We start from the raw sequence: 130,329 nt of genomic DNA on the forward strand, positions 1-130,329 counted from the left end.
CGACGTTGCTGCCATACTTAACAATGAAACTGCAGCTCTACCTTATCCCCAACAACCTGTATTCTTGAATGTGAATGGTACAACGATGGCAAACATAGTTAACAGCCGGCTACCAATTTGTTCTTTAAATGGTGCAACAGTGTCATTTATGAATGGTCGATAACATTTAAAAATTTGGCCATAAGCATCATAAAAATACAAGAACAAAAAGAGGCAATTAGGCAATTTTGTGATATTCCAGGTAATAATTATTTAATAAAAATATTAAATTTTGACATCATCATGCGTTGTGGAACAGAGAAGATGTTTGATAAAAAGCTGAATATACCGCCACTTGTAACAGTTTTACTGGTTATTGTGTTGATTTCAATGGTGTATTGAATTGTAAATGAATGGAATTGAGAATGAGAAATGGATTATTCTGTATTCAATAATATAAGCATTCGAGTTGCTCAACCTCCTTTTACAAATTAAATCGATTACCAAAATTGAATGAACAATACACCTTGTGGGCCTCGTTTATAAAGACCCTTACAACTACTAACCAAAACCATCCAGCTGATCTCCCTAACCGACTAACAGAACCCAGGGATACTACCAACTATAATATGTGTATACCCATTCCGACCAAGGAATGACCTAATACCCATTACATTTGCACCTTTGTCCTTAGTCTAAGAACTCTTGCTCGTACATGTGCTACTCAGAGTAATGCTACAAGTTCCGCTTGTGTCTCTCTTGAGTCCCTCCAAAAATGATGTAGCTATTGAAATCACTCTTGAGCTTGTGATTGATTATTATTGAATTTTGATCATGTGGTAATTTTAATAGTTACATCATTCTTGGAGAGACTTAAGAGTGACACAAAAGAGACTTCTAAAATTATTCATGTCACTCAACCAAGTATTAAGGAGATTAATTCTTTAAAGAGTCATTGTTATTGTTGGAAATGAAAGGATTATGATTACGATGAGTCGGCTACTCATTCCGGGTCCCCTTACTTGGAAATTATTGTAACCACAAGTTTCTCGATCTAGACTATTTCAATGCAGTCGACACTGGAAAACGATGTCGTTGAATGGAAAATGAAGCATTTACATTTATTGCTAGAAAATAAAAGTGTGACCAACTGATCAATAATCAATAAAGAATGATATACCTTCGATGACCAAACCTAGGCCACTCGTATATTTTTTTTAAGGGGAAACTTCACTAAGGCCCCCTGAACTTTCGGCCGATTTTGCAGACCCCCCCCTGGAACTTAAAAAACTCTCATTTTGGACCCTTAAACTTCCATTTTCTCTCACTTTGGACCCCTCCGTCAGTTTTCAACGTTAAATTTAACGGTTTGACTTTTTTATACCCATTATACCCTTCGTTAAAACTACACCGTTTTGGATCTCTAAAAATTACAACTCACCCAGCCCAAAACGACGTCGTTTTGGGCATTAACTTTTTTGTTTTTTTTTTTAAAAAAATAATATAAATAAAAAAATAAAAAAATAAAAAAAATAATAAAAAAAAGGAGTAATATCGGGGTGCTCCAGCCACCCCTTGGCCAAAATGGGGTGGCTGGACCACCCCATTTTTGGCCAAGGGGGTGGCTGGAGCCACCTCCTGGCCGATCTGGGGGTGGTTCGACCACCCCCATGGCCAAGGGGGTGGTCCGGCCACCCCCTTGGCAAAAAAAAAAAAGGGGGGGGATCGGTGCATTTGGGGTGGCCGGACCACCCCCAAGGGGCTGGGGGTGGTTTCGGCCACCCCATACCGGCCGTATGGGGTGGCCGAAACCACCCCCAACCCCATGGGGGTGGTCCGGCCACCCCAAATGCACCGATCCCCCCCCTTTTTTTTTTTTTTTTTTTTTTGCCAAGGGGGTGGTCGAACCACCCCCATGGCCAAGGGGGTGGTCCGGCCACCCCCAGATCGGCCAGGGGGTGGCTTCAGCCACCCCCTTGGCCAAAAATGGGGTGGTCCGGCCACCCCATTTTGGCCAAGCCCGATCCTTCTCCACCTTTTTTTTTTTTTTTTTTTCTTTGCTTTTTTAAAAAAAAAAAAAAAAAAAATAATAATAATAATAATAATAATAATGCCCAAAACGGTGTCATTTTGGGCTAGAGTGGGTGTTGTAGTTTTGGGCATTTTCGGAATTTCAAGTGGGCTGGGTAGGGGTATAATGGGCATTTAACATTAAAAATTAACAGATGGGTCGAAAGTGAGAGAAAATGGAAGTTTAAGGGTTCAAAATGAGAGTTTTTGAAGTTCAGGGAGGGTTTGCAAAATCGGCCGGAAGTTCAGGGGGCCTTAGTGAAGTTTCTCATTTTTTTAATAAGGGGAGGGGAGGGTCATAATTGGGTTTATATATCACGGTACTCTTCATCTTCTCAATATAAAACCAAGGTGATACACTAAACATCCATCAAAGTCCTAACAACTTTGTCACGCATTCTTATCGTGATTATACCATACCAACAATCTTGTAGACTAAATCGTTTTCATGAATACTAAATCATTATTGATTGACTGATAAGTAGTAAATCAATCTCTTTTAGGGCACATATGGAATGTATATATAGAATTAAATCAACCATTAGAAATGCTGATTACAAGGATACGTTCTAAATCATCAGACTTTTCTTTGCCAACACTAGTCACAAAAGAGGAGCTTGGCTTATCATCTTTCCCTTTATTTTTCAGCTTTGGACGCTCAACTTTGTAATGCCCATACTTTTTGCAATAGTGATACTTAACTTAATTTCTTCTTCGACTTGGACTGTGATTAGCCTCTTGATTTTCCTTTACCTTTTCATGAGTCCCTCTCAATGGATCGACCACTAGGATTAGAGGAATTTTCCCAATGACCCTTAATAAATAAACCTTAATTTATCCTAATTATCAATACCTTTTTCATTTTCATTATTAACTCCATAGAGTTTAAAGCAAACTTAAATATTTGCCGAAGAGATTGTATTGCTATCATACAACATTTAATTAATGAAATTATCAAAGAAATCCTATGGTACAAACGCAATAAAATTAGGACTTGATTCTCATCTCTTCAATTTTAATATCAATATTTTTAAATCTGTAATAATTTTATTAAATTAATCAAGATGATCACAAAAATATGTATCTTCCTTCATCTTAAGGGTATATAACAATTACTGATTAGTGAGAGACTTCTTCATGTAAAATTTTTCTAACTTCCTCCAAAGACCAATGATGGTTTCTTTATCGTAACGACACAACAAAATTGCACTATAAGCTTTGTTTTTTTTTCAAGTTTCGCAATTTCTTCCTTGATGATATTGATGTTGCCTCGCCCTATGAAATCTTTACCAAACCTTGTTATTGGAACAAAACACACACCTCCATGCGCCTAAGACCGAAACTATTATGAACTCCAAACTTTTATACTTTGAATTTTGCAGTAATATTCATCTTGCAAAAAGAAAAGACTCAAGATCTAATACCAATTTGTTGCGACATTTTTTCAGACAGCAAAGTAGGAAAGGACATAATAAAATAAGCCACACATGACACTATGTTTTTTTTTTTAAAAAAAAAAATTCTCTCCGTCGTGTTTCACGTTCTCAAAAGTAGGCTTTGTCGATCGAAAGTACGTAAGACTGGTTCCAAAGGCAGATCTCTTCCTAGCTGTCATTCGTCAGTCAAGGCGACAAAGGATTCGGGTGGTTTAGTGTAAAAGCTCGAAAAGGACGCATGTTCATATTTTTGACTGGGCGCGCAGAGGACCGTGGAGTGTCATCGATTTCTCAATGGCCAATTTGTTGTTGAAACGGTCTAAAAGGGTTTTTCAGCGGCCTCTCAAATTTACTGAGAAACGTTTGGTTGATGAATAGTACTTGGCAGTTGGCAATAATAGTGAGTACCGTTAACTAATTAAAACAATAAAAAATCATTAAAATTTTAAGTTTTTATCTCTTCTCTTTTCTTTTTCATTGAGTTTAAATTTGAAAAATAATATTTAAATAGAATAATAAAAGTAAATAGCTTAAAAAAAAAAAAACAAAAATGCTGGGGATAGGATAACGTGTGGCATCTCAAATGATTGACATATAATTTAAGCGAAGGTGATGTTAGGTGTGACTTGCCACCCATCACACGTGGGCCCCACTAGTTCTCTACTCCTTTTGGGTTTAGGAGACTTTTGTCCAAGTTTGTTTTGGAGTCCTTCTCCTATGTGTAATTGGACTCCTTGTTTGACTTATAGTAGAAGTCCTAGACCAACATGTAAAAGGAGAGTTAAGCTTCTATATAAGGAACAAAGCACAAGGTGAATGTGTGTGTGCCAAAAACGTGAAGCACCAAAGGGAGGAGAAAAAAGAGAGAATTTGAGAGAAGGAGGTACAAAGGCAGCAATGGTGTTTTCTTCTTGGTAGTTTTTGGAGGAGCCAAAAACAAGTAATTATAAGAAAAAGGGTGCTGCAGAGTGAGAGAAGAAAGTAGAGATCAGCCGCCATCCGTTCCAGCAAAAGAAGAGTTTGTACATCTGTCTTTTGTATTCTATTTTAAGAATAATCTCTCTTGTGTGATAGTGAGATTTGGGTGTATTGGGGCTTTGGGATCTGAGTGATTTTCTTTCTACTATTTTTGTACTCCATCTTTTGATAGTGAATTTTTTCCGGGTCGTCTCCGCCAGTGGATGTAGGCTTGTTAAGTTGAACCACTTTAATCTTTGTGTCGTGTGTGATTGCCTATCATAGTTATTCCGCATTCTTTTTATTTTTCGCATCTCACGGGTCTTGGGAAATAGGATTAATTTCCTAACAACTGGTATCAGAGCTGTTGGTTCGAGTGGGAGCGATGGCAGGTGAAGCAGGAAAGATGGGAATCGAGAAATTCGATGGCAAAGATTTTGGGTTTTGGAAGGTACAGATTGAAAATATTCTTTATGGGAAGGATCTTCATCAACCTCTTTTGGAAGAACAACCTGACGACATGGATGATAGCGAGTGGGCTTTGCTTGATCGTAAAGCCCTAGCAGTTATCAGGTTATCACTGTCAAAATCAGTTGCACACAACGTTGTAAAGGAGAAGACCACAGCAGGTCTAATGGCGGCTTTGTCAAGCATGTATGAGAAGCCGTCAGCTAACAACAAGGTGCATCTGATGAAGAAATTGTTTAACCTAAAGATGGCGGAAGGAGCTTCGGTGGCACATCATCTCAATGAGTTCAACACCATCACAAATCAATTGTCCTCGGTGGAAATTAATTTTGATGATGAGGTTCGTGCGTTGATCGTCTTGGCACCTTTGCCCAATAGCTGGGAAGCAGTGAGGATGGCTGTGAGTAACTCTGTAGGAAAGAGTAAACTAAGCTATGAAGATGTCAGGGATTTGATTCTCAGTGAAGAGGTTCGCAGAAAAGATGCGGGTGAAGCCTCTTGTTCTGGTGCTGCTTTAAACCTCGAGACTCGGGGCAGAGGACAAGATAGAAACTCTGGTAAAGGCAGATCAAATTCCAGAAAATGGAGAAGCAAATTCAGATTCGACCGACAACCTGAGTGTTGGAACTGTGGCAAGACTGGCCACTACAAGAAGAATTGCAGGGAACTGCGGAAGGAGACTGAGAACGATTATGCAAACGTAGTGACAAAAGAAGTATATGATGCCCTACTTCTTTCTGTTGACAGTCCCCTTGATTCTTGGGTCTTAGACTCAGGAGTATCTTTTCATACGACAGCGATCTGTGAAATTCTCGAGAACTATGTTGGTGGAGATTTCGGGAAGGTGTATTTGGCTGACGGAACAGCGCTGGATGTTGTGGGCTTAGGCGATGTTCGCATTAGAGTTCACAGTGACTCGGTATGGAAGCTACAGAAGGTCAGGCATGTTCCGGAGCTGAAGAAGAATCTAATTTCAGTGGGACAGCTTGATGAGGAAGGGCATTCAATTCATTTTCACGGTGGAAAGTGGAAGGTCAGCAAGGAAGCTAGGATTTTGGCTCGTGGTCATCAGACGGGTACTCTCTATATGACGACGAACAGCAAGGATACAGTTGCTGTTGTAGATACGACTGCTGACTCAAAACTATGGCACCTAAGGCTTGGGCACATGAGCAAGAAAGAGATGAAGGTACTTATGTCAAAAGGGAAACTACCAGGGTTAAAGTCAGTTGAGTCTGATTTGTGTGAAGGCTGCATCCTAGGGAAGCAGAAGAAGGTGAATTTTGCGGAAGTTGGCAAAGCACCTAAGCTTGGAAAGCTGGAGCTGGTACACACGGATTTGTGGGGTCCCGCACCAATGGCATCTCTTGGAGGCTCGCGGTATTACATCACATTTATTGATGACTCAAGCAGGAAGGTATGGGTTTATTTCTTGAAAAATAAATCTGATGTATTTGAGACTTTTAAGAAATGGAAGGCCATGGTTGAGACTGAAACAGGCTTGAAGCTCAAGCGTTTGAGATCAGACAATGGAGGAGAATACGAAGACAGGGGGTTTAAACAGTTTTGTGCAGTGAATGGGATTAGAATGGAGAAAACTATCCCGGGAACGCCGCAGCAGAATGGCGTGGCTGAGTGCATGAAAAAGACTCTCAATGAGCGTGCCAGGAGTATAAGATTGCATGCTGGGTTACCAAAGACTTTCTGGGCTGATGCAGTGAGCACTGCTGCATATCTGATAAATAGGGGGTCTTCCGTTCCCCTAAACCATAGACTACTGGAAGAAGTCTGGAGTAGAAAAGAGGTAAATCTTTCACATCTGAAAGTTTTTTGTTGTGCTTCGTATGTCCATGTTAAGTCTGATGCTATGAGTAAACTAGATGGTAAATCTAGTAAGTGTTTCTTCATTGGATATGGAGATGAGGTATTCGGTTATCGATTTTGGGATGATCAAAATCGGAAGATCATTAGAAGTCGGAATGTGACTTTTAATGAATGTGCTATGTACAAGGATGGGTCAAGTGCAGAACCTGAAGTTACAGAGCATGAACCGAAGAAGTCTGAGTTTGTTAACTTAGATGAGCTTTCTGAAAGTACAGTGCAGAAAGAGAAACAATTCGTGGAGGTGGAGCTTGATGAACAGTGTTCACTCATGGATGAATGTGATGACAGAGAATCTTCAAGAGACTTACAGCACCGGGAAAAGTCTTATTCTTTAATAAGAAGCAAAGAGAAACGTAATCGAAAAGCAACAAAGAGGTATGACTTTGAGGATATGGTTTCTTTTGCTCTAGTAGCTAGTAGTAGAGATCCATCGTCTGTTCAGGATGGTATGCCGAAAGAGGTGGAGTCACTACGGAGTGGTAAAGCTTGGGAATCGGCAGAATTACCCAAGGGAAAGAAGGCTAAAGGGTGCAGATGGGTCTACAAGAAGAAAGAGTCATCGGAGAAAGCTGTATGGTCGACGGGGCTGATAGGGAGGCATGGTGTAATGTCTAAATCAAGTCCTATACTCAAGTTCAAGAGGCGCTTGGACTTGAGTGACACTTGTGGAGTGTAATTGCCCTTGGGGGCTGAGGCGGAGACATCTGGAGGAGACACGTTTTGGTAGACTTGATGGGATTCAAGTCAAGGTGGAGATTGTTAGGTGTGACTTGCCACCCATCACACGTGGGCCCCACTAGTTCTCTACTCCTTTTGGGTTTAGGAGACTTTTGTCCAAGTTTGTTTTGGAGTCCTTCTCCTATGTGTAATTGGACTCCTTGTTTGACTTATAGTAGAAGTCCTAGACCAACATGTAAAAGGAGAGTTAAGCTTCTATATAAGGAACAAAGCACAAGGTGAATGTGTGTGTGCCAAAAACGTGAAGCACCAAAGGGAGGAGAAAAAAGAGAGAATTTGAGAGAAGGAGGTACAAGGGCAGCAATGGTGTTTTCTTCTTGGTAGTTTTTGGAGGAGCCAAAAACAAGTAATTATAAGAAAAAGGGTGCTGCAGAGTGAGAGAAGAAAGTAGAGATTAGCCGCCATCCGTTCCAGCAAAAGAAGAGTTTGTACATCTGTCTTTTGTATTCTATTTTAAGAATAATCTCTCTTGTGTGATAGTGAGATTTGGGTGTATTGGGGCTTTGGGATCTGAGTGATTTTCTTTCTACTATGTTTGTACTCCATCTTTTGATAGTGAATTTTCTCCGGGTCGTCTCCGCCAGTGGATGTAGGCTTGTTAAGTCGAACCACTTAAATCTTTGTGTCGTGTGTGATTGCCTATCTTAGTTATTCCGCATTCTTCTTATTTTTCGCATCTCACGTGTCTTGGGAAATAAGATTAATTTCCTAACAGGTGAGTAAGAGTAATGAATGGTTTGAGGGTGGAGAGTCGTTGAAAAGTCAGCTTGACTGGAGACTCTAAATAAAACAACACGGCTTTTACACTGGAAACTCCAAGTCCCCGCGTTTTTCATAGGAAAGCTAATGTGAAATTGCAGCAGCCTGGTCGAACTCTAAACCCAAAACAGGATATCCAACAACATCATATATACTTGCCTGTGCTGCATTGCATAGCTATAATTAGCTGCCTCATTAATTATCATACAAAAATATGAGCCGTACAATTTCCCCTGTTATTGCTTCCCTGCCGCTTTTATTCTGTCTTGCTTTGCACTTCACCAATGCAACCTTCTGGTCGGATAGTATCGGTGATACTATCCGACCAGGCCAATCACTAAACACCTCGGAGTATATGGAATCTGCCACCGGAAGGTTCAGACTTCATTTCTTTCCTACAGAAAACTCGACAAAGTATTACGTGATAATATGGCGCTGTAATGTTTCTTCCCGCAACATAGTTTGGGTTGCAAACAGGGAGCACCCATTCCCATATGCCTCTACCGTTCTTACCATGGACCCGCATGGGAATCTTGTAATATCCGATGGCGTATTGCTGCACATGCTGACTAACACTTCAGTTGGCAACGATTCCTACGCCAGGCTATTAGATACAGGTAATCTTATACTCACAAATAGGGCCTCACATGTTTTGTGGCAAAGCTTTGACTATCCTACTGATACTCTTTTGCCCGGAATGAAAATTAAATATGCTAATGACCATCCTGTCTTAGCATCATGGGTAAGTTATGGAAACCGTGCAGACCCTGCTCCTGGACTTTTCTCTCTGCATGTGGGTTCTCGTAAAGAACTGATCTTAATGGAGGGGTCGGAACCATACTGGACTAGTTCACTCAGTGGTGTTCTAGCTGGTATACTCGTGATTGATGGGGACTACATTACTTGGCCTGCTCAGAACACCAATGAAATTAGAAAAATAGTGTTGGATATGTCTGGGAATCTTGTGCTGAGGAAATGGATGGAAGGTGACAAATATTGGGACTCGTATAACTTATCGACGTGTGCAACTTATCCTGTCTGCGGCGATTTCAGCATATGCAATGAGACTTCAGATGCATATTCAAGATGTGAGTGTTTGCCAGGATTCAAAAAAGGAACTACGCTTGCTGGATGTGAGAGAAAAACTGATTTGCAGTGCACCCATGATATTAATGTTCAAAAAGATTGGTTTCTTCGAATTCCTGAAGTTTATTTGCCCATGCATCCACTGCGATGCAGGTTGGCAATCCTTCAGAATGTGAATCAGCTTGTTTCAACAACTGCTCTTGTAGTGGTTATGCTTATGATCAAGAGCATCGCTGCCTGGTATGGGATGTCCCTCTTTTAAATCTGAAACATTTCTCATCAGATAATTTATATCAAACAGAGTTCTATCTCAAACTTGCTCCTCCCGACTTTACCAAAGGTTAGAAAAATCGAAAAACAGAGTTCTGCGTTTTTTTTTTTTTTTTTTTTTGACTACCTTTGCCATCTATCAATTTGCATATCAATTTGTATATCAATTCGTAATGCAAAGAACAACGCCTATATTATTTATTTCTCTGGTTTCCTTTTGCAAATACGAACTCATCAAATGCAATTGTAACAGATCCAGGACTTCAGAAGAATTTAAAGGTCACAGGAAATAAACAATTATGGAAAATTCTCGTGCCTACTACATCTATTTCGGTGGCTGTTACCTTTGGCCTTTTTGTTCATTATGTGAGGAGAAAACTCATAAAGAAGAAGGGTGAGTAAATAATATGTTAAAGTATTAATTAAATTATTAAATTCACTATCTCTTATCCACTTAAGCTTTTTGGTTAAGTTGTGATTTAGCACAACTTTATTTTAACAATCTAAATTTATATCCTCAAACATGTGTTGTTCGCTATTCAGAGGAGGATTTGTTATTGTTAGATTTGGGCATGACCCAGAAGGCTAATAATTCAGAGCATGGAGATAGTAGGAAAAGAGAAGTCCAAATGCCATTATTCAGTTTTGCAAGTGTTTCTACTGCAACTGATAATTTCTCAGTTGCAAATAAGCTCGGAGAGGGTGGTTTTGGACCTATTTACAAGGTATGGTTCAATGTCGCTAAACACAATGCTTTGGATATGGAATGTAAGCAAAAGGTTTGCACTTTGCAAGTCCTCCTCCACTTTAGTTGCTAGCTTAAGCTGATAGGAAAAGATAAATTTAATCACTTAATCATTACTTTAACACGCCCCTTGGAATATTTAATTTAAATGATGGGTGATTTGAAGGAGTCAAGGTCCAACACGTATAATATTTAATTTAAATGGAGAGTAATTTGACGGAATCAAGGTTCGTTCATAGGACCTTTGACTTTGATACCATGTTAAATTATCACTTGTCCCAAGAGCTTAAGCTGATCATAGGAAGATGTAAAGTTAATCACTTAATGATTACTTTAACAAGAAAAACATTTATTGTGTTAGATTTGGAAGTTAAAATTTTGCTTAGTATGTGTTAGTTTTAACATGTAATTGGATACTTGATATATGTCTGTAGTTGATGTTGAGTATACACATGTAAGTGTAAAACGATTAAGCCCACTTTGGAAGGAGATCACAAAATTGAGTGCTTAATATACCATATTTGTATCCAAACTCATATACTTAAGCTTTTGAATTGACTGATGTAACATGTTATATTATAGTCTCACAAAAAGACTCATAGGGTGTCAATCTATAACAACAAATTGTTTTGCATCCAATTATTGTTTCTCAAAGTGGGCTGTTTGTTTTAGAGTTAAAAAAGTTTTAGACTTTATCATTGGTAATGGATTTCTTATGAATTTAACTTACTATTTTATTATTTTCTATATTTTTCACAACAAAAAATAATTTCAAGGAACATTACTAAAAGGGGATGAGGTAGCTGTAAAAAGGCTTTCAAAAAGATCTAGGCAAGGTTGGGAGGAGCTAAAAAATGAGGCAATGCTCATAGCCAAGCTCCAACACAAGAATCTTGTTAGTCTTTTGGGCTGTTGCATTGAACGAGATGAAAAGATACTAGTTTATGAGTATATGCCCAATAAAAGCCTGGATTTCTTCCTTTTTGGTTTGTAATATCTCACATTTTGATATATATATGTTTTTTTTTTTTTTTTTTTAATGGTCTTTTGCCTGTGACTCACTAATTGATTCATATATGTAAAGCAGATCAAGAGAAGCGCAAGATGTTAGATTGGAGGACTCGTGTTGGAGTCATTGAAGGAATTGCTCAAGGACTTCTTTATCTTCATCAATATTCCAGGTTAAAGATTATTCATAGGGACTTGAAGTCTAGCAATATCTTGTTGGACATCGATATGAATCCCAAAATATCAGATTTCGGAATGGCAAGAATATTTGGAAGAAATGAGTCACAGGCAAATACAAGTAGGGTTGTTGGCACTTAGTAAGTAATATAAAGGGAACTTCATAATTATAAATATTAACATAATAGTATACATGTGTGTAGACATTCATGTAAAACATGCAATTACTAATATTTTAACTTGATTATGGTGCACAGTGGTTATATGTCCCCTGAATATTCTGTGGAAGGCCTCTTTTCAATTAAATCTGATGTCTTTAGTTTTGGAGTCATATTGTTAGAGATTGTAAGTGGCAAGAAGAATACTAGCTTTTATCAAAGTGATTGTCTCCATCTTATTGGATATGTGAGTATTTTATCTACATCTTTTGTTGTAGAATTGAAAACACTTATTTACTTTGATTCATCGCTAGGAGTTGTTGAACAAATGTGCATTCATCGTTTATTAAAAAAATAAAAAAAATTAGTCATCTATTCTTGAAATTTTAGAAAGCTAAGTAGAGTATAAAACGTACTATTGATTTTAAAAGCTTAAGCTAATAGAAAATTATATATTTAATCATTTACCATCATTCTAATATTCTCTAATTTTTTTCCTCCTTTTTTTTTTTCTTTTTTTTTTTTTTTTTTTTGAAATTTTAAGGCATGGAAATTATGGACAAGTGATAGGGGATCAGACTTTGGTGGATCCACTACTTGATGATATATCTTCGATGCAAATGGTATTGAGATATGTTAACATAGCTCTCCTCTGTGTTCAAGAAATAGCAGCAAATAGACCTTCCATGTCTGATGTTGTCGCAATGCTTAGCAATGAAGCTGTAGCTCTACCTTATCCTCAACAACCTGCTTTCTTGAATGTGAGTGGCACGGCGAAGGCAAACCTTGTTAACATCAAGCCACAAATTTGTTCTTTGAATGATGCAACAGTTTTAGTTTTGAATGGTCGGTAACATTTAAAAATTTGGCCATAAGCATCATACTATGGTCCATAACATTATTCAATTGTGTATTGAATCTTTAGGTATTTAGCCATATAATTAATCTGGTATTACAGTTTCTGATGTGTATCATGAAAAATGGATTTGTAACTAGAATTCAAAATAATAAGATCAACTTGTCACATCTAACGACCAACAAATTGTGCATCTGTGGTGTAACGGCACAGGAAAAACGCTAATAGTTGTCACTTCAAAATTAGTAGCCACGTCTAACAACCAACAAACGGTGCATTCAGTTCTTTTAGAGTGATAATGCATACATAGACAGCGTTAGATGCCTCAATTGTTCTGCTGCCATTGGACATAAGTTCCTACTGAACATACTTTTGGTTTTGATTACAACACTCTTTTGATACAATGTTTTCTTAGAAAGATGTTCCAATATTGCATGCGTTTCTAGAGTACATGTATAGATGGCAATTGATTGTTTAGATTCTTGTATAATCGTATTGTTTTATCTTCCTTCTCACGTTTTAACTTCCTAGTCAAAAATACAGGATGTAAGTGAGAAATGGAACGCCAAATGAGAAGAATTAATAATTAGCAACATGAAGAAAAAGAAAAAAAAAAAAAAAAAAACAACTATACAATCGTAAATACAAGAACAAAAAAGAGGCATTTAGGCGATTTTGTGATATTCCAGCTAATTATAATTATTTAATAAAAATATTAAATTTTGACATCATCATATTGTGAAACAGAGAAATGTTTGATAAAAAGCTTAATATACCACTAGTAACAGTTTTACTGGTTATTGTATTGATTTCAATACAGAACGAATGATTGTTCTGTATTGAATAATATACGCATTCCAGTTAATCAACCTCAACCTCCTTCAACAAAGAAAACCGATTACCAAAATTGAATCAACAATACATCTCTTGGGCTTTGTTTATAAAGACCATTCACCTGGGCTCACTAACCGACGGCGACTAACAAAACCCATGGATCCTACCAATTATGATATGGATAAACCCATTACAACCCTAGGGCGAAAAACCCACTAACTTAATATATCCATTACACAAGCAAATACAAGTAGGGTTGTTATTGTTGGAAAACGAAAGGATTACCATTACGATGAGTCCGCTGCCCATTTAAGGTGCCCTTATTTATTTTTTATTTTTTGGCATATTCGTAAAAATAAAGGAAAAAAATGAGAATAATTTGAATTAATAACTTTTACTTTATTAGGCATCGATTCTCATTCATTGACTTACTTCTTAAAGACTTAAGTCTCCATACATAAAAATAATTATATTGACAAGTTTCTCTCGCACTTTCTCAAACGTAAACCTTAGAAAACGTTGTCCTCTGAATAGAAGATACTCATACCAACACTGACTGAATCGATTCCTACTCCTACCCTACCCTCGAAGACCCAGGTCTCCTTACTTGGAAATGATTGTAACGACAAATTTCTCTCAAACTTTCTCAATGTAGACCTTGGAAAACGTTGTCTTTGAATAGAAAATGAAGCTTTTACTTTTATTGCGAAGAATCCTCATTTAATACAAAGAAAAGACTGATTTATTACTAGGCTTGTGAATCACATATCTGTGTACCAGTTTAGGCAAAAGTAATTGCAAAAGTTAATGTGTGGAGAGGTATGTGTGTGAAAATCAATTTGCCACGTCGAATATTGGCTTTGCATTTATTGTCTTGATAAGAATCCCACCTACTTACCGTAAGTCAAGTTGACTTGTTTACATTAGGAGACTAGAGTAATGCTACGATCGTAGTTGTTATATTATTTTTGTCTCTTTAAATTGACTTGAAAAGTCATATTATGTTTTAAGAAACACAATGAGGACTTGTAATATTACTTACGAGACTAGAGTCTAGTAATGTTAAAAGTTCATATTGTGACATTTTTGTATCCCTAAAAAAATGAGATAGCTTTTAAAATCATCATTTTGATCAAAATTTAATAGTAATCAATTAATTACAAGCTCAATGGTAATTTTAAAAGTTGCTTCATTTTTAGAGTCACACAAGAAAGACACAAAAGTAACTTCTAGCATTATTCGATTAAAGTCTGTTTGAAATTGCGTTAAAGTGTTTAAAAAGTGTTTTTAGTATATAAAATGGTGTACCAAACAAAAAATTGGTATGTTTGGTTAAAAAAATTCAAAACAACTGCTTTGAGTTTTTTTTTTCCTCTAAAAAAATACCAAAATGAATTTTTGGGAAAAGTTAAAAAATGAAGCTTTTTTTCAAAAAAAAAAAAAAAAAAAAAAACTTTTTTTTAGCTTTAAAAGCTCTATTTCTCAACGTAATCTCAAATACGCTCTTTATGTTAGGAAGTTTAAAAAGTACCTAAAAACAGATATATTTAGGAAAAAAGAAATTTCAAAAGTATTTCTATGATTTTTTTTACTCTAAAAAGTGTCAAAATGCTTGGGAAAAGTTCTTTCTAAAAAGCTCTTTTTGACATTAAAATCTCTTTTTCTCAACGTAATTCAAACATGCTCTAAGGGAGCTTAAAAATGTTTTTTAGTACTTAAAAAGTTGTGCTAAACAAAAAGCTGGTCTATTTAGTAAAAAAATTTTAAAAGTATTTATTTGACTTTTTTACTCTAAAAATGACAAAAAACACTTTTAAAAAAAGCCTAAAAATAAAGCCTTTTTTTCCCCTAAAAACTCTTTTTGTCTTTTAAAACTCTATTTGCAAAGACAATCCCAAATTAAGTTTTTCTATAAGTGCGTTCTGAGTTTTTTTATTTTTTTTTACTTTTTAATTTTTTTAATTTTTTTTTTTAATTTTATAGAAAAAAGCTAGAAGTATTTTTTAAGAATTTTAATAAAAAAATCAATATATTACGTACTAAAAATACTTTTTAAAATCCTTAACTTAATTCTAAACAGATTTTAAGAACATCCTATTTGATATACTCTGATGGGATTTTGCGGGTCATGTACATGGTCTGCTTTCCGTCAAACTAACCGGCTGTAAGTGTCACATGGCCTATAGGTCTGAAGCAAGATACACTGAAGTTTTGAAGCAGCAATATCCTAGTCAATTAACCTCCTCCATTTGGGACAGATGTAATAAATGTCAGCTGGACTTGACTTGAGTTGACTTGACTAGAGAGTCGAAACAACGCGGTTTTTAGACTGTGGAAAATGTAACAATACGGTCGGCATTTTTCATAGGAAAGCTCGTGATATTGTCGCAATGCTTAGCAATAAAATTAATTGTAGTTCTATCTTGTCTCTAACAACTTGCTTTCTTGAATGTGAGTGATACAGCGATGTCAAATATAGTTAACAACAAGCCACTAGTTTGTTCTCTAATTGGTGCAATAGTTTTAGTTATGAATGGTCGGTAACATTTAAAAATATGGTCATAAGCATCATATATGGTCCATAACATTATTCAATTGTGTATTGAATCTTTGGGTCTTTAGCCATGTAATTTGGTATTACAATTTCTGATGTGTATCATGAAAAATGGATTTGTAACTGGAATTCAAAATAATAAGATCAACTTGTCACATCTAACTACCAACAAAAGGTGCATTTGTAGTATAACAACACAAAAAAAACGTTAATAGTTACCACTCTAAAATGATTAGCCACATCTAATAATCAACAAATGACGCATTTAGTTCTTTTGGAGTAATAATATATATATAGATAGCGCTTTTTTTTAGTCGTTACAAATGGTATGAGAACAACATAGTAACACCATATGGCGCTGAGGCACTCATGACATGAGCTTAATGAGAATGTCAGAAATTTGAATAAAGGAGATTGTGACACTCCAACAAATCCTACATTAGGAACATGGATTGCCCATTTTAAGTGAATAGATTATAAGAGGCACTAAGAAGTGTTAGTCACACATTGATTCTAGGCGAGTTTTGATTACAACACTCTTTTAATTGTAAATGAATGAAATTGAGAATGAGAAATGGATTGTTCTATATTGAATAATATAAGCATTCCAGCAGGTGCTCAACCTCCTTTTACAAATTAACCGATTACCAAAATTGAATGATCAATACATCTCTTGGGCTTTGTTTATAAAGACCCTTACAATTACTAGAAAATGAAAATGTGACCCACCGGGCCACCAATCAATAATCAATAAAAAAAATGAAATACCTTTGATGACCAGATCTAGGCCATTCATATATATTTTTTTAATAAGGGGAGGGAAGGGTCGTAATTAGGTTTATATATCCTACGAGAAATGAATGGTATACTGAAGGATTTAGGTGGAAGGCTTTTATCATATTATTAGTTCATAAAATAAAAAATAAAAGTACAAAGTTAATTTTCTTTCAAATTAAGTTTGATGATTTTTTTTTTTTTCCAATTCAATCTATTAAATTAATATGTATTCAAACTGCATATAATATAAATCAATTTGTTAATTTCTTCGTGATTTTAATGAAAGTCTAAAATTTTTACCTCAAAAGATAAAAAGAAGAAGAAAAAAAATCATGTGTACTGTATACTTAATTGTGTCATTTTTTTAAAAAGTGCAACTTAATCTTTTTTCACTCGTACGATACGATGTATACTCAATATGTTACATATTATATGGATGATCAACATTGCCTATAAATTCTTAAGGTATTCTACTGAGAATTTTTCTTCAAGTTTCAAATATTATTTTTATATTAAATGATTTAGATTCGATCATATCAGCTTTTCACTTTTAAAATATGAATAAATATGATAACGATTGTTGATCGAGGAAATTAAATAAATGTTGAATTCTTAATATCCTAAGAATTTTAAAGAATCATGATTTAATATGAAGAAAAGAAAGATTTATTACTAGGCTCGTGAATCACATATCTGTGTATCAGTTTTAGGCAAAGTGGTTGCAAAAGTTAATGTGTGGAGAGGTGTGTGTGTGAAAATCAATTTGCCACGTCGAATATTGGCTTTGCATTTATGGTCTTGCATATATATATGATAAGAAATCCCACCCACTACCATGACTTGTTTCTAATGGGAAACCTGTAAGAATTTGACGTGATGGCTATGATAAGGCGAGTTGACCATTGAATTTGTGAAATGCTGAAGTCTTCCTTACGATATTTTTATATTTTTAAAATTAACGTGTTTTTTAAAATTATTAATAAATTTATGATAAATTATTACTAAATTTTAATTTAATACTAATTTTAAAAGCTATATGATTTTTGGAAGGAGACAAATGAGACTTGTAATATTACTCATGAGATTAGGCATTATAGAGTTTTAAAAATACTTTTGGTATCTGTTTTTTTTTTTTTTTTTATCAACATGTCCACACAAAGGAAGTAATAGGGGGATTCGAACTAGTGATCTCCACTTCATGAAGCGTGGTCCACAGCTGATTGAACTACCCATTGAAGAAAATACTTTTAATATCTAAAGTGGTGTGCCAAACAAAAAAATAGACTATTTGCTACAAAAATTTCAAAAGTAGTTATTTGACCCCTTTTTTTTTCCCTCTAAAAAAGACCAAAACAAATTTTTGGAAAAAGCTTAAAAATAAAATTTTTTTCTAAAAAGCTCTTTTGGCTTTAAAAGTTATATTTTTCAACGCAATCTCAATTATGTTATTTGCGTTAATGAGCTTAAAATATACTTTTAGTACCCAAAAAATTATGACAAACAAAAATGTGGTATATTTGGTAAAAAAATTTTAAAATTTCTTTAACTTTTTTAATTGCTTTTGTTTTGTAATGATCGAGAGAAGCGCGTACTTCTACCAATTCGAAAACTGCTCTAACAAATCTTATGAAATGATTTCACAAGTGTATACACAACAAAATCATTTCATAATATTTGTTAGAGCACCGGAGGTCACGTGATAAATCATTTTCAAAGTTCTTTGGCTCCAGAAACAATAAAGCTCTTAAAATTGGTTGAGATATGATCCCATTAGTGCTAATGAGATCTACTTGTGTAATATTGAAGATGAAGAAAGCTACAAGCTTGATTCAGGTAATGGTAGCAAAATAAATTTGATATTTTGTTAATTGTATAAATTATTTGATTGTTTTGATTTTACTAATTCTTTACAAAATTTATTGTGGTAGAAATTATGTCAAATTCTTTCACATATGGCGCGGATTAAGGCTCAACAAATGGACTTTGTCGAATTATATTTTTTCTTTAGTTTTCGATAATTTTTTGCATTTTACTTTATTTTTAATTGATATTTAGTTGTTTGTGGGTTTTTTTTTTTTTTGTACTGATCACTATGCTTATGTTTTATTTATTTGGTTATTGAAGGGTTGAAGGGATCCAATAGAAGGAATGGAAGGATTGTATTTAGTTTTATGTAATTTTTAAATTGAATTGTGAACTTTTAATTTGTTCTTTGTTTAATTGTTTGACTCACCTACCTTGTGATTTACAAAGTATGATTAATAAAAGTAAGTTTAATTGCTATTTGATATTTAGAATGTGTTGTGTTATTCAGAATGTCTTGAAAATTCAAACGTGGAAGTAAAAAAGAAGCAATATGGTCCGCATTTTTTATAGGAAAGCTCGTGAGAAATTGCAGCCGGGTCGAACTCTAAACCCGAAACAGGATCCAAGAACACCACATATATATACTTGGATTGTGCTGCTGCCTCATTATTGCTTCCCTTTTGCTTTTATTCTGCCTTGCTTTGCAGTTCAACAAGGAGAGAGTTGGGTCGGCCAGTGCAATCCCACTTCTACTTGGATTGTGCCAAGCACTTAATTAATTCAAGCTACTTTTAGATCATTCTTCAAATTTAAAAAATTCATAAAAACAAAAAAATGTCATTTAACAAATTTAACTCTAGTTGATAATATTGCCCTCTAAATATAAACGGTTCGAAAGTGAAAATTATTTATTTTTAAATATTCTCTCTCTTTCATACTACATTTTCTTTTTTTCTTTTTTCTTTTTTTTGTCTTTCTTTCAATTAAAGTAGATTTTTAATGCAAATGGCCAAAAGTTGGTTTCATTGATCAATAAAATATAATATTTAATTAAAGTAAACAAATATAATATTTAAGGTTTCAACTTAGACTTATTTTCTAAGTTGAAACCTTGTCAAGTTTTTTCTTCCCACTTGTTTTTGGTACTCTTACGGGACCTATGCAAAGCCAGTAATTATCCATTTTTTCTTAGGATGAAAGTGAGAAATAGAGTGCAAAATGAGAGGGGTTAATTGTTTAGCAACAGGGGATAATATATGTTAAAAAAAAAAAAAACAGAGACAAAACAGGCGATTCCATTTTAAATTTTATTGACAGGCAGTAAAATTCACATCAAAGATCAAAAGCTTCAGCGGATAATAGAAAAGAAATACTTGGGTAGATGCAACCGGAACTTGTTCAATCCACCGCATAGAAAAGAACCGTATAAAAATAAGCCGATAACAGGACACCAAAATTGACCCCAAAAGAGAAAGAAAAAAGCCTCCTCTAAATTCTCTCTGGCGTGTTTCACGTAAAGCAAGCTGTGTTTAAAGGTACTGATTAAAGATTATTGGCATGATCATCTTTTTGACTCATGAAAAATTATTTGGAATGGAGATCTAGTCCAAACAACACGTGCGGTTTTTAGACTCTGAATTTTATGTTTTTTGTATTAGCTAATTTTATGCATAGTTAAGACATTGTAACAATTAGTAATTAATTAGTAATTTGTGAGGGTAGAGTAGTAGTGTTTGTCGATTAGTTGGAAAAAGAGTGAAGCTCGAAAGAAGAAGAAAGCCTTGTCTAAATTCTCTCCGGCGTGTTTGACGTGCAAATTTTCATTGAAATGGATCTCTTCCAACTCTCAGTGTCAAATAACTATCTTTATAAACAAGTCAGTCTTAAAATCTTAAACATCAACTAGTCAAATCGGTCGAGCTATAGGTCCGAAGCAACATACACTGAAGTTTTGAAGCTTCATGATTTTAATGAAAGTCTAAAAAAATCATGTACACCTGTGATATATTTTTTTTTAAGTAATACGATGTATACTCAATATGTTACATATTATATGGAGGACCCACATTGCCTATAAATTCTTAAGGTATTCTGCTGAGTATATTTCTTAAAATTTCAAATATTATTTTCATATTAAATGATTCAGATTTAATCCTATATTCCTATCAGCTTATCACTTTTAAAATATGAATAAATATGATAACAATTGTTGAGGAAATAAATCATTTTGGGACAGATGCAATAAATGTCAGCTAGACTTGACTTGACTTGACTTGACTGGAGAGTCGAAACAACGCGGTTTTTAGACCGTGGAAAATGTAACAATATGGTCGGCAACATTTTTCATGGGAAAGCTCATGATGTTGTCGCAATGCTCAGCAGTAAAATTGCAGTTCTACTTTATCTAACAACTTGCTTTCTTAATGTGAGTGGTACATCGATTCAAACATGGTTAACAACAAGCCACCAATTTGTTCTCTAAATGGTGTAACAGTTTTAGTTATGAATGGTCGGCAACATTTAAAAATATGGTTATAAGCATCATATATGGTCCATAACATTATTCGATTGTGTATTGAATCTTTGGGTCTTTAGCCATGTAATTTGGTATTACATTTTCTGATGTATATCATGAAAAATGGATTTGTAACTGGAATTCAAAAGAGTAAGATCAACTTGTCACATCTAACAACCAACAAATGGTGCATTTGTGGTGTAACAACATAGGAAAAAGGGTAATCGTTATCACTCCAAAATAATTAGCCATGTATAACAACCAACAAACGGTGCATTTAGTTCTTTTGAAGTGATAATTCATTATAGACAGCGTTAGATGCCTCAATTGTTCTGTTGCCACTGTACATAAGTTGCTACAGAACATACTTTTGGTTTTGGTTACAACACTCTTTTAATACAATGTTTTCTGGAGTACATATGTATCGATGTCAATTGATTGTTTTAGATTATCGATCGTATTGTTTTATCCTCCTTCTTATGTTTTAACTTCACAGTCAAAAATACAGGATGTAAGTGAGAAATGGAACGCCAAATAAGAAGAATTAATAATTAGCAACATGAAAAAATAAAAAATAAAAAACAAAACAAAAACAACTATACAATCGTAAATACAAGAACAAAAAGAGGCAATTAGGCAATTTTGTGATATTCCTGCTAATAATTATTTAATAATAGTCATCATATTATGGAACAAAGAAGATGTTTGATAAAAAGCTGAATATACCACTTGTAACAGTTTTACTGGTTATTGTACGTATTGATTTCAATGATGTATTGAATTGTAAATGAATGGAATTGAGAATGAGAAATGGATTATTCTGTATTGAATATAAGCATTCCAGGTGCTCAACCTCCTTTTACAAATTAAACCGATTACCAAAATTGAATCAACAATACATCTCTTGAAATTAAGGAGATAATTCCTCAAGGAGTCGTTGTTATTGTTGGAAAACGAAATGATTACGATTACGATGAGTCAGCTACTCATTCCGGGTCCCCTTTTTACTTGGAAATTATTGTAACCACCAGTTTCTCTAGACTTTCTCAATGTAGATCTTGGAAAAGGATGTCGTTGAATAGAAAATGAAACTTATACATTTATTGCTAGAAAATGAAAAAATGAACATGTGACCCAACGATCAATAATCAATAAAAAATGATAAACCTTCGATGACCAGATCTAGGCCACTTGTATATTTTTTTAATATGGGGAGCTGGGGAGGGGAGGGTTTATATGGGGGGGGCCGGGGGGGGGGGGGGGGGGGGGGGTGGAAATGGATGGTATAATGAAGGATTTAGGAGGAAGACTGGTAGACATACTGAGTTAAGTTTTTTTCAAATGGAGTTAGATGAATTTCTTTCAAATCAGTCTATTAAACTGAGCCTTAGACATATTGGAGTAAGTTTGAATGGAAAATTAATAATCCAGTATTCATGAAAGATATTGTTTCTTCATGATTTTAATGAAAGTCTAAAAATTTTACCTCAAAAGAAAAAAATCATGTATACCTGTGATATTTTTTAAAAAGTAATACGACGTATACTTAATATGTTACATATTATATGGAGGATCCACTTTGCCTATAAATTCCTAAGGTATTCTACTGAGTATATTTCTTAAAATTTCAAATATTATTTTCATATTAAATGATTTAGATTTAATCATATCAACTTATCACTTATAAAATATGAATAAATATGATAACGATTGTTGAGGAAATAAATTAATGTTGAATTCTTAATATCCTAAGAATTTTAAAGAATCCTAATTTAATACGAAGAAATGTACATGAATCCCACCTGCTTACCATAAGTCGAGTTGACTTGTTTACATTAATTAGGAGACTAGAGTAATGCTACGTACAATTGTAGTTCTTACATTATTTTTGTCTCTTCAAATTGCCTTGATTTTTAAAATTATTATTAAATTTTAATAGTAATTTTAAAAGTCACATTATTTTTGAAGAGACACAAAGGGTACTTGTAGTATTACTTATGAGACTAGCATCGAGTAATGCTAAAAGTTTATTTTGTGTCCTTTTTGTATTACTCAAAAAATAAGAGGACTTTTAAAATCATCATTTGAATAAAATTCAATAGTAATCAATTACAAGCTCAATGCTAATTCTAAAAGTCACATCATTTTTAGAGTCACACAAGAGATATACAAGAGTGACTTATAACATTATTCGACTATAGTCTGTTTGAAATTGCATTAGAGAGTTTAAAAAGTACTATTAGCATAACAAAGGGTGTAACAAACAAAAAATTAGTCTGTTTGAAATTGCGTTAGAGAGTTTAAAAAGTACTATTAGCATAACAAAGGGTGTAACAAACAAAAAATTGTTCTGTTTGGTAAAAAAAATTCAAAACAACTTCTTTGACCTTTTTTTCCTCTAAAAAAAAATTCAAAAACACATTTTTGGAAAAAGTTTAAAAATAAAGCTTTTATCTGAAAAACTCTTTTTGGCTTTAAAGGCTATATTTCTCAACGCAATCTCAAATATGCTCTTTGCGTTAGTGAGGTTATATTTAGTAAAAAGATAAAACTTGCAATTATTAATATCTTTAACTTGATGATGGTGCACAATGGTTATATGTTCCCTGAATATGCTTTAATTTAGAAGGCCTCTGTTCAATCAAATCCGATGTCTTTAGTTTTGGCGTACTATTGTTGGAAATTGTGAGTGGTAGGAAGAATACTGGTTTTTATCAAACCAACTCTCTCCATCTGATTGGATATGTAAGTATCTTGTTTGCATCATTTGTTCTAGAAATTGGAAACACTTATTTACTTTGATTTAGAGTTGGGAGTTGTTGAGAAAATATGCATTTATCGTTATTAAAACAAAACTAGTCCTCCATTTTTGAAATTTAGAACACGAAGTATAGTATAGAACGTATTAATGGTCTAAAAAGCTTAAGCTAATAGAAAATTATGTATTTAATCACTTACCATCATTCAAACATCCTGTAATTTTCCTTCTTTTTTTTTTTTTTTTTTTGGAATTTTAAGGCATGAGAATTATGGACAAGTGATAGGGGATCAGACTTGGTGGATCCACTACTTGATGGTATATCCTCTATGCAGATGGTACTGAGATATGTTAATATAGCTCTCTTATGTGTTTAAGAAAGTGTAGAGGATAGACCGAATGTCTGACGTTATTGCCATGCTTAGCAATGAAAATGTATGTCTACCTTATCCCAAAGAACATGCTTTCTTAAACGTGAGAAGTATGTCAAAGACAAACACAGTTAACAACAGGCCACTAATATGTTCTCTGAATGGTGCAATGATTTCAAACATGGAAGGCCGATAACATTTGAAAATTGAGCCATAAGCGTTCATATTCTTAGAGTAAATCGTCATAAAACATTCAATCTCTTTACTTATGGTCAGTAACATTATTCCGTTGTGTATTGAATCTTTGGGTCTTTAGCCATATAATGTATTACAGTTTTTAATATGTATCATGTAAAAAGCGTGGAAATCTTACCCCACAAGAGCAGCTATTGATTCTTGAACTCCACTCCAAGTGGGATAATAGGTTTTATTTCAATCTTATGTTCAAAATTTTCTCATCGCTCTTATTCTGTGAACTAGAATTTGTTGGTATATTTATATTCATGGTCTTATTTTTGTAGTGTTAGTTAATGTTCTTACTATTCTACCATTAAAGTTGCAATATCCTCATTTACCCTCCAAAAGACAAAAATATCCCTAAAACCCAAAAATAAAAGGCAAAAAAAAAAAAAAAAATCAGTAAAACTAACCGACCCATATATGGCGTGGCTGCGATATATATATATTTTATTTGTTGGATTTTTGGGGTGTTTTTGTCTTTTTGAAACTTTTATGGGTATTGTTGTCTTTTTTTAGGGCAAAAAGGGCACATGGCAACTCCTTTGGTAAATCGGTAGGGTACATTCACTAAATAAAATAAACTAAAATAAAATAATTAGGACATTGCAAATGAGGTTGTAAATTGAGAAGATTAAGTATGGTTGCTCTTTTCTCTTGTTTATTTTTTCAATTGATTTTCCACTCCACATCCAAGAAACAAAATAAGGTTAGAGAGAAATGGGGAAAAGCATTGAAACCAAGACAATCAACAATCAATCAAGCTACTGTTGAGTATTTTCTGTTATGTTAGATTTATTTCTGCATAATATTTTGTGAAACATCTATACAATCGGAATATGTGTTAATTGGAGTCAATTAGGGTCTTTCAATTGATATCAGAGCGGGTTCACTCAGTGAAGGACTTATTTCCTGAGTGTGATCCAAGACTCCATATCAAATGTTTCATACTTTTACTCTTAACTCTCTTCCCGTCTATGATGGAACGAATTATACGCTTTGAAAAATTCATATGAGAGCGTACTTTAAATCCAACGTTTGGCATATTGTCGAAGCTGGATGGACTCGTCCAGACAGAGCAATAGTCGAATGGACAACGAAGGAAAAGTTTGTTGCTACTGATAATGATAAAGCTATAAATGCTATTTTCATATTTGTCTCAAATGAGGGATTTTCAAGAATTTCTTGATGTGAGATAGCTAAGAAAGCTTAGGAAACTTTAGAAATCACTCATGAAGGAACTAAGGTTGTAAGAACTTCAAAAGTTCAAATATTGGTCTCTCAGTTTGAAAAGATTAAAATGCATGAAGATGAAACTTTTGATGAATTCTACTCAAAGCTTAATGTCATGATCAGAAACTCTACTATTAATTTAGGAAAGAAAATCTATTCTACCTAGTAATACTATTCTTCCTACGATTTACTACTCTATTATTTTACTAATTACCACTCTCCGTAACACCATAAATTTTTCAAGAATTAAAATCATTGGCTAAAATGAATATTAAAATAATATCATCATCAAAATATTCTATTTAAATAACTTTGAAAATTCTTAAGCGCTACAGAATGACTACTTCATTTAAAAAAGAGAATAGCTTTTATCATGAATGAAAGAAGGTTTAATAGAATAGCTTTGGTCTTAGAGCATATAATAAGGCTCTCACACTCAAAATTGTTGTTCTAAGAAAAAGGTTTAATAGAATAGACATTCAGCGTATCAAACGTAACTTAAGACTTGAACGATTCAAGTCGTAAAACTACTAACATGGAAAATAAATGTTAACAGCAGAGATGCAAGAAATGTAAGCATAAATCTGCTAACTAGGAATGCTTGACAGTTTGCAGAGCGTAGACAACGCGGTTTTCCCTTGACTTGTGGAAAAATCAAAGGAGAAAAAAAGCTCACGAGAGCGTGCAGCCTGGGGGAATCCAAAACACAAGACAGGATCCGAGAACACCATATATATATACTTGTGCAAAGAGCAGTCTTTGCTGCCTGATACAAATATGGGCCGTAGAATTTCCCTTCTTATTGCTTCCCTGCTGCTTTTATTCTGCCTCGCTTTTCACTTCACCAATGCTACTACTATCCGACCAGGCCAATCACTAAACACCTCGGAGACCATTGAATCTGCCAACAGAATGTACGAACTTAGTTTCTTTACTCAAGGAAACTCGGCAAAGTATCACGTGGGAATATCGTTCCGTCATTTTGCTGATCGCAACGTACTTTGGGTTGCAAACAGGGAGCAGCCATTCCCAAATTCCTCTGCCGTTCTTACCCTCAACCCGGATGGGAATCTTGTAATATCTGATGGCAGTTTGTTGTATGTCGTGGCAAACACTTCAGGTGGCAACGACACCTATGCCACGCTATTAGATAATGGTAATCTTGAACTGAAAAACAGGGCATCAGAAGTTTTGTGGCAAAGCTTTGACCATCCTACCGATACTCTTTTGCCCGGAATGAACGTTGAAGATGATAAGACAGGATGGTCATTAACAACATGGAAAAATAATGAAGACCCTGCTCCTGGTATTTTCTCTCTGCATCTGGGTTCTCGGAAAGAACTCATCATAAGGGAGGGGTCTAAACCATGCTGGAGTAGTCCACTCATTGGTGGACTAGCTGATAAATTCGAGATTGATGGGGAGAACATTTCCTACACTAATAGTAATAATCATCTTTCTGAATTTAGAAGAGTGTCGTTGAGTATAACGGGGGAGCTTCAACTGCAGACATGGTCGCCAGACAATTTACAATCTTCTGAAGACTTGTCCGGATCACTAAAGTGTGGGGCTTATGCTTTCTGCGGTGAATTCACCATGTGCAATGAGGCAGCCGTTGAGCCATGTGACTGTTTGCCAGGATTCAAAGCCTATGCAGCCAATTCTAATAAAGGATGTAAGAGAAAAACAGATTTGCCGTGCAGAGATGATGTTCAGAAACATGGGTTTCGTCGAATGTCTATGATTTATTTGCCCAGTAATCCCCAGCAGTTGCAGTACGTTGGCAATGCTTCACAGTGCGAATCAGCTTGCTTGAAAAACTGCGAGTGTACTGGTTATGCTTATGATCAAGAGCATGGCTGCCTAATATGGGAAGGTCCTCTGTTAAATCTGAAACAATTCTCAGAAGATAATACATATAAACAAGACTTCTATTTGAAACTTGCTCGTTCGGACTTGGCTGTTGAAGGTATTTCTGTTATGGTGTCTTCTTCCTTTAATTAATAAGTTTTCTGACTGAAATTTTTGTTGTAGAGATATCTCCAGGCATTGCCAATTTGTATATCAATTCGTGATGCAAAGAACAATGTCTATTAATTATTTATTCCTCTGGTTTCCTTTTGCAGACACAAAGAAGGATAACCTATTAAAGTTAATTGTCATTCCGATTGCAGTGGTTGTTGCATTGGGCCTTATTGTTTATTATGTGAGGAGGAGAAAGCTCAGGAGCAAGGGTGAGTAAATAATTTTTCACAGGGGAAATGCTATGTATTCTTCTATTGTTCTCTTGATGTCCTCCCAACTGTGATGTGGCTTTTAAAATTATTATTGAATTTGAGATTATCATTATTAGCTTTTAATATATTAATGATTTTAAAAATCACATCACAATTGGGAGGACACCATGAGTACACTAGAAGAACACCTAGCATTTTCCTTTCCACAACATTGTTTTAGCAATGCTACATATATATCCTTAAATATGTGTTGTTCTAAAATACAGGGGAGGATTTGTTACGGTTAGATTTGGGCACAACCCGAAAGGCTAATAATTCAGAGGATGAAGTTGGTACAAAAAGACAAGTCCAAATGCCATTATTTAGTTTCGCAAGTGTTTCTGCTGCAACAGACAGTTTCTCAGCTACAAATAAGCTCGGAGAGGGTGGTTTTGGACCTGTTTACAAGGTATGCTTCAATGTCCCTAAACACAATGCTTTGGATATGGAATATAAGTAAAAACTTGACACTTCACCAACTAAACCTTGCCCTGTTAACAAGCACAAACAGGCACATGCTACTTTTGTTGCTGTGAAGCCACTCATTATACCAATTCATATAAACTTTTATTATGTGCGAGATTTGGAAGATAAAATTTTGTTTCGTGTGTGTTATTATATGTAATTGGATATGTAATATATGTTTGTCCATCAATTAATAGTTAATGTTGAGTATGTATGAGTTGAAAAGATTGAGACCCACCTTGAAAAGATATCACAAGTTTGAGTGATTAATATAGCATAGTGATGGTCAAATTCATAGGTTTAAGTTTTTGAGTTGAGTGGTGTCCCAACTCCTAAGGTGTCAATGCATTGATTTTTCTATGCTTGAATCCGGAATGTCGGTCTCAAGTCTTGGCTCAAGGACCAAAGATTCCACAACAACAAAATGTTTTGCGTCCAATTCTTGTTTCTCAAAAAAGAGTTGTTTGTTTTAGAGATAAAAATGGTTAGTCTTTATCATTGGTAATGGATTTCTTATTATGTAGCTTACTATTTTATTATTTTATGTATTTTTCACAATAAAAAATAATTTCAGGGAATATTACTTGGAGGGGGCGAAGTAGCTGTAAAAAGGCTTTCAAAAAGATCTGGGCAAGGTTGGGAGGAGCTAAAAAATGAAGCGATGCTCATAGCCAAGCTCCAACACAAGAATCTTGTTAGACTTTTGGGCTGCTGCATTGAAGGAGATGAAAAGATACTAGTTTATGAGTATATGCCCAATAGAAGCTTGGATTTCTTACTTTTTGGTTTGTAATATCTCACATTTATATTTATATATATATATATATATATATATATATATATATATCGAATTCTTCTATTATGTTTGATTTTTATAATCATTTGCATGTGACTTACTGATTGTCAATTTACTCATATGTAAAGCAGATTCAGAAAAGTGCAAGATATTAGATTGGAGGACTCGTGTTGGAATCATTGAAGGAATTGCTCAAGGACTTCTTTATCTTCATAAGTATTCTAGGTTAAGGATTATTCACAGGGACTTGAAGCCTAGTAATATCTTGTTGGACATTGATATGAATCCCAAAATATCAGATTTTGGAATGGCAAGAATATTTGGAGGAAATGAGTCACAAGCCAATACGAATAGGATTGTTGGCACTTAGTAAGTAACACAAAGGGAGCTTCTGAATTATAAACGCCAACATGATACTATACATGTGAGTAGACATTCACTTAAAACATGGAATTACTGATATTTTTAACTTGATGATGGTACACAGCGGTTATATGTCTCCTGAATATGCTTTGGAGGGCCTCTTTTCAATCAAATCCGATGTCTTTAGTTTTGGCGTCTTATTGCTAGAGATTGTGAGTGGCAAGAAGAATACTGGTTTTTATCAACGTGATTGTCTCCATCTTATTGGACATGTGAGTATCTTATTTGTATCTTTTGTTGTAGAAATTGAAAGCACTTATTTACTTTAATTTATAGTTGGGGGTTGTTGAACAAATGTGCATTCACTGTTAACTAAAACAAAATTAGTCCTATGTTCATGAAATTTTGTTGGTTTCAAAAGCTTAAGCTAATGGACAATTATGTATTTAATCATTTACCATTATTCTAACATCATCTAATTTTCCTTCTCTTTTGGGATTTTAAGGCATGGGAATTATGGACAAGTGATAGGGGATTGGACTTGGTGGATCCACTACTTGATGATATATCCTCTATGCAGATAGTATTGAGATATGTTCACATAGCTCTTCTCTGTGTTCAAGAAAGTGCCGAGGATAGACCAACCATGTCTGACGTTGTCGCCATGCTAAGCAATGAAAGTACAGTTCTACCTTATCCCAATGAACCTGCTTTCTTGAATGTGAGAAATATGTCGAAAGCAAAGCCAATTAATAGAAGCAGGTTAGAAATATGTTCTGTGAGTGGTGCAACACTTTCAATTATAAAAGGCCGATAACATTTTCAAGTCCAGCTATAGCGTAAATTGTCAAAAAACATTCAATCTTTTTGCCTATGGTCTATAACATTATTCAATTGTGTATTGAATCTTTGGGACTTTAGCCATATAAACTGGTATTACAGTTTCTGATATCTATCATGAATAGTTGTTTATACTTCTTTAATAAACACATTATTTTAAAGATCGATCTGCGTTATTACTAAATAATTGCATTTTAAAAATTGCGTTTTCATCTATAGCTATTGAAATTATTTTTTTTTCAAACAGCACATTTCGAAACTGCAAACTATACAGACACTTAAAGTCGCTTTAGTAAAAACACACTACAACCCACAGAGAATTCAAAGAACACTATTTTCTCGGGCCAAAAAAAAAAAAAAGTGAGAAGATTATGGAGGCAAATGAATCCTGGAACTACATATTAAAATGAGAACGTACATCAGAAAAATTACAAATCTTCCAGAATCCATATGAAAATAGTGATATGACAAAGTTCTTCTCCACTAAAAGCCAGATGAAATTCTATGAAACTCACCTTCACACCAAAGATTTCAACAGCTTACACATACAAAACACACATTCCATATAAATATGAAACCAAGAGCTGAACATTTCCCTAAAATTTTCTTTACATGCATAATTCATAATACGCAGTTGATAAAAATCCAAATAAAGACCATCTTCCATGAGTGTAAAAAAAGAAGAAGAAAGTGTATCATCTATTACAAATGATCTTCTTTCTCTACTGTCTGGACTTTACTGGTGTTAGAAACTCCCAAGCGTTATTCTAACCTAAGATGCCAGGTCAGGCAAATTAAGACCATGGGACCATGGCTCCAACTGCAAAATAGAACATGCCACAATCCCATGGTACATCTTCATTGTGTTCTTACGTACAAACTCGGACAGAGGGACAGAAAAAACTAAGTTATTACAGAAACATATCAGCTTTCCTAAGCATCACCTTACATACTGGCTTCAGCACCAAGTATTTGTAACTGCAATAAATTATCAACATCCCGTTAATCTTTGCTGGCCGCAATAACAAAAGCAAAATTGAAATCAAGGGTCGATTGAAGCAAATAGAAAGGGTTAGTCATCGCTTAAAACAAAAGGTTTTAGTGAGAATGAATTACTCTCTCTAGGAGAAGATGGTAATCATACAAAGAAAATAATCAAGAGGAAACTACACTTATCCCTCTTATACTACCACTCAATTTGCAATGTTCTCCCAAAACTTCAAAAAAGTTGCAATGTACCCTACCAATCTACAAATCCCCATTTAAAATGAAGTTGAAACTTTTTAAATAGCCTCATCAGCCAAAATACCTAATTACATTGCACTTACTCTAAGTAACTTATACCAAACAGAGTAGGATTTTAAAACCATTCATTTGCATTCATACAGCCCACTTGGAAGAAAAAAAAATCTGCAAAAATTGCCTGTTTGAGGGCAGAGAAAGTAATGGAAAAATATAGGAGCTGACAAATAGCTGTAAAATGTAAATTGCGTTTTCTATCTTTTATTTCCATTGACCTCTGGGAAGGATAATGGACTAGAGGAAGTTTATTAAGCAAAAATTAGTTGATGGAGATGGGCTTGATAGCAAGCATATTACATAATGAATGTTACCAGTATCTAGCAACTTCTAACATGAGTGTTTAATAAAAATTATATACTCTTCCAACTAAGCGATGGATAGAAGTCAGATGCCATAATTTTTTTTGTTTTTTTTTTTTTTGATAGGTGGATGCCAAAAATATTATTTTTGACAGGTTTAACCTTCTTCATGACTAGGCAAAATTTGTTAATAGACACGAGACTTCAATTTCTACGTCTCCTGGAAAATTTGCTGATAGACTTATGTGTTTAAGTTTTGATGAAACTAGATTTTTTTTTTTTTTTTTTCCAAGTTGTAACCTTTTTGATTAAACTAGAAACATTTTCTAAGTTGTAAGCTTGTCAAGTTTTTTCTTCCCACTTGTTTTTGGTACTCTTACAGGACCTATGCAAAGCCAGTAATTATCCATTTTTTCTTAGGATGCAAGTGAGAAATGGAGTGCAAAATGAGAGGGGATAATATATCTTAAAAAAAAACAGAGACAAAACAGACCCTTAGGCAATTCCATTTCAAATTTTATTGACAGGCAGTAAATTTAAGATCAAAGATCAAAAGCTTCAACGGATAATGGAAAGAAATATTTGTTGAGAAGTACTCTCACATTACCTGTGGACAAGATTTTGAGCATGTTTATAAGAAATTGGTAACCCTTTCTTATTGAATCGGTTTTATGAGATGAGTTAGCCCACAAATTTCTTTATGGTTCTTCATGGTATCAGAGCCTACCATAGAATGAATTGGAGCCCACACTACTTATCCCGTGACAAGGATTAGGAAAAATATCGGGCGGTACATGAGTGAGAGTGTTAAGAAATAATCTCACATTGTATGTGGACAAGATCTTTGGCATATTTATAAGAAATTGACAACTCTTTTTTATTGAACCGGTTTTATGAGATGAGTTAGGCTCACAAATTTATTCAATACTTGGGCTGATTAAACCAGAATTTCTTCAATCCACCCCATAGCAAAGAACGGAATAAAATAAGCCGATCACAGGACACCAAAATTGACCCCAAAAAGAAAAGAAAAAAGAAAAAAGAAATCCTTCTCTAAATTCTCTCTGGCGTGTTTGACGTGCAAATTTTAATTGAAAAGGATCTGTTCCTCCACTAAGGCAAGGCGAGAAAAGGATTAAAGGTACTCATTAAAGATTTAGGTGGCTTGAAAAGGATTAAAGGTAAGTATCAAACTGACTCTCTCCATCTTATTGGATATGTAAGTATCTGATTTGCATCTTTTGTTCTAGAAATTGAAAACACTTATTTACTTTGATTAATAGCTCGGAGTTGTTGAATAGATGAGCATTTATCGTTATTAAAACAAAATTAGTCCTCTGTTCTTGAAATTTTAGAACAAGAAGTAGAATATAAAACGTCCTCTGTTCTCTCCGTCGTGTTTCACGTTCTCAAAAGTAGGCTTTTGTCGAAACTCGAAAGCAAGACTGATTCCAAAAGCAGATCTCTTCCCAGCTGTCATTGGTCAGGAAGGCGACAAGGATTCGGGTGGTTTAGTGTAAAAGCTCGGAAAGGCCGCATGTTCATATTTTTGACTTAGTACAGTGCCTGGGCAGAGGACCAATTTCACCAATTTGTTGTTGAAATGGTCTAAAATGTCACCAATTTTCTGAGAAACGTTTGGTTGATGAATACTAGTTGGCAATAATAGTGAGTACCGTTAACTAATTAAAAGAATAAAAGTGAATAGGTAAAATGTTTGAATTTACCGTTTAGCTTTTAAAAAAAAAAAAATGCTGGGGATAGGATAACGAGTGGCATCTCAAATGATTGACATATAATTTAAGCGAAGGTGAGTAAGAGTAGTGAATGGTTTGAGGGTGAAGAGTCGTTGAAAAGTCGGCTTGACCGGAGACTCCAAATAAAACAACACGGCTTTTACACTGGAAACTCTTAACGTTAAAGTAGAAACGGTCCCCGCGTTTTTCGTAGGAAAACTAATGTGAAATTGCAGCAGCCTGGTCGAACTCTAAACCCAAAACAGGATATCCAACAACATCATATATACTTGCCTGTGCTGCATTGCATGGCTATAATTAGCTGCCTCATTAATTATCATACAAATATGAGCCGTACAATTGCCCCTCTTATTGCCTCCCTGCTGGTTTTATTCTTCCTTGCTTTGCACTTCACCAACGCTACCTTCACTGATACTATTCAACCAGGTCAATCACTAAAAACCACGGAGTATATTGAATCTGCCGAGGGAAGGTTCCGACTCGGTTTCTTTTCTGCAGGATACTCGACAAAGCCTTACGTGGGAATATGGTTCTATGATATTGTTTCGACCCACAGCATAGTTTGGGTTGCAAACAGGGAACATCCATTCTCGAATTCTTCTGCCGTTCTTACCATGGACCCGGATGGGAATCTTGTAATATCCGATGGCGGATTCTTGCACTTTGTGACTAACACTACTTCAGGTGGCAAAGATACCTACGCCAGGCTATTAGATACAGGTAATCTTATACTCACAAACACGGCTTCAGAAGTTTTATGGCAAAGCTTTGACTATCCTACTGACAATATTTTGCCTGGAATGAAGCTTAAAGATTCTAAAACAGGATGGTCATTAAGATCATGGAAAAGTGGGGGAGGCAATCCAGACCCAGCTCCTGGTAATTTCTCTCTGCAATATCTGGGTTCTCGGAAAGAAGTAATCTTAATGGAGGGGTCTGAACCATACTGGACTAGTTCACTCAGTGGTGTTCTAGCTGATATGTTCGTGATTGATGGGGATTACATCACTTGGCGAAGTAACGACACCAATGTAACTAGAAGATTAGTGTTGAGTATAGACGGGAGGATTCTGCTGCAGTCATGGATAGAAGCTGACCAAAATTGGTACACGTATAACTTATCGCCGTGTGGGGCTTATCCTGTCTGCGGCGTTTTCAGCATATGGAATGCGAATGGAGATGCAGATTCTATATGTGACTGTTTGCCAGGATTCAAAAGAGGAACTACGTTCGCTGGATGTGAGAGAAAAACTGATTTGCAGTGCACCCACGATATTAATGTTCAGAAAGATTGGTTTCTTCGAATTCCTGAAGTTTATTTGCCCATGCATCCACTGCGATTGCAGGTTGGCAATTCTTCGGAATGTGAATCAGCATGCTTCAACAGCTGCTCTTGTAATGGTTATGCTTATGATCAAGAGCATCGCTGCCTGGTATGGGATGTCCCTCTTTTAAATCTGAAACTTTTCTCAGCAGATAATTTATATCAAACAGAGTTCTATCTCAAACTTGCTCCTCCGGACTTTACCAAAGGTTAGAAAAATCGAAAAACAGAGTTCTGCGGTTGTTGGTGACTAACTTTGCCGTTTATCAATTTGCATATCGATTTGTATATCAATTCGTACACAAGGAACAACGCCTAGATTATTTATTTCTCTGGTTTCCTTTTGCAGATACGAACTCAACAAATGCAATTGTAAATGATCCAGGACTTCAGAAGAATTTAAAGGTCACAGGAAATAAACAATTATGGAAAATTCTCTTGCCTACCACATCTATTTCGGTGGTTGTTACCTTTGGCCTTTTTGTTCATTATGTGAGGAGAAAGCTCAAAAAGAAGGGTGAGTAAATAATATGTTAAAGTATCTCTTATACACTTAAGCTTTTTGGTTAAGTTGTGATTTAGCACAATTTTATTTTAGCAATCTAAATTTATATATATCCTTAAACATGTGTTGTTCGTCATTCAGGGGATGATTTGTTACTGTTAGATTTAGGCACGACCCAGAGGGCTAATAATTCAGAGCATGGAGGTAGTAGGAAAAGAGAAGTCCAAATGCCATTATTCAGTTTTGCAAGTGTTTCTGCTGCAACCCATAATTTTTCAGCTGCGAATAAGCTAGGAGAGGGTGGTTTTGGACCTGTTTACAAGGTATGCTTCAATGTCCCTAAACACAATGCTTTGGATATGGAATGTAAATAAAAGGTTTGCACTTTGCCAGCTAAACCTTGCCATGTTAGCAAGCACAAACAGGCACATGCTACTTTTGTTGCTGTGTATGATGTGAAACCATTCAGTATACCAATTCAGATAAACATTTATTGTGTGTGAGATTTGGAAGATAAAATTTTGCTTGCGGTATGTGTTAGTTTTATATGTAATTGGATACTTAATATATGTTTGCAGTTGATGTTGAGTATTCACATGTAAGTGTAAAAAGATTAAGGCCCACTTTGGAAGGAGATCACAATATTGAGTGCTTAATATACCATAGTTGTATCCAAGCTCATATGCTTAAGCTTTTGAATTTAGTGATGTAACAACTTGCTATATTATAGTCTCACAAAAAGACTCTAAGGGTGTCAATCTACAACAACAAATTGTTTTGCATTGGACTATTGTTTCTCAAAATGGGTTGTTTGTTTTAGAGTTAAAAAAAAAAAAAGTTTTAGTCTTTATCATTGGCAATGGATTTCTTATGAATTTAGCTTACTATTTTATTATTTTCTGTATTTTTCACAACAAAAAATAATTTCAGGGAACATTACTAAAAGGGGATGAGGTAGCTGTAAAAAGGCTTTCAAAAAGATCTGGGCAAGGTTGGGAGGAGCTAAAAAATGAGGCAATGCTCATAGCCAAGCTCCAACACAAGAATCTTGTTAGTCTTTTGGGCTGCTGCATTGAACGAAATGAAAAGATACTAGTTTATGAGTACATGCCCAATAAAAGCTTGGATTTCTTCCTTTTTGGTTTGTAATATCTCACATTTTGATATATACATATATGTTTTTTATTTTTTATTTTTATTATTATTTTTTTTATGGCCTTTTGCATGTGGCTCACTAATGGTCAATTTACTCATATATGTAAAGCAGATCAAGAGAAGCGCAAGATGTTAGATTGGAGGACTCGTGTTGGAGTCATTGAAGGAATTGCTCAAGGACTTCTTTATCTCATCAATATTCCAGGTTAAGGATTATTCATAGGGACTTGAAGCCAAGCAATATCTTGTTGGACATTGATATGAATCCTAAAATATCAGATTTTGGAATGGCAAGAATATTTGGAAGAAATGAGTCACAGGCAAATACAAGTAGAGTTGTTGGCACTTAGTAAGTAATATAAAGGGAACTTCATAATTATAAATATTAACATAATAGTACACATGTGTGTAGACATTCATGTGAAACATGCAATTACTAATATTTTTAACTTGATTATGGTGCACAGCGGTTATATGTCCCCTGAATATGCTTTGGAAGGCCTCTTTTCAATCAAATCCGATGTCTTTAGTTTTGGAGTCTTATTGTTAGAGATTGTAAGTGGCAAGAAGAATACTAGCTTTTATCAAAGTGATTGTCTCCATCTTATTGGATATGTGAGTATTTTATCTATATCTTTTGTTGTAGAAATTGAAAACACTTATTTACTTTGATTCATCGCTAGGAGTTGTTGAACAAATGTGCATTCAACGTTTATTAAAAAACATAAATAGTCCTTTATTCTTGAAATTTTAGAAAGCTAAGTAGAGTATAAAACGTACGACTAATCTTAAAAGTTTAAGCTAATAGAAAATTATATATTTAATCATTTACCATCATTCTAACATCCTCTAATTTTTTTTTTTTTTTTTTTTTTTAATGAAATTGAAGGCATGGAAATTATGGACAAGTGATAGGGGATCAGACTTGGTGGATCCACTACTTGATGATATATCTTCTATGCAAATGGTATTGAGATATGTTAACATAGCTCTCCTCTGTGTTCAAGAAAGAGCAGGGAATAGACCTTCCATGTCTGATGTTGTCGCAATGCTTAGCAATGAAACTGCAGCTCTACCTTATCCCCAACAACCTGCTTTCTTGAATGTGAGTGGTACGGCGAAGGCAAACCTTGTTAACAGCAGGCCACAAATTTGTTCTTTGAATGATGCAACAATTTCAGTTATGAATGGTCGGTAACATTTAAAAATTTGGCCATAAGCATCATACTATGGTCCATAACATTATTCAATTGTGTATTGAATCTTTGGGTCGTTAGCCATATAATTTGCTATTAAAGTTTTTCACGTGTATCATGAAAAATGGATTTGTATCTAGAATTCAAAATAATAAGATCAACTTGTCACATCTAACGACCAACAAATGATGCATTTGTGGTGTAACGACATAGGAAAAACGCTAATCGTTATCACTCCAAAATGATTAGCCACGTCTAACTACCAACAAACGGAGCATTGAGTTCTTTAATTTTGGAGTGATAATGCATATATAGACAACATTTTCCCTTGGCTGTTACAAAATGGTTTAAAGCAACCTAATAATACCATATAACATTGAGGCACTCGTGATACAGGCATGACAGGGATGTCAGGAATTTAAGTGAGAGAAATTGTAACACTCTATAAATATAGTCCCACATTGGGAACATGGATTACGCATTTTAAGTGGGTAGATTATAAAGTTATGTATCGATTCTCGTACTGTTTTATCTTCCTTCTCATGTTTTAATTTCACAGTCCAAAATACAGGATGTAAGTGAGAAATGGAATGGAACGCCAAATGAAAAGGATTAATAATTAGCAACATGAAAAAATAAAAAATAAAAAATAAAAACTATACAATAGTGTAAATACAAGAACAAAAAGAGGGAATGAGGCAATTTTGTGATGTTCCAGCTAATAATTATTTAATAAAAATATTAAATTTTGACATCATCATATTGTGGAACAGAGAAGATGTTTGATAAAAAGCTGAATACACCACTTGTAACAGTTTTACTGGTTATTGTATTTATTGATTTCAATGGTGTATTGAATTGTAAATGAATGGAATTGAGAATGAGAAATGGATTATTCTGTATTGAATATAAGCATTCGAGTTGCTCAACCCCTTTTACAAATTAAACCGATTATCAAAATTGAATGATCATTACATCTCTTGGGCTTTGTTTATAAAGACCCTTACAGCTACTAACTATAACCATCCACCTGGGCTCACTAACGGATTAACAGAACCCACATGGATCCTATCAACTATAATATGGATAAACCCATTCCGACCCAAGGGCCAAAGGCCCACTAACCTAATACCCATTACCCTTGCACCTTTTGTCCTTAGTCTAAGAACTCTTGCTCGTACATGTGCCACTCAACCATTTATTAAGGGGATTGATTCTTTAAGGATCGTTGTTATTGTTGGAAAACGAAAGGATTATGATTACTATGAGCCAGCTACTCATTCCGGATCCCCTTACTTTGGAATTATTGTAACCACAAGTTTTTTTAGACTTGCTCAACGTAGACCCTGAAAAACGATGTCGTTGAATAGAAAATGAAGCTTTTACATTAAGTGCTAGAAAATGAAAATGTGTCCCACCAATCGATAATCAATAAAGAATGATATACCTTCGATGACCAGATCTAGGTCACTCATATATTTTTTTTAATAAGGGGAGTAGAGGGTCTTAATTAAGTTTATATATATCCTAAGAGAAATGGATGGTATATGAAGGATTTAGGAGGAAGACTTTTATCCTATTATTAGTTCAGAAAAAATAAAAAAATGACAGAGTTAAGTTTCTTTCAAATTGAGTTGGATGAATTAAATTGATACACCTTAGACATATTGAAGTAAGTTTGAATGGAAGATTAATAATCCAGTATTCATGAAAGATATCGTTTCTTCATGATTTTAATGAAAGTCTAAAAAAATCATGTATACCTGTGATATTTTTTTAAAAAGTAATATGATGTATACTCAATATGTTAAATATTATATGGAGGACCCACATTGCCTATAAATTCCTAAGGTATTCTGCTGAGTATATTTCTTAAAATTTCAAATATTATTTTCATATTAAATGATTTAGATTTAATCCTATATTCCTATCAGCTTATCACTTTTAAAATATGAATAAATATGAAAACGATTGTTGAGGAAATAAATCATTTTGGGACAGATGCAATAAATGTCAGCTGGACTTAATTTTTTTTTTTTTTTTTTTGACATTTCCGCACAAGAGGAGGGAAGGGGATTCGAATTAGTGATCTCCGCTTCATTAGGCGTGGTCCCAGCCGATTGAGCTACCTCTTGGAGACGTCAGCTGGACTTAATTGATTTGAGTTGATTTGACTGGAGAGTTGAAACAACGCGGTTTTTAGACTATGGAAAATGTAACAATATGGTCAGCAATACTTTGCATAGGAAAGCTCATAATGTTGTCGCAATGCTTACCAGGGAAATTGCAGCTCTACTTTATCTCTAACAATTTGCTTTCTTAATGTGGGTGGTACAGCGATTGAAACATAGTTAACAACAAGCCACCAATTTGTTCTCTAAATGGTGTAACGGTTTTAGTTATGAATGGTCGGTAACATTTAAAAATATGGTCATAAGCATCATATATGGTCCATAACATTATTCGATTGTGTATTGAATCTTTGGGTCTTTAGCCATATAATTTGGTATTACATTTTCTATTGTATATCATGAAAAATGGATTTGTAACTGGAATTCAAAATAGTAAGATCAACTTGTCACATCTAACAACCAACAAATGGTGCATTTGTGGTGTAATGACATAAGAAAAACGGTAATCGTTATCACTCCAAAATAATTAGCCATGTCTAACAACCAACAAACGGTGTATTCAGTTCTTTTAGAGTGATAATTCATATATAGGCAGTGTTAGATGCCTCAATTATTCTGTTGCCACTGTACATAAGTTGCTACAGAACGTACTTTTGGTTTTGGTTACAACACTCTTTTAATACAATGTTTTCTGGAGTGTATGTATTGATCGATGGAGATTGATTGTTTTAGATTATCGTATTGTTTTATCTTCTTTCTTAAGTTTTAACTTCACAGTCAAAAATACAAGATGTAAGTGAGAAATGGAATGCCAAATGAGAAGAATTAATAATTAGCAACATGAAAAAAAAAAAAAAAAAAAAAAAAAAAAACCAACAACAACAACTATACAATCGTAAATACAAGAACAAAAAGAGGCAATTAGGCAATTTTGTGATATTCCAGCTAATAATTATTTAATAATATTCATCATATTGTGGAACAAAGAAGATGTTTGATAAAAAGCTGAATATACCACTTGTAACAGTTTTACTGGTTATTGTATTGATTTCAATGGTGGATTGAATTGTAAATGAATGGAATTGAGAATGAGAAATGGATTATTCTGTATTGAATATGAGCATTCCAGGTGCTCAACCTCCTTTTACAAATTAAACCGATTACCAAAATTGAATCAACAATACATCTCTTGAAATTAAGGAGATAATTCCTCAAGGAGTCGTTGTTACTGTTGGAAAACGAAATGATTACTATTATGATAAGTCAGCTACTCATTCCAGGTCCCCTTTTTACTTGGAAATTATTGTAACCACAAGTTTCCCTAGACTTTCTCAACGTAGACCCTGGAAAACGATGTCGTTGAATAGAAAATGAAGCTTTTAACATTTATTGCTAGAAAACGAAATGATTACGATTACGATGAGTTAGCTACTTATTCCGGGTACCCTTTTTACTTGGAAATTATTGTAACCACAAGTTTCTCTAGACTTTCTCAACGTAGACCCTGGAAAACGATGTCGTTGAATAGAAAATGAAGCTTTTACATTTATTGCTAGAAAACGAAATGATTACGATTACGATGAGTTAGCTACTTATTCCGGGTCCCCTTTTTACTTGGAAATTATTGTAACGACAAGTTTCTCTAGACTTTCTCAACATAGACCCTGGAAAACGATGTCGTTGAATAGAAAATGAAGCTTTTACATTTATTGCTAGAAAACGAAATGATTACGATTACGATGAGTTAGCTACTCATTCCGAGTCCCCTTTTTACTTGGAAATTATTGTAACCACAAGTTTCTCTAGACTTTCTCAACGTAGACCTTGGAAAACGATGTCGTTGAATAGAAAATGAAGCTTTTACATTTATTGCTAAAAAATGAAAATGTGACCCACCTATCAATAATCAATAAAGAATGATATACCTTCAATGACCAGATCTAGGCCACTCTTTTTTTAATAAGGGGAGGAGAGGGTCTTAATTAAGTTTATATATATCCTAAGAGGAATGGATGGTATATGAAGGATTTAGGAGGAAGACTTTTATCCTATTATTAGTTCATAAAATAAAAAAAATAAATAAAAAAAATGACAGAGTTAAGTTTCTTTCAAATTGAGTTGGATGAATTAAATTGATGTACCTTAGACATATTGAAGTAAGTTTGAATGGAAGATTAATAATCTATTCATGAAAGATATTGTTTATTCATGATTTTAATGAAAGTCTAAAAAAATCATGTATACCTGTGATATATTTTTTAAAGTAATACGATGTATACTCAATATGTTACATATTATATGGAGGACCCACATTGCCTATAAATTCCTAAGGCATTCTACTGAGTATATTTCTTAAAATTTCAAATATTATTTTCATATTAAATGATTTAGATTTAATCATACCTTTTAAAATATGAATAAATATGATTAAGTTTATTGCGTATACACTTGTGACTATACACAACAAAATCATTTTATAATATTTGTTAGAGCACTGAAGGTCGCGTAATAGATCATTTTCAAAGTTCTTTGGCTTCGAAAACAATGGAAGCTCTTGTATGTACTCAAAATTGGTTGAGATATGCTCCCATTAGTGTGCATGAGTCCTATTTGTATAATATTGAAGATGAAGAAAGCTACAAGCTTGATCCAGCTAATGCATGGTAGCAAAATAAATTTTATATTTTGTTAATTGTACAAATTATTTGATTGTTTTGATTTTAATAATTCTTTAAAATATTTATTGGGGTAGAAATTATGCCAAATTCTTTCACATATGGTGCGGATCAAGGTTTGACAAATGAACTTTGTCGAATTATGTTTTGTCTTTAGTTTTCGATAATTTTTTTGTATTTTATTTTATTTTTACTTGATATTTAGTTTTTTGTGGATTTTTTTTTAATTTTTTTTTTTTTGTTTTACTGATCGCTATACTTATGTTTTGATTTATTTGGTTATTGAAGGGTTGAAGTGATGCAGTAGAAGGAATCAAAGGATTGTATTTAGTTTTATGTAATTTTTAATTTGGTTTGTGAATTTTTAATTTGTTCTTTGTTTAATTGTTTGACTGATCACTTATCTTGTGATTTACAAAGTATGGTTAATAAAAGTAAGTTTAATTGCTATTTAATATTTAGAATGTGTTGTGTTATTCAGAATGTCTTGGAATTCTAACGTGGAAGTAAAAAAGCCGCAATATGGTCCGCATTTTTGATAGGAAAGCTCATGAGAAATTGCAGCCGGGTCGATCTCTAAACCCGAAACAGGATCCAAGAACACCACATTGCAAAATTTGAAATAACCTTTTTTTATCCAGGATTTGGGTTTAGTCATATGACAAAGGAGTGAAATAACAAAATTTTGACCAAAATTAAAAAACTTTCTCTAAATTCTCTATTGGTTATTGTGTTGATTTCAATACAGAACGAATGATTGTTCTGTATTGAATAATATACGCATTCCAGGTGCTCAACCTCCTTTTACAAAGTAAACCGATTACCCAAATTGAATCAACAATACGGGCTTGTTTGGTAAAAGGGTTGGAGTTCGCCTAGACAGTGTTTATCACTATTTTTCAAAAAAATCAATATCAAAACATTCTAACTTTTTTCACTTTTTATATCAAATCATTCATTTTTTATTATTATTCAAATAAAAAAATTATTACAAAACAAAATTTTTTCACTTTTTCATTTTTTTTATACCAAACATTCTTATTTTTTTTCACATCAATATACATCAACTACAGTGTCTAGGTCAACCCATTTACCAAACACCACCTACATCTCTTGGGCTTTGTTTATAAAGACCATTCACCCATGGAATCACTAACCGACTTACAAAACCCATGGATCCTACCAATTATGATATGGACAAACCCATTACAACCCAAGGACGAACACTTAATATACCCATTACACAAGAAAATACGAGTAGAGTTGTTATTGTTGGAAAACGAAAGGATTACCATTACGATGAGTCCGCTGCTCATTTCAGGTGCCCTTATTTATTTTTCATTTCTTGGCACTTTTAAAAAAATATGACTTGTGTCCTTTTCGAATCACTCTAAAAATAATATGACTTTTAAAATCATCATTTGATCAAAATTCAATAGTAATCAATCGCAAGCTCAATTGTAATTTTAAAAGCTACATCATTTTTAAAGTCACATAAGAGGGACACAAGAGTGACTTGTAGCATTATTCGACTAGAGTCTGTTTGAAATTGCGTTAAAGAGTTTAAAAAGTACCTTTAATGAAGCCTTTTTTTTCTCCTAAAAAACTCTTTTTTGTCTTTTAAAACTCTATTTATGAAGGCATTCCAAAATTAAGTTTTTTCTATAAGTACGTTTTGGAATTTTTTTTTTTTTTTTTTATAAAAAAAAGTTAGAAATACCTTTTAAGATTTTTATTAAACAAACTAATATTTTGCATGGTACTAATACTTTTTAAACTCTTTAACTTATAGAATTACGGATTTTAAAACATCGTAATTGATATACTCTGATGGGATTTTGCGGGACATGTACGTGGTGAAGTTGAACATAGGTCTGCTTTTCATCAAACTATGCAGCTAAAAATTTTCACATGGCCTATAGGTCTGAAGCAAGATACAATGAAGTTTTGAAGCAGCAATATCCTAGTCAATTATGTCAGCTGGACTTGACTTGAGTTGATTGGAGAGTCGAAACAACGCGGTTTTTTAGACCTGGTCGAACTCTAAATTATTTAAACATGATATCCAACGACACCATATATTATATATACAATTGTGTGTGCAAAGAGCATTGCAGAGCTGCCTCATTAATTATCATACAAATATGAGCCCTATAATAATTTCCCCTCTTATTGCTTCCCTCCCGCTTTTATTCTGCCTTGCAACTTTGCACATCACCAATGCAGCCTTCTTCACTGGTAGTGATACTATCAGACCAGGCCAGTCACTAAACACCTCGGAGTACATGTATTCTGCCGACCTAAAGTACGGATTGGGTTTCTCCCCTCGACACAACTTCACAAAGTATATCTTGGTTATATATATGGATACGGGCTATGGTATGTACCAAGGCAGAATAGTTTGGGTTGCAAACAAGGAGAACCCATACTTCAATCCCTCTGCTGTTCTTACATTGGACCCGGATGGGAATCTTGCAATATCCGATGGCAGATTGTTGCACGTTCTGACTAACATTTCAGGTGGCAACGATACCTACGCCAGGCTATTACATACAGGTAATCTTATACTCACAAACACGGCCTCGGATATTTTGTGGCAAAGCTTCGACTATCCTAGTGATACTCTTTTGCCCGGAATGAAGCTTAAAGATGCTAAGACAGGATGGTCATTAACATCATGGATAAGTCACACAGACCCTGCTCCTGGTCGTTTCTCCCTGCGTTATCTGGGTTCTCGGAAAGAACTAATCTTAAAGGAGGGGTCGGAACCATACTGGACTAGTTCACTCAGTGGAGTTCTAGCTGGTCTATTCGTGATTGATGAGGAGTACATTACTTGGCCTAGAAACTACACCAATGAAAAAATTAAAAGGATAAGGCTGGATACATACGGGAACCTTCTGCTGCAGAAATGGATGGAAGATAACGAATATTGGTACTCGTATAATTTATCGACGTGTGGAGCTAATCCTGTGTGCGGTGTTTTCAGCATATGCAATGCGACTGCAGGTGAAGATTCTAGATGTCCCTGTTTGCCAGGATTCAAAAAAGGAACTACTGGATGTGAGAGAAAAACTGATTTGCAGTGCAGCGATAATCTTAATAACCAGAGAGATTGGTTTCTTCCGATTCCTGAAGTTTATTTGCCCGCGAATCCACAGCGGTTGCAGGTTGAGCAGGTTTCAGAGTGCAAATCAGCTTGCTTCAACAACTGCTCTTGTAATGGTTATGCTTATGATCAAGAACTTCGCTGCCTTGTATGGGATGGACCTCTTTTAAATCTTAAACATTTCTCATCAAATAATTTATATCAAACAGAGTTCTATCTCAAACTTGCTCCTCCGGACTTCACCAAAGGTTAGTTGTTGGAGACTAATTTTGCTGTTCTTGTGTCATCTTCCTCTAGGCATTGCCAATTTGTATATCAATTCGTAATGCAAAGAACATGCAACGCCTATATTATTTATTTCTCTGGTTTCCTTTTGCAAATACGAACTCAACAAATGCAATTATAGCAGATCCAGGACTTCAGAAGAATTTAAAGGTCACAGGACATAAAAAATTCTGGAAAATTCTCGTGCCTACCTCATCTATTGCGGTGGTTGTTACCTTGGGCCTTTTTGTTCATTATGTGGCGAGAAAGCTCACAAAGAAGAAGGGTGAGTAAATAATATGTTAAAGTACTAATTAAATTATTAAATTCGTCATCTCTTATCAACTTAAGCTTTTTGATTAAGTTGTGATTTACCAGAAGTCTTGAATTTGAAACTTAACTCTATAATCTAAACAATTTAAAATAAAGTGATGATTTAACATAATCATTCACAACTTTATTTTAGCAATCTAAATTTATATCCTTAAACATGCGCTGTTCGCCATTCAGGGGAGGATTTGTTACGGTTAGATTTGAGCACAACCCAAAAAGTAAATAGTTCAGAGGATGGAGATAGTAGAAAAAGAGAAGTCCAAATGCCATTATTCAGTTTTGCAAGTGTTTCTGCAGCAACTGATAATTTCTCAGCTGCAAATAAACTCGGAGAGGGTGGTTTTGGACCTGTTTACAAGGTATGATTCAATGTCCTTAAACGCAATGCTTTGAACAAGAAATATAAGTAAAAAGGTTGACACTTCGTGAGCTAAACCTTGCCATGTTAACAAGCACAAACTGACACATGTCACTTTTGTTGCTGTGTATGCTGTGAAACCACTAAGTATATATACCAATTCAGATAAACTTTTATTGTGTGTGTTAGTTTACATGAAATCGTATACATATATGAACAAAAATGAAGAGGAAGAAATATATATACAAGCGGTGCATTTTTTTACCCCTTTTGACAAATAAAGTGCTGTCTTACTTTTTGGTGCATGACAAATAAACTATGGTGCATGGCAGCCACAAATTAGTTGGTAATTTTGGCAATCAAAGCTTTTCTGTGAAGGAGCCAAAAACTTTTAATATATGGTTGTAGTTGATGTTGGGTATACATATGTGAATGTAAAAGGATTAAGTTTCACATTAGAAAGATATCATAAGTTTGAGTGGTTAATACAACATAATTGTGTCTAAACCCAAAAGTATAAGCTTTTGTGTTGAGCGATATTCTAACATGCTATATTATGATCTCACTTAAAGACTCTTAAGGTGTCAATGCATTGATTTTTCTACATCCGAATCGGGAATGTTGGCCTCTAGCTTGGCTCATGGACTAGAGATTCCACAACCACAAAATGTTTTGCATCCGATTCTTCTTTCTCAAAATGGGTTGTTTGTTTTAGAGTTAAAAAAGGTTTTAGTCTTTATCATTGGTAATGGATTTCTTATGAATTTAGCTTACTATTTTTTTTTAGTAATTTTTACAACAAAAAATAATTGCAGGGAATATTACTAAAAGGTGACGAGGTAGCTGTAAAAAGACTTTCAAAAAGATCTGGACAAGGTTGGGAGGAGCTTAAAAATGAAGCAATGCTCATAGCTAAGCTTCAACACAAGAATCTTGTTAGACTTTTGGGTTGTTGCATTGAACGAGAAGAAAATATATTAGTTTACGAGTATATGCCCAATAAAAGCTTGGATTTCTTCCTCTTTGGTTTGTAATATCTCCCATTTTGATATATATGTTTGTCTTTGATTTTTATGGACCTTTGCATGTGACTTATTAATTATCAATTTACATACATATGCAAAGCAGATCGAGAGAAGCGCAGGATATTAAATTGGAGGACTCGTGTTGGAGTCATTGAAGGAATTGCTCAAGGACTTCTTTATCTTCATCAATATTCCAGGTTAAGGATTATTCATAGGGACTTGAAGCCGAGCAATATTTTGTTGGACATAGACATGAATCCCAAGATATCAGATTTTGGAATGGCGAGAATATTTGGTGAAACTGAGTTACAAGCAAATACAAATAGGATTGTTGGCACTTAGTAAGTAATATAAAGGAAACTTCTAATTTATAAAAATCAACATAAAACTTGCAATTACTAATATCTTTAACTTGGTGATGCTTCACAGTGGTTATATGTCTCCTGAATATGCTTTGGAAGGCCTCTTTTCAATCAAATCCGATGTATTTAGTTTTGGCGTACTATTGTTAGAAATTGTGAGTGGCAGGAAGAATACTGGTTTTTATCAAATTGACTCTCTCCATTTGATTGGATATGTAAGTATCTTATTTGCAACTTTTGTTCTAGAAATTGAAAACACTTATTTACTCTGATTCATAGCTCAAAGTTGCTGAACAAATGTGCATTTATAGTTATTAAAACAAAATTAGTCCTCTGTTCTTGAAATTTTAGAACGCAAAGTAGAGTATAGAACGTACTACTAGTGTCAAAAGTTTAAGATAATAAAACATTATGCATTTAATCACTTACCATCCTTCTAACATCATGTAATTTTCCACTTCTTCTTTGTTTTGGGATTTGAAGGCATGGGAATTATGGACAAGTGATAGGGGATCGGACTTGGTGGATCCACTACTTGATGATATATCCTCTTTGCACATGGTATTGAGATATGTTCACATAGCTCTTCTTTGTGTTCAAGAAAGTGCAGAGGATAGACCGGCCATGTTTGACGTTGTCGCCATGCTTAGCAATGAAGGTGTAGTTCTACCTTATCCCAAAGAACCTGCTTTCTTGAACGTGAGAATTATGTCGAAGGCAAACCCAGTTAACAGCAGGCCACAAATCTGTTCTCTAAATGGTGCAACGATTTCAATTATGGAAGGCCGGTAACATTTGAAAGTTCAGCCATAAGCGGTCATATTCTCCGAGTAAATTGTCAGAAAACATTCAATCTCTTTGCCTATGGTCTATAACATTATTCCGTTGTGTATTGGATCTTTGGGTCTTTAGCCATATAATTGGTATTATAGTTTCTAATATGTATCATGAAAAGTTGTTTGTACTTCTTTTATGCCTTGACAGACTAATTGTAATACCCCGACAAAACACCCATTTTAAAGTTATAGATTTCTTTTGGGGTGTTACACTAATAGACAAGGATGGAACGAGGGGGTCCTTATCAAAATTAGGTTTTATCCGGCCTCCCAATGAAAAATCTTGGTTCCATCACTAGTGACAAGTCAAGTTTGTGTTAAGAGTAACAACACTATCTAATAAATGTATTGTGATTATTCTATAGCACTTTTCTGCGAATAGTTTTGTGAAAAAAGTGTCATGATATAGGATGCACCGACCACTTCATATCCAAAAGGACTAATCACAATTGGGGTTCATTCTACTAACTTATATAGTCCAATTCGACCTAATACACATTTATCATGGGACTCAACACATACTAATACAATGTTTTCTTAGAAAGATGTTACATTGCTTCTCTGGAGTACATGTATCGATGTTGAATGATTGTTTTAGATTCTAGTATTGTTTTGTAACAAAAAAAAAAAAAAATCCCCATTATGCAATTGTAAATATAGCAACAAAAGAGGCCATTAGGCAATTTCATCTCAAACTTTCTTAGTATGCAGTAAAATGTATATCAGAAGATCAAAAGATTCCACAGATACTGGAAGGAAATACATATACGCGAGCTTAGAGAATACTTGAGGCGGATGCAACCAGAAGTTGTTCAAACCCACTGCAACCAATGAAATGTATATCTTTGCCAAGGCGTGCATGGGATTAATCCCAAAAGCAGGGGAGCTGTTTAGTGAAATTGCTCATTCACTATATTACTCATCAAGGTGAGGGCCGTTGGAATTTTCTTGCAAAACGTTCAGGTAGCTGCTTATTATTAGTAATACAACATGTAGCAATTAATTTGATTATTAATTAGCCTTTTGTTTAACCATTTTCTTCTCTGCTTTAAGGGTTGAGGAGAACTGACAGATTGAGATGGGTTAAATTATCTAAAACCAGATATAAAAAGCGTGGAAATCTTACCCCACAAGAGCAGCTTTTGATTCTTGAACTCCACTCCAAGTAGGGTAATAGGTAATCTTCCAATCTTGTGTTCAAAATTTTCTCATCACTCATTCTGTGAACTAGAATTTGTTGGTATATTTATATTCATGGTCTTATTTTTGTAGTGTTAGTTAATGTGCCTACTAGTCTACCATTAAGGTTGCAATATCCCCATTTACCCTTCATTTACCCTCCAAAAGACAAAAATACCCCTAAAAATCCAAAAAAGAACAAAAAGAAAAGAAAAAAAAAAAAAAAATTCAGTAAAACTAACTCACCCATGGCGTAGCTGTGAGTTAGGGTTTTTTTTTTGGGGAGGAAAGTCCACATATCCCCCTTAAACTACTACCCAATTGACAATATTCCCCCAAACTTTCAATTGTGACAATGTCCCCCCTAAATTACCAAAAATTGTCAATGTTCCCCCCAATGACGAAACTACCTTTAGTAAAAACTAAAAAACCAAAAAACAAAATATACTAAAACTTCTAGGAAAAAAAAAAAAAATCCAAAGGGTGGCAAATTTAAAATAAGAAAAATTCCTTTTATAAGTAAAAAATTAAAAAATTTCGAATTTTTTTTTTGTTATAAAAATTGAAAATTTTTGTTTTGCTTTATAACTTTTTTAAATAAAAATTTCCGTTTTTTTTTTTTTAAAAAAAAAATTAACAATTTTCGTTTAAGAAAATAAAAAATTTCGTTTTCGAAAACTTTTTTTTTTTTTTTTTTGAAAAATAAAAATTTCCATTTAAAAAAAATATATATTCTTTTTAAAAAATTAAAATTTTTCATTTAAAATATTTTTAAAATTGTCGTTTTTAAATTTAAATTTTTCATTTTTTATTTATTTATAGGGGTATTTTTATCTTATTTAGAAATATATACATAGGCATTTTTATCTTTTTGCTAGTTTTGAGGGGACTTATCAATTGGGTGGTAGTTTGAAGGGAGGTATGTGGACTTTACCATTTTTTTTTTTTTTCCCTTTGTTAGATTTTAGGGGTGTTTTTATCTTTTTGGAACGTTTATGGGTATTTTTGTCTTTTTAAAAAGGGCACATGGCAACTCGTTTGGTGAATCGGTAGGGTACATTCACTAAATTAAAAAAATTTTAGGACATTGCAAATGAGGTTGTAAATTGAGGAGATTTAGTATAGTTTCTCTTTTTTCTTATTTATTTTTTCAATTGATTTTCCACTCCACATACAAGAAACAAAATAAGGTTAGAGACAAATGGGGAAAAGCATTGAAACCAAGACAATCAACAATGAATCAAGCTACCACATTCACAAGCATAGTCAAACACGTGCTAAGAAATGAAGAAGTATTAATATCTCTATCATTTTCAGCTTGCTCTCGAAGAACTTTAAGTTTAATCAAGGATCCACATTCTACAGACAACCTTTAGCTCTTAAACAAAGTTGATTGATATGTAATCCTAATGGGAAAGCATTCCACATTCTACAGACAACCACATTCCACATTCTACAGAAAAGCATACAGACAACCTAAGGTTGATTGATATGTGATCCTAATGGGACAAGTTTAACGTGGACTAGTGACCCCTTTAAGAAATGAGACAAATCATAAACGTATAAAAGGCTTCAAGTAAGTTGGAATATTAATTAAAAGAATAAATTTAATGTTTTCTATCCGTTTAAGTTTTGAATAATTGATGATTTAATATAGAAGCTGAAGTTTTGAGTTCGAACGTTAATTCTATAATGTACCTCTATTACAAACTTCATGTAGAATGAAGAAATTCTATAATTTCTTTATAGAATTTATAATTTGGCTCAACAAATGGACTTTGTCCTATAATTTGGGGCACCGCTTGAGTTGTTGAAATACAAGTCCGCACGACAGCTAGACTGGAGAGTCGAAACAACACGGTTTCAGTCGTGTGGAAAATGTAACCAGAAAGTAGAAATTAAAGACTACAATCTCCACAGTTTTCATAAGAAAGCTCACAAGAAATTGCAGCCAGGTCGAACTCTAAACCCGAAACAGGATCCAAGAACACCACATATATATATACTTGGATTGTGCTGCCTCATTATTGCTTCCCTTTTGCTTTTATTCTGCCTTGATTTGCAGTTCAACAAGGAGAGAGTTGGGTCGGCCAGTGCAATCCCACTTCTACTTGGATTGTGCCAAGCACTTAATTAATTCAAGCTACTTTTACATCATTCTTCAAATTTAAAAAATTCATAAAAAAAAAAAATGTCATTTAACAAATTTAACTCTAGATGATAATATTGCTCTCTAAATATAAAGGGTTCGAAAGTGGAAATTATTTATTTTTAAATATTCTCTCTTTCATACTACATTTTCTTTTTTTTTTTTGTCTTTCTTTCAATTAAAGTAGATTTTTAATGCAAATGGCCAAAAGTTGGTTTCATTGATCAATAAAATATAATATTTAATTAAAGTAAACAAATATTTAGAGAGTTTAATATTCAGTAGTTTTGAAAATTGACTAACTAAATCAACTAAACTAGATTTTAATAGTTAAGTTTAGAAAAAAATTTGAAGAGCTCATTTTGAAAGCTCTTAGATAAATTCTCCAAATATCAAGAGCAAAAAATTGAAAGCTATTTAGTTTTTTAAGCTTATATATTCATTTTCCTTTTCCTTTCTCATCACCCAGTAACAAATAAAGAATTAAAAAAGTCCTTGAACTTTCATCGCTTTTATATTGTAAAATTCAAAAACTATCAATTTAGTGTATTAAACTTTTAAAAGTTTGCAATGTCACCCCTCTCATTAGGATTTAGGCGTGATTGTGAGTTAGGTGTTTTTTGTTTTTTATTTTTTTTGGATTTTTGGGGTGTTTTTGTCTTTTTGGAACTTTTATGGGTATTTTTGTCTTTTTTAGGGCAAAAAGGGCACATGGCAACTCCTTTGGTAAATCGGTAGGGTACATTCACCAAATAAAAAAAAAAAAAAAAAATTAGGACATTGCAAATAAGGTTGTAAATTGAGGAGATTAAGTATAGTTTCTCCTTTTTCTTATTTATTTTTTCAATTGATTTTCCACTCCACATCCTAGAAACAAAATAAGGTTAGAGACAAATGGGGAAAAGCATTATATTGAAACCAAGACAATCAACAATGAATGGGCGGATTACTTGCTGTGCAGTTGATGTACGTACTCTGATGGGATTTTGCAGGACATGTACAGGATGAACATAGGTCTGCTTTTTTATCAAACTATGCAGAATACGCTGAAGTTTTGAAGCAGCAGCATCCTAATCAGTTAGATGAGTGAGGTTTAACCTTCTTCATGGGTACTAGGCAAAATTAGTTAATAGACTCGCGACTTCAATTTCTACGCCTCCTGGAAAATTAGCTGATAGACTTATGTGTGTAAGTTTTGATGAAACTAGAAACATTTTCTAAGTTGTAAGCTTGTCAAGTTTTTTCTTCCCACTTGTTTTTGGTACTCTTACGGGACCTATGCAAAGCCAGTAATTATCCATTTTTTCTTAGGATGAAAGTGAGAAATGGAGTGCAAAATGAGAGGGGTTAATTGTTTAGCAACAGGGGATAATATATCTTGAAAAAAAAACAGAGCCTTGGCATGATCATCCTTTTGACTCGTGAAAAATTATTTGGACTGGAGAGTCCAAGCACCACGGTATTCTACTGAGTATATTTCTTAAAATATCAAATATTATTTTCATATTAAATGATTTAGATTTAATCATATCAGCTTATCACTTATAAAATATGAATAAATATGATAACGATTGTTGAGGAAATAAATTAATGTTGAATTCTTAATATCCTAAGAATTTTAAAGAATCCTAATTTAATACGAAGAAATGTATATGTGTACCAGTTTTAGGCAAAATGATTGCAAAAGTTAACGCGTGGAGAGGTATGTGTGTGAAAATCAATTTGCCACGTCAAATATTGGCTTTGCATTTATCATCTTGACAAGAATCCCACCTACTTACCATAAGTCGAGTTGACTTGTTTACATTATGAGACTAGGGCAATGCTACAATTGTAGTTCTTATATTATTTTTGTCTCTTAAAATTGTCTTGACTTTTAAAATTATTATTAAATTTTAATAGTAATTTTAAAAGTCACATTATTTTTGAAAAGACACAAAGGGTACTTGTAGTACTTATGAGACTAGCGTCGAGTAATGCTAAAAGTTTATTTTGTATCATTTTTGTATTTTAATAGTAATTCATCAAATTGTGGAAATTCCGTTAATTGGAACTGACGAATGTATTGATTTTGTATTTTCTCATAGGTTGAGTACTAGATTTATACCGATTTAAAACTCAGGGGAGGAAAAATAAAAAAGAGAAAATTCAAATACCAAAAAAGTTATTAACCTTAAAAATAAAGCTTTTTCTAAAGACAATCTTGCTTTTAGGCTTCTATAGACATCCTTATATAAAGAAAGAATGAAAAATCCTAACTTTGCATGTGAAAAATCTTTCAAACGTATGCAGGTCATTGAGTAATGCCAGGACCTTTAAGTAATAACATCAGGACTCCTCTAGGGTTTATTAGTATCATTAGCCAATTAACAGAAGCGTCATGATGCCAAGTTGACAACTAGCCACTTTTTAAAAACACTATACATCAAACTCTTTAAATAATTCTCTATTTTAACTAAGGGTTAAATACCTCAAACCCCCATAGGGTTTGACAACTTTTTTTTTTTTTTTTTCTTGAGTTTCATTTTTATCACAGGAGGTCCCTGTGGTTTTGATAATAGACCAAGTTAGCCCTCCGTCAGTTGACTTAATGGAATTCCACGTTGACCAATCAAATGTTGACACGTGGCACATATTTAATTTTTTTTTAATTAAAAAAAAAGTATTTTCGAAAAAAAAAAAAGAAAAAAAAATTGGGAGCCACCCCTTGGCCATTTGGGGGTGGCAATCTGGCCGGATGGGGCCACCCCCTTTGCTCCAAGGATCATTGGGGGTGGTTTCGGCTACCCCCTAGGCTCCATGGGGGTGGCTCCTAGGACCCATTGGGGTGGTTTCGGCCACCCCCTTGGAGCCAAGGGGGTGGCCATCCGGCCAGATGGCCTGGCCACCCCCATGGCCAAAGGGGGTGGCCGAGCCACCCCCAAATGGCCAAGGAGCCACCCCAAATTTTTTTTTGTTTTTTTGGAAAATACGTTTTTTTTAATTTAAAAAAAAAATTAAATAGGTGCCACGTGTCAACATTTGATTGGTCTACGTGGAATTCCGTTAAGTCAACTAACGGTCAACTGACAGAGAACTAATTTTGTCTATTATCAAAACCATATGGACCTCCTGTGATAAAAATGAAACCTCAGAGAAAAAAAAATAAAGTTACCAAACTCCAAAGGATATGAGGTATTTAACCCTTTAACTAAATGTATCTAAAAATGAGAGTGCCAATATTATTAAAACATTTTTCCATTTCCTCCAACTCTTTTTGGGGACAGATGCAATAAGCCTTAGCTTGACTTGACTTGATTGGAGAGTCGAAACAACGCGGTTTCTAACATGAAAGTAAAAAAGCTACAATATGTTTTTGATAGGAAAGCTCACGAGAAATTGCAGCCTGGTCGAACTCTAAACCCAAAACAGGATATCCCACTACACCATATACACTTGCGGCCTAGAATTTCCCCTCATATTGCTTCCCTTATATGCTGTTGTTCATGAGCAACTTTCTTTTTTTTTTTTTTTTTTTTTTTAACAGATCGAAGTCAATACCTTTATATCACATTAATCATTTTTTATTACTATTTAAATAAAAAACTTACAAACAAAAACATTTCCCAAACACACCCGTTTGCACATGGAGTACTGAAGAGACTTGACTTGGTTTAGGAACGCCGTGCACAAGGGTGTAGAAAAGTCTTGAAGAAGACTGCAATGTCTTTACATCAGGAAAGTTTGGTCATGTTTGAGAAGATTGTGATGAAATGTGCATGTCTTCATCTGGCTGTACAATGCCGTGCACCAGGGTGCATGTAGAAATTAATAGAAGTAGAGATGATAGAGATATGACATGTCACATGTGCAAACATTTAAGAATGCCGTGAACCAGGGTGTAGAAATACCCATGATGGAGACATTCCCATGTCTTTGGCTTTCTGCTGCTTTTAAACTTTGATGTTGCTGAAAGTTTTACATGAAAAAAAAAAAGAAAAAAAAGAAGATCAAATTCACGTATGGAGGTTAACAATTTGTGTAGGTAATGTTGATCAAATTAAATAAAAAATTTCTTTATATAGATGTTTGCCCAAGTGGTTGGACCTTATGATTGATAGACCAATTATCCCAAAAACTTAAGCTTATAAGAAAAGGTAAATTTAATCACTTAATAATTATTCTAACACTTTCCTTCACGTGTGAGTTCAAATTCTTTTTTAATAAGTGAGGGCCAACATGCATGTGGAATATTTACTTGAAAATAGAGGGTGAATTTGATGGAGTCAAAGTTCAATTATAAACCTTTGGCTCTGATACTATATTAAACCATCACTTGTCCCAAAAAACTTAACTTTATAAGAAGAAGTAAATTTAATTACTTTATTATTACTCTAACAAGATGGCCTTCACTCTGCTTATAACTTTCAAATGAGACCAGCCAAAAGGTCTGGGTTCTTAAGGGCCAGAAGTGAAAAATCAAATGAGAATCCATCTACTTTGATCATTTCATTGTAAGACTTTAAATTTTGATTTAGAAGATTTGAGGTCCGAGTTTGGGTTCATAATAAAATTGGAGAAGTACTACACATCCCAATTTTTTTTTTCCAAAAATTTGTTTCCAAATGATGTGTCATCATTTCATGAGATTTATTATTTTGTGAAATGTGTCATCAACTCATGGAATGGTGACACATCATTTAGAGACACCCATCAAACTTTTTGGTAAATACATACAGAAATTGTGTAAAAATATAATTATGCCTCTTAATAAAAAAAAAAAAACAAAAAAAAAATGAAACAAAAAGAAAAGTTAAAGGTCACCTAGTGTAAACATAGTGATGGCCGTGAAAGACTAGGTTGTCTCGTCTCAGCTCTTGCATGATTGGATTGAGGTGGCTATTAGGTTTGTTCAGGTAAATGGATAAAAATTACCCCGCTTCTGTTTTCCACTTGTCTGTATGTAAATCTTTGCTATTTTTAAAGAGAGCGAGATGTTTTTCAGCCTGTTCTTCTTTCTATAATTAAGTTTTTAATTTAAATAGAAATTTCTATTTCGATTAATTTTCCTATCTTTACAGGAAGAAGAGGAAGGGATGGTGGAGAGATATGCCAATCCTGGGTAAGGTCGGGCTGTTGAAACGCCAAAATGACCACCAAAGAATTACCTTCAAGAGAGAAGGAGAGGAGCCCCATAAATCGGGCCAGCTGAGCACCAAGAAGGACAACAAGAGCTTTGCCAAAATTAGGATCAGCTGGGCGGCTAATTTGTGATACAATTTTAATAATATGCCTAAGAGAATCATGACAAACAACAGCTTGAGCAAAGAATTAAGGTGGGTTTAATAACAATGTTGAAGTTAATTTTGAAAGGATCCACTTTTCTACAATGGAATCGAGATTGATCTTCCGGACATACGAGAAGTGTTATAGGGGGCCACCTTCTTAAATCTAGCTAGGTTTAGAGATGCATTTTATGACTATGAAATGATTTGATTCAATTAACCATCGAAAATTCAAATGACGAATTGAAATCGATGGATAATTTTTAAATCAAGATAAATTTCCAAACTTTTCATTAGAAAGCTCATGACCAGAAAAATACTGTTCATTCACTTAAAAAAAAAAAACACAATGCACAGAATTTAGAAGGTGGGCGAACGTGAGTAATGAATGTTTGAGGGTGGCGTGTCTTCTGCTGTATTTGGCAAAGTCTTCTCCATCTATTTTTTTTTTTTTCATTTTTTTAAATAAAAAATTAAAATCATTTCTTTATATATATATATATATATATATATATATATATATATATATATATATATATTACTTTTTTTTCACAAAAAAAAATTAAAATTTATTTCACTTCTATATCAAACCAAACACTTTTTATTATTGTTCAAATGTTAGCTTGACTGGAGAGTCGAAACAACGCCGTTTTTTTTTTTTTTTTTCTCAAAAAGAAAAAAAATAAAATAAAAAAGCTATGTACAATATCTTTTTTATAGGAAAGCTCGTGCGAAATTGCAGGCTGGTCAAACTCTAAACCCAAAACTGGATATCCAACTACACCATAAAATTATATATACAATTGTGTGTGCAAAGAGCATTGCATTAGCTGCCTCATTAATTATCATACGAATATGAGTCCTTTAATAATTTCCCCTCTTATTGCTTCCCTCCCGCTTTTATTCTGCCTTGCTTTGCACTTCACCAATGCTACCATCTTCCCTGATACTATCCGACCAGGTTTCCGGCGAGGCTACTCACTAAACACCTCGGAGACCATTGTATCTGCCAATGGAACCTTCAGACTTGGTTTTTTTTCTCCAGAATACTCGACCAAGCATTACGTGGTTATATATAAGTATACATATCGGTACGCGTCATACGACGATATAGTTTGGGTTGCAAACAGGGAGCACCCATTCCCAAATTCCTCTGCGGTTCTTACCTTCAACCGGGATGGGAATCTTGTAATATCCGATGGCAGTTTGTTGTACGTTGTGACAAACACTTCAGGTGGCAACGATACCTATGCCAAGCTATTAGATACAGGTAATCTTATACTCACAAACACGGCCTCACATATTTTGTGGCAAAGCTTTGACTATCCTACTGACACTATTTTGCCCGGAATGAAGCTTAAAGATGCTAAGACAGGATGGTCATTAACATCATGGAAAAGTGATGTAGACCCAGCTCCTGGTCTTTTCTCTCTGCACTATCAGGGTTCTCGGAAAGAAGTAGTCTTAATGAAGGGGTCTAAACCATACTGGAGTAGTCCACTCATTGATCACCTTGCTGATATATTGGTGATTGATGGGGACTACCTTACTTGGCCTAGTACCGATGAAATTAGAAGAATGCGGTTGGATATATCCGGGAACCTTCTGCTGCAGACATGGACGACAGGTTCAGATAGCGACTATTGGTTCTCGTTCTGTTTGCACTACAACAATAATATTAATTGTAGCACCACTGATGCTATCCGACCAGGCCAATCACTAAACACCTCGGAGACCATTGTATCTTCCAATGCAAGGTACGAACTTGGTTTCTTTTCTACAGAAAATTCGACAAAGTATTATGTGGGAATATGGTACTATAATGTTTCTGGAGCCATAGTAGTTTGGGTTGCAAACAGGGACGACTCATTCCTAACGTCCTCTTCCGTTCTTACCTTCAATCCAGAGGGGAATCTTGTAATATCCGGTAGCGGATTGCAGTACGCTCTGACTAACACTTCAGGTGGCAACGATACGTATGCCAGGCTATTAGATACAGGTAATCTTGTACTGAAAAACAGGGCCTCACATATTTTGTGGCAAAGCTTTGACTATCCTACTGACACTATTTTGCCCGGAATGAAGCTTAAAGATGCTAAGACAGGATGGTCATTAACATCGTGGCAAAGTGATGAAAACCCAGCTACTGGTCTTTTCTCTCTGCATTATCTGGGTTCTCAGAAAGAACTAATCTTAAGGAAGGGGTCTGAACAATACTGGAGTAGTCCACTCATTGATCACCTTGCTGATATATTCGTGATTGATGGGGACTACTTTACTTGGCCAAGTACATTTGAAATTAGAAGAATACGGTTGGATATATCCGGGAACCTTCTGCTGCAGAAGGGGATGGGATGGAGCAACGATTCGTCGCTCTTGTTCTGTTTGCACAACAACAATAAAATTAATTGTAGCACCACTGATACTATCCGACCAGGCCAATCACTAAACACCTCGGAGACCATTGTATCTGCAAAATGGAAGGTACGAACTTGGTTTCTTTTCTCCAGAAAACTCGACAGTCTCTTACGTGGGAATATGGTACCATAATGGTTATCAGGGCCGCAACGTGCTTTGGGTTGCAAACAGGGAGGAGTCATTCCTAGCGTCCTCTTCGGACCCTTCCGTTCTTACCTTCAATCCGGATGGGAACCTTGTAATATCCGGTGGCACATTGCTCTACACTCTGACTAACACTTCAGGTGGCAACGATACCTATGCCAGGCTATTAGATACAGGTAATCTTGTACTGAAAAACAGGGCCTCACATATTTTGTGGCAAAGCTTCGACTATCCTACTGATACTCTTTTGCCTGGAATGACGCTTAAAGACGCTAAGACAGGATGGTCATTAACATCAAATACAAGTATCCAAGACCCTGCTTCTGGTCGTTTCTCCCTGCATTATCTGGGTTCTCGGAAAGAACTAATCGTAACGGAGGACTCGGAACCATACTGGATTAGTTCACTCAGTGGCGTTCTAGCTGATATATTCGTGATTGATGGGGACTACATTACTTGGCCTAGTAACTACACCAATGATATTACAAGTATACGGTTCGATATATCCGGGAACTTTTTTCTGGAAAGTGAGATAAAAGGCGGCCTATATTGGAACTCAACGACGAATGGGAGTTATCCAGTCTGCGGCGATTTCAGCATATGCAATGAGACTGCAGATGCAGTTTTTAAATGTGACTGTTTGCTAGGATTCAAAGCCTATCCGGATCAAGGATGCATAAGAAATACAATTTTGTGCATTGATGGTGCTCAGAAAGATGGGTTTCTTCGAATGTCTAATGTTTTTTTGCCCACTAACCACCAGCATTGGTACGATGGCCGTCCTTCAGAGTGTGAATCAGCTTGCTTGAAACAATGCTCTTGTCATGGTTATGCTTATGACAAAGAGCATCGCTGCCTGGTATGGTATGGCCCTCTTTTAAATATGAAACAATTCTTAGCAAATAATACATTTACAAACGACTTCTACCTGAAACTTGCTGGAGCGGACTTGGTTTCCAAAGGTATTTATTTCAGTTATTGGTGACTTTTATTACTTTTCTGGTGTTTTCTTCCTATATTTTATTTATTTGTCTGATTTCTTTTTGCAGACACAAACGCAACCAATGGAATTGTAACAGATCCAGGATTTAAGAACCAATTGTGGAAAATTGTCGTGCCGACGTCATCTATTGCAGTGGTTGTTACATTGGGCCTTTTTGTTTATTATGTGAGGAGAAGAAAGCTCAGAAGGAAGGGTGAGTAAAGAATGGCTCACAACGTTCTTTTAGCAATCTTCACTTATATCCCTAAACATGTGTCGTTCTAAAATGCAGGGGAGGATTTGTTACTTTTAGATTTGGACACGACCCAAAAGGCTAATAACTCAGAGGATGGAGATAGTGGAAATGGAGAAGTCCAAATGCCATTATTCAGTTTTGCAAGTGTTTCTGCTGCTACTGGTAATTTCTCACTTGCAAATAAGCTCGGAGAGGGTGGTTTTGGACCTGTTTACAAGGTATGCTTCAATGTCCACTTTTGTTGTTGTGTATGCTGTGAACCACTAAGTATACCAATTCAGACAAACTTTTATTGTGTGTGAGATTTGAAAGATAAAATTTTGCTTGGTGTGTGATTTTCTTATATGTAGTTGGATAATTAATATATGTTTTTCAATCAATTAATAGTTGATGTTGAATATACATGCATGTGTGAGTGTAAAATGATTGAAGTCTACTTTGGAAAGATATAAGAAGTTTGGATGGTTAATATAGTAAAGTTGTGTCCAAACTCATAAGCTTAAGCTTTTGGCTGAGTGATCATGTCCCGAAATGCTATGTTATGGTCTCACTTAAAGACTCTTAAGGTGTCAATGGATATCAGTCTCTAGCAGGGGCGGACTTGCAGCTTGTGTTGGGGGGACGCGAATGTCCCTCCAAAATCTTTCCAAATTATCTTAAATTGCCTTAAAAATCTACCCATTTTATAAATTTGTCCCTCCAAAATGATATCTTGTCCCCCCAAAATAATATTTATATCCCCTTTTAATTTTTTTTCTTAGTTTTGCTCCCCCAAAATAATATATGTGTCCATTTTAATTATTTTTTTATAGTTTTGCTCCCCCCCCAAAAAAAATAATATTTGTGTTCCCTTTTAATTCTTTATATATATATATATATATATTAACTTTGCCCCCTCCTTCGATATAAAAAACCTAAAATACCCAATTTATTTAATTTCCCTATATATTCTAGTTCGCTTCTAATTAAAAACTCAATTGGATTTAGGACTTTGACTGAATATGTGAAAAAAAAAAAGTTAAATGATTTGGGTTCTTTGAGTAGCTTCTAACCAACAATCAGTTTTTTGCATAGTTATTTGACGTCATTTAGGTTTACAACATTTGTTTGACATCACAAATTAGATGATTTAATTATTTATGATTGCGCAATTGTTTGACTCGACTCTTAACATTTCTCTTCTTGTTATTTGGGGATTATGGAGATTGTTAGGAAAAATAGTTCACGCTCAAAGGTACTTTTTTTCTTGGACCCTATAAATCGTGTTAAATTTATTATGTTATGCTAGTTTTATTTATTTATTTATTTTTATTCTAAGCTATTTTGCTAGTTTTTTTTTTTTTTTTTAATTTTTTTTTTAATTCTAATCTATTTTCCTAGTTATTTATATTATTGTGTATTTGTGATGCCATGAGATTAGATGCAGCATTTCTATGCTTTTATTTTATACAAACATACATATAAAGAAATTATGTGTATTTATATGTTTTTTTATTTATATAAGTCCGTCCATCTCCTCAACCAAAAAAAAAAAAAAATTTCCATCCCCCCCATACCTCAAATCCTAGTTCCGCCCCTGGTCTCTAGTCTTGGCTCAAGGACTAGAGATTCCACAACAACAAAATATTGCATTCAATTCTTATTTCTCAAAATGGATTGTTTGTTTAAGAGCTAAAAGGTTTTACTCTTTATCATTGGTAATGTATATTTCCTATGAATGTAACTCACTATTTTTTTGTATTTTGTATTCTTTATAACAACAAATAATTTCAGGGAATATTGCTAAAAGGGAATGAGGTAGCTGTAAAAAGATTATCAAAAAGATCCGGGCAAGGTTGGGAGGAGCTAAAAAATGAAGCAATGCTCATAGCCAAGCTTCAACACAGGAATCTTGTTAGACTTCTGGGCTGCTGCATTGAACGAGATGAAAAAATACTAATTTATGAGTATATGCTCAATAAAAGCTTGGATTTCTTCCTTTTTGGTTTGTAATATCTCCCATTTTGATTATATATATATATATATATAATTCTTCTTCTTTTTTGCTTTTTGCATGTTTGATTTTTATGGTCCTTTGCATTTGATTCACTAATTATCAATTTACTCATATATGTAAAGCAGATCAAGAGAAGCGTAGGATATTAAATTGGAGGACTCGTGTTAGAGTTATTGAAGGAATTGCTCAAGGACTTCTTTATCTTCATCAGTATTCCAGATTAAGGATTATTCATAGGGACTTGAAGCCAAGCAATATTTTGTTGGACATAGACATGAATCCCAAGATATCAGATTTCGGGATGGCAAGAATATTTGGCGGAAATGAGTCGCAAGCAAATACAAATAGGATTGTTGGCACTTAGTAAGTAATATAATTAAGGAAACTTTTGAATTATAAAAATCAACACAAAAGTAGCAATTACTAATATTTTTAACTTGATGATGGTGTACAGTGGTTATATGTCCCCTGAATATGCTTTGGAAGGCCTCTTTTCAATCAAATCCGATGTTTTTAGTTTTGGCGTATTATTGTTGGAAATTGTGAGTGGCAAGAAGAATACTGGTTTTTATCAACATGACTGTCTTCATCTTATTGGATATGTGAGTATCTTATTTGCATTTTTTGTTGTAGAAATTGAAAACACTTATAATTTACTTTGATTCATAACCGGGAGTTGTTGAACAAATGTGCATTATTGCCATTAAAACAAATTTAGTCCTCTATTCTTGAAATTTTAGAACACGAAATAGATCGTATAGAACATATTATTGGTGTCAAAAGCTTAAACTAATAGAAAATTATGTATTTAATCATTTACCATCATTCTAACATTTTGTAATTTTCCTCTTCTTCTTTGTTTTGGGATTTTAAGGCATGGGAATTATGGACAAATGATAGGGGATCAGATTTGGTGGATCCACTACTTGATGATATATCCTCTATGCAGATGGTATTAAGATATGTTAACATAGCTCTCCTTTGTGTTCAAGAAAGTGCAGATGATAGACCGACCATGTCTGACGTTGTTCCTATGCTTAGCAATGAAAGTGTAGTTCTACCTTATCCCAAAGAACCTGCTTTCTTGAATGTGAGAAGTATGTCAAAGGCAAACCCAGTGAACAACAAGCCACAAATATGTTCTCTGAATGGTGCAACGATTTCAACTATGGAAGGCCGGTAACTTTTGAAAGTCCAACCATAAACGCGCATATTCTCAGAGTAAATTGTCAGAAAACATTCAATCTCTTTACTTATGGTCTGTAACATTATTCCATTGTGTATTGGATCTTTGGGTCTTTAGCCATATAATCTCATATTACAGTTTTTTATATGTATCTTGAAAACTTGTTTATACTACTTTTATGTCGTCACAGTCTAATAGACAATGACGGAACGAGGGGATCCTTGTCAAAATTAGGTTTTCTCTGGCCTCTCAATGAAAAATCTTAGTTTCGTCCCTAGTGACAAGTTAATTTTGTGTTAAGAGTAACAACTCTATCGATCTAATAAATGTATTGTGATTATTCTATAGCTTTGCCAAGATATTCAAGAAAAATCTGTGAATAGTTTGTAGAAAAAGTGTCATGATATAGGGTGCACTGACCACTTCATATCCAAAGGGACTAATCACAATTGTGGTTCATTGTAATAACTTATATAGTCCAATTTGACCTAATACACATACTAATACAATGTTTTCTTAGAAAGATGTGACATTGCTTCTCTAGAGTGCATGTATGGATGGCGATTGATTGTTTTAGATTTGGTATTGTTTTGTAACTTTACAGCCAACAGTACAGGGATGTAAGTGAGAAATGGAATGCCAAATGCGAGGGATTAATAATTATCAACAGGGAAAAAAACCATTATGCAATTGTAAATATAGTAACAAAAGAGGCAATTCCATCTCAAACTTTCTTAAGAGGCAGTAAAATTTATATCAGAAGATCAAAAGCTTCAACAGATGCCGGAAAGAAATACATCTATGCAAGCTTTGAGAATACTTGAGGCGGATGCAACCAGAAGTTCTTCAACCCCTGCAACCAATGAAATGTTAATCATTGCCATGGCGTGCGTGGGATTAATCCCGAAAGCAGGGGAGCTGCTTAGTGAAATTATTTCACTCACTATATTACTCATCAAGGTGAGGGCCGTTGGAATTTGCTTGCAAAACGTCCTGGTTAGCTGCTTATTATTATTATCTCCCTGTAACCTTTTTTCTTATTCAATTAGAAAAAAAAAAAAAAAAAAAAAAAAAAAAAAGAAAAAAGAAAAAAGAAAAAAAGCTGCTTATTATTAATTATACAACATGTTGCAATTTGATCATTCATCAGCCTTTTTGTTAACCATTTTCTTCTCTGTTTTAAGGGTTGAGGAGAACTGGCAAGAGCTGCAGATTGAGATTGGCTAAATTATGTAAAACCAGATGTAAAAAGCGTGGAAATCTTACCCCACAAGAGCAGCGTTGAACTCCACTCCAAGTGGGGTAATAGGTAATCTTCCAATCTTATGTTCAAAATTTTCTCTTCACTCTTGTTCTGTGAACTAGAATATGTTGGTATATTTATATGCATGGTCTTATTTTAAGGCAATTTGTTGTTCATTTGGTAATTTTAGGTGGTCAAAGATTGCGCAACATCTACCGGAGATTAGTCATTATTATTTATTCAGAATGTATACCAAATGCACAATTTTAATCAACATTGTGAAGGACTTTTCAAAAATACACAATGTCACAATGCACAATTTCACTCCCATTGCTTTGGCACCTTTGAACGAGGCTATTATCGTTGATGAATACATAACAATCCATATTAAACGCTCATTTCAATGCGTGGAAGCTGTCCATGCAAACACCCTTTTGACCAGTACCTCTTGAGACATTCTCACCCCACTCGCGAACAAACCGCACCTTGAATTGCAATCGGCGGTTGCTCTAAGCCGGTTCTTGGCCTAAGCAGCTAGCTACCATGGGATTGTTACATGTGGATATATGGATCGACGGATTAACAAGTACAAGTACACGGCAATTCCCACAATCAATTCTACAAACATCCACTAATGGGTTATAACTTTATTAATTTAGAAGAGGTCCAATGAGCCAAGGGATACACCCATATCATATAATAATATACGTGGGAAATATCTGGACAGAGGACCCTGATCCTGAGTGGTGAACATGCAATGTTAAAACTTATGCCTAACTTTAGATATATTTTTGTGTGTTTTAACTGTACATAACTCAGAATAGGAAACACAATAACAAAGGAAATCAGAATATTAATAAACCAGTATCTAATTTGGTATATTCTGATATCAGGATAATGACATGTACTCAAGCAGTCCATTCACTTTGTGTGGAAGTGTTAGATTGTTGATTCTCAAATCCTTTTTAAATAGGGAGCTAAATATATATTTAGACCATATCACCGAGTTGATATGAACAAGTAATCTTTTCAAGTAACATCTACATATAGAAAGTTGAGTTATTAAGCACCAAACAACTGCTGTGATGGGGCTTTTTGTCTGACTGAGAGACACAGAGAAAAAGATGTGAGAAGAAGGAAACCAAAATCCGCATCATGCAAGTGATGATCTTGAACTTCTTTTAATATGTACAACTGACTTGTTTTAACTACAATTTTCACATCTTCATAGTGTGAAACAATAATGTATATACTATCATTTGTTTGTGCAGTTGCTACAAGTCAGTGGAATTCTTACTGTTTTCTTTTGTGAGATTCTGATGTCACACTATGCGTGGCATAATGTTAGTGAGAGTTCAAGAATCACGACCTGGTATGCGTGAAGGAGTTGTTTTGGATTTTAGGACGACATTAAAAAGTCATAACTGATTATGCTCTCTACTTGGTTTATTGCCTCCTCTCTGCAGGCATGTGTTTGCTACAATGTCATGTATTGCAGAAACATTCATATTTCTCTATGTGGGAATGGATGCTCTTGACATTGAAATGTGGAGAATGACCAAATTAAGGTGCTATTTCTCTCCTACTACAGTCCAACTCTGTCATATTTCAGTAAGTTATTGATAAAAGTTCAGATCATCCAATTTAGTTTTAAGTTGCCGTATACTGACATTGTAACATCCCACCCCAATGACACATAATATTGTCCGCTTTTGGCTCCCCTCGAACCAGACTTCCCAGAAGGTCACCCATCTTGGTACTACTCTAGCAGAAGCACGCTTAACTGCGGAGTTCTGATGGAATCATGACCATCATGGCTTTAAAACGCATTGTTGTCATTAAGGGTGTAGTATACATTTAAGCACATCCTCATCTCCATACCCAGGCGATGTGGGACGTCACAATCACCCCCTCTTAGGACCGAGCGTCCCCGCTAGCGACCCTCATGGGATTAGCCCATTCTTGGCGTCCGCCCCAGCGAGTGCCCGCTAGTGACCTTCATGGGCTTGTGCACACTCCCCCCATCTCAGGCTGGGCAATGGCTCTGATACCAAATTCTGTGACGACCCGCTTGATAAAAGCATGATTAAAAATTTTTCTTTTAAAAAAAACCAACCACCCACAACAAAGCAGATTGTCACAATGGCATGGTGATACCACAGTATGCGACGAACCCATGCATTAACCTGATTGACAATATCATAAGTCTCACAGAGCTACATGCATCATCAATGATTCATCAGAGGTCATATCTTTGCAGCGGAATATAAATAACATAAGACATAACACATCAGAGCTGATTAATACATCTAAGTGATTAAAGCTTACATACAAAAGAATGGCTATACAAAAGGGTCACATGCGACACGAGCCATATACAAAATAACAATGTCTAAGCATATACATGAATGCTCTTCAAAAGAGGGCTATCAAGTAGTCCAACAAAATAAGTACTCAATGTGTCCAGGCCTCAGGCACCGTGGTAACCCAGATATATAGCCACTGGATTATCATCTAGGGTCCCTGTACCTGCATCAACATCATCTACACCATGGGAATCACCACCACCCATGATGCATGCGGATTTCATGAGCCCGCCATCTCCATAAAATATAGACGCTCAGCAGTATAGAACTCATTAGACTTTCAGAAAGAATCATCATTTGAAAACATATTAGATCAGTTGTGAAAGTATACGTAAGCCCGATCTTCCGCTCTCGGAACATGCGCATACTAACCCATCTAACTTTATACATACTTACATATTTATAGCTTAACAATTAAACATATGGAAAGTCACCATGTATCATCTATCCATAACGATATACATACACACGGTTCCATCTCCCGTCTCGTATGCATACAAATACGTCTAACATAAAAATCATCATATGCAACAATGCAAGCATCATATATCATCATCATCATCATAACATTCTTGCCATGCAAACTCATGTTCATCATTGTCATTCTTGTTTCTCTGTGTACCATTTGTCCCTGTCCTTACTCTGCTTGCCTCTACTTGTGCCATCTACAGAGTAAGGCCAATCCTTGTTTTGCTTGCCCTTACTTGTGCCATCTGCAAAACAAGGACCGTTCTTACTTTGCTTGCCGCTACTTGTGCCATCTACAAAGTAAGACCAGTTACCTTTCCTTTAACATCATTTGTCTCTGTCCTTACTCTGTTTGCCCCTACTTGTGCCATCTACAGAGTAAGGCCAATCCTTATTTTGCTTGCCCCTACTTGTGCCATCTACAAAACAAGGACCGTTCTTACTTTGCTTGCCGCTACTTGGGCCATCTACAAAGCAAGACCAGTTACCTTTTCTTCAACATCATTTGTCCCTAACCCTACTTTGCTTGCCGCTACTTGTGCCATCTACAAAGTAAGGCCGGGTTATCGTGCCTTTATCATCATTTTCATGCAATCATATGATATGCATGCTTATGCTTATGCTCATCATCTTGTGCCATTTCCATCATGAGACCAACCCTGCGGTAGGAGACTTGTCATCGCTACCAGGGGTCGTCATGTTGTTTTCTGTTATACATGAGTCCAGTTCTACGGTAGTGAGACAATACTCAATCACCATCGGAGTTGAACCCTGTTTCCATTATGCATGGGCCAGCTCTACGGTAGTGAGACCATACTCAATCACTACCGGAGTTGAACCCTGTTTCCGTTTCATTGCTCATGCTATGTTCATGCTTATGTCAATAAATCCTTGAACTCATATTCTATCATAACTCATATCATAAAATCATAGAATCATGTCATCAACCATGTAAACCATGTAAACCAACCAATGCACATAACAACATAATCATCTCATTATCTTGCAAACTCATAAAGCTCATAGGAACATCACATCAAACATTTATCCAACACATCTCATAGAACATCATTAGTAGTCATAGTATCTCAAAACATCATACATCAATCGTTCAACCAAAACATCTTTTATACTTTAAGAATAGTATCCCCTTTTGCCCAGTAAGTAAAATACTTACCTTGTTTGCTTGAGTACCCTTTGGTGGATTCTTGACTCAACCGCAATGCACCTAAGCATTTACATAATAAACACATAATTAAGCTCTATTCTTAGCTTAACAACTCATACTCTATAAAGATACTTGAACACTACAAGTATCACGCTCCATTAGCTAATGGATTAATTATCTAATAACTTAGTTACATTGAACTATGATTCTACATCATAATATATTAAATCACTAAATCTTGAGGCATATGCATACACTCTAGGTTAAGTATTACACTTAACCCTATAATTGTTATTCTCTTCTAAGCCATTTAATCTAGCAATTTATCCCAAACTTTATAATTCTCATAACACTTACAATAATCATTATGATTCTATTATGACATATTAGAACCTAAACCCTATAGTTATCAATTTCCATGAAAGCCATGAAAACCTAGGATTAATTAACACTTTAAATGTAATTAATCCATTCAAACAACATTCTTAGTGTTTACATACCAAAAGCCCAAAATTAATTCAAACTATATAAAATTAGGGTTTATGTCCATACTTTACCAATAAGTAAAATTGGAGTTTCAACCCATTAATTTTACAACCCAGAGCTTGAATCATGCATAGCAATCTACTACACATAAAAGCCCCACATTAATTTTAGGAATTAGGTTTCTTATCAAATTTCCCCAATTTTCGGACCTAATTAAAAATCCCTTAAATCATTATGATTTCAAGCTTGATACCCAAAAAAAACTAAAGATTTTAACAATATAACAAAATCCCATTCAAGAACCCTAATTTTCGGACCCAAATCAAAGCCCCATAAATCCACACAATTTCTAGCTTCTAATCTCACAAGCATAACGAAAATTACAAGAAAAGACTAAAGTTTTTACCTCACAAGCACCTTAGTCGAAACCCCCTAAAAATTCGTCACTTTCCTTTTCTTTTCTTTTTATTCTTCTTCTTCTCCTTCTTCTTTCTTTCTTTCTCATGGCCAGCATCACCTCTCTCTCTCAATCTACAGCTCTTTCTCTCTCAATCTAGGCCGTATGTGTTTGTGTGTGGAAGGAGAAAAAGTGAGACAAAGGGAGAATGGGGGACTTGATTGTGACATCCCACATCGCCTGGGTATGGAGATGAAGATGTACTTAAATGTATACTATATCCTTAATGACAACAACGCGTTTTAAAGCCGTGATGGTCATGATCCCATTAGAACTCTGCAGTTAAGCGTGCTTCTGCTGAAGTAATGCTAGGATGGGTGACCTCCTGGGAAGTCTGGTTCGAGGGGAGCCAAAAACGAATAATATTGTGTGTCATTGGGGTGGGATGTTACAATTGGTATCAGAGCCATTTCCTTACCTGAGATAGGGGGATCGTGCACAAGCCCATGAAGGTCGCTAGCGGGCACTCGCTAGGGCAGACGCCAAGAATGGGCTAATCCCATGAGGGTCGCCAGCGGGGACGCTGCGTCCTAAGAGGGGGTGATTGTGACGTCCCACATCGCCTAGGTATGGAGATAAGGATGTGCTTAAATGTATACTACACCCTTAATGATAACAACGCGTTTTAAAGCCGTGATGGTCATAATCCCATCAGAACTCCGCAGTTAAGTGTGCTTCTGCTGGAGTAGTACCAGGATGGGTGACCTCCTAGGAAGTCTGGTTCGAGGGGAGCCAAAAGCGGACAATATTGTGTGTCATTGGGGTGGGATGTTACAATTGGTATCAGAGCCATTGCCCATCTTGAGATGGTGGGAGCGTGCACAAGCCCATGAAGGTCGCTAGCGGGCGCTCGCTAGAGCGGACGCCAAGAATGGGCTAATCCCATGAGGGTCGCCAGCGAGGACGCTGGGTCCTAAGAAGGGGTGATTGTGACATCCCACATCGCCTAGGTATGGAGATGAGGATGTGCTTAAATGTATACTACACTCTTAATGACCACAACGCGTTTTAAAGCCGTGATGGTCATGATCCCATCAGAACTCCGCAGTTAAGCGTGCTTCTGCTGGAGTAGTCCCAGGATGGGTGATCTCCTAGGAAGTTTGGTTCGAGGGGAGCCAAAAGCGGACAATATTGTGTGTCATTGGGGTGGGATGTTATAGACATGGATGTGTATCGTCTACCTTCATGTACACCATATGTGCTTCAGAAAAAAAGTCCTAATTCTTTTGATTCAATAAAATGCAATTGGGAAAATTATAACTTCTCGAGACATTTTTCACGGCATTTAAATCAGACAAATGCTTTTTTGTGATCATATGACAGACAGAGTCTTTCAGTGGTATTAAAAATGGTAAGGAATGGCCAGTCTGAGGCTCATATCTTCTGGCTGTTACTTGCAAATTCTTATCATGGCATATGATTTAATGTTCTCTCTTTCTCTCTCTCACACATTCGAATCGAATCTTCAACTTTTGTTTTAAGAAAATTTGGCTAACTTTGCGTTTTGTTTTTAGGGATCTAAAAAATAATAGTCAAGTATGAAGTATAATGCGACCTTTGGCATGAATATGGTTTAAATTTACATATAACGCTTAGGAGTATGAGTTTGAGTCTCTGACATAACAACCTTGTTCTCTCTAATAGCTGCATGTGTCTTTATCTAAATTATGCATTCTCTTACAGATTTTTGTTCATTACAGCTTTGGAACTTCAATGGGTATCTGTAGTACCTTAATCTTATTAATCTTGCTTGGACGCGCTGCATTTGTATTCCCACTCTCTACTCTTTCCAATTACATGAATAGAAAAGCCGAGAGAACACCAGTGATCACATTTAAACACCAGGTTAGCATTGCCATGATAACTTTTATGCATACTGCGAGGGAAGGTAGTTACAGACTTTCATGGCCTATGGATTTTAAAATTTCTATTTATCTAGCTAATCATTTGGTGGGCTGGGCTTATGAGAGGGGCAGTCTCTATTGCATTGGCTTTTAAACAGGTATGCATTTTATGTTCATCATAATTCAAATCAGTTAGTTTGTTAGAGATGATAATCCAACATATTGCATAGATAATTTTACAATTTGGTAGAAATTATGCATGAATTAATCTCTCTTGGTTTGTGAAGTTCACGTATTCTGGCATTACATTGGATCCAATCAATGCAACAATGATTACGGACACCATTGTCGCAGTCCTCTTCAGTACACTGGTATGTTGGTCTCTGTCTTCAAGTGGGTTTCCTTTTGTTGGGGTTATCCCACATCGGTTGTGGATGGGGCTGGTGGTCACTTTATAAGTGTGAGGGAAAGCCTCACCTCTTGAGCTAGCTTTTGGGGTTGAGAGGGGCCCAAGACCACCCAACAATGGTATCAGAGCCTAGGTTTACCAATAAGTCTCGGCCCAACAGTCCACGGGAGAAACGGGTTATCGCTGTTCCGACCTAGGGCCCGATGTGTGAGGGGGAGATTGTTGGGGTTATCCCACATCGGTTGTGGAAGGGGCTGGTGGTCACTTTATAAGTGTAAGGGAAAGCCTCACCTCTTGAGCTAGCTTTTGGGGTTGAGAGAGGCCCAAGACCACCCAACAGTTGTTAGGAAATTAATCCTATTTTCCAAGACCTGTGATATGCGAAAAATAAGAAGAATGCGGAATAACAAAGATTAGGCAATCACACACGACACAAAGATTTAAGTGGTTCGGCTTAACAAGCCTACATCCACTGGCGGAGATGACCCGGAGAAAATTCACTATCAAAAGATGGAGAACAAAAACAGTAAAGAGAAAATCACTCAGATCCCAAAGCCCCAATACACCAAAATCTCACTATCACACAAGAGAGATTATTCACAAAATAGAATACAAAAGACAGATGTACAAACTCTTCTTTTGCTGGAACGGATAGCGGCTGATCTCTATTTTCTTCTCTTACTTTGCAGCACCTTTTTCTTCTAATCACTTGTTTTTGGCTCCTCCATCTTTTGATAGTGAATTTTCTCTGGGTTGTCTTCGCCAGTGGATGTTGGCTTGTTAAGTCGAACCACTTAAATCTTTGTGTCGTGTGTGATTGCCTAATCTTTGTTATTCCGCATTCGTCTTATTTTTCGCATATCACGGTTCTTGGGAAATAGGATTAATTTCCTAACATTTTACAATGAAGACACAAGTCTCACTACAACCATTATATGTCATGCAATTGTTAGTGATACATTGCAGGAATTCTTTTACCTGCAAAGATTTCATGGTATGTTTTACATATACTTGCAGATGTTTGGTTTTCTAACAAAGCCGCTAATAAGCTATCTACTTCCCCACCAAGAAACTATCAAAATCAGTCATCGAGAATCAGTTCCTCCAATAGAGGACTTGGATGTTCCTTTGCTCTCTGTTGAAGAATCTGTGGGAACCAACATGAGCCGTGCAAAGGATAGTTTGTCCCGGCTGATAGAAAGGCCTGTATTCACTATACATTTCTACTGGAGGAAGTTTGATGATGCCTACATGAGACCCATATTTGGAGGGGCCCCCGTTAGCACTCCGATGGACTGTTAAACAAATGACAGCAAGTCTACTAGACGGCAGCGAGGAACCGGGATAGCCTAACGGTAAATCAGGAATAGGCAGATTACTTGCTGTGCATTTAATGTACAGGACATGCACAAGGTGAAGATAGGTCTGCTTTTCTTCAAACTATGCAAAATACGCTGAAGTTTTGAAGCGGCAGTATCATAATCAATTAGATGAGTAAGGTTTAACCTTCTTCATGACTACACAAAATTTGTTAATAGACTAAAGATTCTACACCTCCTGGAAAATTTGCTGATAGACTTTTGTGTGTAAGTTTTGATGAAACTAGAATTTATTTTATCCAAGTTGTAACCTTTTTGATGAAACTAGTAACTTTTTCCAAGTTGTAAGCTTGTCAAGTTTTTTCTTCCCACTTGTTTTTGGTACTCTTACGGGACCTATGCAAAGCCAGTAATCCATTTTTTCTTAGGATGCAAGTGAGAAATGGAGTGCAAAATGAGGGGTTAATTGTTTAGCAACATGGGATAATATATCTTATAAAAAAACAGAGACAAAACAGACCCTTAGGCGATCCCATCTCAAATTTTCTTGACAGGCAGTAAAATTCACATCAAAGATCAAAAGCTTCAGCGGATAATGGAAAGAAATACTTGGGCAGATGCAACTATAACTTCTTCAATCCACCAAAATTGACCAAACACCCCCCCCCCCCCCCCAAAAAAAAAAAGAAAAAAAAAATCTAAATTCTCTCTGGCGTGTTTGACGTGCAGATCTACGCTTAGTGGGTGTAACGCCCAAGATAGTTATTAAGTTTATTATTAATAACCTCATAATAATCTAAATTAATTAATGAGATTGATTAATAATAAGTATATGTATGGGTAAATTGTAGTTGAAATAAATGGTAAGGGTGAAATATGAACTATAGGTAGTGGGGTGTAAATCTTGCAATTCTAAATAGTTGGGGCATTAAAATAGAAATAGAATCTTATCCTATGCTACATGTCAAATTTTCATTGGCCATTGGAGATACCTTATCTCCTTAGTTTTAAAAGAAAAATGCAAAAAAATAATAATAATATAAGTCTTTTGGTGGGCCCCCTGCAGCAGCCCACTTTTCCCCCCATCCTTTCTTTCTTTCCTCCTTTCTTTCTTTCTCCCTCACCCCTCATTCACGCACACACACAGCAGCCCCCCTTTTTCCCATTTTCCCTCACTCTTTCTCCTTCCACAAACCCACACACACGGCCTAGATTGGGAGAGAAAGAGCTGCAGATTGAGAGAGAGAGAGAGAGAGAGAGGGGTACTGCTGGCTGGGAGAAAGAAAGAGAAAGAAGAAGGAGAAGAAGAAAGAAGAAAAAGAAAAGAAAAGGAAAGTGACGAATTTGAAGGGGGTTTCGGCCAGGGGTGCTTGAGAGGTAAAATCTTTAGTCTTTCCTTGTAATTTTCGTGTTACCCATGAGATTAGAAGATAGAAATTGTTTGGATTTGTGGGGCTTTGATTTGGGTCCGAAAATTAGGGTTCTTGAAAGGGATTTTGTTATATTGTTAAGATCTTTAGTTTCTCTTTAAGGTTTTGTTCTACCCATTGGATTCCAAGTTTGAAATCATAATGATTTGGAGGATTTTTAATTAGGTCCGAAAATTGGGAAAATTTGATAAGAAACCTAATTCCTAAAATTAATGTGGGGCTTTTATGTGTAGTAGATTGCTATGCATGATTCAAGCTCCGGGTTGTTAGATTAATGGGTTGAAACTCCAATTTTACTTATTGGTAAAGTATTGACATAAACCCTAATTTTATATAGTTTGAATTAAGTTTGGGCTTTTGGTATGTAAACACTAGGAATGCTATTGAGTGGATTAATTACATTCAAAGTGTTAATTAATCCTAGGTTTTTATGGGATTCCATGGAAATTGATACCCATGGGGTTCAAGCTCTAATATGACATTTTAAGTGTTTATGAGTATTATAAGTTTGGGTTAACAAATGGAGCGTGATACTTGTAGTGCTCAAGTATCTTTATATAGAGTATGAGCTGTTAGACTAAGAATAGAGCTTAATTATGTGTTTATGTTGTAAATGCTTAGGTGTATCGCGGTTGAGTCGAGTTCACCGGAGGGCACTCAACTAAATAAGGTAAGTATTTTACTTACTGGGCAAAAAGATAATATGTTTTAAAGTATAAAAGATGTTTTGGATGAATGATTGATACAAGGTGCTTTGTGATTATATTGACTATTTAACGATGTTCTATGTGATGTGTTGAATGAATGTTTGATGTGATGTTTCTATGAGCTTTTATGAGCTTACGAGATAAAATGATGTTATGTTATGTATATATATTCATGGCGGATGATATGAGGAGATGATGTTACATATGTATATGTATGGATGTTATGAGGAGATGATGTTATGTATATATTCATGGCGGATGTTATGAGGAGATGATGTTACATATGTATATGTATGGATGTTATGAGGAGATGATGTTATATTGTGTATACATGCATGGCGAATGTTATGAGGAGATGATGTTATATTATGTATATATGCATGGCGAATGTTATGAGAAGATGATGTTATGTGATGTATATATGCATGGCGGATGTTATGAGGAGATGATGTTATATTATGTATACATGCATGGCGAATGTTATGAGGAGATGATGTTATATTATGTATATATGCATGGCGAATGTTATGAGGAGATGATGTTATGTGATGTATATATGCATGGCGGATGTTATGAGAAGATGATGTTATGTGATGTATATATGCATGGCGGATGTTATGAGGAGATGATGTTATATTGCGTATACATGCATGGCGAATGTTATGAGGAGATGATGTTATATTATGTATATATGCATGGCGAATGTTATGAGGAGATGATGTTATGTGATGTATATATGCATGGCGGATGTTATGAGGAGATGATGTTATATTATGTATATATGCATGGCGGATGTTATGAGGAGATGATGTTATATTATGTATAGATGTATGGTGGATGTTATGAGGAGATGATGTTATATTATGTATACATGCATGGCGAATGTTATGAGGAGATGATGTTATATTATGTATATATGCATGGTGAATGTTATGAAGAGATGATGTTATGTGATGTATCTATGCATGGCGAATGTTATGAGGAGATGATGTTATGTGATGTATATATGCATGGCGGATGTTATGAGGAGATGATGTTATATTATGTATATATGTATGGTGGATGTTATGAGGAGATGATGTTATATTATGTATACATGCATGGCGAATGTTATGAGGAGATGATGTTATATTATGTATATATGCATGGCGAATGTTATGAAGAGATGATGTTATGTGATGTTTATATGCATGGCAAATGTTATGAGGAGATGATGTTATGTTATGTATATATGCATGGCGGATGTTATGAGGAGATGATGTTATATATGTATATGTATGGATGATATGAAAAGATGATGTTGCATGAGCATGCATAGCATATGATTTTATGATAATGATGACTATCAATATGTTTTATTGTTAAGCTAATTAAATTGTAAGTATATTTTCAAATGATGGTTATTTGGAAAGCCTAGTAATTTCTATACTACTGAGCGTCTCTATTTCATGGAGACGGCGGGCTCACAAATCCGCCTGCATCATGGGTGGTGGTGATTCCCGTGATGCAGGCAATGTGGTTAATGTTGATGCAGGTGCGGGGATTATTGAGGATGACCCAGTAGCTATGTATCTGGGTTACTACAACGTTTGAGGCATAGTTGCATCAGATGTTATTTTGTTGGACTAGATAATAGTCCCCTTTTTGTAGAGATTACATGTATATGCTTAGACTTTGTTATTTTGTATATGGCTCGTGTCGCATGTGACACTTTTGTATAGCCATTCTTTTGTATGTAAGCTTTAATCACTTAGATGTATTAATCAGCTCTGATGGGTTATGTTATGTCTTAAGTTATTTATATTCCGCTGCAAAGATATAAACCTTGATGAATCATTGATGTTGCATGTAGCTCTGTGTGGCATATGATATTGTCAATCAGGTTAATACACGGGTTCATGGCATACTGTGGTATCGCCATGCCACTGTGACAATCCGCTTTATTGTGGGTAATGCTTTTAAAAAAAAAAAAAATAGTCTCGCTTTAATCAAGCGGGTCGTCACAGTGGGAAAGGCAGATATCTTCCCACTCTTAGTGGTGAGGCAAGGCGAGAGGATTTAGGTGGCTTGAAAAGGATTAAAGGTACCCATGAAAGATTATTGGCATGATCATCTTTTGGACTCATGAAAAATTATTTGGAATGGAGAGTCCAAACAACACGGTATTTAGACTCTGAATTTTATTTTTTTTGTTAGTTAATTTTATGCATTGTTAAGTTATTGTGCTCAGAAAATTTACTGGGCATTGTAACAATTAGTAATTTGTGGGAGTAGAGTAGTTGGAAAAAGAGTGAAGCTCAGCAGAAAACCATATTGAAATGCCAATGTATCAGTTGGAAGAGTGGAAACAACACGGTTTTTAGAAAGTTGAAACAATAATTTCGACCTTTGACGCGTGGAAAATCTAACGAGAAAGTTCAAAACATTTTTCATAGGAAAGCTCATGAGAAAGAGCAGAACTGTGCTGCCTGATACAAACATGAGCCGTAGAATTTCCCCTCTTATTGCTTCCCTGCTGCTTTTATTCTGCCTTGCTTTTCATTTCAACAATGCTACCACCACTGATTCTCACCGAGCAGGCCAATCACTAAACACCTCGGAGTACATTCAATCTGCCAATGGAACGTTCCGACTTGGTTTCTTTTCTACAGAAAACTCGACCAACCATTGCTATGTTATATTCTACATGTACGGACTACATATTCTACACGAATAATATTCTTCATTATTCGTAGTGGTTGTTACATTGGGCCTTTTCGTTTATTATGTGATGAGGAGAAAGCTTAGAAGGAAGCTAAGGGTGAGTAAAGAATGGTTCACAACGTTATTTTAGCAATATATATATAAACTTGTGTTGTTTTAAAATGCAGGGGAGGATTTGTTACTTTTAGATTTGGACATGACCCAAAAGGCAAATAATTCAGAGGATGGAGATAGTAGGAAAAGAGAAGTCCAAATGCCATTATTCAGTTTTGCAAGTGTTTGTGTTGCAACCGATAATTTCTCAGCTACAAATAAGCTTGGAGAAGGTGGTTTTTGATCCGTTTACAAGGTATGCTTCAATGTACCTAAACACAATGCTTTGGCTATGGAATGTATGTAAAAGGTTGACAGTTTGCCAGCTAAACCTTTCCATGTTAACAAGCACAAACAGGCACATGTCACTTTTGTTGTTGTGTATACTATGAAGCCACTCAGAATACCAATTCAAATAAACTTTTATTGTGTAAGCCATTGGAAGATAAAATTTTGCTTGGCGTGTGCTAGTCTTATATGTAATTAGATAGTATGTGTTTGTCAATCACTTAATAGTTGATATTGAGTATGCACATGTGAAATATCACAAGTTAGGTGATTTGTATAGTATACATAGTTGTGCTTAAACTCATAGGCTTAAGCTTTTGAGTTGAGTTTTGTCCCAATATACTATATTATAGTCTTGCTCCAAGACTCTAGAGGTGTCAATGCATCGACTTTTTTAGGCCCAAATCGGGAATGTCGATCTCTAGTCTTGGCTCAAGGACCAGAGATTCCACTACAACAAAATGTTTTGCATCCTATTCTTGTTGCTCAAAATGGGTTGTTTGTTTTAGAGTTAAAAAGGTTTTAGTCTTTATCATTGGTAATGGATTTCTTATGAATGTAGCTTACTATTTTTTTATTATTTTTAATATCTTTCACAACAAAAAATAATTGCAGGGAATATTACTAAAAGGTGACGAGGTAGCTGTAAAAAGATTTTCAAAAAAATCTGAAAAAGGTTGGGAGGAGCTTAAAAATGAAGCAATGCTCATAGCCAAGCTTCAACACAAGAATCTTGTTAGACTTTTGGGTTGTTGCATTGAACGAGATGAAAAGATATTAGTTTACGAGTATATGCCCAATAAAAGCTTGGATTTCTTCCTCTTTGGTTTGTAATATCTCCCACTTTGATATATATATATTTTTATTTGATTTTTATGGTCATTTGCATGTATCTCACTAATTGTTAATTTACTCATATACGTAAAGCAGATGAAAAGAAGCGCATGATATTAGACTGGAGGACTTGTGTTGGAGTCATTGAAGGAATTGCTCAAGGACTTCTTTATCTTCATTAGTATTCTAGGTTAAGGATTATTCACAGGGACTCAAAGCCTAACAATATTTTGTTGGACATTGATATGAATCCCAAAATATCAGATTTCGGAATGGCAAAAATATTTGGAGGAAATGAATCACAACAAATACAAATAGGATTGTTGGCACTTAGTAAGTAATATGAAGGAAACTTTTGAATTATAAAAATCAACATAATAGTATACATGTGTAGACATACACATAAAACATGCAATTACTAATATATTTAACTTGATGATGGTGTACAGTGGTTATATGTCTCCTGAATATGCTTTGAAAGGCCTATTTTCAATCAAATCCGATGTCTTTAGTTTTGGCGTCTTATTGTTAGAGATTGTGAGTGGCAAAAAGAATACCGGTTTTTATCAAAGTGACTGTCTCCATCTTATTGGATATGTGAGTATCTTATTTGCATGTGTTTGTTGTAGAAATTTAAAACACTTACTTACTTTGATTCATAGTGGGGAGTTGTTGAACAAATGTGCATTCATCATTAATTATTAAAGCAAAATCAGTCATCTGTTCTTGAAATTTTAGAGTGCTAATTAGAGTATAGAAGGTGCTACTAGTCTCAAAAGCTTAAACTAATAAAAAATTATGTATTTAATCATGAACCAGCATTCTAACATCCTTTAATTTTCCTTTTTCCTTGGATTTGAAGGCATGAGTATTATGGACAAATGATAGGGGATCAGACTTGGTGGATCTACTACTTAATGATATATCCTTTATGCAGATGGTATTGAGACATGTTAACATAACTCTGCTTTGTCTTCAAGCAAGTGCAGCGGATAGGCCTACTATGTCTGATGTTGTCGCAATACTTAGCAATGAAACTGTAGTTCTACCTTATCCCAAGGAACCTGCTTTCTTGAATGTGAGTGGTATGGCGATGACAAACTCAATTAACAGTAGGTCACAATTATGTTCTCTGAATGGTGCAACTGTTTCAATTATGGAAGGCCGATAACATTTGAAAATCCGGCCAAAAGCATCGTACTATCCTAGTAAACCATCAAAAAAACATTATTCATACATTTTTTTTCTTCCTATTTTATCTCAAAACCCACTTAACAGAGCCAGCTGGGCATTGTTTATTTAGGGTCTTTAGCCACATAATGTGGTAGTAGTAGGGTTCTGATATGTATCATGAAAAGATCTACTCGCAATTGGCATTCAAAGAAGAATGCATGCATTTGTGGTTAATTTTATTAAATAGTCCGTAGATATTAGTTTTCGTCTCTGTAATGAAATTAGAAGTGTTTATATTATTTCACTTGAAAGTTGTAATTAAAACTAATATATATAGGAACCTCAATTATTTCTGCAACATTTCAGTAGTTGCAACAGAACACACCTTGGTCCTTGTTACAACACTGATGAACAAATTGAAAGACTTGTTTGTAAACGTGACAGGTCAATTTTGCTTTAAGACTAACAATTTGCAATGATATTCAAGACAATGCAGTGAATAAGACTTATTTTGCAGAAAAAAAGTCTCATGATCAAGGATGCAGTAGCCACTTCATATCCAAAATTATTATTGATTATTCATAAGAGAAATGTTATATTGGCTAATTTGATGTTTAACGTGGGAGTCCTTCACAGTTTATTAATGTAAGAAATCACAAAACTTGTAGGAAAGCTTTAACAGCTGATGTGGTCTACAACACTAAAAAACACTGTTTCAAGTTCTCGAAAGCAGGCTCTGTTCGTTGGAAGCAAGGCTGGAAAGGCAGATCTTTTTGACTGTCAGGAATTTTTGTTTGTTTTAATGATACATTGAAGGAATTTGTTTGTTTTCTACGCCTCCTGGAAAATTAGCTGATAGACATATGTGTGTAAGTTTTGATGAAACTAGAAACATGCTCTTAGTAGGTCCAGCTGTTAGACTGAAAAGAAAAGTTCAAATCATTGCCATTTGCGGGGGCTATAAAATAAAAAATGAATATTTTTGTAAGGATTTTCAAATCTTTGGAGTTGTCACTGGAGCCCCTAACATACAAGGTGAGTCCGCCCTGATTATATTGTAATTAATCATATTTTAAGGAAATACGTGATAAGAAAATATCTATATATTAAGAGTTGTTAACAGCCAAAGATATCAAAAAAGACTAGAACATGAATGATAAGTCGATGAACACAAAAGAGTTCTAAATGCTTATCCCGGCTTTGCGGTGGTGTTTTGAGGTCACCAAATGCAAGGAGGACAAGTAAGGCGTGGCGTGTAAAAGTGGGTAGTCACATTGCTTGGACAGTGGCTGAGGTGACTACCCCGCTAATCGCGCTTGGAGGCAAGCGGATAGTTACGCTTGACTTGGCTTGAGTGGAGAGTCAAGACAGTGACAACGCTGTTTTTAGATTGTGAAAAATCTAACGTGAAAGTAGAAAGGCTACAATACAGTCCACATATTTCGGAGGAAATTTCATGAGAAAGTGCACTCAAAAGATTTTTAAAATTAATATATATATATATAAAATTTATTTTGTAGTACAGGAATAAAAATAGATAGAATATTTGAAATGGTGAGATCTTAGTTTAGAGAAAGTGTAGTTGTCATTTGTAATGCTCAACCCACTTTAAGTATTTAGAAATGCTTGTATGCATACTCTAGTACGGTGCTGAAGCATTGGACACATGCACGCGTAGCATGAGTAGTCGGGCGCTAGTGGCGCACTTAGCACGAAGCATTGGAGCTCAAAGTCATCTGATATTGACCATTTATTTTTGAACGGTTAGGATCATTCGATCTAGTGGTATGATTTAAATTGTATGATGTTTCTTAGGTAGATCCAGTGGTTGGATTTATTGGACTGTAATTAAAATTAATTATAAGATCAAATTAACTTTGATATGATGATTGTGATTAAATAATTAACATCTAACAACTATTATTAAATAACAGTTTAATTTCAAAAAATATATCTGCAATTTAATTTTTTGAAAAACACAAATAATTATCTCTTCTATTCTCTTAAGATTTTTTTTCCCTACTTAAACAATTATCGGATTCTGTCTCTTGGTAGAATATAAAATTTGAAGATATTTGGGTTTAGTTTCGGTTGCACAAAACGCAACTAAACTACATAAGTTTCTTGAGCTTCATTATATCCGGGGGCAGAATTAGAACGTTTAGTTTGGGGGGCAAAATATTAAAAAAAAAAAAAAAAAAAAATTTGGTCAGCAAAAGTTATTTTTTTTTTTTTTTTTGGACCACTCAATGTCTTGGGGGGTTGGCCTGCCCTCAAACCAAAGGGTAGTTCCGCCCCTGATTATATTTTGGATAAATATTTGTTGTTAACTAATTCAGTTACATATCATTTATGGTGGGAGTAAATAATTTTAAGAAAAGTGACATTGTAATAAGAACAATTTCGAGTTTCTGTTTCTCTTATTTTTCTAACAAGTGCAAAATTTAACTTAAAATGACACTTGGCAGCATTTTAAAACGCCACATGTCGCAATTTTGTGTCCTCATATTAGGATTATAAGATCAAATTAACTTTGATCTAATCATTGTGATTAAATAATTAAGATCTAACAGTTATTATTAAATAACAGTTTAATTTCCAAAATATATCTACAATTTATTTTTGTAAATAATTTTAAGAAAAGTGACATTGTAATAAGAACAATTTCGAGTTTCTGTTTCTCTTATTTTTCTAACAAGTGCAAAATTTAACTTAAAATGACACTTGGCAGCATTTTAAAACGCCACATGTCGCAATTTTGTGTCCTCATATTAGGATTATAAGATCAAATTAACTTTGATCTAATCATTGTGATTAAATAATTAAGATCTAACAGTTATTATTAAATAACAGTTTAATTTCCAAAATATATCTACAATTTATTTTTTTGAAAAACACAAATACTTATCTCTTCTATTCTCTTCAGATTTTTTTTCCCTCTACTTTAACAATTATCGGATTCTTTCTTTTGGTAGAATATAAAATTTGAAGGTATTTGGGTTTAGTTTCGGTTGTGCAAAACGAAACTAAACTACATTAGTTTTTTGGGCTTCATTGTATCCAGGGGCGGAACTAGAACGTTTAGTTTGAGGGACAAAAAAAAAAAAAAAAATTGGGAGGGAGGGAGGGTGGGGGGGCAAAAGTTAATATTGTTATTATTTTTTTTTTTTGGACCACCCTATGGCTTGGGGTGTTGGCCCCCCAAATCAAAGGGTGGCTCCGCCTCCAATTGTATCATGGATAAATATTTGTTGTTACCCAATTTAGTTGCATACCATTTTTTGTGGGAGCAAATAATTTCTTATGAAAAGTGATATTATAAACACACTTTAAGAACAATTTAGAGTTTCTGTTTCTCTTATTTTTCTAACAAGTGCAGCCTGGTTGAACTATAAACCCAAAACAGGATCCAAGAACACCATATATACTTGCGTGTGTGCTGCATTGCATAGCTATTAGCTGCCTACAAATACGAACCCTATAATAATTTCTCCTCTTATTGCTTCCCTCCCGCTTTTATTCTGCCTTACTTTGCACTTCACCAATGCTACCTTCCCTGATACTATCTTGTATCTGCCAACGGAAGGTTCCCTGATACTATCTTCCGACCAGGACAATCAGTAAACAACTCGGACTACCTTGTATCTGCCAACGGAAGGTTCGCACTTGGTTTCTTTTCCACAGAAAACTCGACAAAGCATTACGTGGTTGTATACTACGCCTATATTCATCGATAAATAAATAAATAAATAAAATATCGAATTGGTCCCTTTGTAAAAATGGTTCAGCCAAAAACTTTTCAGGGAAGCCAAAGAGAGACAAAACGTGGGGTCACAAGACAAGAGAACCACAAAAACAACTAAGGAATTGGGGCCACCGCTTGAGTTGTTGAAATACAACTCACCGCACGACAGCTAGCTTGACTGGAGATCAGCCGAAACAACACGGTTTCAATCGTGGGGAAAATGTAACCAGAAAGTAGAAAATTAAGGCTACAATCTCCACATTTTTCATAGGAAAACTCATGAGAAATTGCCGTTCTTTTACGCCATGACAGTCTAGTAGATAAGGATGGAACGAGGGGATCCTTATCAAAATTAGGTTGTATCTAGCCTCCCGATGAAAAATCTTAGTTTTGAATAGTCAATTTTATGTTAAGAGTAACAACTCTATCTAATAAATGTATTGTGGTTATTCTATAGCACTTTTCTGTGAATAGTTTGTAGAAAAAGTGTCATGATATGGGATGCACTGGCCACTTCATATCCAAAAGGACTAATCACAATTGGGGTTCATTGTAATCACTTATATAGTCCAATTCGACCTATTACACATTTATCATGGGACTCAACAGATACTAATACAATGTTTTCTTAGAAAGATGTTACGTACATTGCATTTCTAGAGTGCATGTATAGACGGCGAATGATTGTTTTAGATTCTGGTATTGTTTTGTCTTTGTTCTCAAGTTTTAACTTTACAGCCAAAAATTATGTCAAAAAACAGGAAAAAAAAAAAAAAAACTGTACAGCCAAAAATAGAGGATGTAAGTTAGAAATGGAATGCCAAATGAGAGGAATTAATAATTATATCAAAAAATCAAAAGCTTCAACAGATACTGGAAAGAAATACTTGAGGCGGATGCAAGTACCAGAAGTTGTTCAACCCACTGCAACCAATGAAATGTATCTCATTGCCAAGGCGTGCACGGGATTAATCCCAAAAGCAGGGGAGCTGCTTAGTGAAAATTGCTCATTCATTATATTACTCATCAAGGTGAGGGCCGTTTGAATTTGCTTGCAAAACGTTCAGGTATTGCTTATTATTAGTAATACAACATGTAGAAATTTGATTATTAATTAGCCTTTTTGTTAACCATTTTCTTCTCTGTTTTAAGGGTTGAGGAGAACTGACAGATTGAGATGGGCTAAATTATCTAAAACCAGATATAAAATGCGTGGAAATCTTACCCCACAAGAGCAGCTTTTGATTCATGAACTCCACTCCAAGTGGGGTAATAGGTAATCTTCCAATCTTGTGTTCAAAATTTTCTCATCACTCATTCTAGAATTTGTTGGTATATTTATATTCATGGTCTTATTTTTGTAGTGTTAGTTAATGTGCCTACTAGTCTACCATTAAGGTTGCAATATCCTCATTTACCCTTCATTTACCCTCCAAAAGACAAAAATACCCCTAAAAATCTAAAAAAGAAAAGGCCAAAAAAAAAAAAAAAAAAAAAAGAATTCAGTAAAACTAACTCACCCATGGGGAATTGAAGATGTGAGTTAGGTTTTTTTTTGGGGGTGGAGTCGTGGATCCTCTTAAACTACCATCAAATTGACAATGTCGCCCCAAACTTTTAATTGTGATAATGTCCCCTCCCAAACTACCAAAAATTGCCAATGTTCCCCCCAATGATGAAACTACCATTAGTAAAACACAAAAACAAAATATACTAAAACTTCTAGAAAAAAAACCTAAAACTTAAATAAATAAATCCAAAGGGTGGCAAATTTAAAATAAGAAAAATTCCTTTTATAAGTAAAAAATTAAAAAATTTCGATTTTTTTTTTGTTATAAAAATTGAAAATATTTGTTTTGCTTTATAACTTTTTTAAATAAAAATTTCCATTTAAAAAAAATTAACAATTTTCGTTTAAGAAAATAAAAATTTTCGTTTTCGAAAACAAAGTTTAAAAAATAAATGTGTTTTTTTTGAAAAATAAAAATTTCCATTTTAAAAAAATATAATCGTTTTAAAAAATTTAAAATTTTCATTTAATTTTTTTTTGAAAATTGTTCTTTTTAAATTTAATTTTTTTATTTATTTATAGGGGTATTTTTTTGTCTTATTTAGAAATATATACAGATGCATTTTTATCTTTTTGCTAGTCTTGGGAGGACATTGTCAATTTGGTGGTAGTTTGAGGGGGTACGTGGACTTTATCAATTTTTTTTCCTTTGTTAGATTTTAGGAGTGTTTTTATCTTTTTGGAACATTTATGGGTATTTTTGTCTTTTTAGGGCAAAAAGGGCACATGGCAACTTGTTTGGTAAATCGGTAGGGTACATTCATTAAATTAAAAAATTTTTAGGACATTGCAAATGAGGTTGTAAATTGAGGAGATTAAGTATAGTTTCTCTTTTTTCTTATTTATTTTTTCAATTGATTTTCCACTCCACATCCAAGAAACAAAATAAGTTTAGAGACAAATGGGGAAAAGCATTGAAACCAAGACAATCAACAATGAATCAAGCTACCACATTCACAAACTTAGTCAAACACGTGCTAAGAAATGAAGAAGTATTAATATCTCTATCATTTTCAGCTTGCTCTCAAAGAACTTTAAGTTTAATCAAGGATCCACATTCACAAATTAACTTAGTCAAACACATACTGACAACCTAAAGTTGATTGATATGTGATCCTAATGGGACAAGTTTAACGTGGACTAATGACCCCTTTAAGAAATGAGACAAATCATAAACGTATAAAAGGCCTCAAGTGAGTTGGAATATGAATTAAAAGAATAAATTTAATGTTTTCTATCGGTTTAAGTTTTGCCATAATTGATGATTTAATATAGAAGCTGAAGTTTGAGTTCGAACTTTAACTCTATAATGTACCTCTATTACAAACTTCATGTAGAATGAAGAAATTCTATAATTTCTTTATAGAATTTATAATTTGGCTCAACAAATGGACTTTGTCCTATAATTTGGGGCACCGCTTGAATTGTTGAAATACAAGTCCGCACGACAGCTTGACTGGAGAGTTGAAACAACACGGTTTCAGTCGTGTGGAAAATGTAACCAGAAAGTAGAAATTAAAGACTACAATCTCCACATTTTTCATAAGAAAGCTCACGAGAAATTGCAGCCAGGTCGAACTCTAAACCCGAAACAGGATCCAAGAACACCACATATATATACTTGGATTGTGCTGCCTCATTATTGCTTCCCTTTTGCTCTTATTCTGCCTTGCTTTGCAGTTCAACAAGGAGAGAGTTGGGTCGGCCAGTCCAATCCCACTTCTACTTGGATTGTGCCAAGCACTTAATTAATTCAAGCTACTTTTAGATCATTCTTCAAATTTAAAAAATTCATAAAAAAAAATGTCATTTAACAAATTTAACTCTAGTTGATAATATTGCTCTCTAAATATAAAGGGTTCGAAAGTGAAAATTATTTATTTTTAAATATTCTCTCTTTTTCATGCTACTTTCTTCTTCTTTTTTTTTTTCTTTTTTTTTTTCACTTAAAGTAGATTTTTAATGCAAATGGCAAAAGTTGGTTTCATCTATCAATAAAATATAATATTTAATTAAAGTAAACAAAATATTTAGAGAGTTTAATATTCAGTAGTTTTGAAAATTGACTAACTAAATCAACTAAACTAGATTTTTATAGTTAAGTTTAGAAAAAAATTTGAAGAGCTCATTTGAAAAGCTCTTAGACAAATTCTCCAAATACCAAGAGCGAAAAATTGAAAGCTATTTAGGTTTTTAAGCTTATATATTCATTTTCCTTTCCTCTCTCATCTCCCAATAACAAATAAAGAATCAAAAAAGTCCTTGAACTTTTATCGCTTTTACACTGTAAAATTCAAAAACTATCAATTTAGTGTATCAAATTTTAAAAAGTTTACAATGTCACCCCTCTCATTAGGATTTAGGCGTGGCTGAGTTAAGTGTTTTTTTTTTTTTTTTTGGATTTTTGGGGTGTTTTTGTCTTTTTGGAACTTTTATGGGTATTTTTGTCTTTTTGAGGGCAAAAAGGGCACATGGCAACTCCTTTGGTAAATCGGTAGGGTACATTCACAATAAAAAAAATTAAAAAAAAAAAAAATTAGGACACTGCAAATAAGGTTGTAAATTGAGGAGATTAAGTATAGTTTCTCCTTTTTCTTATTTATTTTTTCAATTGAGGAGATTAAGTATAAGGTTAGAGACAAACAGGGAAAAGCATTATATTGAAACCAAGACAATCAACAATGAATAGGCGGATTACTTGCTGTGCAGTTGATGTACTCTGATGGGATTTTGCAGGACATGTACAAGATGAACATAGGTCTGCTTTTCATCAAACTATGCAGAACACACTGAAGTTTTGAAGCAACAGCATCCTAATCAGTTAGATGAGTAAGGTTTAACCTTCTTCATGGCTAGGCAAAATTTGTTAATAGACTCGAGACTTCAATTTCTACGCCTCCTGGAAAATTTGCTGATAGACTTATGTGTGTAAGTTTTGATGAAACTAGAAACATTTTCTAAGTTGTAACGTTGTCAAGTTTTTTCTTCCCACTTGTTTTTTCTTACGGGACCTATGCAAAGCCAGTAATTATCCATTTTTTCTTAGGATGAAAGTGAGAAATGGAGTGCAAAATGAGAGGGGTTAATTGTTTAGCAACAGGGGATAATATATGTTAAAAAAAAAAAAAACAGAGACAAAACAGGCGATTCCATTTTAAATTTTATTGACAGGCAGTAAAATTCACATCAAAGATCAAAAGCTTCAGCGGATAATGGGAAAGAAATACTTAGGTAGATGCAACCGGAACTTGTTCAATCCAACGCATAGAAAAGAACCGTATAAAATAAGCCGATAACAGGACACCAAAATTGACCCCAAAAGAAAAAGAAAAAGAAAAAAGCCTCCTCTAAATTCTCTCTGGCGTGTTTCACGTAAAGCAAGCTATGTTTAAAGGTAGTCATCATTAAAGATTATTGGCATGGTCATCTTTTTGACTCATGAAAAATTATTTGGAGTACTGGAGATCTAGTCCAAACAACACGGTTTTTAGACTCTGAATTTTATTTTATTTTTATTAGTTAATTTTATGCATAGTTAAGTCATTGTAACTATTAGTAATTAATTAGTAATTTGTGAGGGTAGAGTAGTAGTGTTTGTCGATTAGTTGGAAAAAGAGTGAAGCTCGGAAGAAGAAGAAAGCCTTGTCTAAATTCTCTCCGGCGTGTTTGACGTGCAAATTTTCATTGAAAAGGATCTCTTCCAACTCTCAGTGTCAAATAACTATCTTTATAAACAAGTCAGTCTTAAAATCTTAAACATCAACTAGTCAAATCGGTCGAGCTATAGGTCCGAAGCAACATACACTGAAGTTTTGAAGCTTCATGATTTTAATGAAAGTCTAAAAAAATCATGTACACCTGTGATATATTTTTTTTTAAGTAATACGATGTATACTCAATATGTTACATATTATATGGAGGACCCACATTGCCTATAAATTCCTAAGGTATTCTACTGAGTATATTTCTTAAAATTTCAAATATTATTTTCATATTAAATGATTTAGATTTAATCCTATATTCCTATCAGCTTATCACTTTTAAAATATGAATAGATATGATAACGATTGTTGAGGAAATAAATCATTTTGGGACAGATGCAATAAATGTCAGCTGGACTTAATTGATTTGAGTTGACTTGACTGGAGAGTCGAAATAACGCGGTTTTTAGACTATGGAAAATGTAACAATATGGTCGGCAATACTTTTCATAGGAAAGCTCATGATGTTGTCGCAATGCTTAGCAGGGAAATTGCAGCTCTACTTTATCTCTAATAACATGCTTTCTTAATGTGAGTGGTACAGCGATAGATTGAAACATAGTTAACAACAAGCCACCAATTTGTTCTCTAAATGGTGTAACGGTTTTAGTTATGAATGGTTGGTAACATTTAAAAATATGGTCATAAGCATCATATATGGTCCATAACATTATTCGATTGTGTATTGAATCTTTGGGTCTTTAGCCATGTAATTTGGTATTACATTTTCTGATGTATATCATGAAAAATGGATTTGTAACTGGAATTCAAAATAGTAAGATCAACTTGTCACATCTAACAACCAACAAATGGTGCATTTGTGGTGTAACGACATAGGAAAAACGGTAATCATTATCACTCCAAAATAATTAGCCATGTCTAACAACCAACAAATGGTGCATTCAATTCTTTTGGAGTGATAATTCATATATAGGCAGCGTTAGATGCCTTAATTGTTCTGTTGCCACTGTACATAAGTTGCTACAGAACATACTTTTGGTTTTGGTTACAACACTCTTTTAATACAATGTTTTCTGGAGTGCATGTATTGATGGAGATTGATTGTTTTAGATTATCGTATTGTTTTATCTTCTTTCTTATGTTTTAACTTCACAGTCAAAAATACAAGATGTAAGTGAGAAATGGAACACCAAATGAGAAGAATTAATAATTAGCAACATGAAAAAAAAAAAAAAAAAAAAGAACAACAACAACTATACAATCGTAAATACAAGAACAAAAAGAGGCAATTAGGCAATTTTGTGATATTCCAGCTAATAATTATTTAATAATATTCATCATATTGTGGAACAAAGAAGATGTTTGATAAAAAGCTGAATATACCACTTGTAACAGTTTTACTGGTTATTGTATTGATTTCAATGGTGGATTGAATTGTAAATGAATGGAATTGAGAATGAGAAATGGATTATTCTGTATTGAATATAAGCATTCCAGGTGCTCAACCTCCTTTTACAAATTAAACCGATTACCAAAATTGAATCAACAATACATCTCTTGAAATTAAGGAGATAATTCCTCAAGGAGTTGTTGTTATTGTTGGAAAACGAAATGATTACGATTACGATAAGTCAGCTACTCATTCCGGGTCCCCTTTTTACTTGGAAATTATTGTAACCACAAGTTTCCCTAGACTTTCTCAACGTAGACCCTGGAAAACGATGTCGTTGAATAGAAAATGAAGCTTTTACATTTATTGCTAGAAAACGAAATGATTACGATTACGATGAGTTAGCTACTCATTCCGGGTCCCCTTTTTACTTGGAAATTATTGTAACGACAAGTTTCTCTAGACTTTCTCAACGTAGACCCTGGAAAACGATGTCGTTGAATAGAAAAATGAAGCTTTTATATTTATTGCTAGAAAACAAAATGATTACGGTTACGATGAGTTAGCTACTCATTCCGAGTCCCCTTTTTACTTGGAAATTATTGTAACCACAAGTTTCTCTAGACTTTCTCAACGTAGACCCTGGAAAATGATGTCGTTGAATAGAAAATGAAAATGTGACCCACCGATCAATAATCAATAAAGAATGATATACCTTCGATGACCAGATCTAGGCCACTCATATATTTTTTTTAATAAGGGGAGGACAGGGTCTTAATTAAGTTTATATATATCCTAAGAGAAATGGATGGTATATGAAGGATTTAGGAGGAAGACTTTTATCCTATTATTAGTTCATAAAATAAAAAATAAAATAAAAAAATGACAGAGTTAAGTTTCTTTCTAATTGAGTTGGATGAATTAAATTGATATACCTTAGACATATTGAAGTAAGCTTGAATGGAAGATTAATAATCCAGTATTCACGAAAGATATTGTTTATTCATGATTTTAATGCAAGTCTAAAAAAATCATGTATACCTGTGATATTTTTTTAAAAGTAATACGATGTATAGTACTCAATATGTTACATATTATATGGAGGACCCACATTGCCTATAAATTCCTAAGGCATTCTACTGAGTATATTTCTTAAAATTTCAAATATTATTTTCATATTAAATGATTTAGATTTAATCATATGATGAGCTTATCACTTTTAAAATATGAATAAATATGATTAAGTTTATTGCGTATACACTTGTGACTATACATAACAAAATCATTTCATAATATTTGTTAGAGCACTAGAGGTCGCGTGATAGATCATTTTCAAAGTTCTTTGGCTTCAAAAACAATGGAAGCTCTTGTATGTACTCAAAATTGGTTGAGATATGCTCCCATTAGTGTGCATGAGTCCTATTTATATAATATTAAAGATGAAGAAAGCTACAAGCTTGATCCAGCTAATGGTAGCAAAATAAATTTTATATTTTGTTAATTGTACAAATTATTTGATTGTTTTGATTTTAATAATTCTTTAAAATATTTATTGTGGTAGAAATTATGCCAAATTCTTTCACATATGGTGCGGATCAAGGTTTGACAAATGAACTTTGTCGAATTATGTTTTTTTTCTTTAGTTTTCGATAATTTTTTTGTATTTTATTTTATTTTTACTTGATATTTAGTTGTTTGCAGTTTTTTTTTTTTTTTTGTTTTGTTTTACTGATCGCTATACTTATGTTTTGATTTATTTGGTTATTGAAGGGTTGAAGTGATCCAGTAGAAGGAATCAAAGGATTGTATTTAGTTTTATGTAATTTTTAATTTGGTTTGTGAACTTTTAATTTGTTCTTTGTTTAATTGTTTGACTGATCACTTATCTTGTGATTTACAAAGTATGGTTAATAAAAGTAAGTTTAATTGCTGTTTAATATTTAGAATGTGTTGTGTTATTCAGAATGTCTTGGAAATTCTAACGTGGAAGTAAAAAAGCGCAATATGGTCCGCATTTTTGATAGGAAAGCTCATGAGAAATTGCAGCCGGGTCGATCTCTAAACCCGAAACAGGATCCAAGAACACCACATTGCAAAATTTGAAATAACCTTTTTTATCCAGGATTTGGGTTAAGTCATATGACGAAGGAGTGAAATAACTTTTTTAATCCTTGCAAAATTTATAAAATAACAAAATTACCTTAATTAAACAGGAGTATTTTAGGATCAGAAAATCTAGAGGGATGACATTACAAAAATTTGAAAGTTGTATAAATTAAATTGAGAGTTTTGAACTTTAGGAAATAATTGCAAAAACGATGAAAGTTCAAAGGAGTTGAATGAAGTTTTTTCAAAAGAATATTTAATTAAAATAAAGAAAGATGTAAAGAGTTTGATGTTTAGTTCTTTTTAAAAGTGGCTCACCCAATTAGAGAAAGTGAGTAATTATTAATTAAGTGGGTTAAATCCAATTCTTTTCCATCTCATCCAACTTAATTCAAAGACCCGAATTGATTCATTTAACCCGATTCGATTATTTTATTTTTTATTTTTTTATTACCTTTTTTAGTTTTGCACAGCAGCACACCATCATAGGCTCATAGCTATTGTCGTGCTGGCCTCCGAAGGTTGCTTTTGGATTCTCTCCAGTCCGTTTGGAAGGGAGGGGATCCAGTCCTTGTTATTACATGGGCATAATTGTCCAAAAAATTTTTTTTGAGACAATTATGCCCCTGCAATAACTAGAACTGGTTTAGACTCTGGAAAATGTAACCAGAAAGTAGAAAAGGCTACAATTAATATAGGAAAGGTCATGAGAAAGTGCAGGCTCCCCAAACACAAACAGGATCCAACAACACCCATATATACAATTGTGTGTGCAAACTACAAAGAGAATTGCATAGCTGCCTCATACCAATATGACCCCTATAATAATTTACCCTTTTTTTGTTTCCCTGCTGCTTTTATTTCTTACCAGTTTGCACTTCACCAATGCTACCTTCTTCACTGATAGTGATACTATCCCGCCAGGCCAATCTCTAAACACCACGGAGACCATTGTATCTGCCAATGGAAGGTACGGACTTGGTTTCTTTTCTCCAGAAAACTCGACCAAGCCAATTAACAGAAGCGTCATGATTTATCAGTATCATCAGCCTGGTCGAACTCTAAACCCATGGCCAAACAGGATATCCAACTACACCCTAGAATTTACCCTCATATTGCTTCCCTTCTGCTGTTGTTCTGGCTTGGTTAGCAGTTCAACAAAAGATTCCAAGCCAGCTACAAGGAGAGAGTGGCTCGACCAGTGTAATCCCACTGCTGCTTGGTGACCCATTGGGAATTAATTCAAGCTACCTAGGTTAGAGCATTCATAGTGAGCTTTTTAGATTTAGCTTTTTTCTAATTAAGAAAAAAAAAAAACACTCATATAGAGAATCATTTAATTAACAAGTTTTTTACCCTATTTATTTTTTTAAACTTATATATTCATTTTATTTTTACTTTCTTATCTCCCAATAAAAAATAAAGAATTAAAAAAAAAAAAAAAAAGACCCAAGATCTTATCCCAATTTGTTGTAATAATTTTTTGGATGAAGAAAAGAACGTAATAATATAAACTAATCACATAGAATACCAAGATTTACATAAGTTTACATTCACAAGTGGAGATAACTAGGAAAAAATATACTATTAAAAGATTTACTACAAACTACAAAGAGTAATAAAGAAAAAACATTCAATACATTCAAAAATTAATCCCGTACAAAGAAATTTTTGACCAAAATTAAAAAAACTTTCTCTAAATTCTCTATTGGTTATTGTGTTGATTTCAATACAGAACGAATGATTGTTCTGTATTGAATAATATACGCATTCCAGGTGCTCAACCTCCTTTTACAAAGTAAACCGATTACCCAAATTGAATCAACAATACATCTCTTGGGCTTTGTTTATAAAGACCATTCATCCATGGAATCACTAACCGACTTACAAAACCCATGGATCCTACCAATTATGATATGGACAAACCCATTACAACCCAAGGGCGAACACTTAATATACCCATTACACAAGCAAATACAAGTAGAGTCGTTATTGTTAGAAAACGAAAGGATTACCATTACGATGAGTCTGCTGCTCATTTCAGGTGCCCTTATTTATTTTTCATTTCTTGGCACTTTTAAAATAATATGACTTGTGTCCTTTTTGTATCACTCTAAAATAATATGACTTTTAAAATCATCATTTGATCAAAATTTAATAGTAATCAATCACAAGTTCAATTGTAATTTTAAAAGCCACATTATTTTTAAAGTCACATAAGAAGGACACAAGAGTGACTTTTAGCATTATTCAACTATAGTCTGTTTGAAATTACGTTAAAGAGTTTAAAAAGTACTTTTAATGTATAAAATGGTATACCAAACAAAAAAAATTAGTCTGTTTGGTAAAAAAAAATCAAAACAACTTCTTTGACTTTTTTTCCTCTGAAAAAAAAAAAAAAAACCAAAACGAACTTTTGAAAAGAGTTTAAAAATGAGGCCTTTTTTTTTTCTCCTAAAAAACTCTTTTTTGTCTTTTGAAACTCTATTTATGAAGGCATTCCAAAATTAAGTTTTTACTATAAGTACGTTTTGGAATTTTTTTTTTTTTTATAGAAAAAAGTTAGAAATACCTTTTAAGATTTTTATTAAACAAACTAATATTTTGCATAGTACTAATACTTTTTAAACTCTTTAACTTATAGAATTACGGATTTTAAAACATCGTAATTGATATACTCTGATGGGATTTTGCGGGACATGTACATGATGAAGTTGAACATAGGTCTGCTTTTCATCAAACTATGCAGCTATAAATGTCACATGGCCTATAGGTCTGAAGCAAGATACAATGAAGTTTTGAAGCAGCAATATCCTAGTCAATTATGTCAGCTGGACTTGACTTGAGTTGATTGGAGAGTCGAAACAACGCGGTTTTTTAGACCTGGTCGAACTCTAAATTGTTTAAACATGATATCCAACGACACCATATATTATATATACAATTGTGTGTGCAAAGAGCATTGCAGAGCAGCCTCATTAATTATCATACAAATATGAGCCCTATGATAATTTCCCCTCTTATTGCTTCCCTCCCGCTTTTATTCTGCCTTGCAACTTTGCACATCACCAATGCAGCCTTCTTCACTGGTAGTGATACTATCAGACCAGGCCAGTCACTAAACACCTCGGAGTACATTAATTCTGCCGACCAAAAGTACGGATTGGGTTTCTCCCCTCGACACAACTTCACAAAGTATATCTTGGTTATATATATGGAGACGGGTTATGGTGTGTACCAAGGCAGAATAGTTTGGGTTGCAAACAAGGAGAACCCATACTTCAATCCCTCTGCTGTTCTTACATTGGACCCGGATGGGAATCTTGCAATATCCGATGGCAGATTGTTGCACGTTCTGACTAACATTTCAGGTGGCAACGATACCTACGCCAGGCTATTAGATACAGGTAATCTTATACTCACAAACACGACCTCGGATATTTTGTGGCAAAGCTTCGACTATCCTAGTGATACTCTTTTGCCCGGAATGAAGCTTAAAGATGCTAAGACAGGATGGTCATTAACATCATGGATAAGTCACACAGACCCTGCTCCTGGTCGTTTCTCCCTGCATTATCTGGGTTCTCGGAAAGAACTAATCTTAAAGGAGGGGTCGGAACCATACTGGACTAGTTCACTCAGTGGAGTTCTAGCTGGTCTATTCGTGATTGATGAGGAGTACATTACTTGGCCTAGAAACTACACCAATGAAATTAAAAGGATAAGGCTGGATACATACGGGAACCTTCTGCTGCAGACATGGATGGAAGGTAACGAATATTGGTACTCGTATAATTTATCGACGTGTGGGGCTAATCCTGTGTGCGGTGTTTTCAGCATATGCAATGCGACTGCAGATGAAAATTCTAGATGTCCCTGTTTGCCAGGATTCAAAAAAGGAACTACTGGATGTGAGAGAAAAACTGATTTGCAGTGCAGCGATAATCTTAATAACCAGAGAGATTGGTTTCTTCCAATTCCTGAAGTTTATTTGCCCGCGAATCCACAGCGGTTGCAGGTTGGGCAGGCTTCAGAGTGCAAATCAGCTTGCTTCAACAACTGCTCTTGCAATGGTTATGCTTATGATCAAGAACTTCGCTGCCTTGTATGGGATGAACCTCTTTTAAATCTTAAACATTTCTCATCAAATAATTTATATCAAACAGAGTTCTATCTCAAACTTGCTCCTCCGGACTTCACCAAAGGTTAGTTGTTGGAGACTAATTTTGCTGTTCTTGTGTCGTCTTCCTCTAGGCATTGCCAATTTGTATATCAATTCGTAATGCAAAGAACATGCAACGCCTATATTATTTATTTCTCTGGTTTCCTTTTGCAAATACGAACTCAACATATGCAATTATAGCAGATCCAGGACTTCAGAAGAATTTAAAGGTCACAGGACATAAAAAATTCTGGAAAATTCTCGTGCCTACCACATCTATTGCGGTGGTTGTTACCTTGGGCCTTTTTGTTCATTATGTGACGAGAAAGCTCACAAAGAAGAAGGGTGAGTAAATAATATGTTAAAATACTAATTAAATTATTAAATTCGTCATCTCTTATCAACTTAAGCTTTTTGCTTAAGTTGTGATTTACCAGAGGTCTTGAATTCGAAACTTAACTCTATAATCTAAACAATTTAAAATAAAGTAGTGATTTAACATAATCATTCACAACTTTATTTTAGCAATCTAAATTTATATCCTTAAACATGCGTTGTTCGCCATCCAGGAGAGGATTTGTTACTGTTAGATTTGAGCACAACCCAAAAAGCAAATAGTTCAGAGGATGGAGATAGTAGAAAAAGAGAAGTCCAAATGCCCTTATTCAGTTTTGCAAGTGTTTCTGCAGCAACTGATAATTTCTCAGCAGCAAATAAACTCGGAGAAGGTGGTTTTGGACCTGTTTACAAGGTATGATTCAATGTCCTTAAACGCAATGCTTTGAACAGGAAATGTAAGTAAAAAGGTTGACACTTCGTGAGCTAAACCTTGCCATGTTAACAAGCACAAACTGATACATGCCACTTTTGTTGCTGTGTATGCTGTGAAACCACTAAGTATATATACCAATTCAGATAAACTTTTATTGTGTGTTAGTTTACATGAAATCGGATACATATATGAACAACAATGAAGAGGAAGAAATATATATTCAAGCATTGTTTGGTGCATTTTTTTACCCCTTTTGACAAACAAAGTGCTGTCTTACTTTTTGGTGCATGACAAATAAACTATGGTGCATGGCAGCCACAAATTAGTTGGTAATTTTGGCAACTCAAAGCTTTTCTGCGAAGGAGCCAAAAACTTTTAATATATGGTTGTAGTTGATGTTGGGTATACATATGTGAATGTAAAAGGATTAAGTTTCACATTAGAAAGATATCATAAGTTTGAGTGGTTAATACAACATAATTGTGTCTAAACCCAAAAGTTTAAGCTTTTATGTTGCGCGATATTCTAACATGCTATATTATGATCTCACTTAAAGACTCTTAAGGTGTCAATGCATTGATTTTTCTACATCCGAATCAGGAATGTTGGCCTCTAGCTTGGCTCATGGACTAGAGATTCCACAACCACAAAATGTTTTGCATCCGATTCTTCTTTCTCAAAATGGGTTGTTTGTTTTAGATTTAAAAAGGTTTTAGTCTTTATCATTGGTAATGGATTTCTTATGAATTTAGCTTACTATTTTTTTTTAGTAATTTTTACAACAAAAAATAATTGCAGGGAATATTACTAAAAGGTGATGAGGTAGCTGTAAAAAGACTTTCAAAAAGATCCGGACAAGGTTGGGAGGAGCTTAAAAATGAAGTAATGCTCATAGCTAAGCTTCAACACAAGAATCTTGTTAGACTTCTGGGTCGGTGCATTGAACGAGATGAAAATATATTAGTTTACGAGTATATGCCCAATAAAAGCTTGGATTTCTTCCTCTTTGGTTTGTAATATCTCCCCTTTTGATATATATGTTTATCTTTGATTTTTATGGACCTTTGCATGTGACTCATTAATTATCAATTTACATACATATGTAAAGCAAATCGAGAGAAGCGCAGGATATTAAATTGGAGGACTCGTGCTAGAGTCATTGAAGGAATTGCTCAAGGACTTCTTTATCTTCATCAATATTCCAGGTTAAGGATTATTCATAGGGACTTGAAGCCGAGCAATATTTTGTTGGACATAGACATGAATCCCAAGATATCAGATTTTGGAATGGCGAGAATATTTTGTGGAACTAAGTTACAAGCAAATACAAATAGGATTGTTGGCACTTAGTAAGTAATATAAAGGAAACTTCTAATTTATAAAAATCAGCATAAAACTTGCAATTACTAATATCTTTAACTTGGTGATGCTGCACAGTGGTTATATGTCTCCTGAATATGCTTTGGAAGGCCTCTTTTCAATCAAATCCGATGTATTTAGTTTTGGCGTACTATTGTTGGAAATTGTGAGTGGCATGAAGAATACTGGTTTTTATCAAACTGACTCTCTCCATTTGATTGGATATGTAAGTATCTTATTTGCAACTTTTGTTCTAGAAATTGAAAACACTTATTTACTTCGATTCATAGCTCGAAGTTGCTGAACAAATGTGCATTTATAGTCATTAAAACAAAATTAGTCCTACGTTCTTGAAATTTTAGAACGCAAAGTAGAGTATAGAGCGTACTACCAGTCTCAAAAGCTTAAGATGATAAAACATTATGCATTTAATCACTTGCCATCTTTCTAATATCGTGTAATTTTCCACTTCTTTGTTTTGGGATTTGAAGGCATGGGAATTATGGACAAGTGATAGGGGATCGGACTACTACTTGATGATATATCCTCTATGCAGATAGTATTGAGATATGTTCACATAGCTCTTCTCTGTGTTCAAGAATGTGCCGAGGATAGACCAACCATGTCTGACGTTGTCGCCATGCTAAGCAATGAAAGTACAGTTCTACCTTATCCCAATGAACCTGCCTTCTTGAATGTGAGAAATATGTCGAAAGCAAACCCAATTAATAGAAGCAGGTTAGAAACATGTTCTGTGAGTGGTGCAACACTTTCAATTATAAAAGGCCGATAATATTTCCAAGTCCAGCCATAGCGTACTGTCAAAAAACATTCAATCTTTTTGCCTATGGTCTATAACATTATTCAATTGTGTTTTGAATCTTTGGGACTTTAGCCATATAAATTGGTATTACAGTTTCTGATATTTATCATGAATAGTTGTTTATACTGCTTTAATAAACACATTATTGTAAAGATCGATCCGCGTTTTTACTAAATAATAGCATTTTTAAAAATTGCGTTTTCATTGATAGCATTTTGAATTTTTTTTTTTTTTTTTTTTTCAAACAGCGCATTTTGAAACCGCAAACTATACAGACACTACAAGTCGCTTTTGTAAAAACACACTACAACCCACAAAGAATTCAAAGAACACTATTTTCTCGGCAAAAAAAAAAATGTGAGAAGATTATGGAGGCAAATGAATCCTGGAACTACATATTAAAATGAGAACGTACATCAGAAAAATTACAAATCATCTAGAATCCATATGAAAATAGTGATATGACAAAGTTCTTCTTCTCCACTAGAAGCCACATGAAATTCTATGAAACTCACCTTCACACCAAAGATTTCGACAGCTTAAACATACAAAACACACATTCCATATAAATATGAACCCAAGAGCTGAACATTTCCCTAAAATTTTCTTTACATGCATAATACATAATACGCAGTTGATAAAAATCCAAATAAAGACCATCTTCCATGATTGTAAAAAAAAAAAAAAAATAGTATATCATCTATTACAAATGATCTTCTTTCTCTACTGTCTGGACTTTACTGGTGTTAGAAACTCCCAAGCGTTATTCTAACCTAAGATGCCAGGTCAGGCAAATTAAGACCATGGGACCATGGCTCCAACCGCAAAATAGAACATGCCACAAGCCCATGGTACATCTTCATTGTGTTCATACGTACAAACTCGGACAGAGGGACAGAAAAAACTAAGTTACCAATATACAGAAACATATCAGCCTTCCTAAGCATCACCTTACATACTGGCTTCAGCACCATGTATTTGTAACTGCAATAAATTATCAACATCCCGTTAACCTTTGCTGGCAGCAATAACAAAAGCAAAATTGAAATCAAGGGTCGATTGACGCAAATAGAAAGGGTTAGTCATCGCTTAAAACAAAAGGTTTTAGTGAGAATGAATTACTCTATCTAGGAGAAGATGGTAATCAAACAAAGAGAAAAGAATCAAGAGGAAACTACACTTATTCCTCTTAGGCTACCACTCAATTTGCAATGTTCTCCCAAAACTTCAAAAAAGTTGCAATGTACCCTACCAATCTACAAATCCCCATTTAAAATGAAGTCGAAACTTTTTAAATAGCCTCATCAGCCCAAATACCTAATTACATTGCACTTACTCTAAGTAACTTATGCCAAATAGAGTAGGATTTTAAAACCATTCAGTTGCATTCATACAGCCCCATGGAAGAAAAAAAAAATCTGTAAAAATTGCCTGTTTGAGGGCAGAGAAAGTAGTGGAAAATTATAGGAGCTGACAAATAGCTGTAAAATGTAACTTGCATTTTCTATCTTTTATTTCGACCTCTGGGAAGGATAATGGACTAGAGGAAGTTTATTAAGCAAAAATTAGTTGATGGAGATGGGCTTGATAGCAAGCATACTACATAATGAATGTTACCAAGTATCTAGCAACTTCTGACATGAGTGTTTAATAAAAATTATAAACTCTTCCAACTAAGCGATGGATAGAATTCAGATGCCATAATTTTTTTTTTTTTTTTTGATAGGTGGATGCCATAAATATTAGGTGGAACAACTAAGAAAGTTGCAGAATCTTGGACTTGAAAGCTTATATTATATCTCTTAAACAAATAAATAACTACATTTCATCCGTTGATACTTGATACACAGAGCTAGTCTCAAAGTTAAGGAGATCAACAAAAAAAAAAATAATATCATCAAGGATAAGAAAAATCAGGCAGACTGTCAAGTTTAAGTGATCGGAGAGCATTATTACATTTTTAAATATACTAACCAGTCAACACGATCAGCATAGTGGTCTCCTGAATATATGATGGCGCACCAAAACTTCTGGTATACCCAACGCAGAAATGCTTTCACAACCAAAGAGCTCTTGAAGCTTTGCATCACATAGTATTGCCATGGGATTTACAGGATCCTAGAGATATATTGAAATCAGAATTAAATAAATAAATCAGTCCAATTTGGTGGCCAACATTTTATGTCTATAATTTTATCCAGCATGAATAAGTGGCACAATTTTTTCCAATGGACTCTAGCTCAAATGGCATTTCCTTCACCCATAAGAATAGAATGGAATGTGAAGTTGTGTTCAAGACCAACTGAGTCCGTGTTTACCAATCAAAAAACAGAAAAAAAGTGAATTAAAAAAAGAAAAGTTCTGTAATTACAAAACCTGTTGCCAGCACAATTTTAGGGAATTCAAACTCCATTAGAAGCCTTAACTATTACTAGACAATTGTTTTGACGACGAATATAATACATGCCCTCCTGGTTAGATGCTCTACCAATATGCTTAAACTAAGCTTAGAAATATCCTAAACTTTTTATAAATCTGCTATTAAGATGATTATCTAGAAACACGTCTAACAAGTAAGAATTGTGAGTCTTATCCTTACAGCTATCTTTTGTTCTTTAGAAACCAAACAGAAAAATCACCACAGAATAATTTACAAAATTTGACATTACAGAAACCACCAGTGCTACTACCCAATATAAATAACTTTCCAACTTATGCCAGACTTAACTGAAGACACCATACTAAAGAGGTTGAGTAATGCTATAAGGAGGACTAGAGCCCTCCTTAAGTCCTCTCATTGAGTCTTACCAAATGTGATGTAGTTTTAAAGTTACCAATAAATCAAAATTCAATAATGATCATCTCAAATTCAACGGCGATTTTAAAAGTCATGTCACATTTGAGAGGACTCTAGTCTTCCTTCTAGCATTACCCAGAAAGGTCACTTCACGATATTTTATATAAATATTTACTAAGCTGAACTGCAAATAAACAAACTGGTGTAGGACAAAGGGATCTGATACTAAAATTGATGAAGGACAACAGTGTAGAAAATCTTCGCTACTAATTATGGCTAATTTAATGGTGGCTAAAGAGAGTTTATGCAACAGAAGTTAGGATTTGGGGTAATAATAAAGCAAAGGAGCCAAAGTCAGGAGGGTGTTCTGAGGCTGTGAACAGTTCCTTGAACAGTACTTGGTTGCTGGTTGTATTGTCTTTGTAGGTTAGGCTTTGATGGATTTAAAGGAAAAAGAATAGAGCTTAGTAGGGGTGGGTATCGGGTCAGTTCGGTAGAGCCATTTTCGGTCGGTTAACCGAAATTGTCAGTTAAATTTGTTAATTCACCGATTACATTTCGATAAGGATTTATTTCGAAAGTTTTGAATAAACATATATTTCGGTTAATCGGTTAACCGTTAGCTTTTTTTTAATTTGGCCAAAAATTGATTGTTTTAGGGGGGGGACAAAACAATTTTTGGGCTAAAAGCCGAAAATAGCTAATTGAACCAAAGAAATTTTAAATGGGCACATTAATTAACACAATAAGAGTCCACCATACATATGTTCTACACTTTTACTAATAAATTGGTCCTAGAATATTTATTATCGATTACTTATCGGTTAAATCGTTTAACCGACAAAAAAATATTTATACCGATTAACCGAACCAAACCGACGTCGGTATAAAAATTCTTACCCAATTACCAACCAACTTCTGGCGATAGGCAATTAATGTCGGTTCGGTCGCAGTCAATAAGCGGTAAACGGTTAATCTACCCACCCTTACAGCTTAGCACAAAGCATTTTAGGATATAAAACAAATGGGTTATTTTCAGATCTGGTTAGGGTGTTTAAAGCTTAGATAATCGAAACATAGAAGAAAACAAGAAAAATATATATATATAGAATAAGAAGCTAGGAATCACTTCCAGGATTCCTTAGGCATCACACCTAGGGTTTGATTTGAATTGCATCACACAACCCACAAAGTATATAATTGCTGGAAAATTCTCTAAAGCATGTTCTGTCTATTGAATTGAAAGCATCATGCAAATAATTATCCAAAACTAAACCTACCTCCAGATTGTTGAGCTTTATATATTCCCAGATCCGTCTTAAAACCTCTGACTGGAGCATCTCCCTTCCAACAACACCAAAGAAGTTTGCAAGTGCTTCAGATATTATTACAGAAGGACCAGATTCACTACTTTTCATTGCAGGCTCCACCTCTACCTTCGGCTTCTTAGGACTTGACTGTTCTTAATCTAAGTACTAAATATGAACATAAACACACTCACAGATAGACACATCCATACACACACACATACTAGTAGGTTCTAGAGCAATGATATGTTTAGCCAGCAACTTGTTCATCTTGAACATGTCTGTACAGTCTGTCTCAAATACCAAACGCAGCTCGTCATTGCAGATGATTTTCCTTTTGTTACTTGGATCTTGGAGATTGTGTTTTCTTATGTAAGCCCACAGCTGCTTCCCAATCTGAAAGCAACAATATGAACATTCAAGAACCTCTTCGGGTTGACACAATGATTTTTTTTTCTTTTTTTCTTATGAATAATAATTTATTAGAAGGAGAAGCAAAGTTGACACACAATGATAAATAAAGCAGTAAGATCTATGAGTCTCAACCTCAGTCCTTGGCAATGCTGGCTGGCCAACAATAGCCTGAAGTTCAGGTGAAACACCACAAAGTTTGTTCAGACCCCCAGGCCCACCTTTTCTCTTAGTTGCTTTAGGTTGAGCACTGCAATAAAATGACATTAGTCCAAACATAATGAAGCTACAGATATTCAGAACAAAATAGGCATGATATTAAGATGATATAGATACTATAATAGAAAAGTGAATGAGGTTGCTGGATTTGGCATGTTGATTAATAATTTGTTGAGGGTGTATTAGATAGACACCTGTGAGGACAATGCCTAAAGGAGGCCCCTGGTTTAGACTGCAAAAGGCACAGAAACTACAGCTGATGGGAAACTACACTTATTCTTCTCAGACTATCACTCAATTTGCAATGTTCTTCCAAAACTTCAAAAAGTTGCAATGTATCCCACCAATCTACAAATCCCAATTTAAAATGAAGTTGAAACTTTTTAAATAGCCTAATCAGCCCAAATACCTAATTACATTGCACTTACTCTAAGTAACTTATACCAAACAGAGTAGGATTTTAAAACCATTCATTTGCATTCATACAGTCCACTTGGAAGAAAAAAAAAATCTGCAAAAATTGCCTGTTTGAGGGCAGAGAAAGTAATGGAAAATTATAGGAGCTGACAAATAGCTGTAAAACGTAAATTGCATTCTCTATCTTTTATTTCCATTGACCTCTGGGAAGGATAATGGACTAGAGGAAGTTTATTAAGCAAAAATTAGTTGATGGAGATGGGCTTGATAGCAAGCATACTACATAATGAATGTTACCAAGTATCTAGCAACTTCTGACATGAGTGTTTAATAAAAATTATAAACTCTTCCAACTAAGCGATGGATAGAAGTCAGATGCCATAAAATTTTTTTTTTTTTTGATAGGTGGATGCCATAAATATTATTTTTGACAGGTTCAACCTTCTTCATGACTAGGCAAAATTTGTTGATAGACTCGAGACTTCAATTTCTACGTCTCCAGGAAAATTTGCTGATAGATCGACTTATGTGTTTAAGTTTTGATGAAACTAGATTTTTTTTTTTTTCCTAGTTGTAACCTTTTTGATTAAACTAGAAACATTTTCTAAGTTGTAACCTTGTCAAGTTTTTTCTTCCCACTTGTTTTTGGTACTCTTACAGGACCTATGCAAAGCCAGTAATTATCCATTTTTTCTTAGGATGCAAGTGAGAAATGAAGTGCAAAATGAGATGGGATAATATATCTTAAAAAAACAGAGACAAAACAGACCCTTAGGCAATTCCATTTCAAATTTTAATGACAGGCAGTAAAATTAAGATCAAAGATCAAAAGCTTAAACGGATAATGGAAATAAATATTTGTTGAGAAATAGTCTCACATTACCTGTGGACAAGATCTTGGGCATGTTTATAAGGAATTGACAATCCTCTCTTATTGAACTGGTTTTATGAGATGAGTTAGGCCCACAAATTTTTTCATGGTATCAGAGCCTACTACAGAATGAATTGGGGCCCACACTACTTACCTCTTGAAAAGGACTAGAAAAAATACTAGTCTGCACGTGAATGAGGGTTTTGAGAAATAGTCTCACATTGTCCGTGGACAAGATCTTAGGCATATTTATAAGAAATTGACAACCCTCTCTTATTGAAACAGTTGTATAAGATGAATTAGGCTCACAAATTTCTTCAATACTTGCAAATGCAACCAGAATTTCTTCAATCCACCGCATAGCAAAGAACAGAATAAAATAAGTCGATCACAGGACACCAAAATTGACCCCAAAAAGAAAAGAAAAAAGAAATCCTTCTTTAAATTCTCTCTGGCGTGTTTGACGTGCAAATTTTAATTGAAAAGGATCTGTTCCTCCACTAAGGCAAGGCGAGAAAAGGATTAAAGATACTCATTAAAGATTTAGGTGGCTTGAAAAGGATTAAAGGTAAGTATCAAACTGACTCTCTCCATCTTATTGGGTATGTAAGTATCTAATTTGCATCTTTTGTTCTAGAAATTGAAAACACTTATTTACTTTGATTAATAGCTCGGAGTTGTTGAATAGATGAGCATTTATCGTTATTAAAACAAAATTAGTCCTCTGTTCTTGAAATTTTAGAACAAGAAGTAGAATATAAAACGTCCTCTGTTCTCTCCGTCGTGTTTCACGTTCTCAGAAGTAGGCTTTTGTCGAAACTCGAAAGCAAGACTGATTCCAAAGGCCTCTTCCTAGCTGTCATTGGTCAGGCAAGGTGACAAGGATTCGGGTGGTTTAGTGTAAAAGCACGGAGAGGCCGCATGTTCATATTTTTTACTTAGTACAGTGCCTAGGCAGAGGACCAATTTCACCAATTTGTTGTTGAAATGGTCTAAAATGTCACCAATTTACTGAGAAACGTTTCGTTGATGAATACTAGTTGGCAATAATACTGAGTACCGTTAACTAATTAAAAGAATAAAAGTGAATAGGTAAAATGTTTGAATTTACCGTTTAGCTTAAAAAAAAAATGTTGGGGATAGGATATTGAGTGGCGCCTCAAATGATTGACATATGATGCAGCGTGACTTAGTAGGTTGCAGCGAAGAACAACAATAAAGCAGAGTCTATCAATGATCTAAGAACTCTTCTAAAAACAATAGATACTCTCTAAAGTTTAAAGGAAAAGAGGAATAAACTCAACTATGAGTATTCTCATTAATCAAAATCAATAATAAACAACAACTGTTTTCTTTGGAGGCTATAAGCATATATTTATAGCCCAAAACCCTAAACATAATAAAATATGACATAAACACCTCCAAAACCCTAAACCTAATAAAATAATGAAATATTGACTCCCAAAACCCTAATCCTACTAAAACAAGGAAATAAAGACGGCTAAACCTAATTAAAACGCGGAAACAAAACATAAACAGCTCCGTGTGCGATCAATCGCAGGTACAAGTGCGATCAATCGCACAACCAGGGACCTAGTGCGCAATTGTCTGGAAGTGCGCTCGATAGCAGGTACACGTGCGCTCAATCGCACTTCCAGGGGACCTGCGATCTGCATCATTCTCCCCTTGCTGGAGAGAATTCGCCCTCGAATTTGGCTAGTTCTTTCCACGGTCCTTCGGATGTCCAGTCAACTCATCCCACTCGCCGTTCCTCAAGATCAAGACAAGGCAACATCCTACAATAAGCGTGACACTTCTCATCATCGAAGTACCCCGATATTTGTCGTGAAATCCCCACACACCCCTTTGCTGTGTAGACTTGTCATGCTTCTCTCGTGCTTTGCTCTTCCCACAAGCCATAAGAATCCCCAAAGAACTCATAAAGACCCTTTCAATCTTTGACAGAAAAGTCTTCTCCACAATACAGATCTCATCACAATTTTGGTTAGAATAATTTGATAAAATAGCATCTACCCCAATGAAATCAACATAGTTAATTGGCTCAACACTAAAATCGAAGACTTTATCTTCGGGGCTCTTATTAGGCACATGATATGTAGAATTGTCGTCAAAAAGTGCAAAACTATCCGAAAGAGTTACCTCTTCCAAGGATTCCTCTTCTTCATGAAAAATTGCAAAACTATCCGAAAGATTTACCTCTTCTACTTGTTCCCCAATTCTTCAAGCTTTTTAGGACTCTTGATGTCGCGCGGATGATTAGGAACATTTGACCTCGGCACCAAACCAAGTTGAGGTTGAATGTCTCGCAATGATGGTACCGCTTTCGGTAATTCTTCTCGAACCACGTCAACAAATCTTCCCAACAGCTCCTTTATCGGCCTCGGTACCACTCCCTTGACGCTGCTTTCCGTGCTCGTCAACTTCTGCTTGGCTACAAAGGATTGACCATCCCCTTGTGAAGGTTTTGGCTCCGCCCAAGGGCTATGTAGCAACGTCAATCTGGTTTTACCCAACATGAAGCTGTACGTGTTCTTTGTTTCATCATGGAAAATAGCTTTATCATCTTGCCACAGCTTGCCCAATAACAGGTGACACGTCTCCATGTCGACCACATCACACCATACAGTATCTCTATATTTAGCTCCAATGGAAAAGGACACTAGACAACGTTTAGAAACCATTACCTCGTTTCCTTTTATGAGCCACTCCAATTGATAAGGAGAAGGATGTGTCTTGGTCTCAAGCCCCAACTTGCGAACTGCTTCCTCCGAGACTATATTCTCATGACTCCTTGTATCAATAATAAGCTTGGCCCCCTTGCCTCCCGTGGTGCATATAGTTTGAAATGGTCGGCACGTCCGTTGAATCTATAGGGACACCGAACAACATTTGATCTCCGCCCCCACCTTAGACACCAACTCCGCCATCTTCCTAGATACTTCTTTTTATGGAAATTTTCTATTTTTTTCTGCCACCATGAACTCTTTGGGTTGCAAGCAACCTTGGAATTCCAGTGTATTGAGTTCGAATCTACTTACCCGCCGATTGGCATGAGCTTGCGCAAGGTGCTGACGTCCGTGCGTTCGGCGCTCCGCAAACGGGTTTCTAGATCCGTTCCTATGTTGACCACACAAGTTGGATAATTGGGTAGTGAGGTCTTCAATTTGATCCCTCATAGCCGTGAATCAATCCTCCGTGTGTTGCCAAGGTTTAGCGATAGATTTGCCTTCCGCCTCCACGAATCGCGGTCTTGGTTGGCGACGACAATTGTTCGGCCCACCACTCATGTGCCTCAAACGAATTGCCGGTTGCTCCTTACGTGCTGTCTCCGTGCGCACGTACACCTCGTTCATGTCTGCAAAGCGATTGCTCCTCCCCATTCATGGAAAGTAACTGAGCTCTGATACCAACTAATGCAGCGTGACTTAGTAGGCTGCAGCGAAGAACAACAATAAAGCAGCGGATAAACAATTCCAGATCTTGAGTCTATCAATGATCTAAGAACTCTTCTAAAAACAATAGATACTCTCTAAAGTTTAAAGGAAAAGAGGAATAAACTCAACAATGAGTATTCTCATTAATCAAAATCAATAATAAACAACAACTGTTTTCTTTGGAGGCTATAAGCATATATTTATAGCCCAAAACCCTAAACATAATAAAATATGACATAAATATCCCTAAAACCCTAAACCTAATAAAATAACGAAATATTGACTCTCAAAACCCTAATCCTACTAAAACAAGGAAATAAAGACAGCTAAACCTAATTAAAACGCGAAAACAAAATATAAGCAGCTCCTTGTGCGATCGATCGCAAGTACAAGTGCGATCGATCGCACAACAGGGACCTAGTGCGCAATTGTCTGGAAGTGCGCTCGATCGCAGGTACACGTGCACTCAATCGCACTTCCAGAGGACCTGCGATCTGCATCAACATAATTTAAGCGAAGGTGAGTAAGAGTAATAAATGGTTTGAGGGTGGCGAGTCGCTGAAAAGTCAGCTTGACCGGAGACTCCAAATAAAACAACACAGCTTTTACACTGGAAATTCTAACGTTAAAGTAGAAACGGTCCCGCATTTTTCATAGGAAAACTAATGTGAAATTGCAGCAGCCTGGTCGAACTCTAAACCCAAAACAGGATATCCAACAACATCATATATACTTGCCTCTGCTGCATTGCATGGCTATAATTAGCTGCCTCATTAATTATCATACAAATATGAGCCGTACAATTTCCCCTCTTATTGCCTCCCTGCTGCTTTTGTTCTGCCTTGCTTTGCACTTCACCAACGCTACCTTCACTGATACTATCCGACCAGGCCAATCACTAAGCACCACGGAGTATATTGAATATGCCGAGGGAAGGTTCCGACTTGGTTTCTTTTCAATAGAAAAATCGACAAAGCATTGCGTGGGAATATGGTTCTATAATATTGTTTCGACCCACAGCAATGTTTGGGTTGGAAGCAGCGAGCACCCATTCTCGAATTCCTCCGCTGTTCTTATCTTGGACCCGGATGGAATCTTGTAATATCCGATGGCGGATTGTTGCACCTGGTGACTAACACTACTTCAGGTGGTAAAGATACCTACGCCAGGCTATTAGATACAGGTAATCTTATACTCACAAACACGGCTTCAGAAGTTTTATGGCAAAGCTTTGACTATCCTACTGACAATATTTTGCCCGAAATAAAGCTTAAAGATACTAAAACAGGATGGTCATTAAGATCATGGAAAAGTGGGGGAGATTATGTAGACCCAGCTCCTGGTCCTTTCTCTTTGCAATATCTGGGTTCTCGGAAAGAAGTAATCTTAATGGAGGGGTCTGAACCATACTGGACTAGTTCACTCAGTGGTGTTCTAGCTGATATGTTCGTGATTGATGGGGATTACATCACTTAGGGAAGTAACGACACCAATGAGATTAGAAGAATAGTGTTGAGTATAGACGGGAGGATTCTGCTGCAGACATGGATAGAAGTTGACCAAAATTGGTACACGTACAACTTATCGTCGTGTGGGGCTTATCCTGTCTGCGGCGTTTTCGGCATATGCAATGCGAATGGAGATGCAGGCTCTATATGTGACTGTTTGCAAGGATTCAAAAGAGGAACTACGTTCGCTGGATGTGAGAGAACAAACTGATTTGCAGTGCACCCACGATATTAATGTTCAGAAAGATTGGTTTCTTCGAATTCCTGAAGTTTATTTGCCCATGCATCCACTGCAATTGCAGGTTGGCAATTCTTCAGAATGTGAATCAGCATGCTTCAACAACTGCTCTTGTAATGGTTATGCTTATGATCAAGACAAGAGCATCGCTGCCTGGTATGGGATGTCCCTCTTTTAAATCTGAAACATTTCTCAGCAGATAATTTATATCAAACAGAGTTCTATCTCAAACTTGCTCCTCTGGACTTTACCAAAGGTTAGAAAAATCGAAAAACAGAGTTCTGCGGTTGTTGGTGACTAACTTTGCCGTTTATCAATATGCATATCGATTTGTATATCAATTCGTACACAAAGAACAACGCCTATATTATTTATTTCTCTGGTTTCCTTTTGCAGATACGAACTCAACAAATGCAATTGTAAATGATCCAGGACTTCAGAAGAATTTAAAGGCCAAAGGAAACAAACAATTATGGAAAATTATCGTGCCTACCACATCTATGTCGGTGGTTACCTTTGGCATTTTTGTTCATTATGTGAGGAGAAAGCTCAAAAAGAAGAAGGGTGAGTAAATAATATGTTAAAGTATCTCTTATCCACTTAAGCTTTTTGGTTAAGTTGTGATTTAGCACAATTTTATTTTAGCAATCTAAATTTATATATATCCTTAAACATGTGTTGTTCGTCACTCAGGGGATGATTTGTTATTGTTAGATTTGGGCACAACCCAGAGGGCTAATAATTCAGAGCATGGAGGTAGTAGGAAAAGAGAATTCCAAATGCCATTATCAGTTTTGCAAGTGTTTCTGCCGCAACCCATAATTTTTCAGCTGCAAATAAGCTGTAAGAGGGTGGTTTTGGACCTGTTTACAAGTTATGCTTCAATGTCCCTAAACACAATGCTTTGGATATGGAATGTAAATAAAAGGTTTGCACTTTGCTAGCTAAACCTTGCTATGTTAGCAAGCACAAACAGGCACATGCCACTTTTGTTGTTGTGTATGATGTGAAACCATTCAGTATACCAATTCAGATGAACATTTATTGTGTGTGAGATTTGGAAGATAAAATTTTGCTTGGTATGTGTTAGTTTTAATATGTAATTGGATACTTAATATATGTATGTAGTTGATGTTGAGTATACATGTAACAACCCCAGCCCGTTAAGGCTGAGTTTGCCACTTTTCTTCTTTTACAACAAAAGTTCTTGCAAAGATCTATAAGGTCTATCAGAGTACTTGATTTTAAAGGATACGAAAAATGTATAAAACATTATTCAAGAGATTTTATTACAAGCGAAATTAGAAAACATTAAACTTTAGTTGCGGAATATCATATCATTACAATAACTTATATGAAAAGACTTTGAAAATTAATAATTATTCCCACCCCATTCCGGCCTCCTATTCCAGCATCCTTTCTACCTGAAAATAAGAAATAAAACTGAATGAGCCCAAAGGGGGCCCAGCAAGTAAAATCCACAACCATAAATAGTTTTACTCCTTGTTCTCAGTTTTGAAAATTATTTTCGCAAATAAATATAATTCTAGCCATAATAATATCTGTATGTACGGTTGCATCTCCCGTAACATATACATACTATTACATCTAGTAATAGATCATCGTTGTAAATCATCTTTATAAATCATCATCATAATGCATTATTATAAATAATCTCTGTAAATCATCATAGCATATCATCGTTGAAAATATAGTATCATTTTCTCATAATAAGGCCCATGTACACTATTACCCCTGTGCACGAGGGTTGCGGGTCCTTGTGACCATGGCACTGAACTGTGGCCACAGCCATGCCCGACCGTCAATTAACTCTTTCTTGGTGCACTCAACGGTCTAGTTGATGGAATACCACCTTCTGGCATAGCCTCCTTCAGTGGTTTCGCCTCCATCCGAGTATCGGTACCGAACTCTCATCTTATCTTATCTTGGGGCCAAAAATACTCTCCTCCATACATGTGCCCTCATTTCATAAACATTTATCTCATCTCTTGTACTTTTCTTTGTACTTCTTTTGATGCATCTTAGGGCAACATGTAGGAGGGTTTATCATCTTTTTTCTTTCTTATAATCATCATCATTTCTCAACTTTCTTTTCTTAAAATGGAAACCTTTTCAAATATAAACTTGTTGTACTTAGAAAGCGTTTAAAGAAATAGAAACTTTCTAGATAATTCATTTAGAAATCCTTCATGCATGCAACATAACTTCATAATACGTAAATAAAATAATCATTTACAATTTGATACAAGAATATATAAATAGCATGACATGAAGTAATTTTAGAAGGGGTAGTGAATTTACTTACCTCTAGACTGAAGCTAAAAGTGGTATGAAGGAATCCAGTTGCTCCAATATGACTAACACCACTAGTATATCTTTTGAAACTAATTTCTAAAGTCCGCTATCTCTTGTGTTCTTTCTTTCTTGTAGCGCTTGGTCTCGCCCTTTCTCTCTCTGTTCTGAGTAAACACTCTTAGAAAGAAGAAAGACCGAGTAAAAAGCGGAAGAAGGAAGAATATATGCAAGAGATGGGAGAGGAGATGAGTGGTGAAAATTCTGAAGGAGAAGAGCTCTATTTATAGGAGAAAATCAAACACTATTCTACCGTCAATTTACAATTATACCCTCATTTTACTATTTCACCAACCCTATACTATTCTACCTTCAATTTACAATTATACCCTCATTCTATCTTCAATTTACAATTATACCCTCATTTTACTATTCTACCTATACTATTCTACCATCCTTATACCTACCATTTACTATCCTATTATTTCACCAATTACCATTCTCTAATTACCACTCTCATAAATTTCTCAAGAATTAATATCATTGCCTAATATGAATATTAATATAATCATAGCATAAATTTAATATCTCTAAAATAAGACTTTAAAAATCTGGGGTGCTACAATCTTCCCTCCTTATTAGAATTTCGTCCTCGAAATTAAAGCCCATAAATTACCACCTATCTTCAAATTGAGCAACCCAAATTAAAAACAAATCATACTTGAACCATAACTTACTCAAGTTACTATAAAAAATTTTTAAATTCAATCTGTTCACAAATAAATATCATAACATATTCCATACCCAGGCGATGTGAGACTCTACAAGCACTCTTCTTGGGCACCAGTGTCACCGTTGGCAATCCTCAGGGAATTTCTTCATTCTCGGCCCTTAACTTTTGGCCCTTATACATTTCATTGTGTCTTAACTGACACCATTATAATATAACCCACTTTTGGCATCACCAACGTGTGTCCACTAGCGACCCTCATAGGCTTGTGTACACTCCCACCATCTCAGGCTAGGTAATGCTTTGATACCATTTGTAACATCCCAGGGAAAAGCGCTAGCCACATCTGCGCTATTACCTCAAAAGGACTAGTCAATTTGGAGCTTCCCTAGAATTCATTATAAAGCCCAGTTTCACCTAGTAACTAGGCAATGTGGGACTTAGCACCCATGACTATCTCTATAAACTACCCACTCAATGTGTGCTCCAATACCACATGACCTGGCGTTACTAGGTGGCTCTGATACCATTTTTGTAACAACCCCAGCCCGTTAAGGCTGAGTTTGCCACTTTTCTTCTTTTACAACAAAAGTTCTTGCAAAGATCTATAAGGTCTATCAGAGTACTTGATTTTAAAGGATACGAAAAATGTATAAAACATTATTCAAGAGATTTTATTACAAGCGAAATTAGAAAACATTAAACTTTAGTTGCGGAATATCATATCATTACAATAACTTATATGAAAAGACTTTGAAAATTAATAATTATTCCCACCCCATTCCGGCCTCCTATTCCAGCATCCTTTCTACCTGAAAATAAGAAATAAAACTGAATGAGCCCAAAGGGGGCCCAGCAAGTAAAATCCACAACCATAAATAGTTTTACTCCTTGTTCTCAGTTTTGAAAATCATTTTCGCAAATAAATATAATTCTAGCCATAATAATATCTGTATGTACGGTTGCATCTCCCGTAACATATACATACTATTACATCTAGTAATAGATCATCGTTGTAAATCATCTTTATAAATCATCATCATAATGCATTATTATAAATAATCTCTGTAAATCATCATAGCATATCATCGTTGAAAATATAGTATCATTTTCTCATAATAAGGCCCATGTACACTATTACCCCTGTGCACGAGGGTTGCGGGTCCTTGTGACCATGGCACTGAACTGTGGCCACAGCCATGCCCGACCGTCAATTAACTCTTTCTTGGTGCACTCAACGGTCTAGTTGATGGAATACCACCTTCTGGCATAGCCTCCTTCAGTGGTTTCGCCTCCATCCGAGTATCGGTACCGAACTCTCATCTTATCTTATCTTGGGGCCAAAAATACTCTCCTCCATACATGTGCCCTCATTTCATAAACATTTATCTCATCTCTTGTACTTTTCTTTGTACTTCTTTTGATGCATCTTAGGGCAACATGTAGGAGGGTTTATCATCTTTTTTCTTTCTTATAATCATCATCATTTCTCAACTTTTTTTTCTTAAAATGGAAACCTTTTCAAATATAAACTTGTTGTACTTAGAAAGCGTTTAAAGAAATAGAAACTTTCTAGATAATTCATTTAGAAATCCTTCATGCATGCAACATAACTTCATAATACGTAAATAAAATAATCATTTACAATTTGATACAAGAATATATAAATAGCATGACATGAAGTAATTTTAGAAGGGGTAGTGAATTTACTTACCTCTAGACTGAAGCTAAAAGTGGTATGAAGGAATCCAGTTGCTCCAATATGACTAACACCACTAGTATATCTTTTGAAACTAATTTCTAAAGTCCGCTATCTCTTGTGTTCTTTCTTTCTTGTAGCGCTTGGTCTCGCCCTTTCTCTCTCTGTTCTGAGTAAACACTCTTAGAAAGAAGAAAGACCGAGTAAAAAGCAGAAGAAGGAAGAATATATGCAAGAGATGGGAGAGGAGATGAGTGGTGAAAATTCTGAAGGAGAAGAGCTCTATTTATAGGAGAAAATCAAACACTATTCTACCGTCAATTTACAATTATACCCTCATTTTACTATTTCACCAACCCTATACTATTCTACCTTCAATTTACAATTATACCCTCATTCTATCTTCAATTTACAATTATACCCTCATTTTACTATTCTACCTATACTATTCTACCATCCTTATACCTACCATTTACTATCCTATTATTTCACCAATTACCATTCTCTAATTACCACTCTCATAAATTTCTCAAGAATTAATATCATTGCCTAATATGAATATTAATATAATCATAGCATAAATTTAATATCTCTAAAATAAGACTTTAAAAATCTAGGGTGCTACAATACACATGTAAGTGTAAAAAGATTAAGGCCCACTTTGGAAGGAGATCACAAAATTGAGTGCTTAATATACCATAGTTGTATCCAAACTCATATGCTTAAGCTTTTGAATTGAGTGATGTAACAACTTGCTATATTATAGTCTCACAAAAAGACTCTAAGGGTGTCAATCTACAACAACAAATTGTTTTGCATTGGACTATTGTTTCTCAAAATGGGTTGTTTGTTTTAGAGTTAAAAAAAAAGTTTTAGTCTTTATCATTGGCAATGGATTTCTTATGAATTTAGCTTGCTATTTTATTATTTTCTGTATTTTTCACAAGAAAAAATAATTTCAGGGAACATTACTAAAAGGGGATGAGGTAGCTGTAAAAAGGCTTTCAAAAAGATCTGGGCAAGGTTGGGAGGAGCTAAAAAATGAGGCAATGCTCATAGCCAAGCTCCAACACAATAATCTTGTTTGTAACGCCCCAAGTTCTAAAGGTAGAGCGACTGAAAGCAATTATAACATATTCTTAATAAAAATATAAATTTCTCTTACCATATGTTCACCACAAAAACATAAAATCATCAAAGTGATGTAAATTCTCATTATAAAATCACAAACACATAATGTGCTAGTATTCAATAATCTCATAAGCTATAAAGTTACACCATCTATGCTTAACCAAAGCCGTCTAGTCTATAGAATGGGGTTCAAGACACTTCTACTGCTACTGCTCCTACTAGTCCATAAAGCAGCGATAGGGTCTTTAACAACTAAGAGGCTCACCGGTACCCATGTCTTCAATACTACGATATATAGAGCAATCTGAAAAAGATGTATAGGGAGAAGGGGTGAGTTCGACAACTCAGTAAGTAGCCACAACACCAAGATGCTATAAAACATGCTATACAAATTTCTATGTCAAAATCTTTGTCATGCACAATAACAATTTATGCAGAATAACATAATTAACAAAATATGCAAGATAGTTGCAAAATGAGTAAGCATTTCCTTTTACTTTCCTTTCAAAATAATTGTTTTACCCTTTGACCTGACACCACAAATTTACCGTGAGCAGCGCACGTTGGCTTGGCCCGAATGACCTATATGCTCATCCTGTCGTCACATGGGAGAGCTACCAGATTGGGAACTTCCCTAGGTGAAGGTCACCTGGCCGGTAGCACACACCTTCTCATAACTGTCATTCGGTGTGCTTGCCATGCTACCCTATGCGGTATCGATCATCACTATAATCATGTCTCGGGTTAAACATTTATAACCATGAATGCACATATAACATTTCATATGATCTGTAAGCTCATCTGTAACTGTATGCTATGCCATGAACTTTGAGAGCTCTTTTCATTCATAATCGCTGTCATGCATAACTCATAAAATGAGATAATTGTAATACGTAACATTCTTAAACCATGGCATATGATTGAATAAAACTTTGCATTAAAAATATGAAAGGAAGTGCAATTGAAAATCATGTAAGTAGGTTCTTTATAAAATCCCCAACTTTTTCCAAAAGATTTATAATAAAATCTGTTGGGGTTTTTGGTGTTGTGTCCCCTTACCTGGAATTGCATGCCCTTATTTTGAATCCGCATCCAACTCACAATTCCTACAACGGAGGTAAAAAGTACCTTAGTCATCAATTCGTTTTCAAGTCTCAATCATGCATCAATTTAGTTGTTAAGGATCTTAACTCTAATCTATATCCCACCATCGTATATCCTTAGCCAAAGACATTATAGTGACATCAATCTTACCATGCTTGATTTATATGCCTCACATAGAATTCTAATAATCAACTCCACTAAGGCCTTAATCTAACCAATTGCTTTACACTAAAACACCAAGGTTATAATATTCTTATTACTTTAAAATCATCCGACTACAATTAACAGCTTAAGAAGTCTATCTAGCCATAATATCGCTTTCTTCCTAACCATTTAAGTTAGCAACTTACTCCCAATATCAAAAGCTTAGAAACATTTACAACAATTATTGTAATTATATGACATATTAGCACCTAAACCCAATAAACACCAACTTCTATGGATCCCATAATAATTTATGGTCAATTAACACTCTAAAAAATAATTAACCCCTCCAAATAGCAATTTAAGTGTTCATACACTAAAACCTCTAATTAAATTCTAGGAATTTAACTTCATACTAAAAATACCATAAACGATATGAAAATATTACCTTAAAGAGTTCTCATATATATATAAAAAAACAAAAATGTTTTATAATTTTATTTTGAATCAAACAAAAATCTACGGGATGTCACATTGTTAGTCTTTTGGGCTGGTGCATTAAACGAGATGAAAAGATACTAGTTTATGAGTATATGCCCAATAAAAGCTTGGATTTCTTCCTTTTTGGTTTGTAATATCTCACATTTTGATATATACATATATGTTTTTATTTTTTTATTTTTTATGGTCTTTTGCATGTGGCTCACTAATTGTCAATTTACTCATATATGTAAAGCAAATCAAGAGAAGCGTAAGATGTTAGATTGGAGGACTCGTGTTGGAGTCATTGAAGAAATTGCTCAAGGACTTTTTTATCTTCATCAATATTCTAGGTTAAGAATTATTCATAGGGACTTGAAGCCAAGCAATATCTTGTTGGACATTGATATGAATCCCAAAATATCAGATTTCAGAATGACAAGAATTTTTGGAAGAAATTAGTCACAGGCAAATACAAGTAGGGTTGTTGGCACTTAGTAAGTAATATAAAGGGAACTTCATAATTATAAATATTAACATAATAGTATACATGTGTGTAGACATTCATGTAAAACATGCAATTACTAATATTTTTAACTTGATTATGGTGCACAGCGGTTATATATCCCCTGAATATGCTTTGGAATGTCTCTTTTCAATCAAATTCGATGTCTTTAGTTTTGGAGTCTTATTGTTAGAGATTGTAAGTGGCAAGAAGAATACTAGCTTTTATCAAAGTGATTGTCTCCATCTTACTGGATATGTGAGTATTTTATCTATATCTTTTGTTGTAGAAATTGAAAACACTTATTTACTTTGATTCATCGCTAGGAGTTGTTGAACAAATGTGCATTAATTCAACGTTTATTAAAAAAAAAAAATAGTCCTTTATTCTTGAAATTTTAGAAAGCTAAGTAGAGTATAAAACGTACTACTGATCTTAAAAGTTTAAGCTAATAGAAAATTATATATTTAATCATTTACCATCATTCTAACATCCTCTAATTTTAATTTTAATTTTAATTTTTTTAAAAAAAAATTGAAGACATGGAAATTATGGACAAGTGATAGGGGATTAGACTTGGTGGATCCACTACTTGATGATATATCTTCTATGCAAATGGTATTGAGATATGTTAACATAGCTCTCCTCTGTGTTCAAGAAAGAGCAGGGAATAGACCTTCCATATCTGATGTTGTCGCAATGCTTAGCAATGAAATTGCAGCTCTACCTTATCCCCAACAACTTGCTTTCTTGAATGTGAGTGGTACGGCGAAGGCAAACCTTGTTAATAGCAAACCACAAATTTGGTCTTTGAATGATGCAACAATTTCAATTATGAATGGTTGGTAACATTTAAAAATTTGGCCATAAGCATCATAGTATGGTCCATAACATTATTCTATTGTGTATTGAATCTTTGGGTCTTTAGCCATATAATTTGGTATTAAAGTTTTTTATGTGTATCATGAAAATTGGATTTGTATCTAGAATTCAAAATAATAAGATCAACTTGTCACATCTAACGACCAACAAATGATGCATTTGTGGTGTAACGATATAGGAAAAACGCTAATCGTTATCACTCCAAAATGATTAGCCATGTCTAACTACCAACAAACGGTGCATTGAGTTCTTTAATTTTAGAGTGATAATGCATATATAGACAACACTTTCCCTTAGCTGCTACAAATGGTTTAAAGCAACCTAGTAATACCATATGACACTGAGGCACTCGTGACAAGGATGTCAGGAATTTGACTGAGAGAAATTATAACACTCCATAAATAGAGTCCCACATTGGGAACATGAATTACCCATTTTAAGTTGGTAGATTATAAAATTACATATCGATTCTCGTACTGTTTTATCTTCCTTCTCATGTTTTAATTTCACAGTCAAAAATACAGGATGTAAGTGAGAAATGGAACGCCAAATGAAAAGGATTAATAATTAGCAAAAAAAAAAAAAAACACTAAACAATCGTAAATACAAGAACAAAAAGAGGCAATTAGGCAATTTTGTGATGTTCCAGCTAATAATTATTTAATAAAAATATTAAATTTTAACATCATCATATTGTGGAACAGAGAAGATGTTTGATAAAAAGCTGAATATACCACTTGTAACAGTTTTACTGGTTATTGTATTGATTTCAATGGTGTATTGAATTGTAAATGAATGGAATTGAGAATGAGAAATGGATTATTCTGTATTGCATATAAGCATCCGAAAAATCGTAGTTTAAAAATATAAACAGGCTCTAAATCAATTTTCAATTAAAGAGTTAGATAACAGAGCTTAAGGAAGTGCCGCACAGCTGAGGGGGAGGGGTTTCTCCCCCTCCCCCCTCCTCTCTTTCCCTCTCTCTTTCCTTGATCTGTTCCCCCCTCTCTTCCCCATTTTCCTTCCCCCTTCTCTTCCCCGATCTGTGTTTCTTTTCTTTTTTTGTGTTTGTTTTTGGATTTCGCTTTCTTTTCCCTGTTGTTGTTCTTTGTTTGCTTGTTTATTTTTCTTGCTAGGTGTTTGTTTGGACATACTTTGTGGGTGCCGCTTATGGGGGATTCACTCAAACTTCCCCCTAATTTCTTTGAGTTCGCCGTCGATCTCCTCCGCACCAACTTTGCCGTTTACTGTCTTCTGCTGGGTCTTTTCACGCGTCCCCACCGCGATGTGCTTCCAACGCCATCTACGCATCGGTTTCCGGCAAGCACGCGATCGGCTTTTCTTCCGACTGCTGTCATCCGTCTAGTGTGCTCTTATTTTTAAATTTTTAGTTGTATTGCTTTGATTTTCCATGTATTTTTCTTGTTTTTCTTGCTGCTTGTAATAAGGCCATGTCCTCTTTCTTGATCTCCTCACTTGTTATTTTGGTCTAGACCCCTGGGGTTGTGGATGTGAACGATATCCTGGCTTTCGGGTTCAGGAGGATGTGTGTCGGCATGGGGTCCTTTTGATCCCAGGGTCGAGGAATAAGAGCTACCTATGCATTAGTTTGTGTCTGCCTAGCGCAGATTTGTTATTCCAACTGAAGATTAGTTATAGGTTAGCGGATGTTTGGCGTCTTTGATGTGTAATCTTTTAGTTACGACTTTGATCTTTTACCTTCGGCTAGGATCTTTTAGAACGTTATGTTCTATGATTGTAAGAGTTTTAATGCTCTTGATTCCTCTATTAATGAGATAAGAATGATTTTCCTTCAAAAAAAAAAAAAAGAATATAAGCATCCGAGGTACTCATCCGCCTTTTACAAATTAAACCGATTATCAAAATTGAATGATCATTACATCTCTTGGGCTTTGTTTATAAAGACCGTTACAGCTACAAACTATAACCATCCACCTGGGCTCACTAACCGACTAACAGAACCCACATGGATCCTACCAACTATAATATGCATAAACCCATTCTGACCCAAGGGCCAAAGGCCCACAAACCTAATACTCATTACCCTTGCACCTTTTGTCCTTTGTCTAAGAACTCTTGCTCGTACATGTGCCACTCAACCATTTATTAAGGGGATTGATTCTTTAAGGATCGTTGTTATTGTTGGAAAACGAAAGGATTACGATTACTATAAGTCAGCTACTCATTCCGGATCCCCTTACTTGGAAATTATTGTAACCACAAGTTTCTCTAGACTTTCTCAACCTAGACCTTGGAAAACGATGTCGTTGAATAGAAAATGAAGCTTTTACATTTATTGCTAGAAAACGAAATGATTACGATTACGATGAGTCAGCTACTCATTCTGGGTCCCCTTTTTACTTGGAAATTATTGTAACTACAAGTTTCTCGAGACTTTCTCAACGTAGACCCTAGAAAACAATGTCGTTGAATAGAAAATGAAACTTTTACATTTATTGCTAGAAAATGAAAATGTGACCCACCGATCAATAATCAATAAAAAATGATACACCTTCGATGACCAGATCTAGGCCACTCGTTTTTTTAATAAGGGGAGGGTTTTATATATATATATATATATATATATATATATATATATATATATATATATGGGTGGGGAGGGGGGGGGGGGGGGAGGGGAGAGTCTTTATAATTAGGTTTATATATCCCAAGAGAAATGGATGGTATAATGAAGGATTTAGGAGGAAGACTTTTATCATATTATTTGTTCATAAAATAAAAAATAAAAAGGGACAGAGTTAAGTTTCTTCTAAATTGAGTTAGATAAATTTCTTTCAAATCAGTCTATTAAACTGGTATACCTTAAACATATTGAAATAAGTTTGAATGGAAGATTAATAATCCAGTATTCATGAAAGATATTGTTTCTTCATGATTTTAATGAAAGTCTAAAAATTTTACCTCAAAAGAAAAAAATCATGTATACCTGTGATATTTTTTTGAAAGTAATACGACGTATACTTAATATGTTACATATTATATGGAGGATCCACATTGCCTATAAATTCCTAAGGTATTCTACTGAGTATATTTCTTAAAATTTCAAATATTATTTTCATATTAAATGATTTAGATTTAATCATATCAGTTTATCACTTATAAAATATGAATAAATATGATAATGATTGTTGAGGAAATAAATTAATGTTGAATTCTTAATATCCTAAGAATTTTAAAGAATCCTAATTTAATACGAAGAAATGTATATGTGTACCAGTTTTAGGCAAAGTAGTTGCAAAAGTTAATGTGTGGAGAGGTACGTCGAATATTGGCTTTGCATTTATCGTCTTGATAAGAATGCCACCTGCTTACCATAAGTCGAGTTGACTTGTTTACATTAGAAGACTAGAGTATTGTTACAATTGTAGTTCTTATATTATTTTTGTGTCTCTTAAAATTGCCTTGACTTTTAAAAATATTATTAAATTTTAATAGTAATTTTAAAAGTCACATTATTTTTGAAGAGATGCAAAAGGTATTTGTAGTATTACTTATGAGACTAGTGTCGAGTAATCCTAAAAGTTTATCTTGTGTCCTTTTTGTATTATTCAAAAAATGAGATGACTTTTAAAATCATAATTTGAATAAAATTCAATAATAATCAATCACAAGCTCAATGTTAATTCTAAAAGTCACACAAGAGTGACTTATAGCATTATTCGACTATAATCTGTTTGAAATTGCGTTAGAGAATTTAAAAAGTACTTTTAGCATAACAAATGGTGTACCAAACAAAAATTGGTTTGTTTGGTAAACAAAAACAAAAACAAAAACAAAAACAAAAAAAAAAATTCAAAACAACTTCTTTGACCTTTTTTTCCTCTAAAAAAAAAATTCAAAAACGCATTTTTTGGAAAATTTAAAAAATGAAACTTTTATCTGAAAAACTCTTTTTGGCTTTAAAGGCTATATTTCTCAACACAATCTCAAATACGTTCTTTGCGTTAGTGAGCCTAAAAAGTATTTTTAGTACCTAAAAAACTAATATATTTAGTAAGAAAAAGAAATTTCAAAACTATTTCTACATATGATTTTTTTTTTTGTTTACTCTTAAAATTGTCAAAATGCATTTTTGGGAAAAGTGGAAAAAATCTAAAAAGCTTTTTTTAACTTTAAAATCTCTATTTCCCAACGTAATCCAAACATGCTCTAAGGGAGCTTAAAAATTTCTTTTAGTACTTAGAACTTGTTTGAGATTGTATTTGAAAAATATAGCTTTTAAGTCAAAAAGAGCTTTTGGGCAAAAGCTTCATTTTTAAGCTTTTGTCAAAAGTGCATTTTAGCTATTTTGAGGCTTTTTAACCTTTAAAATTGCTTTTAATTTTTTTACCAAACGAATACTTTTTTCTTTAAACGGACTTTTTGAGTATTAAAAGCACTTTTAGACCTCTCAAAGCAATTCCAAACAAGCCCTTAAAAAGTTGTGCCAAATAAAAAGCTGGTCTATTTAGTAAAAAGATAAAACTTGCAATTATTAATATCTTTAACTTGATGATGGTGCGCAATGGTTATATGTTCCGTGAATATGCTTTAATTTGGAAGGCCTCTTTTCAATCAAATCTGATGTTTTTAGTTTTTGCGTACTATTGTTGGAAATTGTAAGTGGTAGGAAGAATACTGGTTTTTATCAAACCGACTCTCTCCATCTGATTGGATATGTAAGTATCTTGTTTGCATCATTTGTTCTAGAAATTGGAAACACTTATTTACTTTGATTCAGAGCTGGGAGTTGTTGAGAAAATGTGCATTTGTCGTTATTAAAACAAAATTAGTCCTTTGTTTTTGAATTTTAGAATACGAAGTATAGTATAGAGCATATTAATGGTCTCAAAAGCTTAAGCTAATAGAAAATTATGTATTTAATCACTTACCATCATTCAAACATCCTATAATTTTCCTCTTCTTTTTTTCTTGGGGGAACTTTACTTACCCCCCCTATACTTTCGCGCTTTTTGCAGACACCCCTCCATTGTTCAAAACCTCTCACTTTGGTGTATCCAACTTTCGTTTCCATTCACTTTGCCCCTTCCGTTAGGATTTTCTGTTAAATCCTAACGGAAAGGGTGGAAAATTACAATCGTGCCCTTATTTTTTATTAAAAAATAATTTTTTAAAAAAAAATTTAGGGGTAGAAAGGTCAAAAGTTAACGGTAGGGGGGTATTTGAAAGGAAACGAAAGTTTGATGCACCAAAGTGAGAGGTTTTGAACAATATGGGGTGTCTGCAAAAAGCGCAAAAGTATAGGGGAGGTAAGTGAAGTTTCCCCTTTTTTTTTTTTTTTTTTTTTTTTTTTTTGGGAATTTTAAGGCATGAGAATTATGGACAAGTGATAGGGGATCAGACTTAGTAGATCCGCTACTTGATGGTATATCCTCTATGCAGATGGTACTGAGATATGTTAACATAGCTCGCTTATGTGTTTAAGAAAGTGTAGAGAATAGACCGAATGTCTGACGATGTTGCCATGCTTAGTAATGAAAGTGTAGGTCTACCTTATTCCAAAGAACCTGCTTTCTTAAACGTGAGAAGTATGTCAAAGGCAAACCCAGCTAACAACAGACCACAAATATGTTCTCTGAATGGTGCAACGATTTCAAATATGGAAGGCCGATAACATTCGAAAGACGAGCCATAAGCGTTCATATTCTTAGAGTAAATCGTCATAAAACATTCAATCTCTTTACTTATGGTCCATAACATTATTCCATTGTGTATTGAATCTTTGGGTCTTTAGCCATATAATGTATTACAGTTTTTAATATGTATCATGTAAAAAGCGTGGAAATGTTACCCCACAAGAGCAGCTTTTGATTCTTGAACTCCACTCCAAGTGGGGTAATAGGTAATCTTCCAATCTTATGTTCAAAATTTTCTCATCACTCTTATTCTGTGAACTAGAATTTGTTGGCATATTTTTATTAATTATGGTGTGATTTTAATGCAATTTTTTGTTCATTTGTTTTGTTTTTTTTTTAATTTTTTTTTTATTATTTTTTATTCAAAGAGAGAAGAGGGAAAAGGGAAATTTGCTGATAGACTTATGCATGTAAGTTTTGATGAAAGTAGAAACTTTTTCTAAGGTGTAACCATTGTCAAGTTTTTTCTTCCCACTTGTTTTTGGTACTCTTACAGGACCTCTATTTTTCAGTGGTTGTTTTAAGCTCTGTTTTTCACAACACAAAAGAGGTACTATGTTCTCTATTTTTGTGGTGGCTGACCTAGCCTCAGGTTTGGCGTTGCCATCTTAGAGTATGTTTGGGTGTGTGTTTAAAATACTTAAAAATACGTTTAACACTAAAAAAATTCGTTTGAAAAAAAAAATACTTGTTTGGTAAAAATAATTGAAAACGCTTTTAAGGGGTCCAAAAAGCTTAAAAATGGCCAATACGCATTTTTTATAAAAGCTTAAAAATAAATTTTTTTCCAAAAAATGTTTTTGACTCAAACTCTATTTCTTCAACGCAATCTCAAAAATGCTCTTAGAGGATGACATAATTTTTTTTTTTTTTTTTTAGAGCGAAGATGACATAAGTTGAGATAGAAAAGTTGGTCATTTAATAGTTAATGGTTTAGGGCAAGATCAAAAGTACTTTTTTATTTTAAAAGTCGCTAAAACGCACTTTTAGTAAGCTTAAAAATGAAGCTTTTATAAAAAAAAATATTTTTTGACTTAAAAAGTTCTATTTCTCTAACAAAATCATAACAGGTTCTTAATATGTCCAGCTGTTAGACCGAAAAGAAAAGTTCAAGACATTGCCATTTGCCGGGGCTATCAAATAAAAAAATGAATATTTTTGTAAGGATTTTCAAATCTTCGGAGTTGTCATGGACCCCTAACAATGCTAACATAAAGGTGAGTCCGCCCCTGAGTATATTGTAATTAATCATATTTAAGGAAATACGTGATAAGAAAATATCAATGTATTAAGAGTTCTTAACAGCCAAAGATATCAAAAAATACTAGAACATGAACATGAGTGATGAGTCAATGCACACCAAATAAAAGCAGGACAGACTCGCAGCTGCAAAAAGCAGGACAAGTAAGGGTGACGTGTAAAAGCGGGTAGTCACATTGCTTGGTCAGTGACTACGCGCTAATCACGCTTGGAGGCATTGGTTACGCTTGACTTGACTTGACTGGAGAGTCGAAACAACGCGGTTTTTAGATTGTGGAAAATCTAACGTGAGAGTAGAAAAGGCTACAATACGGTCCACATATTTCGGAGGAAATTTCATGAGAAAGTGCACTCAAAGAAATGGGGAGGATCCTTTTTCATTGCAGGCCACCAGGGCGATATTAGAATATTTGGTTTAGAGGGGCAAAATTAAAAAGAAAAAAAAAAATCTTGGAGGGCAAAAATTAAATTTTAAAGGTATTTAATTTTTTTTTTTTTGGACCACCACTTGGGGCTGAGTCCTCCAGGCCAGGGGTAGTTCCGCCCCTGACGGCAGCACTCTATAAATTCCCGTGAAATGCTTCAATGCATTCTGTGGACCATCTTCCCACCATCTTCTCCCTTTAATTTTTTTTTAATTATTTTTAGAATCAAAAAGTTGAAGGGAGAAGATGGTGGGGAGATGGTCCACAGAATGCATTGAAGAATCCCTCATAAATACCCCATTGCTTCCAACTCTTAAAAATCTCACCATACACTCTCTCTCCTCCCTCATATTCTCTTTTGGAGAAGAAGATATTTGGATCCCCACAACCCCCAACTTCTTCTTCTTTTCATCCTCCACCTCCTCCTTTTTATTAGTCATTGAGTTTAAATGGCTCAGCTAACAGCATTATTAGTTTCATTATTAACGCTTGTTCTATCAATATCAGGTAATAACAATAGCCCAATAGTGTAAAAAGCATACAAAGTTCTCACCTTTAATACAAATCTTTCGAACTCAAAAATTTCACTAACCAAGTTGTTTTTGTATAGGAGTAATTTCAACGACCTTCACAATAATAAACAAGTGCGAGTATACAGTATGGCCAGGCATTCTGTCCCGCGCCGGTGTACCGGCAATGTCAACAACCGGCTTCGCGCTCCAAAAGGGCGAGTCCAAGACCATCACGGCACCGACCTCCTGGGCCGGTCGCTTCTGGGGCCGAACCAACTGCTCCCAAGACTCCACGGGCAAGTTCTCCTGCGTCACAGGTGATTGTGGCTCCGGAAAAATCGAGTGCTCCGGGAATGGCAGCGCGATGCCAGCGACCCTGGCCGAGTTCACGCTCGACGGCGCGGGTGGGTTCGACTTCTTCGACGTCAGCTTGGTCGACGGGTACAACCTCCCTATGAAGGTCGTGCCCCAGGGTGGGACCGGTCAGAATTGCTCAAGCGCTGGCTGCGTGGCCGACCTCAACGACTTGTGCCCCCTGGAGCTGAAGGTCACTAGCGCCGACGCCGACGCCGACGGGAACGTTGCCTGCAGTAGCGCGTGCACGGCCTTTAACGAGGCCGAGTACTGTTGCACTGGCGCGTATAGTTCTCCTAGCACGTGCAAGCCGACTACATTCTCTCAGGTCTTCAAGAGCGCGTGCCCACAGGCTTACAGCTACGCGTACGACGATAAGACGAGCACTTTCTCATGCGCCTCCGCAAATTACACAATTAGTTTCTGCGCCACCCTTCATAACACCAGGTAAATTTACTCTAAACACCCTCCACTTTTTGTCATTCTACTAGCTTTTATTCTGCCTTGCTTTGCACTTCACCAATGCTACCTTCTTCACTGATAGTGATACTATCTCGCCGGGCCAATCTCTAAACACCACGGAGACCATTGTATCTGCCAATGAAATTTACGGACTTGGTTTCTTTTCTC

At 34.8% G+C, this 130,329-nt stretch overlaps 7 protein-coding genes and 5 pseudogenes across 12 annotated transcripts in view; 11 read left to right on the plus strand and 1 right to left on the minus strand.

The window, feature by feature from the left end:
- The first annotated feature begins 8,505 nt into the window (after positions 1–8,505).
- LOC148586674 (G-type lectin S-receptor-like serine/threonine-protein kinase B120) lies at positions 8,506–12,589 on the plus strand (annotated as a pseudogene).
- Positions 12,590–26,423: 13,834 nt separating this feature from the next.
- Positions 26,424–30,393, plus strand: LOC132174574 (G-type lectin S-receptor-like serine/threonine-protein kinase B120). 3 transcript variants are annotated; one of them, XM_088514574.1, is made up of 8 exons: positions 26,424–27,653; positions 27,723–27,764; positions 27,811–27,910; positions 28,180–28,361; positions 28,992–29,202; positions 29,345–29,582; positions 29,701–29,848; positions 30,082–30,393. In XM_088514574.1, exons 1-8 carry the CDS (start codon positions 26,454–26,456, stop codon positions 30,391–30,393), a joined length of 2,433 nt encoding a protein of 810 aa, XP_088370700.1. In that variant the 5' UTR covers positions 26,424–26,453. The 3 variants fall into 3 exon arrangements, with proteins under 3 accessions (XP_088370700.1, XP_088370699.1, XP_088370698.1); XM_088514573.1 differs by lacking the exon at positions 27,723–27,764 and having other exon boundaries at positions 26,454–27,656; positions 27,805–27,910; XM_088514572.1 differs by having other exon boundaries at positions 26,454–27,645; positions 27,713–27,910.
- A 3,707-nt stretch (positions 30,394–34,100) lies between these two features.
- On the plus strand, positions 34,101–37,956 carry LOC132174579 (G-type lectin S-receptor-like serine/threonine-protein kinase B120; annotated as a pseudogene).
- Positions 37,957–44,905: 6,949 nt separating this feature from the next.
- On the plus strand, positions 44,906–49,004 carry LOC132190923 (G-type lectin S-receptor-like serine/threonine-protein kinase SD1-13). Of its 2 annotated transcripts, none has more exons than XM_088514841.1 (7): positions 44,906–46,118; positions 46,286–46,420; positions 46,645–46,826; positions 47,641–47,851; positions 47,954–48,191; positions 48,280–48,427; positions 48,696–49,004. In XM_088514841.1, exons 1-7 carry the CDS (start codon positions 44,906–44,908, stop codon positions 49,002–49,004), a joined length of 2,436 nt encoding a protein of 811 aa, XP_088370967.1. The 2 variants fall into 2 exon arrangements, with proteins under 2 accessions (XP_088370967.1, XP_088370966.1); XM_088514840.1 differs by having other exon boundaries at positions 44,906–46,116; positions 46,245–46,420.
- A 9,491-nt stretch (positions 49,005–58,495) lies between these two features.
- On the plus strand, positions 58,496–64,767 carry LOC132174586 (G-type lectin S-receptor-like serine/threonine-protein kinase At4g03230). 3 transcript variants are annotated; one of them, XM_088514228.1, is made up of 9 exons: positions 58,496–58,601; positions 59,352–59,864; positions 60,565–61,164; positions 61,288–61,398; positions 61,477–61,658; positions 63,214–63,424; positions 63,562–63,799; positions 63,891–64,038; positions 64,311–64,767. In XM_088514228.1, exons 1-9 carry the CDS (start codon positions 58,496–58,498, stop codon positions 64,617–64,619), a joined length of 2,418 nt encoding a protein of 805 aa, XP_088370354.1. In that variant the 3' UTR covers positions 64,620–64,767. The 3 variants fall into 3 exon arrangements, with proteins under 3 accessions (XP_088370354.1, XP_088370353.1, XP_088370352.1); XM_088514227.1 differs by lacking the exon at positions 59,352–59,864 and having other exon boundaries at positions 58,496–59,276; positions 60,742–61,164; positions 61,252–61,398; XM_088514226.1 differs by lacking the exon at positions 59,352–59,864 and having other exon boundaries at positions 58,496–59,256; positions 60,704–61,164; positions 61,252–61,398.
- A 635-nt stretch (positions 64,768–65,402) lies between these two features.
- On the plus strand, positions 65,403–74,365 carry LOC132174587 (sodium/hydrogen exchanger 4-like). Its single transcript, XM_088514121.1, has 7 exons — positions 65,403–65,618; positions 67,137–67,237; positions 67,332–67,433; positions 72,511–72,655; positions 72,750–72,812; positions 72,942–73,025; positions 74,081–74,365. The coding sequence occupies exons 1-7, from the start codon at positions 65,403–65,405 to the stop codon at positions 74,363–74,365; spliced, it is 996 nt and encodes a 331-aa protein (XP_088370247.1).
- Positions 74,366–79,259: 4,894 nt separating this feature from the next.
- LOC132174583 (G-type lectin S-receptor-like serine/threonine-protein kinase B120) lies at positions 79,260–81,608 on the plus strand (annotated as a pseudogene).
- Positions 81,609–97,147: 15,539 nt separating this feature from the next.
- LOC148586675 (G-type lectin S-receptor-like serine/threonine-protein kinase At4g03230) lies at positions 97,148–101,229 on the plus strand (annotated as a pseudogene).
- Positions 101,230–101,938: 709 nt separating this feature from the next.
- LOC132176431 (uncharacterized) overlaps positions 101,939–130,329 on the minus strand; it is a 93,898-nt gene continuing 65,507 nt past the window's right edge. The window contains exons 2-6 of the mRNA XM_088514583.1: positions 105,910–106,024; positions 105,588–105,759; positions 105,337–105,518; positions 103,234–103,377; positions 101,939–102,243 (exon numbers count right to left, since the gene is read on the minus strand). Of these exons, the coding sequence (XP_088370709.1) occupies positions 103,246–103,377; positions 105,337–105,518; positions 105,588–105,759; positions 105,910–106,024 (601 nt within the window). The 3' untranslated portion in view covers positions 101,939–102,243; positions 103,234–103,245. The remainder of the gene's footprint in view (positions 102,244–103,233; positions 103,378–105,336; positions 105,519–105,587; positions 105,760–105,909; positions 106,025–130,329) is intronic.
- Positions 111,527–127,126, plus strand: LOC148586676 (G-type lectin S-receptor-like serine/threonine-protein kinase SD1-13; annotated as a pseudogene).
- LOC132174584 (thaumatin-like protein 1b) lies at positions 129,253–130,150 on the plus strand. Its single transcript, XM_059586219.2, has 2 exons — positions 129,253–129,340; positions 129,444–130,150. Exons 1-2 carry the CDS (start codon positions 129,283–129,285, stop codon positions 130,148–130,150), a joined length of 765 nt encoding a protein of 254 aa, XP_059442202.2. The 5' UTR covers positions 129,253–129,282.
- LOC148586677 (G-type lectin S-receptor-like serine/threonine-protein kinase At1g11300) overlaps positions 130,203–130,329 on the plus strand; it is a gene marked incomplete at its 5' end in the record, with an annotated part of 3,788 nt that continues 3,661 nt past the window's right edge. The window contains one exon of the mRNA XM_088514088.1: positions 130,203–130,329. This exon is cut by the window's right edge and continues 1,029 nt beyond it. Within this exon, the coding sequence (XP_088370214.1) occupies positions 130,203–130,329 (127 nt within the window).

This window comes from Corylus avellana, chromosome 3 (assembly GCF_965113065.1).
Source record: "Corylus avellana chromosome 3, dhCorAvel1.hap1.2, whole genome shotgun sequence".
In the NCBI taxonomy this organism is placed as follows: domain Eukaryota; kingdom Viridiplantae; phylum Streptophyta; class Magnoliopsida; order Fagales; family Betulaceae; genus Corylus; species Corylus avellana.

What these genes read in the sequence shown, in the direction of transcription:
- LOC132174574 (XM_088514572.1), top strand. Translation starts at nt 26,454, where the DNA reads ATGGGCCGTAGAATTTCCCTTCTTATTGCTTCCCTGCTGCTTTTATTC. An exon ending in GAGAAAGCTCAGGAGCAAGG is followed by an intron (nt 27,911 to 28,179) that starts GTGAGTAAATAA and finishes TCTAAAATACAG; the next exon opens with GGGAGGATTTGTTACGGTTA. An exon ending in AATAGGATTGTTGGCACTTA is followed by an intron (nt 29,583 to 29,700) that starts GTAAGTAACACA and finishes GATGGTACACAG; the next exon opens with CGGTTATATGTCTCCTGAAT.
- LOC132190923 (XM_088514840.1), top strand. Translation starts at nt 44,906, where the DNA reads ATGAGCCCTATAATAATTTCCCCTCTTATTGCTTCCCTCCCGCTTTTA. An exon ending in GTTTTGGACCTGTTTACAAG is followed by an intron (nt 46,827 to 47,640) that starts GTATGATTCAAT and finishes AAATAATTGCAG; the next exon opens with GGAATATTACTAAAAGGTGA. An exon ending in CTTGGATTTCTTCCTCTTTG is followed by an intron (nt 47,852 to 47,953) that starts GTTTGTAATATC and finishes TATGCAAAGCAG; the next exon opens with ATCGAGAGAAGCGCAGGATA.
- LOC132174584 (XM_059586219.2), top strand. Translation starts at nt 129,283, where the DNA reads ATGGCTCAGCTAACAGCATTATTAGTTTCATTATTAACGCTTGTTCTA. An exon ending in GCTTGTTCTATCAATATCAG is followed by an intron (nt 129,341 to 129,443) that starts GTAATAACAATA and finishes GTTTTTGTATAG; the next exon opens with GAGTAATTTCAACGACCTTC.
- LOC132174586 (XM_088514226.1), top strand. Translation starts at nt 58,496, where the DNA reads ATGAGTCCTTTAATAATTTCCCCTCTTATTGCTTCCCTCCCGCTTTTA. An exon ending in AGCGGACTTGGTTTCCAAAG is followed by an intron (nt 61,165 to 61,251) that starts GTATTTATTTCA and finishes TTCTTTTTGCAG; the next exon opens with ACACAAACGCAACCAATGGA. An exon ending in GTTTTGGACCTGTTTACAAG is followed by an intron (nt 61,659 to 63,213) that starts GTATGCTTCAAT and finishes AAATAATTTCAG; the next exon opens with GGAATATTGCTAAAAGGGAA.
- LOC132174587 (XM_088514121.1), top strand. Translation starts at nt 65,403, where the DNA reads ATGCCGGAAAGAAATACATCTATGCAAGCTTTGAGAATACTTGAGGCG. An exon ending in TGGAGAATGACCAAATTAAG is followed by an intron (nt 67,434 to 72,510) that starts GTGCTATTTCTC and finishes TGTTCATTACAG; the next exon opens with CTTTGGAACTTCAATGGGTA. An exon ending in TGATCACATTTAAACACCAG is followed by an intron (nt 72,656 to 72,749) that starts GTTAGCATTGCC and finishes CTATTTATCTAG; the next exon opens with CTAATCATTTGGTGGGCTGG.